The sequence below is a fragment of the Musca domestica genome, unplaced genomic scaffold (assembly GCF_030504385.1).
Source record: "Musca domestica strain aabys unplaced genomic scaffold, Musca_domestica.polishedcontigs.V.1.1 18, whole genome shotgun sequence".
Taxonomy (NCBI): domain Eukaryota; kingdom Metazoa; phylum Arthropoda; class Insecta; order Diptera; family Muscidae; genus Musca; species Musca domestica.
Window position 1 is genome coordinate 841,711 of NW_026712238.1, and position 144,179 is coordinate 985,889.

General features: G+C 34.1%; 11 protein-coding genes, 1 long non-coding RNA gene and 2 other non-coding genes across 17 annotated transcripts; 5 read left to right on the top strand and 9 right to left on the bottom strand.

Moving 5' to 3' along the window:
• Window positions 1–40,637: 40,637 nt before the first annotated feature.
• TRNAR-CCU (transfer RNA arginine (anticodon CCU)) lies at window positions 40,638–40,710 on the bottom strand. Its single transcript has one exon. It is a non-coding gene; the product is annotated as a tRNA-Arg (tRNA).
• Window positions 40,711–42,249: 1,539 nt separating this feature from the next.
• On the bottom strand, window positions 42,250–42,322 carry TRNAR-CCU (transfer RNA arginine (anticodon CCU)). The gene has a single exon. It is a non-coding gene; the product is annotated as a tRNA-Arg (tRNA).
• A 15,299-nt stretch (window positions 42,323–57,621) lies between these two features.
• Window positions 57,622–60,058, bottom strand: LOC131800528 (ubiquitin-like protein 5). Its single transcript, XM_059120840.1, has 3 exons — window positions 59,900–60,058; window positions 59,701–59,839; window positions 57,622–57,765 (listed from the first exon to the last, which is right to left on the bottom strand). The coding sequence occupies exons 1-3, from the start codon at window positions 59,936–59,938 to the stop codon at window positions 57,722–57,724; spliced, it is 222 nt and encodes a 73-aa protein (XP_058976823.1). The 5' UTR covers window positions 59,939–60,058; the 3' UTR covers window positions 57,622–57,721.
• A 1,072-nt stretch (window positions 60,059–61,130) lies between these two features.
• On the top strand, window positions 61,131–62,777 carry LOC101889544 (anaphase-promoting complex subunit 15B). The gene is made up of 3 exons (XM_005187317.4): window positions 61,131–61,361; window positions 62,344–62,431; window positions 62,490–62,777. Exons 1-3 carry the CDS (start codon window positions 61,242–61,244, stop codon window positions 62,657–62,659), a joined length of 378 nt encoding a protein of 125 aa, XP_005187374.1. The 5' UTR covers window positions 61,131–61,241; the 3' UTR covers window positions 62,660–62,777.
• A 715-nt stretch (window positions 62,778–63,492) lies between these two features.
• On the bottom strand, window positions 63,493–69,443 carry LOC101887692 (RNA-binding protein 1). 2 transcript variants are annotated; one of them, XM_020038133.2, is made up of 5 exons: window positions 69,290–69,443; window positions 68,803–69,033; window positions 68,584–68,742; window positions 64,639–67,587; window positions 63,493–64,268 (listed from the first exon to the last, which is right to left on the bottom strand). In XM_020038133.2, the coding sequence occupies exons 2-4, from the start codon at window positions 69,009–69,011 to the stop codon at window positions 66,555–66,557; spliced, it is 1,401 nt and encodes a 466-aa protein (XP_019893692.2). In that variant the 5' UTR covers window positions 69,012–69,033; window positions 69,290–69,443; the 3' UTR covers window positions 63,493–64,268; window positions 64,639–66,554. The 2 variants fall into 2 exon arrangements, with proteins under 2 accessions (XP_019893692.2, XP_005187363.1); XM_005187306.4 differs by lacking the exon at window positions 64,639–67,587 and having other exon boundaries at window positions 69,290–69,441.
• Window positions 69,444–71,902: 2,459 nt separating this feature from the next.
• On the top strand, window positions 71,903–80,497 carry LOC131801846 (surfeit locus protein 4 homolog). 2 transcript variants are annotated; one of them, XM_059120841.1, is made up of 5 exons: window positions 71,903–72,258; window positions 78,768–79,031; window positions 79,100–79,330; window positions 79,866–80,045; window positions 80,118–80,497. In XM_059120841.1, the coding sequence occupies exons 1-5, from the start codon at window positions 72,208–72,210 to the stop codon at window positions 80,202–80,204; spliced, it is 813 nt and encodes a 270-aa protein (XP_058976824.1). In that variant the 5' UTR covers window positions 71,903–72,207; the 3' UTR covers window positions 80,205–80,497. The 2 variants fall into 2 exon arrangements, with proteins under 2 accessions (XP_058976824.1, XP_058976825.1); XM_059120842.1 differs by lacking the exon at window positions 71,903–72,258 and adding an exon at window positions 76,687–76,710.
• A 1,757-nt stretch (window positions 80,498–82,254) lies between these two features.
• Window positions 82,255–83,898, bottom strand: LOC131801847 (ATP synthase subunit gamma, mitochondrial). 2 transcript variants are annotated; one of them, XM_059120845.1, is made up of 2 exons: window positions 83,773–83,898; window positions 82,255–83,433 (listed from the first exon to the last, which is right to left on the bottom strand). In XM_059120845.1, the coding sequence occupies exon 2, from the start codon at window positions 83,398–83,400 to the stop codon at window positions 82,504–82,506; it is 897 nt and encodes a 298-aa protein (XP_058976828.1). In that variant the 5' UTR covers window positions 83,401–83,433; window positions 83,773–83,898; the 3' UTR covers window positions 82,255–82,503. The 2 variants fall into 2 exon arrangements, with proteins under 2 accessions (XP_058976828.1, XP_058976827.1); XM_059120844.1 differs by lacking the exon at window positions 83,773–83,898 and adding an exon at window positions 83,535–83,692.
• Window positions 83,899–93,825: 9,927 nt separating this feature from the next.
• LOC131801875 (protein Dr1) lies at window positions 93,826–94,685 on the top strand. Its single transcript, XM_059120984.1, has one exon. The coding sequence runs from the start codon at window positions 93,982–93,984 to the stop codon at window positions 94,501–94,503; it is 522 nt and encodes a 173-aa protein (XP_058976967.1). The 5' UTR covers window positions 93,826–93,981; the 3' UTR covers window positions 94,504–94,685.
• Window positions 94,686–95,005: 320 nt separating this feature from the next.
• LOC101889710 (probable tRNA(His) guanylyltransferase) lies at window positions 95,006–96,094 on the bottom strand. The gene is made up of 2 exons (XM_005187318.4): window positions 95,788–96,094; window positions 95,006–95,733 (listed from the first exon to the last, which is right to left on the bottom strand). The coding sequence occupies exons 1-2, from the start codon at window positions 96,011–96,013 to the stop codon at window positions 95,021–95,023; spliced, it is 939 nt and encodes a 312-aa protein (XP_005187375.2). The 5' UTR covers window positions 96,014–96,094; the 3' UTR covers window positions 95,006–95,020.
• A 3,120-nt stretch (window positions 96,095–99,214) lies between these two features.
• LOC131801848 (ribosomal RNA processing protein 1 homolog) lies at window positions 99,215–101,872 on the top strand. Its single transcript, XM_059120846.1, has one exon. It carries the CDS (start codon window positions 99,259–99,261, stop codon window positions 101,719–101,721), a length of 2,463 nt encoding a protein of 820 aa, XP_058976829.1. The 5' UTR covers window positions 99,215–99,258; the 3' UTR covers window positions 101,722–101,872.
• A 2-nt stretch (window positions 101,873–101,874) lies between these two features.
• Window positions 101,875–103,541, bottom strand: LOC131801849 (mRNA cap guanine-N7 methyltransferase-like). Its single transcript, XM_059120847.1, has 3 exons — window positions 102,440–103,541; window positions 102,230–102,382; window positions 101,875–102,055 (listed from the first exon to the last, which is right to left on the bottom strand). Exons 1-3 carry the CDS (start codon window positions 103,458–103,460, stop codon window positions 101,976–101,978), a joined length of 1,254 nt encoding a protein of 417 aa, XP_058976830.1. The 5' UTR covers window positions 103,461–103,541; the 3' UTR covers window positions 101,875–101,975.
• A 3,285-nt stretch (window positions 103,542–106,826) lies between these two features.
• On the top strand, window positions 106,827–115,504 carry LOC101889083 (uncharacterized). The gene is made up of 12 exons (XM_005187314.4): window positions 106,827–107,068; window positions 107,123–107,410; window positions 107,473–107,577; window positions 107,640–107,704; window positions 107,762–107,976; window positions 108,047–108,183; window positions 110,866–111,117; window positions 113,501–113,791; window positions 113,852–113,956; window positions 114,029–114,093; window positions 114,347–114,561; window positions 115,244–115,504. The coding sequence occupies exons 1-12, from the start codon at window positions 106,924–106,926 to the stop codon at window positions 115,452–115,454; spliced, it is 2,094 nt and encodes a 697-aa protein (XP_005187371.2). The 5' UTR covers window positions 106,827–106,923; the 3' UTR covers window positions 115,455–115,504.
• A 249-nt stretch (window positions 115,505–115,753) lies between these two features.
• Window positions 115,754–116,643, bottom strand: LOC131801850 (uncharacterized). Its single transcript, XR_009341930.1, has 2 exons — window positions 116,575–116,643; window positions 115,754–115,934 (listed from the first exon to the last, which is right to left on the bottom strand). It is a non-coding gene; the product is annotated as an uncharacterized LOC131801850 (long non-coding RNA).
• Window positions 116,644–137,997: 21,354 nt separating this feature from the next.
• On the bottom strand, window positions 137,998–138,597 carry LOC101890048 (protein sisterless A-like). The gene has a single exon (XM_005187320.4). The coding sequence runs from the start codon at window positions 138,595–138,597 to the stop codon at window positions 137,998–138,000; it is 600 nt and encodes a 199-aa protein (XP_005187377.2).
• Window positions 138,598–144,179: the final 5,582 nt, after the last annotated feature.

The window sequence follows — 144,179 nt, forward strand, 5'->3', positions numbered from 1 at the left end:
AAATAAGCATTCAACTATCTTCTCTATAAAGATGTTGTAAAGATGATATTTTTTAGTGTCAACCTTCCTTTCAAAAATACTCCAGACAGAATAGTTCAACGAATTGGTATCCAAAGATTTTGGTGGCCATTGTGCGCTGGAAATGAAGCGACGAATCTCATTTTGTAACTTCCTTCGGTGACGCGTGCTGAGTGCGATGGTACTGAGTCCTGTTAGAATGTCAAAGGTCTGCGTGCCCAAGGCTTAAATACACCCTCCAGAAAATCTTTTTCGCAATAGTATACGGTATTTATTCTGATGCCACGGTCGATTAATACGAGCGGACAGCGACCATCTCTGTTATGGCAGCCCACACCATCACCATGGCCGGCGCTTGAGTTCTGGTGGCCAACCGAAGGCTTACATCTTTGGCAACTAAAAACACGATCATTTTGTTTGTTTACAAACTGCTGAACAACGAATGTTTTCTCAACGGAGAAAACCAAATTCGGCAGTTCACCACTTTCGGCCAAGTGAAGCAATTCTTTATCTCTTTTGAGTCTATTTTCTTTCCGTTGCGGTGTAAGATCTTGCACTTTTTGGAATTTCAATGGCTTTACCCCGAGCTCATTTTTCAATATTTGCCGAATGGAATATTGCGATATGTTTAGCTCACGAGTCATTTTTCGGCCACTGCGACGCGGGTTTCGATCTAGTCGGTTCTTTACTTTTCGAACTATTTCTGCTGATTTTGCTGTTTTCTTCCGTCCTCTTCCTTGACGTCGGGCTACGCTACCAGTATCACGGTAACGAGCGATTGTACGAGACACAAAAGATTTATTCACATTTAAATGCTGGAGTGCTCTAAAGATAGCCACTTGTGGTTTTCCAGCCAAATATAAAGAAATCACACGTGCATGCTTGAATTCCATCACGAATAACTTTTTTTCTGGAAAATTCTCACCAAAATGCTTTTGGACGCTTGTAAACAATATAATGAACTATCACTGGAATAATTTTAACAGCTGCCGGACGAGTGGCTTAGAAATGACACCAGTCTAAAATTGGTTGCAGTTTATTCGTCTCACCCTGTACACATTAGCCTTCTATCTCAATTCGTTCGAAAGACAGACGGACATCACTAAATAGACTTAGAATTTTACGCTGATCCAGAAAATATGTACTTTGTTGGGTCTGACATAAGCATTTCGAGAGGTTACAAACAGAATGATAAAGTTAATATACCCTCCATAGAATGGTGGAGGATATAAAAAGAACTGACATGAACTGTTGGAACGAACTCAACATTTTAAGGTGGACTTTTCGTGGCCACTTGCTGGTTGTGTATATAGCTTTAAAATGTCGCCCAATAGTTAATAATTATTTTTCTTGGAATATAAGTATGGAAAATCGGTTTTTTGTGACATTTCTAAGCTTAATTTTGAATGACATTGGGTACATTTTGACATTTCGGGTTGTCATTGTGTAGAAAATCTCGAACAAACTTTTTATATAATACCAGAATTTGATATCGCCCCACATATCCTGATTATAGTCATTTTGAAGGTTCAGTATTTTTCTTGCTTCGTCTGCAAATATCTTATTTATTATCTTTTATTTTATTTTTTATTATTCAATAGTTCTTCTAGAAAGCATGCTTCTCTGATAACAAGTTTTTAAATTAAAACTAAAAAAATCGCAGTGTCTCCACAGATTTTGATACCCTACACTACATAGTGGTAAGGGTATTATGTCTTTGTACATTTGTTTGTAACATGGAGAAGGAAGCGAGATAGACCCATAGTTACTTTTGAGGATCTCCATAGAATCACTTTCTGAGTTGATTTATGCATGTCAGTCCGTCTGTCCATGTATTCTAGTGAACAAAATGCAGGTCGCATTTATTATCCGATTGAGATGAAATTTTCCAAACAACATTTGTTTGGCCCAAGGACGAACACTATTGAAATTGAAGATAATCGGTAAAAATTTAGATATAGCTCCCATATATATCTTCGTCCGATTTGCCTTTTATTGTGCACCAAATGTGTAATATCAGTCCGAATAGTATGGCCAAATATGTATGCCAAATTTGATTGAATTCGGTTCAGATATAGCTATAGCTCCCATATATATTGTTCATCCGATTTGTTATTTTATTATTTGTCCTCCGCAACCGTAATATGCACTCCGTAACAACGATATTCAGGGAAATATATCAAATACAGCTAAGAAATATCTTTGCCAAATTTTATCGAGATCGGTTCAGATTTGGATATAGCTCCCATATATATCTTTATCTGATTTCAAATTAATTTTGCACCAAATTGACAATACAAGTCCGAATTTAAATGATACAAATGCTTCGGCATATTTACTCCTTTGAAGTTTAAATAAGTTTAAATAATTATAATCATAGCGTGTATGAGTAAATTCTCCCAAAAAATCTTTTAATTGTTATGTGGAGCTCTGCTAAATTAGCAAAGTGGTGTAGGGTATCACAAAGTCGGCCCCGCCCGACTTTAGGACTTTCTTTACTGTTTTTTTTTTTTTAATTTTTACAGATTTTATATAAAATTGAAGAACGTTCACAAATATACCTTCCAACTTCGTACATAGACGAATGGGCTTTCCTTAAGAACATCCAAAGAGAAAATGGTATATATCGTTGTATATTGGTAATGGTGTAGCAGCACATTAATCGGAAAAAACTTTATCATAAACTCTTAATAATCTCACATAATGAAACTTATCATGATTGATCGGGATTATGCCGAACAAACTGGCAAATGAGAAGCTATGAATAATAAAATAGACTTTAATTTTTACACTTCCATAAGATTTCCATACTAAATGACATCTTAATTCATTATTTCGAGAAGTTTCAAACACAATTACAAACATATCCTACCTCCCATTCCAAGGAGTGCTTGTGTGTTTGTGGGAAATACAAATGTGGGCGTTTCATTTACTTTATTCTTGTCTTTAATTTTCTTTTCCTTGGCAAAAAAAGAGAGAAGAAAAAACATCTCAAACTTGTTGGTGTCTATTTTTCTACGCCAAATATTTAAGTAAATATTGACTTGAGCGTTTAATTTATTCTTCCTTTTTTTTGACAAAAGCTATGACAGAGTGTGTTTGTGACAGTTCGTTGTTGTTTTTTTTTTTTTTTCTATGCTTTCACAACCATTTGTCATTTTATTTTTTTTTATTTTCCATTCCACAAGTGGTTGCGTTGATGATGACATTTTCGTCATATTCTTCCATTCACACGATAAGGTCAAAAGTCTACTGAAATTGTTTTTTTCTGGTTGTTTATGTTGACTTGTTGAATCATAATTAAGTTGATTTGCTAATATTCCGAGCATTCTGGCCAGCATGTTGTGGGCGTCAAATTAAAAGTCAAATATATTTTATTCGATGCGTCAAACATTTGGTGTTGTCAGGTTTGATTCAACTGGCATTAAGTTGGGTGGTAGATCAAATGGTTGTTATCATTAAGCACATAATTGCATTATGTTACATTACATTAAGCATTCAGTAATAATAATAATAATAATAATAATAATAATAATAATAATAATAATAATAATAATAATAATAATAATAATAATAATAATAATAATAATAATAATAATAACAAGTAAGCAAAGGCTACAGTCGAGCGGGGCCGACCGTTGAATACCCTACAACACTATAATAAACGATACAGTTTATATAGGCGAGATACTCGAAGGAATTACACAAGATATTGTGACAAATTATAAAAGAAAACCATCAGGTTTCGTTCTCTAATTTTCGAATAATAGCAACTTAAACTAATTTGCTCATTTCCAATTTATTGGCAGATGTTGCACGTAAATGGTCTTCCTAGATCTGAAACCAATATTTCCCAATGACCTATAATCTCTCAGAAGTGGCAAAAGATTAACATTTATTATTGGTTTTTGACTGAAACGCATCTATATGAGATACAGACATTTGACTATATCCTTCAACGAAATCAGCGTTAACGAAAGTCAGAAGTGGGTCTTTCCTGTATTTGTGAATTCTCCAAAAAGTCACTGGAATGGACATTTTCGTATTTTGTCTACAAAAGTTGGCAAACTATTTCGCACATTGAATATTTTTGGATGGCCATCCAAAACTGCTTGGCTCTTGCAATGTCCGGTAACCCCCATTCAAATGTGCGTGAGGGTCGGGCGATAATTACGACCTGCTGACAATTTTGCAGTTTTTTGGTCCATTTCAACCCCTAAATATATGGCGATCATCTCCAAAAAGAGTAGGCTTCTATTCTGACCCTCATCTGATCCCCATGCAAAATTTCGTTAGGATCGGGTCATAAATGCGATCTGTATATGATATTCTGATATCCTAACTATTTAGTTTTGTTAGCTGTAGAAATATTACCAAATGTTTAATTCAAAATGAAAATATGCCAAAAATATGACAAAATTGAAAAAATATGAGAAAATTTTACAAAATCAATATTTTCATCTTTAGAGAGATATTTTTATGCGATTTTTTAGACGTTTTTACTTTCCTGCCAAGAGGCCATTCTGAATTATTGAGAACTATCGAAATCAGTTCAGCCGTTCTCGACATATAAGAGATTTTCAAGCATATCTTCTTTGATAGACAAATATATCGCACATATTTTGCTATATAACCGATTTGTTGGATCTTAACATCAATGTAAAGATCAGAAGTAACCTTGTTATGGCTTTGTGATTTTGCCGGGATTTAAAATATTCGCGGTTTAATGAAATTTTTTGAATTTTTTCAACACAAAAGATATGGTCTATTTTACCCGCTAAATATTATCCGATGACCACCAAAATTGGTAGGCTTCTTCCCTGCCCTAAACTCTAGCTACATGCGAAATTCCGCGTCGATTGGTCTGTAATTGCGACCTGTATAGCTACTGCAAAAACCGACATTTTTTCAGTATTTGGTCCATTTCAACCCCTAAACATTTGGCGATCATCTTGAAAAGAAATAGGGTTCTATTCTGACCCCAGACCCACCTCCATTCTAAATTTCGTGAAGATCGGGCCATAATTGCGACCTGTAGAGTGATTACAAATTAACATGGACAGACGGACAGACGGACGGACGGACATACATAGCTAGATCGACTCAGCTCGGCGAGCTAGGAAGATCCATATATACTTTCCTATGTGGGAAACCAATATTTCGAGGTGTTACATAATTTTTGGCCCAATCAAACTTATAATACCCCCAACACATAGTGTTGTAGGGTATAATAATAATAATAGTAATAATAATAATAATAATAACAATTAGAATAATAATAATAATAATAACAATTACAAGCACAATAGTATATGTCGGTTTTGCCATCAGATGTATACCCCCTGCCTTGAGTTATGATTATTCAAATTGTTGACCCTATATAGGGAAGGCTCCGAAGTAGTTGGCCAATCTTGACCAATTCGTATCTGACCTAAGACTGATTTAAATATTATAACTTGCCAGATCGACTTCTTCTTATACTTTATATGAGATATGTGCAAATATTTGCAAATTGTGGAAACATGTGTAAAGTATTCCATTTTCAAGCTTCATCTAATACAGATCAAAATATTGGTATGAACAAAATTTGAAGGAAATCGAACATTTATATCCAATTTTATACAAAATCATATGTTTCATCTCAGATTTTAGGTTAAGATAAATATTTAGATAAAACAACTGGTACAGAATCGCCGACTTGTTTCACAAGTTATAACGGTTATTACAGAATGAGATAAAAAAAGTAAGCAAAGGCTATAACCGTGCGGGGCCGACCCTACAACACTACAATATATTAGAAGCCCCCTTATGTCCAAATCCATTTTGGAAGATTTCGCTTTTGAAATTTTGTCACGGAGCACTGCCCAGATATTGCCCTTACCATTTTGACCAGGAATATTTACCCAATAGTTATGCACTTCATCGTGCTGTTAGTTTCATTCATTTGAACCCCTAAATATTTTGGGATCATCTCCAAAAGTAAAAGTCCCCTCTGTATCTCCAAATTTACACTCATCTATAGGATTTGCTTGTCTACGATATTTGGCTATATTCGTCAACGAAATCAGCTTAAAAAAGACAGAAGTTCGCCTTTTGTGTACTTCGGATATCACCTGTAAAATAGTGTTCCATTCTACCCGCTGTCTCAAAATCTAACTTCATGCGAGATTTCGTGTATATTAGTTTATATTTGTGACCTTTATAACGGCTGTAAAATCAGGAACATTTTTAGTTGTTGATCCATTTCAACCCCTAAATATATTGTGGGCATCTTTGAAAACAGCAGACCTAGCCCTTCTGAGCCTTACCCTTGTGGAAATTCTCGTGAAGATCGGACGATAATTGCAATCTGTATATAATAACCCCAACCTGTGTTGCAATGTGAAAAAATTTTACAAAATGTATATTTAAATGATTTCGCCAGGGTTAAAAATATTCGCGGTTTAATGGAAAATTTGATTTTCATTTAACACAAATGTTATGGTTTATTTCATCCACTAAATATTACCCGATGGCCAAATCTAGCCCCATGCTAACTTATGCGTCGATTGATCTGTCATTGCGACCTATAGAACAACTGCAAAATCAAGAAAATTTTTGTTAGTTTTTGGTCCATTTCGACCCCTAAATATTATACGATCATCTCCAAAAAAAAAAAAAAAAAAAAAAATAGGGCTCTATTCTGACCTTAAACCCATCTCCATTTTAAATTTCGTGATGATCGGGCCATAATCACAACCTGTAGAGTGGTTACAAATTAATATGGACAGATGGACGGATGGACATACATAGCTAGATCGTCTCAGCTCGGCGAGATAGGAAGATCCATATATACTTTCCTATGTGGGAAACTAATATTTCGAGGCGTTACATAATTGTTGGCCCACTCAAACTTATAATAGCCCCAACACATAGCGTTGTAGGGTATAAAAACTGCAACAAAGTCAAACGCCATAATTTTGACTTTTTTTAATTTTATTGAATGAAATTAAAAAATGTCGGAAAAAGCATCAAATTTTAAAATAACCTTAGATTTGTTGCAATTGGTCAACTTTGGCACGATTTATGGCCCTCAAACGGTCAATGAAACCGTCACACGCTGGCTGAATGTTGCTCTGCTGTATTTTGGCCCATATCCGGCGAAGTACTTGCTTGACGTGATCGACACTTTGGTATTTTTAGTGCCAACCTCGCTTTCCAAAATACTCCAGGCACTTCTTGGAATTTCAATGGCTTTACCTCATTTTTCAATATTTGCCGAATGGAATATTGCGATATGTTGCTGATGTTGCTGTTTTCTTCCATTCTGTCTACTTCCTTGACGTTGGACTACGCTACCAGTATCACGGTAACGGGCGATGGTACGGGACAGGATTTTTATGAATTATTTAAAAAAAATGGGCAAAAAACCTTAATTTTTAAAAAATATATGAAGTACTTCCATGTTTATACCCTACACCACAAGGTCAGGGTATTTTGACTTTGTGCATTCGTACAACCAAATCAGGCCTGAAAATAACTATGCCAAATTTGATCGAAATCGGTTAAGATATAGCTATTGTTCATCCAATTTGTTATTTTAGTCCTCCGCAGCCGTAATATGCAATCTGTAACAACAATATTTGGGGAAATAAAATAAATACAGCTCAGAAATACATTTGCTAAATTTTATCGAGATCGGTTCAGATTTGGATATAGCTCCCATACATAACATCGTCCGATTTACCTCTTATTGTGCACCAAACGTCTAATAATTGTCCAAATGGGATAAACTTTGGCACTTACTACTAATTGAGTCTAGAAGGTAGTATGTCAAATTTGGTGAAGATCGGTTCAGATATAGCTATAGCTCTCACAGCAGTAATATGCACTCCGTAGTAATATTCAGGGAAATATATGAAATACAGCTAAGAAAGTCGTGGACATTTTATGAATTTGTTTTCAGGGACCTCATGCCGCTGCCAAAAGCAGTGGAATTTTCAAGAATATTTCCAACGAACCTCCAGAGTTGGCAAACAGATTTTTAATCTTATGAAAACGTGTGTCCTGACTTGACAAAAAATTTGTATTTTTTTTTTTTTGTAAAAATTGTGTTTTATTATTATTATTTAAGAAATATTTTTGTAAGAAACAATTTCAAATGCCTACCGACCGGAGAATAAAAGGTGGACTTGTGAAGAAAAATGTACGTGGAGTGGAAACTCCTAAATCTGATATTTTTAGGAAAAAAAATTTTCAAAGTCAAAGGACGTCCCCAACAGACAAAAACTCACAACAAATGAACTTAAGATTGTTTTTAATAACATTTTAAAGTGGAATTCCCTGACAAAACTGGTAGAGTAAAAAAATACAATAAAAATTTTTTGATTTTTTTTTAATAACATTTCCAGCATCTCCTTCTGACTTAACAAAAACATGGATTTTTAGGAAACAAATTACGATTTTTGAAGAAAACTCTATTAGGACCTCCCTAACTGACACAGCATTGTGAATGTTCAAAAATATTTTTAAAAGGCCTGCAAAGGTAGACAACTTCTTAAATACCTTTTGACCTGGAGAAAATTGCCAAATTTTTTAAGTTTTTTTTTCTAAAAATTATGTTCTACATTTTTTTTTTGCAGTAACTTTTCGCGCATCTCCTTCTGATCTAAAAAAAGACATTGATTTTTAGGAAACAAATTACGATTATTGAAGAAAACTCTTTAAGGACCTCCCTAACCGACACAGCATTGTGAATGTTCAAAAATATTTTTTCTAAGGCCTACATTTGCAATAATCGATTTTTTTAAAGAACTTCTTCACCTAGAGAAAATTACGAAATTTGTTAAGAAATTTTTTTCTAAAAATTATGTTCGAATTTTTTTTGCGCAGTAACTTTTCACGCATCTCCTTCTGACCTAAAAAAAGACATGGATTTTTAGGAAACAAATTACGATTTTTTAAGGAAACTCTATAAGGACCTCCCTAACTGGCACATCATTATGAATGTTCAGAAATATTTTTATAAGGCCTACCTATTCCATTTTTTAGAGAACTTCTTGACCTGTAGACAAAAAAATTTAAGAAAATTGTTTCTAGTAGATTTCATAGGAAATTTCTTTAAGAAAAAATTTTGAGGCTCTGCCAAAAAGTGGTGGATTTGTAAACATTTGTAAGACCTCACGACTCTGCTAGAAATCTTTCACTCCTTAGATTTTTTCAAGGATTTTGGGACCTCATTTTCATTTTATGTAAGATTTTCCATCAAAAATCTTGTCCCAGATGTTATTTAACAACTTTCTCGTTACTCAAGAACTTTCTTAACCAAAAATATGAATTTTTTCAGGATTTCCAGGCTAAAAGTCATGGATTTCATAGGAATATTTACACTTTTTTGTAAATACCTATCTACCCTAAGATAACGGCGCATATATTTCCTGCAAATATCTAAATACAATGTCACAGGCTGTTAGTATATTTCTGCCAGCAACGTGACTGATACTTTCTAACTTGTCACCAAATTAAAACGATTTATTGAATTTTATTTTTACACATTGTCAGCATTGTTTATTATTGAACCGTAATAAATATTTAAACAAAAAACAAAAATTGACCCTCATTTCAAACATCTGTCAATATGTCATCGAATTTTTTTTCGCAATAATAAATAATTTCCATGGCCTTCAGCAATCACATTCTTAATTAAAGTTCAAAAATTTAATTCTCATTTTTTCCACCACTCGTCGTCTGTCTGCCGTCCCCGTTCATTTCGTTGACTTGATGTTGTTAATTTATTTGGAAATTGGTTTCAAATGCGTTTCGCCTTTCCCCATTCTCCTGCTACTCCTCGGCTTGCCAAAATTTTTGCTGCCACTAGAACTTTGATTATTTGCAAATTGGGATAGGATGTAGCTCGAATTGCTTTCGCAACTGAGTGCTGCTCGGTTCGGGTTGAGGGCTTTAATTAAAAAGGGTAAAACAGTCAGAATGGTGACAGAATGAGCGAGCAAGAGAGAGAGAGAGGGAGTGCAAACAAAAACTTTGTATACAATTTGTCTTTTATTAGTTTTTCTTAGAAAAACAAAAAACAAAAACACTATGGGACAAAAAAACCAACAAGAAATGTTTAAGCCTTTGCATTAATTTGTTGACAATATTACAATTGTTGTAGTGTTAAATTGTTTGCAGTAAATTAGAGTCAGTCTACGTGTAGACGCAGTTAATTTGGCAGAAAAATACCAAAAAAAAAAACATTTATTCAATTAAAGCCATCTCAACATATTTTTAGTATGTGGAATAAGTAATAAGGATTAGGGGAAAGGCTTTGCTATAATATTAAATATTCCATTTCGGGGATGAGAGCCAAACAACCAAAAATTTAGATTTTTCAAGCAAAATATTCTGAAAAACATCTCGACCATTTCTTTGCCCACATGTGATTTACCTGACAATAATTTATCCAGTCTTAGGTCAGGTGAGATAACTGAAGACTTCATCCAAAGGTTTTGCCGTCTGAATAAGTCCTGTTTTTTATACTCTACACCACACTCTGGTCAGGGTATTATGTCTTTGACCATTTGTTTGTAACATGGAGAAGGAAGCGAGATAGTCCCATAGTTCCTTTGGATGATCTGCATAGCATAACATTCTGAGTCCGTCCGTCTGTCCATTTTTGTAAAGAAAGTACAGGTCACATTTATTGTTCGAAATCGGTTTTGTTTGGTGGAAATCGGTTCAGGTATAGCTATAGCTCCCATAATATAATATGTCCTCCTTAACAACGATATAGCTCAGAAATACATTTGCCAAATTTGATCGAGATCGGTCCAGATTTTAATATATATTTACTTTATTTCAAGTTTTTTTGGCACAGACGAACGAATTCAGCCTGGATGAAAGTGTATCAAATTTGGTAAAAATCGGTTAAGATGCAGTTGTAGGTCTCATATATATGTTTCATCCGATTTTTTTGTACTTTAAAATTCTCTCCACGACAACGATATTTGATCCTAGCTATCAGATACAGCACAGAAATACCTCTGCTAATTTTTTATGGAAGTCGGTTTAGATTTGGATATAGCCCCCATAGCTAAATGGGTACAATCTAAGTGTAGCATAAACATTTTTACAATACTCTCTAATTCAGAAAAGGATAAAATCTAAGGAATTCGCAAAACAATAATACCAATAAATATGTTTTGTAATATATTTATACCCTAAACCATATATACATATGCATCATTTGATACCTCCAAAACGTGCCCTGTCGAGATAACGGTTTTAGTCCCCAGGTCTCTTCCGTGTCAGGACATTTGGAGTCGATCTAGCGATGTCCCTTCGTCCGTCTGTCTGTCTAGCTGGTGTTCACGATAACTCTCGAAGGGAGTAACTGATTTTCTCCAAACATGGTACCTCGTAATATTATTTTCATACTCTCCTTTTGCTACCTTCCCCACAAAAGGTCAAAATTTAGAATTTCCATGAAACTCATAAACCCGAAATTAACATCCGATTCCATTCAGACTTGGCACATCCCAGGATTTCTATCAACACAAAACTGTTATAATGATGGTAGAGATCGAACCATATCTTCTGGTACCTCCATCGTAAAGGATCAAAGTTTTGAATAACCAAAATGATTATAAAATCCGAAATAAGCATCCGGTTCTCTTCGTATTTCACACATTCCATTATTTCCACTAAAGCAGGATATCCTGTGAAAATGGACCACTCCTTCTGGTACCTCCCCCACAAAGATCAAAATTTTGAATATCCATAAAGCTTATAAAAAGCGAAATTTTTCAAAGAACAAATTATTTTTTCGTGCTTAACACAATTTTGTTATTTTTATACCCTACAACACTATGTGTTGGGGGTATTATAAGTTTGATTGGGCCAAAAATTATGTAACACCTCGAAATATTGGTTTCCCATATAAGAAAAGTATATATGGATCTTCCTATCTCGCCGAGCTGAGTCGTCCGTCCGTCTGTCCATGTTAATTTGTAATCACTCTACAGGTCGCAATTATGGCGCGATATTCACGAAATTTAAAATGGAGGTGGGGATAGGGCCTGAATAGAACCCTATTGCTTTTGGAGATGATCGCATAATATTTAGGGGTTGAAATGGTATAAAACCATAAAAGTATAAAATCTAAAAAATCGCATAAAAAGGTGCCAATAATGAATGTAATATAGATTTTGTAGTATTTTGTGAAAATTTTTTATTATTTCATATTTTTTATCGCATGCGATTTTTTCAATTTGACTTATAATATTGAAGTGTATATTCTGGACATTTTTTCGCCTCACAACACAGGTTGGTTTTATTATATACAGATTTCAATTATCGTCCGATCTTAACGAAAATTTTCATAAGGGTAGGGTCTGGGTCAGAAGGGCTGGGTCTATTGTTTTCAAAGATGTCCGCAATATATTTGGGGTTGAAATGGACCAACAACTGAAAATGTTCCTGATTTTGCAGCCGTTATAAAGGTCACAAATAAAAACCAAAGGACACGAAATCTCGCATGAAGTTAGAGTTTAGGACAGCGGGTAGAATGGGCCACTAATTTTGTGTAAACAAATACCACCGTTACTTACAGGCGATATCCAAAATACACAAAAGGCTTTTCAAGCAAATCATATAGATGAGTCTAAATTTAAAGATACAGAGAGGCCTTTTGCATTTGGAGATGATCACAAAATATTTAGGGGGTTCAATGAACCAAAAACAGAAAAATTTTCCTGATCACACAATTGAAACCAATCGAAGAAGTTTAGCATTTCGGATGACCATTGGATTATATTAACCTTTAAAATAGATCACAACAACTAACAGCATGATGGAGTGCGTAAATATTGAGCAAATGTTACTGTTCAAAAAGGTAAAGGCAGTAACTGGCCCATGCTCTATGAGATAATTTCAAAAGCGAAATCTTCTAAAATTGATTTGGACGTAAGGTTGCTTCTAACATATTGTAGTGTATCACATGGTCGGCTCTGCACGACTATAGCCTTTGCTTACTTGTTCACAATATTTTTACAAAAACAAATTGTTTAAGAATAGGGAGATTTTGGTCAAAAAACGTCTGAGGATAAAAGAATTTTAAATTTCTAGTTTTATTTATTTAAATCTTTCTAAAAAATTCCCCCCATCATAATATGTTATGGAACGATTTCGCATTAATTTCGATAGAGCGCACTTTTTATACAGATTTCCGAGTCTCGGGAGGAGAGCTCTGCCATTATATTGTAGAAGACACCATATACCTAAAATACAATAGATACCTGTTTGTTTTCCTCCTTTTTAAAATGGCTCATATTTTAAGCTCTATGTTCATAATCTCCTCTTGTTTACTTGTAATTATTTTTTGTGTCGTACAGTGTAATGTTTCTTTCATAAATCTGGATTTCGTGTATTTCTATGCCTCCACCCTCCTACCTTTGATTGGCTGCGTACAACGAATTATTGAAACTCCACACCAAATACTTTAACACTTCCGTTTTGCTCTTAAAGTTATAGCCACTATATATTACCTTAACCCCCCCCCCCCCCTATCACATCCCCCAACAACCCGAAAAGTTTGTTACGTGACCGTTGTTTTTTTCTTGTCCAAAACAAAAAGCTTTAACCTTTATTGTCGACATGAATTTCAATATTTGCCATATTCATAGCTTTTAATTTGTTCGAGATGGAGCATTGTCTGCTAAACCCTTTTCGCGTGCCATATTTTCAATAAGAGATTTATTTACAGTTAAAATCAAATTAGAAAAACAAACAGACAAACAAATACACGTACATAAACCACTTCAAATTGAATTGGTTTTGTTGGGGGAAAATAAACAAACTTTGTAAAGGAATGTTGGTAGCACACCAAACAAAAAAAAAAGAAAGAAAACCTACCCATTGCTACGAGAATCCTTCAGGTTAAATTCAATTTTTATTGGATTTCTCATTTCTTGGAAAATGTCTGCAGGGGTTTAAAGGGATTCGTTACAAATTTTTGGAATTATGTACACTTTATTGAAAGAGCATCCAAATTCCATAAAAACACACACACACTGTTAATGTGTTAACGGATATTGTTGAGTCTTTGAGTCGTGTTTGGGCTTCTAACCCAAAAAACAAATCGCAATCTACATGGATTGTTAAATTTTTCTGGGAAAATATTTTTATTTATGAAAAAAAAACGCAAATCTGAATGATCTCTAAACTCTTTACAAATCTAAATGAGCATAGCTACGTTCTATGAAGTATTGAAATCAATCCGCAAGAATAAATGAAGTTTTTCGAGTTTAAGTAAGGTAAAAACCCCGTATTTTAGAAAATCCGAAGTTTTTTTGCTAGGGGGTCCTGAAAAAATATTAAAAAAACAAGTAAGCAAAGGCTATAGTCGTGCGGGACTGACCATGTGATACCGTACAACACTACAATTTTGAAAGATTTCGCTTTTGAAATTATGTCACGGAGCACCGCCCAGATATTACCCTTAGCAGTTTGAACAGGGACATTTACCCAATATTTACGCACTCCGTCGTGCTGTTAGTCATAGAGATCCATTTTACAGCTAAATATAATCAAATGGCCATTGAAAATGCTAGAATTATTCCCTGTCCTTAACTCCCCTCTCAGGCGTGTCGATTTGCTTAAAGTGTGTAATCAGGATTTTTTATCTGTTTTTGGTCCATTTCAACCCCTAAATATATTGAAAATGTTCATGAGGATCGGACGATAATTGCAATCTGTAAATAATAACAACAACCTGTGTTGTAGGTTAAAAAGTATTACAAAATATACACTTCAATATTAAGTCAAAATTGGAAAAAATCGCATGCGATTAAAAATATGAAAAAATAAAAAAATGCACAAAATACTACAAAATCTATATTAACATCACTATTGACATCTTTTTATGCGATTTTTTTTTGGGTTTTATTCTTTTATGTCAAGAGGGCATTCTGAAATTTGTCAAAATCGGTCCAGTCATTTTTGAGACATAGGCATTTTAGCTAACATCCCTTTCCTTTGCATATACACAATGTAAATATTTCGCTATATATATCCGATAACGGTCAGAATTGACCTGTTCGTCTATTTGTGATTTCGCCGGGATTAAAAACATTCGCGATTTAATGGAAAATTTGACTTTTATTTAACACAAATGGTATGGTATATTTCACCCACTAAATATTACCCGATGACCATCAAAATTGGAAGACTTCTGCCCAGCCCTAAGCTCTAGCCCCATGCCAACTTTCGCGTCAATTGGTCTATAATAGCGACCTGTAGAGCACCTGGTTTTATTATGCTTTAAAAAATTTGCATTAAAGACTATAATTACGGGACGGCAACGCGGAATTCCTTTAAAAATATCGTTAAAATCCTGTATTCTGTAAAAATCTCAATATTTTTGGTCAGAATTTTCTTGGAAAAAACATTTGTAAAAAATCTAATCCTTGAAAGAAATGTGTTATCCTTATTTCCATGTTCTTATTAATATTCGACCTTGTCTCCCTTGCTTTATTTATGAATATGCTTTCTCCATAAATATTACACATTTATTACAAAAGTTAAGAAAATAAAAAGTGAAAATTACAAGACAAATTAAGAGAAAGAAGCATGAAATAGAAATTTACTAACTAGGCCATAACATTATTTGTTCTCTCGCACAAAAGGCTACCTTGGCAAATAACTTTGACAATAAACAACAACAAAAAAGATCAGAAAATGTTGCCGACTCCGTTCCACCGAGATACAGCATTGTTCTGGTCTCGAGGGTAATTGCTTTGCCATGAGTATAAATTATGAACTTATCACCTTTTGTGTATTTCATAAAAAAAAGTTTTATATTTTAAGCTACTCAACGTTGTAGCAACAGCAAATGAAGAAATATAATGTTGGAGTAATTTTTACATTTTCCATGGTTTTTAGATATATTTTAAGGTAATTTGATGTTGTTATGATTTTATGAGAATAATATAAGGAAACTTATATATAAAATTATGTTATGATTCATAGAATCTTTGAAATAGTACAGTCCAATAATGCCACTAGGCCATTAACTTTGACTTTTTCTGAAAACATTGGTAGTTTCATAACGAAATATTTAAAAAAAAATTAATAAGGGTTCCCCAAAAATATTTACATCAAAAAATCCAAATGGCGAAACATTGTATGTACAGGTTCACGTATTCGTATAGCCTCCATATGACGGTACCTCCCGATTTTTCATAATTTTTGCGACATTATTCACCGGAATTGTAAACAATTTTGTATTTAAAGTTCGTAATGGTACTACATCCTAGAAAAAATCGTAAGCAGGTCCACGCCTCCGTATAGTCCCTATATAACAGTTTTCATTTAAGTGCCAGTTTTCGGGATTTTTTTTTAAAATTTTCAAGTTCAAATGGTAGAGGGTATTAAAAGTTCTGCCCGGCCGAACTTAGCTTCATTCTTACTAGTTAAAAATATATTTTTTTTGGCAAAAATAGTTATAGTACTAGGGTATAATCCTACCGACAAACCAACTGTTGATTTTTAAATTTTTAGTAGTGAATGTAGTGTTATATCATATTTCCATAATTTTGAAGGCTTTAGTCTCAACTTACAGGGAAATTAGCTGTAATTAGCGTTTAGTTTCCAAGAGGAATTGTAGGCTACTTTTTCCAAGAGGTAAATGCAGCATTATGTAATTCTAACAAACAATCAATCTCAATTTTGGAACTTAAAAATCAAATGTTATTTCTAATCCTAAAGTAAAGAAATCGATGCGTTATTATTCTAGTCTTTATATACAGGGTGATGTGAAAAAATAGCAACCACCTTCAGGCTGCTATCATTTCTAAGCCACTAGTCCGACATCTGTTAAAATTATTCCAGTGACAGCTTATTATATTGTTTACAAGCGTACAAAAGCATGTTGGTGAGAATTTTCCAGAAAAAAAAGTTATTAGTGATGGAATTCAAGCGTGATAGTGTGATTTCTTTATATTTGGCTGGAAATCCAAAAGAGGCTATCGTTAGAGCACTCCAACATTTAAATGTGAATAAAACTTTTGTGTCTCGTACCATCGCTCGTTACCGTGATACTGGTACGACGTCAAGGAAGTGGGCGAAAGAAAACAGCAACATCAGCAGAAATGGTTCGAAAAGTAAAGAAGCGACTTGGTCGAAACCCGCGTCGCAGTGGCCGAAAAATGACTCGTGAGCTGAACATATCGCAATATTCCATTCGGAAAATATTCAAAAATTAGGTGGGGATAAAGCCATTGAAATTGCAAAAAGTGCAAGAACTTACACCGCAACAGAAAGAAAATAGACTCAAAAGCGCTAAAGAGTTGCTTCGCTTGGCCGAAAGTGGTGAACTATTGATCGACCATGGCATCAGAAAAAATGCCGAATATTATGGCGAAAATATTCAGGAGGATGTATTAAAGTCTTGCCTTACAAAATTAGGTTCCTCGCTTCATTTCCAGCGCACAAAGTCCACCAAAATCTCCGAATAAAATAATACCAAAGTGTCGATCACCTCAAGCGCTTCGCCGGGAATGGGCCAAAATACCGCAGAGCAACATTCGGGCAGCGTGTGACGGTTTCATTGGCCGTTTGAAGGCCATAATTCCTGCCAAAGGTGACCATTTCGAACAAATCTAAACTTATTCTAAAATTTGATGCTATTTCCGACATATTTGCTTTCATTCAATAAAAATGTAAAAATTATGGCGTTTGACTTTGTTGCAGTTTTTTATCTCACCCTGTATAATTTCCTATGTCGGAGACCAATATTTCGAGGTGTTAGATAATTTTTTGGCCCAATCTGACTTATAATGCCCCAATACATAGTGTTGTAGGGTATAAAAATCCAAATTTGTTTCTCAACAAATGTTCCCAAAATCTCCAAAATAATCTTAAAAGTGCTTCTGACTTCTTATTAATTTTTTTTTGTTTTTTTTTTTTTGTTTTTTGCAAGAATCTGACCATTCTTGCAAAAAACAAAAAAAAAAAAACAAAAAAAAATTAATAAAAGTCAGAAGTGCTTTATGGGTATGAGCCTTTCGACAAACCAACTGATGTTTTTAAGTTTTTAATACGAATAAAATCTTAATTCACGGGTCCATAATTTTTAAGGTCTCAGTCTCGACTTTAATAGTAATCGGCTGTAATTAATGTTTAGACTACGAAGGAAATTGTAGGAAACTTTTTTGTCCAAGAGGGCATCTTTCCACAGTCCGTGGCTAGATCTCGTAGCATATTGGAATTGTAATACTAAACTGTATCGAAATCAAGGTTTTTATAGACTTCGGAACTTAAGAATCAAATTTTATTTCCAACCCTAAAGTAAACAAATCAATGCGTTATTATACTATTCTATGTAATGACTACCCCTGAAACCCAATGTACTTAAAACTACTTAGAGTTGCTAATTCTCATTCACTTTTATGCATTCCTTTGACTACCCATAAAATTAAAACAAATCAAAGTAAAAATCTGGACCACACAACTTTCAAATTTTATTAAATCAAAAGTGATTTGCATATTCAAATATGACCTTTTCTACGTAGTAAAGCAAATATAGATGTTCAATTTTTTTCTCTTTATTTTCCACAAACTTTTACTTAGTTTTATTTAAATCTTCATTTGCCAGAAAAAAAAGAAAACCATTAGTCTTGATGAAATATGAGGATTTCTATTTTTCCAAAAAGTTATTCAAACATAAGAACTCAAACAAAAACCAACAGAAAACTAACAAAAAATATTGCAATATTTTAACGCAAACAAAGAAAATTGCAATTGGTCATTTCACCATTTCAAAAGGCTATTCAAATTCGCACAAAAGCCATAGATAAAAAATCCCATCTCTCACACAGCCGTTGCTTGTGGAGAGTAAAAGTGTCAAGCCAAATAGTTTTGATAAAATTAAAAAAAAGTTTGAAAAATAAAACAACAAATCTAACATATCCTGTAAAAATGTCCTGCCAGTTGAATGGCTTCTTCTTCTTTTTCCTCAAACAAACACTTTTGTGGGGAAATGATAAAACTGTGAATGGGCTTCCTTGCCTAAGCCTTGCGCCCACCCCTTTCCGGACAGATATTTTTTTTGCCGAGCAGACATACAAAAGCTTTTAAGAGTGTCACAATTTATTGAAAATACAAATGCAGCCACCATTATTCGCAAACCGAAACAAAAAAAGACCAAAGTTTGCAAACTACACAAAATAAATGCAGAACGAAAACAACAAGAAGTAGAAAAAATACATTGTTTATGTTTGGAACAAAACGATGCGAAGCGAGGCAAAAAAAAAACACCGGAGCAAACCCTACGAAAATGTTCTGGCTTAAGCAACAGGCAGTTTTTACTTTCAGCCTTTCTCAATTTATCACCACAACCCGCCCTCTCCAAACTCTGGCAACACAGTGCGTATATGTTTCGACAAAAAAGGACTATTATGGGTTTGTAGGTGATAAACAAATGAGTTGCTAGCCTACGCCTCCCTAAATGTGAGTTAGGAGGTAAAGAGCGGCAGTCATTTTCAATTTTTTCTGTACCCTTGCATTTAAAACTCATTTGAATTGTGTGGGTAATCTACACACAAACGTACACACGAGAGACGCTTTTATATCAATTTGCAAAAGAGGAGGAGGAGGTGGAAGAAGAAAGAAGTAACTTTTTATAATTCTGATAAAATGAAAGGGGGTTTTTTTGCCAGCCAATTTAAAACATATTAACGGTTAGCGCTCGTTTCCCCTACTACCATATGGAACATTTTGCAATGTGTGTGAGTGTGTGAAATACTCAGAAGAGAGCCATGTTAATTTTGTGAGGCAAAATGTTATCAGTGGCTCTCCAAAGGGGAATCAGAAATTCCGTCTCCAGACCTTGTACTGCTAGAAATATTGGGATGGACGAAATCAGTTAGACAGACGGACGGACATCTCTAGATCGACTCCAAATGTCCAGAAACGGATTTGGTCCAGAGAGACCTAGGGTCTCCTGACAATATTGTCAATCTTAGATCGAGTTCGGAGATGGGCAAAATCGGTCCCCTTCTTCTAGTACCTCCCTCAAAAAAGGTCAGAATTTTCAAAAATAATCCCATTTTGCTCCAACTTTGTAAATCCTAATATTTTTATCAGTTCTAGGTCAGGTGTAACAATTGGCAATATCGGCCCACTCCAACATGTATCTCCCACACAGAATATACAAATTTTTAATAATTATACCCTCAGCCATATAGCTAGAGAGGGTATATACCATTGGATTTGTCTCATCGAAATAACGGTTTTAGGAGCTAGGACTCTGTATACCAAATACGTTTCAGGACATTTGGAGTCGATTTAACGATGTCCGTCCCTCCATCCGTCCAGCTGGTGCGCACGATAACTCTCGAATTGAATATCCGATTTGGTCCAAACTTGGTACATCCTAATATTATTGTCAAACTTAGGTACATACCCCACAAAAGGTCAAAATTTTCACAAAAAAATGTTTGACTACACAGAAAGAGAAAGGATAATCCAATTTTGCTCCAACTTTTCAAATCCTAATATTTGTATCAGTGCTAGGTCAGGTGAGAAAATGGACAATATCGGTCTCATCCATTAAGTACCTTTCCCAGAAAGGGCTAACATTTTGAATAATTAAAACTTTTATAAAATTTGAAGTAAGAGTCCGATTGTCTTCAAATTACACACATCTCAACAATTTTATTTATTAGTTAAGATGGAGTATATCCACTCCTTCTGGCACCTCCCCCACAAAAGTAAAAAAAATATATTTTTTTCTGCACAGAAAGGGAAGCAATAATCCAATTTCCGATATTATCCATTTTTGCACCTGACCTCATCCATTTAGTACCTCCCCACAAAGGGCTAACATTTTGAATAATTATAACTTTTATAAATATGAGTCCGATTGTCTTCAAATTTCACAAATCCCAATATTTTTATGAACCCTAGATCTGGTATTAAGGCGGAATATATCGGTCCACTCCTTCTGGTACCTCCCCTACAAAAGGTCGAATTTTTGAATATCAATTAAGCTCTTAAAACGCGAAATTCCATTTGGACTTGGCACCTCTTAATATTTCTATCAACACATGATCTGTTATAAAGACGGTAGAGATCGGACCATTCCTTCTGGTACCTCCCCCACAAAGGGTCAAAGTTTTGAATGACCAAAACGTTTATAAAATCCAAAATAAGCATCAGGTTCTTTTTATATTTCACACATACAAACATTTTTGGTAACACAAGATCTGTTGTGAAGATGGGATATATCGGTTCACTCCTTCTGATAACCCCACCCCCCACAATAGGTACAGTTTTGAATATTTATGAAGCTCTTAAAACTCGAAATTAATATCCAATTCCAATTCTTCTGGTATCTCCTCCACAAAGAGCAAAAATTTTGAACAACCAAACCGATTATTAAATCCGAAATAAGCATCCAGTTCTTTTCATATTTCACACACACATATTATTTTTACTAAAAATCTACTCCTTCTGGTACATTCCACAAAGGATACACTTTTTGAAGCTCATAAAATACGAAATTAACATCAGATTCCATTCAGACTTGGTACATCTCAATATTTCCATCAACACAAGATTTGTTATAAAAATGGTAGAGATCGGACCATTTCTTCCGGTACCTCTTCCACATGGGGTTCAATATATGAAAAACAAAACGCTCAAAGAAAGCGAAATAAACATCCAACTCTCTTCAATTTCACACACACACACACACACATTTTTGCTATCACAAGACCTGGTGTGAAGATGATATATATCTGCGAACCCCTTTCAGGGGTTCAATTTTCAATACTTTTATTTGTCATAGCTTGCGAAACAAGTCAGCGATTCTTTACAATTAATGTGGCAAAAATACCGAATCTCGATATATGGGTGCTATACCAAAATATGAGCCTATAAATACAATGTTTCGCCACACAAGCTGGAACCCATTATACCCTAATAATACCAATTTTTAGACAAATCCATGAAAAAATGTGGCAAAAAAAACATAAAAATACCGAATATTGGGAGGTACTGTTATATAGGGGCTGCATCAAACATGGACCTATACATACAATATTCGCCACACAAACCGAATATCAAAATACCGAATATCGGAAGGTACTATTATATGGGGGCTATACCAAAATGTGGACCGATATATCTCATTTTCAATACCAACCATCCTAGACACAATACAATTTTTTCTGCTAAATTTTGCTCTACATCAAAAAATGTGAGCTGTATCGTAATTTTAACAGACAGACGGACAGACGGACATCGTTAAATCGACTTAGAATTTCATCTAATTATGAATATATATACTTTATGGGGTGTACGATGTTACAAATATTAAGGGATGACAAAGTTAATATACCCTCCTGTCCAAGATGGAGGACATCTGTTATGAATGTTATGAAAGTAATATCTGGACAGGGCTCTATGACATCATTTTAAAAGCGAACTTTTCAAATTCGATTTTGATATAAGGAGACTTTCAACATATTGTAGTGTTGTAGGGTATCTCATTGTCGACCCCACATGACTATAGCCTTTGCTTACATTTGTTTTTAAATGTAAGTAATGATTTCGTCCTCGGATAGTATTTCCTTCCAAGAAATATACCCTGCATTTGTGAGCAAATTCGTTATTCTCATATCTCAATGTTAAAAAGGAATCGATTTTCTTCATTCTTCATCCTCCTATTTTTTCAATTTGTTTCACATTATATATTTTTCACCTGCACTTCATGTCAATGCAACAAATAAATTCCTAGGAAGCAAATCTCAAGCACCTAACATTAGAACATACTCCTGCAACAACAACAACATCAACAACAAATGTGAATGAATGCAAGTCAATATTTCAAATATTTATTTTTTGCATTTCTTGGAACCCCGTTTGGCACGTTTTTTATGAAAACAAAAGACAAAAAAAGCGAATAAAAAATCTAAAGGGAAAACAAAAATAACTTTCTCACCTGCAAGGCAAAAATAGTTCAATAGACATTGAAGGAACAAAGAAGAAAATTTAAAGCAAAATACGTTTATATACCCTCCACCATACTATGGAGGGTATATTAACTTTGTCATTCCGTTTGTAACTCCTCGAAAAACTCATGTCAGACCCAACAAATTCTTGATTACAGTAAAATTCTAAGTCGATTTAACGATGTCCGTCTGTCTGTCTTTCAGTTTGTCTGTATGTTGCAATCACGCTATCTTTCGAACGAATTGAGATTGAAGGCTAAAATTTTGCACATATGTTTATTTTGCCAGTAGGCAGGTTAAGTTCGTAAATGGGACATGTAGGTCCACGTTTTCATATAGCCCCCATATAACGGTACCTCCCGTTATTCGGTATTCTTATGATTTTAGCGACATTATTCACCGGCATTGTTTTAAATTTGATATTTGAAGTTCGTAATGAATACTACAGCATAAGGCAGAAATTTGCAGGTGCAGGTCCACGTCTTAGTATAGCCCCCAAATAACGGTAGCTCCCGATATCCGGTATTTTGATGATTTTAGAGACATTATTCACCGGAATTGTTTCAAATTTGGTATTTGAGATTCGTAATGGATACTACAGCCTATGACAGAAAATTGTCTGTGCAGGTCCACGTCTTCGTGTAGCCCCCATATAACGGCAGCTCCCAATATTCGGTATTTTGATGATTTTAGCTTCATTATTCATCGGAATTGTTTCAAATTACGTATTTAGAGTTCGTAATAAGAACTAGAGAAAATTGTCTATGCAGGTCCAGGTCTTCGTATAGGCCCCATATATCAGTACCTCCCTATATTCGGTATTTTGATGAGTTTAGGTACAATACCCATTGAAATTGTTTGAGATGTCGTATTTGAAGTTCGTAATGGATGCTACAGCCTATCACAGAAAATTGTCTATACTATTAATAAAAAATTTATTGTGAAAATGTGTTGCCAATTAAAAGAGATTATGAAAATGGAAAATTCCATGAACTTCATTTTCCAATAAAAATCGTTTAATTTTTCCCACAACACACACACACTCGCTTTCACAATTTTTTATGTATATATTATTTTATTACAGCATTCCATCTCGCAGCTCGCTGCAATTGAATTACTTGAATATTTGCAAATACGATTTAACATTCCACTCGGAATATAGAATAGTTTCACAGACAACAGTCGTCGTTACTGGCGGAATGCCTTCGACAGAGTCGAAACCTTGAAATTCATTGAAGGATATTCAACAGCGTTCTCCCTACTCCTTTGAGACAAGGTCGATTACAAGTTATGTTTCCTCTCGTAATATGTACATAGGATATTCCTGTTTTCTAATATATATGTATGTTGATGTTTATGGCGATGGGTAGCCTTTATCGTCTATGGCTGGCTATGACCTTCTACACATTTCACCAAGTGGTCAGTAAATTTTGAAATTGTTCCTCCATACAAAATAGAGGGAGATGAAAACTCTTCGCTGGTGTGTGAGTGTGTTATTGCTAAATAAAATTTCACTTTTTTATTGTTTAAAAGCGAATCATCTGCAGACAGAGACACAAAATTAATGGCAAAGTTTTGATTCACTTTGGTTTCAATTCAACTTGCCGTTTATTTGGTTATCTTTCCTTTTTGTAGTTGTTGGCATGACAATTTTTAATAAAACATTTTAAACTGTTGTTGTCTTTTCGTTGTTATTTTACAATTTTTAATGTTCAGTTGTTAATATGTGCCAAAATCTAATATATTAATAAACAAGTAAAAAAGTAGTAAGTTCGGCCGGGCCGAACTTTGAAACTAATTAGAAAATTTTCAAAAAAATAAAATCCATTAAATATTCAATTAAAATCTTTAAAATACCTATTATCGGAAGGCGCCGATATATGAGGGATATACGATATTGTGGACCTATATAGAAAAATCTATTTCTGGGTGTAAAGTACGCACAAATAACTCCTTGTGTAAAATTTCAGACAATTCCGTTGAAAAATGTGGCTAAAATCATCAAAATACCGAATATCGGGGGGTACCGTTATATGGGGGATATACGATATCGTTAACCTATAAAGAGAATTCTCTGTCAGAGGGTAAAGTGCTCACAAAGAACTCCTTGTGTAGAATTTCAGACAATTCCGTTGAAAAATGTGCCTAAAATCATCAAAATACCGAATATCGGGGGGTACCGTTATATGGGGGCTATACGATATCGTGGACCTATACACTATTCTCTTTCAGGGGGTAAAGTGTTCAAAAGGAACTCCTTGTGTGGATTTACAGACAATTCCGTTAAGAAATGTGGCTAAAATCATCAAAATACCGAATAAAGGGGGGTTTCATTATATGGGGGATGTACGATATCTTGGACCTATATAGACAATTCTCTTTCAGGGCGCAAAATACTCACAAGGAACTCCTTGTGTGAATTTTCAGACAATTCCGTTGAAAAATGTGGCTAAAATCATCAAAATACCGAATATCGTGGGGTACCGTTATATGGGGGACGATATCGTGGACCTATATGGACTATTCCCTTTCAGAGAGTAAAGTGCTCGAAAAGAACTCCTTGTGTGGATTTTCAGACAATTCCTCCATACTATGTATGGTGGAGGGTATAAAAAACTTCCAAGACAGAATCTACAGGTATTCTCCTGGGAATATTAACAGGTCTTCTTTGAGAAAATTTTTGGTCCTTTACGAAAAGATTTTCTAAAAAAAATATCTAAAGACCTTCTACGATAACTACCGATGTTTGAAAAGAAATCTTCAACGAGAAGAGAGAAAACCTTTCAAGAGAAAACGATCTGATCTCCTACGAGAAGATCTTCAAAAATAAGATCTACAGATCATCTATGGAATGATCTACAAGATAATACATGATCTATGATCTACATGATCTATGAGATAATATTCAGACCTTCCATAAAAATATCTTCTGATATTCAATTTTCTTTTCTTAGAGAAGATCTTCAGCTACAGCATATCATCTGATCGTGAAAGAGAATATTCTCAAAGATGAGATCTACTGACCTTTTACGATGAGATCTCTGATCTTCTAAAGAAGATCTACAGATTATCTAGGAAATGATATACTGCTCTTTTATGACATTCAAAAAGAAGATTTTCTTAGAGAAGATCTTCAGATTTTCAGCTACAGCTCTTCTGAGAGAATAGCCATAGATCTTCTGCGAGACGACATATTGATCTTCTACGATAAAACCTTATGATTTCCAATGGGAAATTTTTTACAAGAATATCTTTGATCTTTTTTTGAGAAGTTCTTCTGATCGTCAATAAGAAAATCTACAGCTCTTCTGAGGGAATAGCTACAAATCTTCTAAGAGAAGATCAATATATCTTCTATTTTGTAGCATTTTTGAGTCGATCCACCAACAAGGAATCTATATATATATGTAGGGTGAGATAAAAACCTGCAACGAAGTCAAACGCCATAAATCTCACATTTTATTTTTTAAATTATTAAATTAAATCAAAAAATGTCGGAAATAGCATCAAATTTTAGAATAAGTTTAGATTTGTTCGAATTGATCACCTTTGGCACGAATTATAGCCTTCAAACGGCCAATGAAATCGTCACACCCTGCTCGAATGTTGCTTTAAGGTATTTTGACACATTCCCGGCGAAGCGCTTGCTTAAAGTGACCGACACTTTGGTATTTTTAGTGCCAACCTTACTTTTCAAATACTCCAGACACAATAGTCCAACCAATTGGTATCCGGAGATTTTGGTGGCCATTCTGCGCTGGAAATGAAGCGAGGAACCTCATTTTGTAACCATTCCAACATGACTCAGCACCATCGCACTCAGCATGATGGTGCTGAGTCTTGTTGGAAGGTCTGCGCTCAAAATGTTTGCGTGCCCAGGGCTTTAATACACCCTCCAGAATATTTTCGCGATAATATTCGACATTTATTCTGATGCCACGGTCGATTAATACGAGCGGGAAAGCGACCATCGGCTGTTATGGCGGCCCACACCATCACCATGGCCGGCGCTTGAGTTCTAGTGGGCAAGCGAAGGTGCACATCTTCAGCTGACCTCTTTGGCAAATAAACACGATCATTTCGTTTGTTTACAAACTGCTAGACAACGAATGTTTTCTCATCGGAGAAAATAAAAATTCGGCACTTCACTACTTTCGGCCAAGCGAAACAACTCGTTAGCTCATCGGAGAAAACCAAACTCGCCAATTCACCACTTTCGTCCAAGCGAAGCAACTCTTTAGCTCTTTTGAATCTATTTTCTTACTGTTGCGGTGTAAGTTCGTGCACATTTTTGGAATTTCATTGGCTTTACCCTGAGCTCATTTTTCAATATTTGCCGAATGGAATATTGCAATATGTTCAGCTCACGAAATTTATTCACATTTCACGAAAAGATTTATTCACATTTAAATGCTGGAGAGCTCTAACGATAGCCACTTGTGGTTTTCCACCCAAATATAAAGAAATCACACTATCACGCTTGAATTCCATCACGAATAACTTTTTTTTGGAAAATTCTCAACAAAATGCTTTTGTACGCTTGTAAACAATATAATGAGCTGTCGCTGGAATAATTTTAACAGCTGTAGGACGAATGGCTTAGAAATGACAGCAGTCTAAATTTGGTTGCAGTTTTTTCATCTCACCCTTTGTATTTTATGGAATCTACAACGAATATTTAGGGATGTTACAAGGCTCGCGAACGAAGCTAATTTTTCAGCAGCAAGCATTGCTAAAGCTACTCATGCATCCAGAAAGGTCACAATTTGGGGCGGTTTATGAGCTGCTGCCAATCTTAACGCTACCGTGAGATAATATCCAACATCTTTGCCCAATAAGACATCGGCACACACCCAAAGAGTAGGCCGAAATTCTACTTGGCGGATTAATTTGAAGCGAAATCGTGTCAACATTTCCATGAAATAATCTCCAAGCCTTAAATTATACAAATCGTACTATCAATGCCAATAAAGATTTGATGATTTTTTTAGCTGTTTTATATAATTTTTAACTTTCTTGTAACTCTTAAAAATCACCCTTTATTACCCAGTTTTGAAAAAAAATTCCTACATGTGTTAGGATAATAGTCTTTTCACATTAATACATTTTGTTTTGCCTAAAGTCTGCGGACAATTGATGCAATTTATTTTGGATGTAGTTAATTAGTGTTTATTGTTATATCAAAAAAACAATTTAATCAAAAATGTTTACCAACATTTTTGCACACACGCACACTCGCATTCATTTAAATAATTAATGATGTGTTAAGTAAGTTGGACTTAATTTGAAACACCATATGATGGTTGATAAGTTGATTTGATATTAGCAAACATTCCAAAAAAATCAAATTTAATTTTATCACGCACACAATTGATTTAAAATTTGTTTATTTTTTCGCGCGATATGTAGTGGTGTGGCATTGTTTATCAGAGCATTAATTGTTTATCAAGGCATGAATAGTTTATAGCCACCATTATAAATTAAATTGTCATTTCGTTATACCAAATTGCATATATTGACATGGCATTATGTGAAATGTTGAATTAAAAACTAGATTCCTCCTTTATTTAGATAGGTATGTCAATATGGCATTTATCGCTGTGAAATATATATTTGACGTCATATACCATTAACTTCATTGTTTAGTTATTTTTATCAATGTTAGCCCCATGGTGGTATTTGTCATCGCATAACAATTAACAATCAATTTACACATAGATGCGTACTTAAAAATAGTATTATATTTAATTATAGTATTATCTGCAGCAGAAATAAATAAACGTTTAAAAAAAATTCTTAATTATTCTGTGTATTTGAACAAGTACTGTAAATGCCAGAACAGTAGTCCTCAAATTGAATTTCTATATTTTACACATGAAATGATAAGTAGGACTATAGTTTGATGTTTTCTTTTATATATTCGAATATTCAAAAAAAATGAATAAATAAAAGCTAGGTTTTAGTTTTTAGATGGGTTTCCGTATGGAATTCCTCATTTATACAGGGTGAGATAAAAATAACTGCAACAAAGTCAAACACCATAATTTTTACATTTTTTACCTTTATCGAATGAAAGCAAAAAATGTCGGAAATAGCATCTAATTTGTATTATGTCTGCAGGACTTTTGGTATTGAAAATGGGCTAGGTAGGTCCACGTCTTCGTATAGCCCCCATATAACGGTACCCCCGATATTCGGTACTTTAATGATTTTAGATTCATTATTTACCGCAATTTTTTCAATTTTGGTATTTGAAGTTCGTAATGGATACTACATCCTAAAACAGAAAATGAGTCATGTAGGCCCACGTCTTCGTATAGCCCCCATATAGCGGTACCTCCCGATATTGGGTATTTTGATGATTTTAGAGACATTATTTACCGGAACTATTTTAAATTTAGTATTTGAAGTTTGTAATGTATACTACAGCCTATGACAGAAAATTGTCTGTGCAGGTCCACGTCTTCGTATAGCCCCCATATAACGGAACCTCCGATATTCGGTATTCTGATGATTTTAGCGACATTTTTTACCGGAATTATTTCAAATTTTGTATTTGGAGTTCGTAATGGATACTAAAGCCTATGACAGAAAATTGTCTGTGCAGGTCCACGTCTTCGTAGAGCCCCCACATAACGGTACCTCCCGATATTCGGTATTTTAATGATTTTATGGACATTTTTCACCAGAATTGTTTCAAATTTGATATTTGAACTTCGTAATGGATTCTACAGTCTACGACAGAAAATTGTCTGTGCAGGTTCGCGTCTTCGTATAGCCCCCACATAACGATACCTCCCGATATTCGGTATTTTTATTTTATCGACATTATAACCGATTTTTTTTTAAGTTTCGCATTTGAATATTGTAATGGCTCATGACAAATGTTACCTACGCACGTTCATGTCGTCGTATAGACCCTAATATAATAGCTAAATTCGGTATTTTTAAGATTTTAACAGAAGTATTAACGGATTTTATTGTTTTTGAGAATTGCTAAATTCGTTCCAAATGGTGGAGGGTATTCAAAGTTCGGCCCGGCCGAACTTACAGCTTTTTTACTTGTTGTTTTAATAATTTGACCTCAATTTTTGTCAATGAAATTTGTTGAAGTTATGCAAGCTTCTTCCAAATTATGAAGGGTATTGGAATTTCGGCAAACCGAGCTTTGTTGATTTTTATTTGTTTCTATTCTTTATTTATTTATTATATATTTATTTATTTTGAATTTATATATTTATTTATTTTGAAAATGTTGAATATTTTTAAGTGTGATACCAGAAGGAGTGGTATGATATTGCCCATATCGGATTTTGTCCGGATAAGGTTCTGTTTGTATCAAATCGTATACTCTCTTTGTTATGGTGTCCCAACAGGCCATCCGACGGCCGGACATGGCAAGATGGAGTGCATGAAGTCTAAAAATGTTATTTTGATGAGACACATTTTGGTAACATTAAAAGGTCCATCCCCTCTCTTGAAATAATATAAAAGGTTTAACATCATTTAAACCGTATGATTATTTTTGAAAAATGGAACACATTACACTATAAAACTTCAATTTGAACTTTTTTCACAGAATAGTTGTTCATGCCTACCCAGCTTTGCGGTGGAATTTTTAGACATTTGCAAAAAAAATATAAAAAATGATAACCCTAGTATCGACAAAGCATTCAGATTTCTTCGAACTTGTATTGTTTATAAAAGTTTATTAAAACTTATTTTAGTATTACAAAATTTAGTTAAATAAATTTATTCAACATTAAGGTTTCTTATTCGGAAGTACCTCAAAGGCATACAGAGCTTATGATGTTCTCAATAATATATTTTTAAATGTATGTGACTGATACACCTTGCCGTTAATCAAATTGTGAAAGATAAGTCACCGTGAAAATTGAATTATCCTCTTTGCAACAAATAAAGAAGATTAATGTAATGCGTTAAATTGAAATTTCAAGGAAATTGTGTATCTATTACGTATTTCGGTTTTTTTCTGTGACCAGTAACATTATGCATTGCAAACACATTTGATTGGTGATAAATTTTAGAGTTTAGTAAGTACACATCGTTTTTTATAATATATGAAAATTTTACTATAATGGATACTATCTTCTTTAAAATTTTTATATTTCTTTACTTTATAAAAGTTTTCATTTCACATTTCCATACAACGAGAATTGGAACCAAGGTTCGACCAAATTTAGACCCGATGAATATGATGAACAGAAAAGTTTGTTATGCTTTCTATGCGTATTTGAGTCTTATGCGTGAGAATAGTCAAAACATGAACAGTTTGGTCGATCCGCTGTCCCCTGGACTGTGAGTAGATTTTGCTCTGACTGCTCGTCTGTTTATCTGATGATCATCTACATCCACTCTCAGTATTGGAAAAAGTTAAAACGGCGTTAGGCTCGGAGTTAACTTCTGATATCCTCAACTATTAGGGAATGAAAAATATTTCAAATATCTGTCGAAATGCCCCGCTCCGCACTATTTTTACAATGCTGTCCTTACTTCTCAAAAACTTATACGCATACGTTTCAATAATGTCTTCACAACCTTTAAAATACCGAATATGGAGCTATAAGAAATCCTGGACCTATGTAAACAGTTTTTCGCCAGAGGAGCTGGTGTTAGTTACCTTAAATACAATACAATATACAATTTTCTGTCATAGGTTGAAGAATCTATTACAAACTTTAAAACCGAAATTTGAAACAATTCCGGTGAATAATATAGCTAAAATCATAAAAATATCGAATGACGGGAGGTACCGTTATATGGGGGCTATACGAAAACGTGCACCAACAAAGCCTGCCTACTGGCAAAATACACACATTTGCAAAATTTGAGCCTTGTCAATTCTATCGAAAGATTGGATGATTACAACAGACAGACGGACATCGATAACTCGACTTAGAATTTTACGCTGATCAAGAATATATATTTAGGGTGAGATGAAAAAACTGCAACCAACTTCAGACTGCTCTCATTTTTAAGCCACTCGTCCGACAGCTGTTAAAATTATTCCAGTGATAATATTCCAGTTCATAATATTGTTTACAGGCGCACAAAAGCATTTTGGTGAGAATTTTCCAGAAAAAAATTATTCGTGATGGAATTCAAGCGTGATAGTGTGATTTCTTTATATTTGGGTGGAAAACCACAAGTGGCTATCGTTAGAGCACTCCAGCATTTAAATGCGAATAAATCTTTTGTGTCTCGTACCATCGCTCGTTACCGCGATACTTGTAGCGTAGCCCGACGTCAAGGAAGTGGACGGAAGAAAACAGCAACATCAGCTGAAATGGTTCGAAAAGTAAAAAAGCGACTTGATTGAAACCCGCGTCGCAGTGGCCGAAATATGGCTCGTGAGCTGAACATATCGCAATATTTCATTCGGCAAATATAGAAAAATGAGCTCGGGGTAAAGCCATTGAAATTCCAAAAAAGTTAAAAAAAAAAAACTTACACCGTAACAGAAAGGAAATAGACTCAAAAGAGCTAAAGAGTTTTTTCGCTTGGCCGAAAGTGGTGAACTGCCGAATTTGGTTTTCTCCCATGAGAAAACATTCGTTGTTGAGCAGTTTGTAAACAAACAAAATTATCGTGTTTACTTGCCAAAGAGGCACCTTCGGTTGGCCACCACAACTCAAGTACAAGCCATGGTAATGCTGTTGGACGCCATAACAGCTGATGGTCGCTCTCCGCTCGTATTAATCGACCGTGGCATCAAAATAAATGCAGAATATTATCGCGAAAATATTCTGGAGGATGTATTAAAGCCTTAAAGCATTCGCATCAGCTCGCACCACCCAAGAATGGTTACAAAATGAGGTTCATCGCTTCATTTCCAGCGCACAATGGCCACCAAAATCTCGGGATACCAATCCGTTGCATTATTGTGTCTGGAGTATTTTGGAAAGCAAGGTTGGATCACCTCAAGCAAGCGCTACGCCTGGAATGGGCCAAAATACCGCAGAGCAACATTCGGGCAGCGTGTGACGGTTTCATTGGCCGTTTGAAGGCCACAATTCGTGCCAAAGGTGACCAATTCGAACAAATCTAAACTTATTCTAAAATTTGATGCTATTTCCGAAATTTTCAGCTCTCATTCAATAACATTAAAAAAAATTGTAAAAATTATGGCTTTTGACTTTGTTGCAGTTTTTTTTTTTATCTCACCCTGTATATCATGCATTTACTCTGGCACTATGAAGATGGCATTTTCCAACATTTCCAAGCAGTTGCAATATAGAATCTTTTCTAAAAATCAATTAGTAGTTCTTACCAATTAAAAATATTGTCTAAAACTAAATCAAGGATTCTAAATGAGTCCACAAAAGCCTAATATTTCAGGCATTTTTCCAAAAAAAAGTCTTCAGAAGTATCACTCCCATGTAAAAATATTTGAGAGTTTTAAAAGTTTCGACACGATTTTCAACCGAAATGGATACAATTCGGCCTTTCGAGTTCTCAGGGAGAAAAAACTGTTTTATTTAAATTATAAAGAAAACCCATACTTTTAATATTTTACATTAATTTATATAATTTATGATGGAGGTAATAAAAATTCTAGGTCTTAGTTTGTAACAAATTTGTTATATATTTTCTAATTTTTTTTTATAAAAAAATAAATAATTTTTATGTTAGTTCAGTGTTAGGGTTAATAAAAATTCAACCCGAATTGGCTTAACTAAAAATATAATTTCAAATACCAATACCAATTTTAATAACTTACAATTTTTTTGTAGTTTTTCAAATCCGTTTTCACAGTAGCTCAAAAAAGTTTTTTTGTTGTACTTTCGCTTGCAATATTTGTAATTTTTCGTAACAATAACAACACATATTATAACAGTCCTTGCACTTTTTCAACGATATATAAATATTTCTTATATATATTTTAAAAATTTGTAAAGTCCATTTATTTAAGTTTTTTTGAGCAATAAAACGTTTTTATATTACTTTTCAGGTTTTCCCTTTTTTTTAAATACTAGTCAACGGTCGTTTTTGCTTCAAATTTCCTTTTGGATTTTATTTCACATTTTCTTCCATTTATTTTAATCCCATTAAATGTTCTTCAATTATCATTAACTTTTCCACTGGCACTTAATTTTATTTTTTATTAGGAATTTTCTGTGTTTCTGTTTTCAATTTTAATTTTCTCAAATCCAACTGTTGATTGTCACTCTGCTGTTGCTGCTGTCATCTTCATCATCGCGCCGCCATCAACATCAGTTGAACACTTGTTTGCTTGTTTGTCCTTTGCAAATATTCCACCAGCAGCAGCTTGTTGCTGCTCTGCTCAGCTCTGTTCACTTAGCTTTTTATGTTTTTTACACACTTATTGGTATCCTTCTTCGGCGTGGCTTGTGTTTTGTCCCGAAAATATGCGTTGTTCAATCTTCAAAGGATCTCTGTAGACTAAATGTATTTTCCAGATGTATCCTGTTAATATAGGAAACAAAATAATTGCGTATACATGTGCGAATAAAGGTGAGTGTGTATGTGTGCGTCGTTACCAGTTTCGTTTGTGTGAGTGCCGATACGAGCATGACACTGTTGATTCCATTTTTGTTGTTTCGAATCTTTCACAAGGATACAGCAACAATTTTAACTTGAACGAATGTCTGTCTATGTATTGGTAATCGTCACACACTCACACTAACCCACATTTTTGCAAGACAAACAATATTCATCAGTGGCATAGATACAGACAGAGAAGCAACAGTGTTAAAAATTTATCCCAAAATAAAGAGGGACCACCAAAATATCCCAAAATATGTTGAAAAGAACATTTGGGCGCCAGATGTAGCCGGGAGTGAGAAATAAAAATATTTACTAGATGGTGTTGCAAAAAACGAAGAGCTTTAGTACAATTTCTTTATACATAGCTTTCAAGTTTTATTTGAAATTTAAAAGCTTCATCTTTTTCCCCATTTGTCAACTTGAAAGTTAAATTCTTTCTCTTTGCAAGTTTTAATGAAACTTGAAAGCATTCTGCTTTCTCTTTTGAACAATGATTTTGCGTCCTAACAGTTTGTCTCAGATTTACTCCTGTTACGCTTTTAAACAGGAGATTTTGTGGCTATCACATCCGCAAAAAGTTTTCAATTTCCCCCGCAAAGACTAGTAAAAATGCAATACAATAATAGTATAACGTCTGCATTTTTATGCCCTCAGCCTACAGACGGTATATATAATTTGAAACAAGAAAGGATCATCTAATTTTGTGCAAACTTTGCAAGTATCAATGCAGGGTGAGATGAAAAAACTGCAACCACTCGTCCGACATCTGTTACAATTATTCCAGTGACAACTTATTATATTGTTTACAAGCGTTTGGTGAGAATTGTCCAGAAAAAAAGTTATTCGTGATGGAATTCAAGCGTGATAGTGTGAATTCTTTATATTTGGCTGGAAAATCATAAGGGGCTATCGATAGAGCACTCCAGCATTTAAATGTGAATTAATCTTTTGTGTCTCGTACCATCGCTCTTTACCGTCATACTGGTAGCGAAGCCCGACGTCAAGGAAGTGGACGGTAGAAAACAGCAAGATTAACAGAAATGGTTCGAAAAGTAATGAAGCGACTTGATCGAAACCCGCGTCGCAGTGGTCGAAAAATGGCTCGTGAGCTGAACATAGCTCAATATCCCATTCGGCAAATATTGAAAAATGAGCTCGGGGTAAAGCCATTAAAATTCCAAAAAGTGCAAGAACTTATACCACAACAGAAAAAAAATTGACTCAAAAGAGCTAAAGAGTTACTTTGCTTGGCCGAAAGTGGTGAACTGCCGAATTTTGCTTTTCTCCGACGAGAAAACACTCGTTTTCCAGCAGTTTGTAAACAAACAAAATAATCGTGTTTACTTGCCAAAGAGGTCAGCTGAAAATGTGCACCTTCGGTTGGCCACCAGAACTCAAGCTCCGGCGTGGGCCGCAATAACAGCCCATGTTCGCTCTCCGCTCCTATTAATCGACCGTGGCATCAAAATAAACAACGAATATTATCGCGAAAATATTCTGAAGGGTGTATTAAAGCCTTGGGCATGCAAACATTTTGCCCGCAGACCTTGGACATTCCAACAGGACTCAACGCCATCGCACTCAGCTCGCCCCACCCAAGAATGGTTACGAAATGAGGTTCTTCGCTTCATTGTGTCTTGAGTTTTTTGGAAAGCAAGGTTGGCACTAAAAAATACCAAAGTGTCGGTCACCTCAAGCAAGCGCTTCGCCGGAATGGGCCAAAATACTGCAGAACAACATTCGGACAGCGTGTGACGGTTTCATTGGCCGGTTGAAGGCCATAATTCGTTCCAAAGGTGACCAATTCGAACAAATCTAAACTTAAGCCAGACATACAGACTGATGGACATCGCTAGATCGACTCTGAATGTCCTGAAACGGATTTGGTCCAAAGAGACCTAGGGTCTGAAACCATTAATTGTTTTGGGCGTATCAAATGAAAAAAATAACAAGATTTCAAGACATGGATGAATAATCAAAGTAGGCTTGGCGGTAGGGAAACTGAATTGCACAGAAACAGTCATAGATGCACTATTGAAAGCTCTCGATGAATACTTATGTGCCTTATATTTCCAAATGGTTTTAAATAGTCGAAGTCCTTTCAAAATAATTTTTGGGAAAAAATAAATACTTATTAAAATGAGCAAAAATTTGAACAAATCGGAGACATAGTTTAAGTTATGCTTGGTTTTTTCCAAAAATTTTACCAATTATTGGAGACTTGATCCCAAAAAAATACGATCCCATGGTCAACAACCAGTACGATTCTCACAATCAGAGTTTAAACCTATAATTTTTAGAGAATACATATTTGCCTTAATTCAATATTTCTGTATTGCAAAACTTTTGCCAGTCTCTTCTCTCATATTACACCCCTTCAAGCAAATAAATCGTCGAATTTCCCCAACTACAAAACGACTGTCTCCTATAAAAGCTCTCTCCGCCCCTCTCGCGGCGACAACTTAAAAATTGTAGTTCTTAATCCTTCTGTCTCTGTTTAACATATTGTAATTGGATTTTTACTTTGGCGCCTTTGCTCACACCCTGTCAGCGCTGCAAAGTTAACATTACAACCACCTAACCGTACTTTATCCTTGGCCTTCACAGACGATTTCAATGTTTTATTGCGTTCGGCAACAGAACGCATAGCAATACACACCACGCAGGAATAGGTGGACAACAATAACAACATAATAAATTTTGTTTTTTTATTTGCCATTGTGTGGCACTCACTCACTGTTCGGAAGAGCTTTTTCTGTTATGATTTTTTCGTTTTTTGTAGGAACGACAAAAAGTTTGTCATTATAACGTCATCAAGTCCTTGCTTCTGCTTACTGTTGACTAAAACTGTCATTGCCATTTTTAGTTAAGGCTGTTTCTTATTGTTTTGTTCCGTTCTGCTGGTCGGCTGTTATTGTTGTTGCCTTTGCTGACAATTTATAAACACTTACGTTGTATGACAAACATGATATTTGGTGGTGTACATATAGACAGGCATGTATGTATGTATGTGAATGGATATACTCGCACATCTAATGATTTATGTTGAGATATGATGAATTCACTCGAGGAAAAATGCAAGAATATAGGATGAGATGAAAAAACTGCAACTAACTTCAGACTGATGTCATTTCTAAAGCACTCGTCCGACAGCTGTTAAAATTATTCCAGTGACAGCTTATTATATTGCTTACAAGCGTACAAAAGCATTTTGGGGAGAATTTTCCAGAAAAAAAGTTATTTGTGATGGAATTCAAGCGTGATAGCGTGGTTTCTTTATATTTGGCTGGAAAACCACAAGTGGCTATCTTTAGAGCACTCCATCATTTAAATGTAAATAAATCTTTTGTGTCTCGTACCATCGATCAAGGAAGTTGTCGAAAGAAAACAGCAACATCAGCAGAAATGGTTCGAAAAGTAAAGAAGCGACTTGATCAAAACCCGCGTCGCAGTGGCCGAAAAATGTCTCGGGGCAAAGTGCAAGAACTTACACCGCAACAGAAAGAGAATAGACTCAAAAGAGCTAAAGAGTTGCTTCGCTTGGCCGAAAGTCGTGAACAGCCGAATTTGGTTTTCTCTGATGAGAAAACATTCGTTGTCCAGCAGTTTGTAAACAAACAAAATCATCGTGAACAAAATGAAAGAGGTCAGCTGAAAATGTGCACCTTCGGCTGGCCACCAGAACTCAAGCGCAGGCCAAGGAATTGGGTATGGAGATTTTGGTTGCCCTTGCGTGCTGGAAATGCAGCGAGATTCTTGGTTGGCTCTAGCTGACTGCGATGGTGCTTAGTCCTGTTGGAATGTCCAAGGTCTGCGGCCAAAATGTTTGCGTGTCCAAGGCTTTAATACACCCTCCGGAATGCTTTCGCGATAATATTCGTCATTTATTCTGATACCACCGGCCGGCATTTGAGTTCTGGTGGCCAACCGAAGGTGCACAATTTCAGCTGACCTCTTTTACAAGTAAACACAATCATTTTGTTTGTTTACAAACTGCTGGCAGTTCACCATTTTCGGTCAACCACCTCTTTAGCACCACCTGTTGCGGTGTAAATTCTTGCACTTTTTGGAATTTCAAGAGCTTTGCCCCGAGCTCATTTTTTAAAATTTGCCGAATGGAATTTTGTGATATGTTCAATTCACGAGTCTGAAATTGGTTGGACGACTATTTTTACCCTCCTTTTCAAGGTGGAGGGTACAAAAATGAAAGAAAAGTATCAGAGAAGGAATTATATCAAAGCCTTCGCAAAGCCAGTAATACTGATATCTGGTATGAGAGAATATAAAGATATATTATTTTTTTCGGAAAAATCATAACATTTGTGTGAAGATACTGGAAAGTGTGGTCCATTATTGTTCATCTTCGAACACCAATTACTTGGTTATCACGATGTGTCAAATTTAAACCAAATCAGAAATTCTCTACAAGAGTTGTGGTGTGACAAAAAGACCAACGAACTTACTATATCGACTCTAAACATCCTCAAATGGATTACGTTCAAAGACATATGGGGTATTATACGGTAATTTAGGTTGTAAATATATCCATAATTCGCAGAGTATACAAATATTTATTTACATTTGTTTTACTTTTATCTATCTCTGTTTCTTTTTGATTTTCTTCGACCATATGATATTACAATACGTCCACTGCCGTTCAAAAAGTTTTTTTCCTTTATCTGTTGCAACTGATGTTTGTCCGTGTGTGTGCATGTTTCGTAAAAGTTTTCCAAGAAGTGATTGTGTGTGTGTGTGGAAAATAGTTTGTTTTCCATTGACACATTTAGAGAAGTTCTTATTGCTGAGATTTGTTTGTCACACTATCAGACAGACTTAAATAGAGCCCTGCTGCAATCAATGTCGGTACCTGATAATATAAGTATTTTCTTGAAGATGGAGGGAAAACTTGTAGATAAAACAGTTGTTTTAAAAAATGTTGAAAATAAATGACAGGTGGTAGGAATAAGTATTGGGAAAGTTAACTTAAATCAAAATAAATTTATTAAAAGAGTTGATTACATATGTACATTGAATTCAGTTAAACTAAAAAGAAAAAGAAGTAAAATGGTATTAAATTCGAACGGGCCGAATTTTTAATACCCTCCACGATTTGAAAAGTTTTTTTTTTAAAAATTAAAAAAAAATATCTGTTGAAAAATACTGCTAAAATCATAAAAATACCGAATAGAGAGATATGAGAGTTATCATCAAAATACCGAATATTAGGAGGTACGGTTATATGGGAGCTATGCGAAGACGTCAACCATTAGCATTAGCAATTTCCTGTCATAGACTAAAGTACCCATCAATAACTTCGAATTCTAAGTTTTAAACAATTCCAGTGGATAATGTCGCTAAAATCATGAAAATACCGAATGTAGGGAGGTACCATTTTATGGAAGCTATGCGAAGACATCCGCATGAGCAATTTTCTGTCATAGGCTGTAGTACGCATTAGGAACTTCAAATACCCTGGAAAATGTGACAGTAATATGGGAACTATGCCAAAACTCATACCTATATTGACACTTCTATGTAAGGACTTTTCGTAAATAATCATATACTGCAAATTTACAGTAAATAGGTTTAAAATTGTGATTAAAACACTCAAAAAACATAAATCTGTCGGTACAGTTATATGGGGGTTATACCAAAACGTGGACCCATATAAATACAAAACACAGCTGGGTAAAATTATATGAATCTACGTCATTTCGTAACAAATGAATTATTTATTTGTTCATTCTAGTCATGAGAGCTTTACCACAAATTATAGTTGAGTAGGATTTTACATGGTCGGCCACCCCCACAACACCCTTTACATTCTGGTTAAAATACATTCAGACTTGTAATTGTTTACAACACGTATACGCAACGATATTCCCAAATACAACCTTCTTCAAAAATTTATAGTTGACATCTGAAAGAACACTTTTGTATATTTTTCACAGAGCGTTTTTTTTTTCTTTTTCAAAATACGTCTACACTTAAATGTTTCAAATGGATTATAATTATCCACACCACACACAAGCATAACTGTGTATGTGTTATAATTTTGATTAAAACAACTCAAAAAACATCAGAAAAAATCGTTTTCATCTTTACCCCAGATGGGACTCGAACCCACAATCCCCGGCTTAGGAGGCCGATGCCGTATCCATTGGGCCACTGGGGCAGTTGTTATGATAGAAGCAACAACTGCATGCTATATTAACAGGCACCACATACACACAAATGTATATAAATAAATAAAAAACATTTGTTTGGCTCTAAACACAATTGTGAAAACTTCATGGAAAATTGTGAAAAACTGTAACGTTTTGGAACAATATCGATTTTTGTGAATGTAAATTATTTAGATATCCATGCCACCGTGTGGATGAATACACTACAAACAAGGATATTAGTTATAAAGGTAAAGATTTTGAAGGAATACATTAAAGGAAGTTTTAACATCATTTTCGATTTCGTTTTAAGAGCCCAAATTAATAGCCTGAGGTAAAAATAACCCATTATAAGGAAACGTAAACAAACTACCATCTGTAGTACCAGCTGACTATATGACTATATGATACCCTACAACACTACGTATATTTAGTATTGGGATTTTATGTGTAATTTATGGCTTTAGAGCAGTTAAAACTTATATGTGCGAGGTATATCCAACTCTAAATGGATTTTACTCGGCCCAAATAACATTGCTATAGAGTGCATGATATGACATCGAAAAGGACCATATTAAAAAATATATCGGAGCAATTTGGGTGAATGTTCAAAAATCCATCCAAAATATAGCTTCCATATATGGAACCTATATCCCAAAATTTGGCAGAGGTATTTCTGAGCTGTATCTGGTAGCAAATATCGTTGCTCGGATGAAACATATGTATGGGAGCTATATCTGAACCAAATAAAATTTAATCGGACGAAGATATGTATGGGAACTACATCTAAATTTGGACCGATTGTCTAAAATAAATTGCTTATCCACATATTTTTCGATTTTTAATTGCCAATTGATTGTGTTAACTATTATCTTTTTTTGACAACATAGGTTTGTTTCACTGTCAAACATCTTATAGTCTGGTCTATAAGTTAACCCTGCACCATCATACAGACGAACAAATTATTAAATTTTATTATAAATATGCATGCTCTTTAAAGAAAGTTCATCGCGCGTTTCTTCTGTTCAGGGACGAAGCTCAGTTTTTGCTATATGGATACGTAAATAAACAGAATTATCGATTTTGGAGTAAAAATTAGCCAGAAGCTTTGTAAAATCTACCAATGCTTCCAGAAAAAGTCACAGTTTAGTGCATTTTTTGGGGTGGTGGCATCATTGGACCGTATTGGTTTAAAAGATGCTTCGAATCGTAAAGTAACTATGAATGGTGAGCGATATGGTATTCAACTTTTTTGTGCTTTTTTATACCCTCCACCATAGTATGGAGGGTATATTAAGTTTGCCATTCCGTTTGTAACACCTCGAAAAATATATTTTAGACCCCACAAAGTATATATATTCTTGATCAGCATAAAATCCTAACACAGAAAATTGTCTGTGCAGGTATATATATTCTTGATCAGCATAAAATCCTAACACAGAAAATTGTCTGTGCAGGTTCACGTCTTCGTATAGCCCCCCTACAACGGTACCTCACAATAATCGGTAATTTGATGATTTTAGTGTCATTATTAAAATAGTTTTCATCTTTACCCCAGATGGGACTCGAACCCACAATCCCCGGCTTAGGAGGCCGATGCCGTATCCATTGGGCCACTGGGGCAGTTGTTATGATAGAAGCAACCACGGCATGACATAATAATGTGTAGCACACATACACATATATTTACAAATAAAAATATTTGTTTGGCTCTAAACACAATTGTGAAAACTTCATGAAAAATTTTCAAAACTGTGACGTTTTGGTATGATATCGATTTTTCTGAATGTAAATTATTTAGATATCCATGCCACCGTGTTGATGAATACACTACAAACAAGCATATTATTATATATTATTTGAAGTTCGTAATGGATACTACAGCCTAAGACAGAAAATTGTCTATGCAGGTCCACGTCTTCGTATCAGTACCTCCCTATATTCGGTATTTTGATGATTCTAGGTACAATACCCACTGACATTTTTTGAAATGTGTATTTGAAGTTCGTAATAGCTGCTACAGCCTGTGACAGAAAATTTATGATTTTAGCTACATTATTCACCGTTTATTTCAAGTTTCGAATTTGAATATGGTAATGGCTTATGACAAACAAAGCCTATGTAGATTCACGTCGTAGAGACCTCAATATAACGGCTATATTCGGTATTTTTAAGATTTTAACAGAATTTTTAACGGATTCTATTTTTTGAAAATTTCCAAATTCGTTCCAAATGGTTTAGGGCATTCAAAGTTCAGCCCGGCCGAACTTACTGCTTTTTAACTTGTTGATATATGATAAATATATATTTTATGAGAAATTTTCTGAAATTATCTGTCTACAAGTGAAACTTGATTATAATACGTTACTCGACTTGTTTTATAGGAAATACATTTATGATTAGTTTCGAAATTGTTTAACCTTTGATGAGTGTGATGTAGAAGAAAGAGTGATCCAATAAATTCTATCAGACTTGCTCTAAATTTTAAGGAAATTTGACATTGATCCTCCATCTTAAGAATTTGATTATTATTGAAACTTATGACATATTTTCAGGGAGGATCAGAAAGAGTGCTCCATTATTTTCCATTCTCTCACGTCACTATTGTCAAATAAAAACATTATATATGTATATATTCACATCAGATCTCAGGTTACGAAGTTTTCAAAGAATCGCTGACTTGTTTCGCAAACTACGGGAGACATAAATATTGAACATTTTGATCCTTTGTGGAGAAAATACCCTTTTGGTGGGATGTGTGAAATTTCAATCGGAATCGGATGCCTACTACGCTTTTATGAGCGTTTTGTTATTCAACATTTTTCCATTTGTGGGAGAGGTACAAGAAGGAGTGGACCGACATATACCATAATCACGCCAGATCTTGTGTTAGCAGAAATATTGGGATGTACTAAGTTTGAAAATTATCGAATGCTTCTTAGTTATTCATACCAAGTTTGGACCAAATCAGACATTCTCTAGCCATATGGCTGAGGGTATAATTGCATTAGCACATGATTTTCTGAAATTTAAGTGCTATGTTGAAATTAATTTTTCACTCTTTGTTGTAGCTTCAAACTTAAAATGTCATTATTTTAATAATTTCATTTATAATTGGGAAATATAAGGGCGTTTCTTTTGCCTGACCTGGGGCTGGATTCTTGTTGTATGAAAATATGAATGAAAAATATTTCCTTTAAAAAATTTTTCATTTGAAATTTATTTCCTTTATAAAAGTTTTCATTTCACATTTTCATAGAACAAGACTGTGGCCCTATCCTACAAAATAACAACAATATGAAAAATCATAAAACATATAGATAGGTTTTTTGATGATTTTTTTTTCAAGGATTTTTGGGTGAAAATTGATTTTTCAAGGATTTCCTAACGATATATAAATCGTAGATTTTTTAAGAATATTTTTTACAATGTTGTACCAAATACACAAAATACACTCCAATGTTATCTTAAATTCAAACACAATAAAATAATTAAAAACATTGGTAAAATGTCCAATTCAATTTTAACAGCATCATATTTCTTATTGTGCCATTCCTGCTTGTTTTGGACTCGTGCTCCACCGTACTGCATTTAATGGAAGTTGAAATTTTAAAAAGGTTGCTTTCAAACATGTCAGTAACATTGCTTTTAGTTATTTAGTTAGTTATTTCAATTGAAGCAAACAGTAAAAATACTAGAATACATTTTTTTCACTGTTTGACAATTGTGTTACGGAAAAGAGTTTACACCGATAAAAGTAATTACGTATAGCCTATATTTACATACATATCTTTAAATTCAAACACTTGATAATTTTACAAACAACAAAAATATACTACGATCATCATCTCACACACGGTTAAACACACACAGAAAAACAAAAGAAACTAATAAGATTCAAGTAAACAAGCCATCTTATTTGACACTTGTCTCACGAAATCGACATAGCACCACTACACGAACCGAATTTTTACCAACAACACCGCACGAGAGATCACTCTTTTGCAAACAGGAAATAACAACTTATAATGAGAACATACGAACGAACGATGGTGGCGCTCTCACATAAGACACGAACGAATAGCACGGAATAGCAAAAAGGCGGCAACAAGAGTGGGCTTGGAATTTGTTGTGGAAAAAATTAGATTTTTCACATATTTCAACACGAAAACACTTATATATTGGAATAACGCTGTTATTTATGCATAAAGCAACAAGGTATAACACTTCGTTTATCATTTTTAAATACATATTTTACTTTATTTCTATATTTTAGTTTAACGATTATGATTCGCGACCGGCCGGTGTTAAAATTACGAGCAATTGAAGGAAGGAGCAAAATGGAGAGAACAGTGTTGCCAATTTAGTAAGAAGTAATCAACGTAAAAAGCTTATACCATGTTTACATTTAAACCCTTAATGACCTAATGATCACATTTTATACCATGTAAGGTTTCCTTACTAGTTTTAAATAAAAATGTAAGGATTAACTTATCGAGTTGTTGTTGTTGTTGTTGGGGTGTCGAAGTTATTTTGTTGTTGCAAAATAGTCAGGCTTAATCACATTATTGTTGTGTTTAAAAAAAAAGGTTTATTTGTTAATGGAGAAAAATATCAATTATTGCCAGAGAGTAAGGTTCCCTTGGATTTAATCTTAAAAACTGTTTAATAATTTATAATGTAAATATGTAATTTAAGACTTAGTTATTATATTTGACGATTTTTCTTTATTAAAACTTTTTTAAGTTCAAAAAATAAAATATTCTGGCAATCAAATTATTGCTCCATATTTACGCCTGCTTGTCTAAATATATGGGTCAACTCCTCGGCGTATCTCTCAAAAATATGTTAACAATTTGAATGATAACTTTCATAAAAAGTTAAATAAGTCACTGATTTTCCCAAACTTCGCACATACCTATGTGTTTACTTAATCAACTCAAACACAGTTGCACACACACAGAAAAACAAAAGCGAACCACAGCCGAATCTAATAAGATCCAAGTAAACAAACAAGTCATCTTATTTGACACTTGTCTCACGAAATTTATATAGCGCCACTACATGAACCGAAGTTTTACCAACTACACCGAACGAGAGATCACTCTTTTGCACACAGGAAATAACAACAAATAATAAGAACATATGAACGAACGATGGTGGCCCCGCTTACATTAGACACGAACGAAAAGCATGGAATAGCAAAAAGGCGGCAACAAGAGTGGACTTAGAATTTATTGTGGAAAAAATTAGATTTTTTACAAATTTCAACACGAAAACACTTAAATATTGCAGTGTCTATATTATTTATCACTAAAGCAGCAACATTTTACGCTCTTTTTATTATATTAAAATGTATATTTCCCTTTATTTTTGTTAAACGATTATGATTCGCGACCGTCCGGTGTTAAAATTAAATGCAACTGAAGGAAGGAGTAAAATGAAGAGAACAGTGTTGCCAATTTAATAAGAAGTAATCAACGTAAAAAGCTTATATTATGTTTATATTTAAACCCATATACCATGTCTGCGAAAAGACTCACCTCGTCAGTTCCCTTGTCTTTTATCATAAAAACTGTTTCATAATTAATAATGTAATTGTGTAATTTAAAACTAATTTGATTTGTTTGATGTTTTTCAAAGTAATCATGACCATAACAAGACTTTTTTATTACTCCAAAATTACGCCTGCTTGTCTTCAAATAGGGTCTTTCGTGTATCTCTAAAAAATGTGTTAACACTTTGAATTATAACTTTCATAAAAAGTTAAATAAGTCACTGATTTTCACAAACTTCGCACATAGGGTAAGTGTACCAGTAGTCGGCACTTTTAGGATTTTCGCGTTATCAATCGCTCACCATTCTGAGTGGAACTTTTCAATTATTACAAAGTTAATTTATTCAGATTCGAAATTTTGTATAGTTTTTGCAATAATAAATAAAGTTTTAATAACTTTTTATTAAATTTCATAAATTTGTAGTTTTATTAAAACAATGCTTTTTTGCCAGTAGTCAGCACCACTTTGCTAATTGTCGGTATTGCATGTTCCAACAATTGGCATACCAATTTTTTTGTAAGAATCTTATAAGATTCAAGTAAATAACCCTTCTTATTTGACACTTGTCTCACGAAGAGTTCATAACTCCACAAATTCCCTCAAATTCCGATGGATTCCTTTTATTCCCAAAAGCCAAAGATTGTTAATTTTCGATTTAACATTAAATGATATTGTTTCACATAACATTATTATCGTGTGCGTGTGGAAAAAAATATATAATTAAAATTGCAAAAAAAAAACATTTAATATGCCGTTGATATTCATTTAAAATGCATAACAACTCTTCAGCATCATGTTGAATTTGTGGAATTAAGAGCAGGTTTTTTTTTTTTTTTTGTGGAATATGTATGAACATATTTTTAGCATAGCGTTTGTACATACAGATATACACATTAGGGTGGTTCAATGTTACTAATTATTTATATATTATTAGTTATTGTTCATATAAAAAGTTTTTTTTGTCACAAAATTCCTAAAAAAGTTGGCTATGTTATGTCCAGGAAGATTTCTCGAAAGTTGTTAAAAAATTCTCTTGTCCTTAAAAGTCCTTTAAAATCCTGGTTTTGTTCAAAGAAGTTCTTAAATATATATTTATACCCTACAACACTATGTGTTGGGGGTATTATAAGTTTGATTGGGCCAAAAATTATGTAACACCTCGAAATATTGGTTTCCCACATAGGAAAGTATATATGGATCTTCCTAGCTCGCCGAGCTGAGTCGATCTAGCTATGTATGTCCGTCCGTCCGTCTGTCCATGTTAATTTGTAATCACTCTACAGGTCGCAATTATGGCCCGATCTTCACGAAATTATGAATGGAGGTGGGGATAGTGCCAGAATAGAACCCTATTTCTTTTGGAGATGATCGCATAATATCTAGGGGTTGAAATGGACCAAATACTGAAAAAATGTCGGATTTTGCAGTAGCAATACAGGTCGCAATTATAGACCAATCAACGCGGAATTTCGCATGTAGCTAGCGGGGAAGAAGCCTACCAATTTTGATGGTCATCGGATAATATTTAGCGGGTAAAAAAGACCATATCTTTTTTGTTGAAAAAATTCAAAATTTTTCATTAAACCGCGAATATTTTAAATCCCGGCGAAATCACAAAGACATGACAAGGTTACTTCTGATCTTTACTTTGATGTTAACATCCAACAAATCGGATATATAGCAAAATATGTGCGATATACATGCCTATCAAAGAAGATATGCTTGAAAGATCTCTTTTATGTCGAGAACGGCTGAACTGATTTCGACAGTTCTCATTAATTCAGAATGGCCTCTGGGCAGGAAAGAAAAAAAGTCTAAAAAATCGCATAAAAATATCTCTCTAAAGACTAAAATATTGATTTTGTAACATTTTTCATATTTTTTCAATTTTGTCATATTTTTGGCATATTTTCATTTTGAATGAAACATTTGGTAATATTTCTACAGCTAACAAAACTAAGAAGTTAGGATATCAGGATATCATATACAGATCGCATTCATGGCCCGATCCTTACGAAATTTTGCATGGGGATAAGATGAGGGTCAGAATAGAAGCCTACTCTTTTTGGAGATAATCGCCATATATTTAGGGGTTGAAATGGACCAAAAAACTGCAAAATTGTCGGCAGGTCGTAATTATCGCCCGATCCTCACGCACATTTGAATGGGGGTTACCGGACATTGCAAAAGCCAAGCAGTTTTGGATGGCCATCCAAAAATATTCAATGTGTGAAATACTTTGCCAACTTTTGTAGACAAAATACGAAAATGTCCATTCCAGTGACTTTTTGGAGAATTCACAAATACAGGAAAGACGCAGTTTAAGTTGCTATTATTCGAAAATTAGAGAACGAAACCTGATGGTTTTCTTTTATTATTTGTCACAATATCTTGTGGAATTCTTTCGAGTATCTCGCCTATATAAACTGTATCATTTATTATAGTGTTGTAGGGTATTCAACGGTCGGCCCCGCTCGACTGTAGCCTTTGCTTACTTGTTTTTAAATTAAACTCATTCAAAACAAAAGACACCAGAGAAATCAAAATTTATATATTCCGAGATTCTTAACCCGTAATGGAATTCTTTAACTAATTTTTGAGTTACCGACAAAAATCGGTAACCCAACATTTTGATATAAAAAAGAAGTTATTGTTGAAAACATTGGTAAATATCGATACCGACAAATTTCATAATTTTCGTCATAATTTTTACATTTTTTTTTTAATTTTTATTGAAAAAAATGTCGGAAATAGCATCAAATTTTAGAATAAGTTTAGATTTGTTCGACTTTGTCACCTTTTGCACGAATTATGGCCTTCACGGCCAATGAGACCGTCACACGCTGCCCGATTGTTGCTCTGCGGTATTTTGGCCCATCCCCGGCAAAGCGCTTGCTTAAGATGATCGACACTTTGGTATTTTTTAGTGCCAACCTTGTTTTCCAAAATACTCCAGACACAATAGTCCAACGGATTGGTATCCGGAGATTTGGTGGCCATTATGCGCTGGAAATGAAGCGAAGAACCTCATTCTTTCTTTGAAACGTGCTGAGTCCTGTTGGAATGTCCAAGGCTTGCGTGCCATTCATTTCATTCCTTGCACTTTTTGGATGGCTCGGGGTAAGCTCATTTTTCAATATTAGCCGAATGGAATATTGCGATATGTTCAGCTCACGAGCCATTCTCGGCCACTGCGACGCGGGTTTCGATCACGTCGCTTCTTTACTTTTTGAACCTTTTCGGCTGATGTTGCTGTTTTCTTCCGTCCACTGACGTCGGGCTACGCTACCAATATCACGGTAATGAGCGATGGTGCAAAACACAAAAGATTTATTCACATTTAAATTCTGGAGTGCTCTAATGATAGCCACAGGTGGTTTTCCAGCCATATATATAGAAATCACACTATCACGCTTGAATTCCATCACGAATAACTTTTTTTCTGGAAAATCTCACCAAAATGCTTTCGTACGCTTGTAAACAATATAATGAGCTGTCACTGGAATTATTTTAACAGCTGTCGGACGGGTGGCTTAGACATGACAGCAGTCTGAAGTGGGTTGCAGTTTTTTCATCTCACCCTGTATGCGAGTTATATCCACATCTGAAACGATCTCGATACAATTTGGCAGAGATATGTATGGGCTGTATACCAAACATCATTCTTGTGGGATGCATATTACGAATGTGAGGGACTTTAACACCAAATCGGATTTGGGAGCTATAGCTATATCTTAACCGAATTTCACTAAATTTGATGTACTTGCTTCTAGACTGAATTCGGTTGTGCCAAAATTCAGGTTTGAGTAATCCGTCCATATGTGAGTTTCATGGATAAATGACCCCTTTTTTTTACAGACAAGCGTTTCCACTGGCAATCCGCATCGTATTATTTAAATTGTGTCCAAGTTTCCATTCCTAAAATAATATTCGCACCATCCTAACATCCATACACGTTGCAATACAATTTACCTACCGTAATAATTAAATATTATATTTACTGTAACACCGAAAACACCAAACGCTGCAGTGTAGCTATTAACTAGCATTTAATGAATTAAAAGCTTTAATGGTCGATCAAAGCCAGTAGTTTTATTTCATATAACCGATAATAACATTTTTTTTTTGCCAATAAAGAAATTTATTAAAAGTTGTTTCGTTTATGCATAGTTGAACACACACACATACATATGAGTATTTCAATTTATTGACATATTGAGTTATTTTCAGAATGAGTGGGTGGTTTATAAAAACAACATACTTTTATACTGTTTTCTTTTTTTAATGGGAAAAAGGAAATTTTTGAAATGAATGGAATATTTTTACTGCCAAATCGTATGTATGTTTGGTTCTAAAAAAACCTAGGAGGAAATTGATTAGATCAAACTAACAAATGGGTTTACAAATTGAATATAAAGTAAAGATGTTTAGGAAATCGCATGCCAAACAAATTTGATATAGAAGACATAAAATTTTATTATCAATAGGGAAACAAGGTTAAAGTTTATTGTTTTCACGAGATATGTGTGGAAATGTTCAATGCGCATTTTTAAAAATTTACACTTTCACAACATACAAATTTTCAAATTCTAGTTTGACTTATATCGTATTTATATTATTAAAGAGTTTAGATTTGCGAAAAAAATAAAATTATAAATTTATCCGAAGATGTTTGACAGAGAAAAAAATAAAAAAACATTAAGTTCGGCAGGGCCCAACTCTTAACACCCTCTCACCTTTGGGTAAAGAAATCATTTTTATATAAAATATCTGAAATCAAACGTGTTCCAATTTAAACTACAAATACTAATAAGACTGTTTGGATAATACTTTGAAACTTTTCAAAAAACCATAAAGTCGGTGAGGCTCTTATATGGGGGTCATGCCAAAACGGGAACGTCTATAGACAATGTTATTACCCATTATTACCTACAAATACCATTTTATAGACAAATCGATGGAAAATGTGACTAAAATCATCATAATACCGAATATCGGGAGGTACCGTTATGTGGCTGCTATATCAAAACGTGGACCGATATATCTCATATTCAATACCAACCATCTTTAACGATCTTTAAATATTTTGAAACAATTGTGAATAATTTCGGGAAGACTATCAAAATACCAAGTATTGTGCGGTATGGTTATATGAGGGCTATACGAAGACGTTAACCGGTACGCAATTTTTTTGTCATAAGCTGTAATACGCATTACGAACTTTAAATACGAATTTTGAAGCAATTCCGGTGAATAATGTCATTAATATCATGAAAATACCGAATAAAGGGAGCAACCGTTGTATGGGGGCTATACTAAGACGTAGACGTGCATAGACAATTTTTCGTCATAGATTATAGTACCCATTACGAACTTCAAATACAAAATTTGATGCGATTCCGGTAAATAACACAGCGAAAATCCTGGAAATACCTAATATCTCGGGGTAGCGTTATATGGGTGCTATACTAAAACGTAGACCTATATAGACCATTCTCTTCCAGGGGGAATTCCTTGTGTGGTTTTTCAGACTATTCCATTGAAACATATGGCAAAAATCATTAAAAAAACGAATATCGGGGGCACTATTGTATGGGGGCTATACGATATCGTGGACCTATATAGACAACTAGCTGAACCCGGTGCGCTTCGCTACCCCTTTTGATTTTATATGCATTCAAAATTTTATTTATGAATATATGTTGGTTAAAAAAAAAAAAAACAAATTTAAAAATTATAAAAAAAAATTATTGCACTACTTTAATGCGTAAATAACCAAAACCATTAGAAAAGCAGTAACATGACATACATACACGAAGGGTTTGTCCTTCGGATTTATTTATTTCATAGCAAATACCAAGCGTGCAGTAAGTTTTGAAGTTGAGTGGCATTTCTATTGCAATTAGTGAATTCGAGATAGCAACATACTTCGCCGATTTAAATATAATTTAAAAAAAAATACTTTTACACCAAACTCCGCCACACCTTTCATATTTCATTGAAATTGGTGCGTCAAATATGTGAAATCGGCCGATAATATATATATGGGAGCTATATCCAGATCTTTACTAATTTCCAATTAATTTGTCACATTTATTATTGTAACCAAATTCCGCCACACATTTTGAATTTCATTGGTATCGGTCATATATATCATGTTTGGTGCATAACATACATGAAATCGGTCGAAAATTTATATGAGGGCTATATCCAAATCTGAACCGATTTTAATATAATTTGACAAATGTATATTTGTTTTAATTTCCGCTACACATTCCCAATTTCATTGAAATTAGAGATACATAGCGTGTTTGGTGCATCAAATATATGAAATCGGCCGAAATATATATGTTAGCTATATCCAAACCTCAACTGATTTTAATATAATTTGGCAATTTTTTCTGGTGCCAGATTTTGTCTCTCTCGCTTTGGGTGCATCAAATATGTGAAATCGGCTGAGTATATATATGGGAGCTATAATCACATCTGAGCGTATTTGAATATAATTTGTCAAATTTATTTTTGTACCAAATTTAGCTACTCATGCCGAATTTCATTGGAATCGGAAATACGTATCGTGTTTTGTGCATCAAATATGTGAAATCGGCGGAAAATATATGGGAGCTATATCCAAATCTGAACCGATTTTAATATAATTTGACTAATTTTTTTCTAATCAAAATCCCGTTACATATTCCAAATTTCTTTGGAATCGAACATACATATCGTTTATGTTGCATAAAATACATGAAATCGGTCGAAAATATATATGAGAGCTATATCCAAATCTGAACCGATTTTAATATAATTTGACAAATGTATATTTGTTTTAATTTCCGCTACACATTCCCAATTTCATTGAAATTAGAGATACATAGCGTGTTTGGTGCATCAAATGAACGAAATCGGTCGATAATATATATGGGAGCTATATCCAAATCTGAACCGATTACAATATAATTTGGCGAACTTATTTTTGTTCCAAATTCCGTTACGAATTCCAAATTTGGAGACTGTATCTTCAACCAATCAATATATAAGTGCATATACAATCTAAATTTTTGGGAGGTACCTCCGATTCTGATGCTATATCTCCAGTTCCAAGTGGAAATTCAAAAATGTATATAGCCTATGTTACTTTCAGGCGATGTTGCAGTATATATGGAAATTTTCAGGAAAATCTATTCAGCGGTTTTCAAGTCCATAAATTACAAACAAACAAACAAACAAACGAACAAACATTTTCCTCTTTTATAGATATAGATTCTCTTTCAGGGGGTTAAGTACTCAGAAGAAACTTCTTGTGTGTATTTTCAGGCCATTCCATTGAAAAATGTGGTTAAAATCATCAAAATACCGAATATCGGGGGCACCATTGTATGGGGGCTATACGATATCGTATTTTTTCAGGGGGTAAAGTACTCACAAAAAACTCCTTATGGAGAATTTCAGACAAAATGTGGCTAAAATCATGAAAATACCGAGTGTCGGGGGGTAGCGTTATATACGATATTATGGACTGATATAGCCCATCTTCGAACTTGACCTGCCTGCAGACAAAAGACTGAACTGTGCAAAATTTTAGCTTCCTATCTTAATTTGTTTCGACACTAGCGTGATAATAACGGACGAACGGGCAATGCTTAGAATTTTACACTGATCAAGAATATTTTCTCTGGTTATAAATATTTTCTCTGGTTTTTCGACCTTTTGGATAGTTAATAAAAACAATTATTTGAGCTTGAGGTCAAACTTTTTGGTTTTTTTTTATTTATTTTTCAATATTTCGAAGCTCTTTGAGTTTCAAGAATATATACTTTGTTAGGTCTAAAGTTACAAACGGAATGACGAACTTAATATACCCTCCATACCAGGAATGGTGGAGGGTATAATTAAAATCGAACGAACGACATTTGAATATTATATATACAGATGTAATGTTTTCTTTCACAAGACGATTACTTCTTGCTTTACATACGATTAAAGCAGCAAAAAATTAATCAAACATTTGTTAAAATGTTTGCATTCATTTCTATATACGAGCATGTATGTATGTCTTTATTACTCTAGAATGCTTTTCAGGATTAAGGATTGCATGTTTATACAACAAGCCTGCAATATTATGCATGTTGCTACGTGTATTGGAAAAACTGAATGATGTTTATTCGTGGGAACTTCTTCAGAACGTAGATAGAAAAAAACGCCATCGGTATACATATACATATCTACTTGTGAAATCCCAATTTACAAATGCGAGGCATCAGTGAATATTGGATTTATTTTTTAAGAATTTTACAAATAATACCTACAGATAGACTTTTGTTAATATATTCTGAAGACATATGATAAAATCAAAGAATATGCAATCGATTTAAAAATAAAAAATCGATTTAAAAATAAAACTATCACTTTTCCAAAATCCTCCAGACGTCGTCGTCGCATTTATTCTCTTTCGCTCACTTATGTATTCTCAGGTATTCTCTTTTAGCTCTTTTTGCTGGACGTATCAAGGTAGTTATTTTGTATACACTTCACCATACTATGGATGGTATTTTAACTTCGTAACTCCGTTTGTAACTCACATTAGTAGGGTCTATCGTCACCAAAGTCCTAACCTACAAAAAATCAACAAGTAAAAAAGCACCTATTAACAAGTGAAAGCAAAAGTTAGGTCGGGCCGAACTTTTAATGCCCTGAACCATTTTGAACGAACTTGAAAAATGTCATAAAAAATACCGGCTAGATGAAAACTGTTATATGGGGTCTATACGAAGACGAGGAACTTTATAGGTAATTTTTTTTTCATTGGCTGTAATACCGATTCCGAACTTCAAATACGAAATTTGAAACAATTCTGGTGAATAATGTCGCTTATATCATCAAAATACCGAATAAAGGGAGGTACTTTTATGTGGGGATTATACAAAGACCTGGACTTGCACAGACAATTTTCTGTCATGGGTTGCATTATCCATTACGAACTTCAAATACGAATTTTGAAACAATTCCCGAAAATAATTTCGCTAAAATCGTCTAAAAAACGATACCATCAAAATAAACGATACCGGAGCTATCGTTCTATGTGGGCTATACGAAGACGTGAACCTGCATACGCAATTCATAGGTTGCAGTACCAATTACGAACGTTGAATACGAAGTTTGAAATAATTGCGGTAGTAAAAATCATCAAAATACCGAATATTAAGAGGTACCGTTAGATGAGGGCTATACGAAAACGTGGATCGACATAACCCATTTAAGAACATAACGTGCCTACTTTCAAAACACACACATGTGTGCAAAATGTTAGACTTCTATCTTTATTCGTTCGAAAGATAGCGTGATTACAACAGACAGGCAGATGGGCTTCGCTAAATCGACTTAGAAATTTATGCTTCGTTACGAAATTTGCACATTTTCAACTGACCTCTTTGGCAAGTAAACACGATAATTTTGTTTGTTTACAAACGGCTGGACAACGAATGTTTTCTCATCGGAGAAAACCAAATTCGGCAGTTCACCACTTTCGGCCAAGTGAAGCAACTCTTTAACTCTTTTGAGTCTATTTTATTCCTGTTGCGGTGTAAGTTCCTGTACTTTTGGATTTTCAATGGCTTTACCCCGAGCTCATTTTTCAATATTTGCCGAATGGAATATTGCGATATGTTTAGCTCACGAGCCATTTTTAGGTCACTGCGACAGGGGTTTCGATCAAGTCGCTTCTTTTGTTTTCGAACCATTTCTGCTGATGTTCCTATTTTCTTCCGTCCACTTCCTTGACGTTGGGATATGCTACCAGTAACGAGCGATGGTACGAGACACAAAAGATTTTTTCATATTTAAATGCAGGAGTGCTCTAATAGTACGTTTATATATATGAGGGTTAACCCACTGGATTTGGATTTAAATTGTCATACCCATTACTTTTAATTCAAATAAATCCTCTCAAAGTAGGTTAACCCCACAAAAAGTTCTAACGTAAACAGGGCATAAGGGTGCAAGTACATAAAAGGCTTGAAGTCAAGGCTAGGCATATTAATGTCAAGTTATAATGGATAATGACGGCAGGATTTTAGTGCGGCTCTGTACTCCCTTTATGAAATGTTACAAAATATGCCTAGCCATGACTTCAAGCTTTTTATGTACTTGCAGCTTAACGATAGCCACTTGTGCTTTTCCAGCCAAATATAAAGAAAAATGCTTTTGTACGCTTGTAAACAATATTATGAGCTGTCACTGGAATAATTTTAATAGCTATCGGACGAGTGGCTTAGAAGTGGCAGCAGTCTGAAGTTGGTTGCAGTTTTTTATCTCACCCTGTATATTAACGTTTTCGTATAACCCCTCTATTTCTGAACACCTCATTTTATGTATTTTCCAACAGATACTAGAATTTGTAGTTTAAAATAAAATTCATTTGAATATTAAATGCAGCTACTTTTATTTTTAAAGGTTTTCCGTACCTCATGGTAGAGGGTATTAAGAGTTCGGTCCGGCCAAACTTAACGCTTTCTTACTTGTTCATGGTAAATTGATTCCGATTGTACTGCATGTTCAATTGGTGGGTGAATGAATACTTGAGTGATTTTTGTTGTGGTAAATTGGGCAATTGAAATCTAAACGGTGCACATACATATTTATAGGTGTACGAAGAAGTGAAGATATGCCATAGTATCAATTGTGTTCACATGAATCTTTGATAAACAAAATTTAAGGAATACATTCGTTTATTGCCACTACGGTTCATCGTTTAGAACAGCGAGACAATGATTATATTAGATTATATTAAAAGGAAGCTCCTGTTGGAACACCGAGATGAAACTCGTCTTACAATAGCGAAATTATACTCTTGTTGGAATAGAGATACAAAGTTCTTCGGTCAGTATTTCCGGACCCACAACTTAGAACCAAATCCATCTTTTTGTTAGATCTCAAATTTGTACACATAATATATTTGTATTAGTATTGGTATGTATAACGTACCATAAAGCTTCGCCTCGGTGCTTTATAAAGCTTTACGGATATTGTGAATTGTAATGAAGCTACTATTCCCATTATACTTAATGTCGATAGAAAATCAACATAATGTACCGTACAAGCAAAGTTTTAAGAAATGTAAAGCGTATATGTTCATTTACGCATATTATGGCAACTTGCGAGTTAATAAGTCGATAACAGGGTAATCGATTGATTAAACTATTTCTAATACTATAATCTTTTAATAATAGTAAGAATAAAAAATTACAGTTGAAGTCACATTTTCCTCGAAAAAACTACAAGATTTTTCTCTTGTGTACTCATTTCTTGAAACCATTACCATAACCCATTCATCGTTTTCCAAAAAAAAAAACACACACAAATATATCAAATGTTTTTTGTTAATTGTTTTTTATTCATATTTAAAATAAATTAGCAAATGTATAAAATTTTAGCTGTTGGCAAAAATTAAACTAAGTTGTATTATCTACTGATAGTAAAGTTCCAAGTTCATTCCGTCATGAATTTCATCTGAAAATACAAAAATATGTGATTAAATTTAATAAGCATAAACTTCAACAAAAGAGGTAATAGAAAGCATAAAACGATTTTCTAATAAATAATAATTATTAACAATTGGGAAGGTAGCAAAAGAAGTGGGTCAATGAATTCACATTAGATCTCTGGTTGGTTCGCATGTTATGAGAGTTATAATCATTCAAAATGTTTACTCTTTGTATGAAACTATCAGAAGGAGTAATGCCATTTATTACATCTCCACATTTGATCATGTGCAGGTCAACATATTATCGGGTGTTCATTTCACATTTTATGAGCGTTATGGTTATTCAAAAATTTGTAAAATTTCTATTTGTTCTTCATCCTAGATGTTGAGATGTGCAAAATTTTAACACTTTGATTTCTACAATTTATAAGAGTGATGATTATTCCAAATTGTGTGGACCGATATTGAACATTTTCACACTTAACCTAGTACAGCTACAAATATTAGGTTTTACAAAGTTGTAGCAAATTAGTATGATGCATTCTCTTTCATTATTTTCATTATTATTTTCGGCTTAAATTGAGTTTAGCAACAAATTGAGTTTAGCTCCATCTGTCCGAAATTTTTACCGAAGGTAGGTCTTGTTATCGCAATCACGGTGATATACATTGTTTGGGGGAAATTAACACTTCCCACTTCCACATTAGATCATGTGCAGGTCAACATATTATCGGGTGTTCATTTCACATTTTATGAGCGTTATGGTTATTCAAAATTTGTAAAATTTCTATTTGTTCTTCATCTTAGATGTTGAGATGTGCAAAATTTTAACACTTTGATTTCTACAATTTATAAGAGTGATGATTATTCCAAATTGTGTGGACCGATATTGAACATTTTCACACCTAACCTAGTACAGCTACAAATATTAGGTTTTACAAAGTTGTAGCAAATTAGTATGATGCATTCTCTTTCATTATTTTCATTATTATTTTCGGCTTAAATTGAGTTTAGCAACAAATTGAGTTTAGCTCCATCTGTCCGAAATTTTTACCGAAGGTAGGTCTTGTTATCGCAATCACGGTGATATACATTGTTTGGGGGAAATTAACACTTCCCGAGATATAGGGTTCCAAAATTCCAATAATACACATTTTTACTTTGCTATTTCAAAGTCAACAGTCAAAAAGAGAACTGCAAAATGTCACTCATGTCGCCGTGATTAGGATAACAAGACCCATATTCGGTAAAAATTTCAGAATTTTCCGTCAGCTCGAACTAAACTCAATTTAGTCCTTATTTTCTTTGAGAATGTTACCTTCTGCGTGGAAGGTACCAGAAGGAGTGGAAATATTACAATGTATTTTCGAGAGTTATTGTGCGCACCTGCCAGTCAGACGAATTTGGTCTAAAGAGATCTAGGGTCTAAAACCGTTATTTCCATGATATGACGTTCGAACAACGAAGCAAGTTGAGTTTAGGGACAATGCTCAAATAGCTTAAATATAGTTACCACAAGTAGGATTTTTTCCTCGATTGTAGAATATAATTTTTCTTGAAGAAATAAGTGGTTATTTAACTGAAGAGATCGGATACAAAATACAGGCAATATCCGTTTCGACTAAACCGGTAACTGGACGTCATATGAATCAATATGAGCTGAGCAAATTTTGTTATACTTTTGGAGTTTGCCCTTAGGTCAAATCCTACAAATCCCGGCTAAAGACTGACCACTAACAAATACTTTCGTTGCGAAGCGAAAATCGGAAATGTGACTTTCACTTGAAAATAACTTGTTCCATTGTATCGGGACCACAGGGGCTTAAAAATGACACACATATGGATTTGGTAGGATGACCTGTTCCATTTGAACTATGTATCGAGAGGGTAATTCTAACACACATAAAACATACTCTTATTATAATGCATACGAATTATTGCAAATATACTACCGCACTTACAATCTGATAGCTTTATGCTGTCCTTGTAAATTGTGTACCATTTCTTCAAAACAATTTTATCATATTTTGTGCCGGTTTGGGCAGCTATCAACTTCTTGAGGTCACCAATTGTGTCGTCTGGATTACATTTCACACGAACCTATAAATGTAACACATTGCAGTTTTTAAAATGAACAAAATATTTGAGGAATATACCAACCTTCTTGCCCAAACGATCATTGCAAGTAATTTCAATCATTTTAGAATTATAATCTCAGCTTCCTCGGTAGTTTGCAATTGCAAATAATTTTCTAGAAATTCCTGCTCCTGAAGAAATGTTCCACAAGCACAATGTTGTGTTTATTATGAATTATAGTATCGATTTTTGTTTATCGATTATGCGATGACCAAATACTCGATATGTAGAAGTGACCAATTGTTGCAAAATGTTATAGCATGTTTCCATTGGAAACCGAACAACGTTGTTCGCTCTCAGAATTATGTACACGAATTAACCCGTTCATACGGCACGATTCGTAATTCATAGTAAAATAATTCCTTTTTTCAAAAATTTTGTTTGTTGATTTTAATGGGAATTTATACGAAAATACATAAAATTCTCACTAATATGAATAGAAGAAATGATTGTTTTTCTCCCAAAGATTTATTATATCATTAATTTTATAGTTTTCATTCACGTTTTCAACTTTTTGTGTAAATGTTGACATTTTGAACATATTTTTGTATTTTTTTATTTTTAAATTTTGCTGGAGAGACACTTGTCAAACATTTTTTCTGCCGATACAAAGTTTTTGAAAATATTGCCTCTTTTGTTTGCAGTTTTCTGTGGAAATTTCAGCTCGTGGATAAAATGCGTACCTCGAATGAGAGAGAAAACAAAATGTACTTTCGTTTGAATGTACATACGCCATTCAACATTGTAGTTTTCATTCATAATTTTCAGTCTTCCCAAAAATTTTTAAAATTTCATTAAATTTTTCTATTTTTAATTTTTAAATGTCATAATTTATTTTTTCGATAAATGTTGTCATTTGTTAGGGATGGGACATATTTTTTCGTTGTTCTGAGAGTGATTTGATTTGAACAACGTACAAATATGAGTGTTCGCTCAGGAAATTTTGTGTGAAGAATAATGTAGTTTTTTCATAGTTAAGGGTCAAACAACGAATAGAGAGCGAATCAAGTGCAGTGGAAACGCCACATTACGCTCAAATCAGAATGAAAAAGTTACAGTATGCCACGCATCCATTTATCCATATTATCCATATATTTAAATATGTATAAAACACTAAAACTTTGCTCCAAGATCCTATTAAACAGCATATCTTTTTAAATTATTGAAGTTAAAAAACTTAATTATGAAATAATTTATATATCCCTAATTTATTAGATTTCCGATAAATATTCAGTGTTGGTAAACGTAGAAGCAACTTCTCTCTAACCAACACTGTTAGCCAAAAATTGTTTACATGCCAATCATTGTCTCGGGGAAATAATTTTGTTTTTAAAGTTAAATTATATTTAATAATACATTTAACATCATGTCAATGCTACCATTTTTCCCTTCTCTTCGACCACCAATTGCCAATCGAATATGGTTCGACAGTGCCGCAAATGAAGAGGCAGAAGTTTTGAAATATGAAAGGGAACATCATAGCTGGGTAAGATTTTCCTGCAATTTAAATGATGGTTCAACCAATGAATGGTTTAATGAAAGTAAATTGGTCCATGTCTAGTCAAACTCGGTGTAGGAAAATATATATTTCGAAAAATATGAACCCATCTAAAGCAAATGTGGCAAAATACAAAAATGGGAAAAAACATTTCTCTAGGGATATCTAGAGGAAAATATGTATAGCATAGGTATACTATTTATTGTAAAATGATTTCTTCACCACTCATTCTGGTATCAGTTTACAACTTTGGAAAATTTTCATTCCATGTTAATATAGAAATGAAACATGGCGATTGGCTTGGTTGAAGGGTACCAAGCCGAAACGGCAGCCACTTCACTTGGGGACCATAGATATATTGCGGTATTCCTGGGAACCCAGGAAAGCCTTTAAGATAGAAAAGTGGGAGATATGCAAAACAAAGAAAGGGGTTAAATAATGTCAGACAGAAAATGTATTCTCATCCAGTTTCATCCTTACAAAGGTTATTATCATGACTTCTGTTATCCTAACTGTTGATTGAATGATTGAAGGTTACACATCTAATTTAGCAATGGGCTGTAATATTGTTAACTAATCTGCAGTTCTGGACTTGAGATGGTCTTTTGTGGTTTGCTTCAAATTGGCTCGCGGCCTTACTCGGAAGAGCTCTAATAATCAGGCTGAAATAAATATAGGATGTAAAAATTGTCATTCCACGTAGAAAATACTAACCATCATAAACACAGTCAGCCCTAAGAACAGTATAAACCAAGAGGAACTTAAAGTTAAGCTGGGAAAGGTATTTTAAGCTCATGTCGATCGCTATTTGGGTCTAACTAGCTCTATGAGGGTTTTTCATTCGTGTTGTAATTTAAAAGAAAGTTTTTTTAGAGTTTCTGGGTTAGCGAGCTTCGCAAAACCCCAATCAAAAACACAAACCAATTTAGAATGCTTAATGTTTATAATATTCTTATCAATTTCATTTCAGTTAGATGCTATAAAAAATGCTGCAGTTAACGTACATCCTTTGGGGAAAGTGCTAACGATGCCAGGTCTTGAAACTGATGACGAAGACGGTACAAAACCTGAAGTAAAAAATTCCTCCAGTTTTTATAAAATTTGTTTTGTTTGCAGCAAATGATGATAGCGACGATTCTGAGGATACTAACGAGGATGACGACACCAATGATCGTGCTATTGGTATGCCGGAACGATCAGCGCTTGGTGGTTTATATTCACCTGGCGAAGAGATGAACATAAACAATGATGAAGTACCAATTATTCCCGGTGGAGGATCTCAGTAAACAAGTTGTTTTTTAAGTGCGGAATTAAAATTAGTTTTTAATCTACCTATAATTTAATTATCTCTATATTTTGTTTCATTAATAAAGTAAACAATGTCGATTTTTTCTTTGCTTTAAATGCAATTTTTGTAACTACTTGCTTTCAATCTTATTGCCAATTACCCATAATAAAAGAAGAAGCAATTGGAAAACTAGTAAAAAGCAGTAAGTTCGGTGGGACCGAACTTTGGAAACCCTCCACCATTTGCAACGAATAAGGAAATTTTCGAAAAAAATATTTCCATTAAAAATTCTGTTAAAATCTTTAAAATACCGAATATCGGGAGGTACCGTTATATGGGGGCTATATGATATCGTGAACCTATACAAAAAATCTCTTTTAGGGGGTAAAATACCCACAAGGAACTCCTTGTGTGGAATTTCAGACAATTCCATTGAAATATGTGGCTTAAATCATCTAAATACCGAAAATCGGCGGTACCGTTATATGGATATATGCGATATCGTGAACCGATATAGCCCATCTTCGAACTTGACCTGCCTGCAGGCAAAAGACAGATCGGTGGCGAATTTTACCTTCCCATCTTAATTCGTTTTGACGGGCGGATAGGGCTAAATCGTCTTAGATTTTTACGGTCATCAAGAATATATATACTTTGTTGGAAATTATTTATTATTTGAAATTATTATTTCGATGAGTTGCAAACGGAATGACGAACTTAAGAAACCCTCCATACTATGTATGGTGGAGGGTACAAAAATATCTTTAAGCACAAATAGAGATTTCATTCATTCACAATCAAAAACGGCAGAAATAAACAACACAAAAGTAATTACTATTTTTAATTTTAACTTTTATTTATTTGTTTCTTAAAATTGTAATTAATAAATCATATTTATACGCTAAGATTAAGAAAAAAATATATTTTCAACTGCCTGTTTATCTTTGCATATACTAAATATTATTTGCAAAAAAAATATAGAAATGAAATTCAAAAAAAAAAATACCTCAGATATACATTTTGTGATATATGTAGTTGTAGTTGGTCGTAAGGTTGGAATAACAGATACGCAATGATGTTTGGTTGAGTTATCTTCAATACATCTACGCAGCAAGATGCACTATAGCCGCCTTAGGAATAGACACAATTATTCCAAATTGAAAAATAATAAGGGGGGTTGGAAACAGATAGTCTTGGGATGATAAAAAAATAAAAAGTATCCGTGTGCACTTGTACATAATTCAAGTACAAAATCATATTGACACCTTCTCTTATACAATTAAAAGGTTATTTTCCAAGGTGAAAATAAGCATTTCAATATATGTATGGATATGTTCATAAACATAAAGAATATATTGGGAGGAAGCGCCAAACAAATTGTTTTGCTCAGTTTTTTGGTGGGAGAGATAGATAATGGGGATGAGGGATTGATTTTCCTTAAAATTGTTGTTTTGTTTTTTACATAAAACAAAATGTGTGATTTCTCTGTTCAAAAAACACAATATACAATTGCTAAACTTTAATGGCGGTCACGAGAATCCGATCTGCTGCGTCTGTCACGTGAAAAACTGCGGGAACGGCTGCGTGTCCTTCTGGGCGAACGAGATCTAGAAAGTAAATTACAACGACAAAAAGAGACAGGAAGAAATTTGGATAAATAAATGCTATAACAGAATGGTTCTACTTGGTAAAACTGAAAAGTAATTACATTTCTACACCTTTGCCATAAATTACACATTGCAACAGTTTTCCATTAAGCCATAGGCTTTCATTATTTTTCAAGAAGTTGAAATTGCATTTCTCGAAGGTTGCTCTATTTGCTGAGCAAAACTAGTTGCAATGTGTAATTTGTTATGAAGCAAAAATAAATAACTTTTTAAATAATAAATACAAAAACACAAACATAAATTTTCTAACAAAAAATATAAACGTCCACTTTTCATCAGATGTTTACTATTAAAAAAATTAAAAACAAACCACAATATGTTGCACTTATTGTTGGGCGGATTATTTTTGTTGCTGATTACGATTTTTGTATGGCTGAGGAGGTTGATTTGTTGGTTGGTTGGTTGTTTACTTGTAAGAATGGTTGGTTGTTGAAATTTGGAAAAGTTGTGGCAGTGAGAAGTTGTCTTTTTAATTTTTTTTTGGTCTAAAAATGATGCCGATTATTGCAAGAGTTTTGGACTTGTTGCTGATTGAGAAACGATTGTTGACTGATAGGTGGTGTTGGTTGGTTGATCTGATTGATTAAATGATGATTGTTGTTGGTATCGGTAGGTACTCTAAGAGTTATGGAGACTAATTCAATGATGGCACGCTTCTGAGGTACGACGATGTATCATCACGAGGAAAATTCATTAAATTTTTGCTGAACAGAGTTGGTTTGGTGGATGGAATAGTAGCAGATGTTTAGTGGTGCAAATTTCTACATAACAAAATGATGGCCTTTGAAGATGCTGCTTTAGTAGTTGCTGATTACAATACAAAGAACAAAGGCTGTTGCTTTCTAAAATAAAAACAAGGACAAACTTCAAAAATTCATATTTTTGAAATTTTGAAATAATCTTGATGAAGGCAGCATTGTTGATAGGCGACAAGGAGATGAGGGAGGCTGTCTGTTGATGGTGGCCACGGTCACTGGTCTTTTCCAATTCACATAAAACATGGTTTAGTTGCATTGAGTTAATCACCGCCGCCCATTATGCGTACCACGCGACGACTGACCCCAAACTGTTGATTGACCGATCGACCAACTTTTTCCCGACAGATTTACAACAATGTAGCAGTATTACCACTGAAGATGTTGTTTTGTTGTTGATGTTGTCTGTTGTCTTAACGAAAGTTGCATATAGGTTGAACTCATTAAAAAAAATAAAAAAAAAAATTGAGAGTAGATTAAACAAGTATTAGAACAATTGAAAAATCGTCACTACTACTATTTTGCTTCTAAAAAAGAGTAGGTATTTTACCGCTTTCAAGACGACATTGGTTTGTTAACAATATTAGAGAAATATCATAAGTATAAATAACATCATACTATACCCATATTTCAGTTGTAGGTGAATTTCGATGAAACGTCAATGATGTTTTGTTGTTATTGATGGCCAACCAAACTGTCTGTGACTTGTTTTAAAGATGTTCCGCATATTTATCGTCCCAAATTTAATTTGTTTTAATGACGTTACAAACAAAGAATTTCCTACTCAATTAATATAATTTCTTAAAAGTTCTTCTTAGTATTCATTTATGCCGCGAAAAAAACCGACCATTTATAAGTACATATCGTATGTAAAAATTCGCAATTTCTCTACAATTATTCCCGTTTGTTACAGAATCAATGACCCAATTTGAAACCCTTCTTAAAGACAGATTCATTTATCTGTTAAGAATTTGGAAAACGCTTGACTATTAATTTTTATTTCATAGTTTTATCGCGGTTTCTCGGAGCCTACCCGCCCCCTGGAGGTTTCGAAATGCGCATTTGTCTAATTCAGAAAGTGATAGGGACGGACATTCTTTTCGATTTGTCAAGAAATTTAAATGATGCCATAATTCGTAATTGTTATCAGCAATAGCGACATTTTTGAGATGATGATTGTGGGTGGGTGGTGGTTAGTTGTTGTGATTGCTGATTTGAAGAATTTAACGTTGCTGCTACCTCTATTCAAACCTGTTGGTAAAATATTGCTCAAAGAGACAAGAAAATAGAATTTAGCCAAAAACAAATAATGCAGCTACATAAACTGATGATTACCAGTATTTTTACAACAATAACCAAATGCACTGCGTTGCGTTGCAGTAGGTTTTTTGAAGATATTCAAATCGAACAAGCTGCAGGAGAACTAGTTCATCAAGCTGATTCAATAAAGTGGTCGTGGTGGTGGTGGTGGTTAAGTTGGTGGTGGTGGTGATAGTGGTAAGTTTGGAGGTAGTGTTGTTAATATATCATTTTCTACTGTCAAAGAAGGGGACGAATATAAAGTTGATGTTGGCTGGGATAAGCACTGAGGAGGAGATCGTTGGCTGAATTGGGCAATACAATAACTGTCGTTTTCTTGGTGACTGTTGTGATGTTTTAGTAGAAGTAGTAGTAGTAGTAGCTGTGGTGTTGATGGTGCTAATAATGACGACGACGCCTCTGTAGCAGAAGTAGTAGAAACATTGTTGCAATTTCTTGTCGTCGTTGTTGCTGTTGATGATGTAGAAGGAGTAGTAGTAGTAGTAGTGGAAGATCGGAATTTTCTCATCAACGTTGAAGGCATTGACGCTGTTGAGGACGCCAGTATACAACAAAATCGTTGTGGAAGATGACTACTACAACAACTGCAGAGATGTTTATGGTAGTGGTGGTGTTGCTGTTGTTGATTGTGGTGGTTGAGGTGGTTGTGGTTGTGATTTGATTGGTGGTGATGGTTGAGATTTTGATGAATTTGTTTACAAAGGACGACGACGACAACAACAGCTACTGTCAATAAACAACTCAGCGATTTGGTTGTTCTTGTAATAGTTGGTCGTACTGTATTTTTTCCATGTATTCTGTGGGTCGTGTCAAGTTCCTGAATTAGTCCAAATAAAAATTTGTGTACTTTAAATGTCAAACTATAAGTCCGAACTTTGTTGGGGTTTGTGAATGTGTTGGCTATCAAACGATTTGTAATGATGAAGTGTAATGTTGTTGTTGACTGTGTTGGAAGTTCTGTTGTTGTTATTGATGTTGTTGTGTTGATTATAATGTCGTTTCTTGTTGTCTTGCTGAGATCGCTGTAGTCGTCGTTGTTGTTGTTGTTGAAGTTGTTGGTTGATTTTTTGTAGTAGAAATTGGAAGAGGAGTAGTTGGTAGTAGTAACAGATGTACTTGAGGTACAACAAATAGTGGAGGTAGTAGTAGTAGTAGTAGCTGAAGCAGAAGACGACTTTATATTCCTGTAAAAATGAGGAGCGTATACCACGTTTAAAAAATTTTTAACAAAAAAGAACTAAGAATATTAAAAAAAAAACAATTTTTTCTATGTGAACAAAAGTACAAACAAGGGATATGTGTGTAATAAAAAAACAAATATTTTTGTCAAGTTGTAATATTCGAGAAGGGAGACGCATTCATAGTACACGTGTAAAAACATTGACATACACAAATATAACACAAACAACGAGCCATTGTGGTTAAAAAAAATGAACGGAAATTGTATTCTGTGTAAAAATATTTACACCATTGCCAAAAACAATACAAGGTATCTTTAGACATACTGTTTATACAGTCGTAGATACCGTCAAGTCATTAATGACGCAGTGTCAGTGGAAGATAAACATGCAAATGACATGAAAAATAAATTATACAAAATAATAAGCTTCTTAGGAATCGATATATATTAAAATGAAAATCCCCAGTCTAATAATTAACTTAAATGCGATCTCTGAAGATACTTATTTTCACTTATATTGTTTTGTCCGATCAATGACTATGGTTCGATGTAAATACATGAATGTAAAATAAAATTTTTGTTGAAAATTGTAAGTCACATATTGCCTTTGAATAGGAAATACATTGATTCTTAGTATATACGTTCCGTGTATACAAATATTTTTTTGAACAATAAACTACTGCGCATGTTCAGGACAATCAGATGAAGCAACTTTTCTACTATTTGAAATGATTGACCTTAAAAGCTTATTATTTTGCATATAAAGGGAAATGTTTAAATTCGTTAAAATGGGAGATATTGAGGTGCACATATAGATATGGACGCCAGCTTAAGGTATGGGGTCTTATTTTCGTTGTTTTTTCCACTTCAGATTTAGCCAACATAATTATAACAAAGAAATTGCTAAGACGGCGACCCATATCTTCAACAATTATACATGGATACAAATAAAATACTTTCATATAGTACACCGAATTGTTGGAAAAGTTTTGAAACTTACCTATAACGAGCACTGCCACCACCTGCTCCGCGGGCACTGGCAGATTCGCTAGCACCTCCACGGCCTCCGCCTCCTCCACTGTTTCCGCCACGACGTCTACTATCACGTCGTGAACGTCCGGAGGACATTTCGACACGAATGCGGGTTCCACAGCAGCGTCTGTGAGAACATTTTCGTTAATTATATGCAATCAAATACCATATAATACTCAATACTTACGTTCCATCCAAAGCACGGGTTGCATCTTCAGCATCTCGTCTGTCTTCAAATTCAACAAACGCAAATCCGGGTGGGTTACGTGCCACCCAAACATTACGTAGTGGGCCATATTTGCTAAATGCATTTTCTATTTCATATTTTGATGCAGATGAGCCCAAGTTTCCCACATATACTTTGCAAGCCAAATCCCATTCACGATAGCGTGGCATATTTAATTACTAGTATTTATAACTGTCAAAGGGAAAGAAATATAAATTGTGGTTATTAACGATAATAATTGCCTAACTTTTCATATTTACGTATTAAGTTTTTAAAAGAAATTACGCACACACACAAACTTGTGTTTTCTTGCCAGCAGAAAAATTTTGTCAAGATGGCGACCATTTTGTCAAATTGGTAGGTATACAGAATTTCCTCCCAACTGATTTGCATAATTTCACTGTTTTTGCTAAAATTAAGAAATTTCTATAAAACAAAAAGTACTTACCTTAATTTAACTTCAAACTTGATATAATTTATTTAAATATATAAATATTTTATTTTATATATTACACCTTCGGCTAGAAACGACACACTTTCGAGAACACACCTCTTCAGCACGAACAATTTTTTATAAATGAAATGAAACAGGGCTCGATAATCGATTTTGGCCTGACGGAAAGTTGGCAAGACTTATTATTTTAGTTGGCAACACGTTCCGATGGAAGACCATGACATTCTAATAGCATGTTCACATACCAAATTTCAGGCGTTGTTAACACTTATAATTAATCAATCGCCACTTTGATTAATTTGATTGCCACACAAAAAAGCGTTTTATGTATTCATCTTTAAGCTGAAGATACATAAATGGTCTGTTCCAGTTTCTACCCTTAGGCTGGAAATACATAAAGAGCATATTTGGCTGGCTTAAGTCATCGGCTGGCTTCTTCGTAGATGAACAAAGGAGTTTTAGGTTGACTTAGTTCGATTTTGGCCCTGGGCTCCTTTGTTCATTTCCGAAGAAGCCAGCCGAAAACTTAAGCCAGCCAGATAAGCGCTTTATGTATTTCCAGCTTACAGTACGTTTATATATAAATGGGTTAACCGACTGGATTTGGATTAAAATTGTCATATCCATTATTTATACTTCAAATAAATCCTCTCAAAGTAGGTTAACCTTACAAAAAGTTCTAACGTAATCATAGCAGTAAAGCTCCATGGTTGTGCTTTTTAAGATTAAATTATTCTGCCCTATCTTGTAATTAGTGTACCATAGTTTTACTATTATCCATGGTATAAGAATACAGGTAGTCGCGTCGACACAGCTGCTGGGACAATGAACTGTCAAACCAATTTTGACATTGAAAATATTAAATGAAAAATTAGTGAAATTTGTAAAAATTTTTGAAAAATGCATATCAGAACAACCTCAGATATGCGTCGTGTAAGAAAACTTATAAAAATCTACTTATTTTTGTCAAAACATTTTAAAATTTTTGACATATCAATGTTCCCAAGCGTTGATGCATCTACCTGTATTCTTCTGCCATGCTATTATCTGAACACGTACGTCACAGAAACAATTTTAGATGTTTCGACAATTAATACAATATGTGCTTTGTTCCAGAACAAGCATGAATCTACTATTTTTGCAATTTTTTCGATATCATAAAGGGAAAATCGGTTAACGTTGTTTTACATTCTAGCAGTTCTGGAACAGACCCATGGTTCTTATCCTGCCTTTCATAAAAGCAAAGTTACTCGAAAAACAAGTAAAAAGCGGTCCAGACCGAACTTTGAATACCCATTTGGAAAAAATTGGAAGTTTTCAAAAAAAGATCTATTAATATCTTAAAAAATATAGCCGTTATATTAGGGTATATACGACGACGTGGTATTTGAAGCCTATGCAAGTAACTTTTGTCATAAGCCATTACAATATTTAAATACTAAAATTCCGGTAATTAATACAGCTAAAATCATCATAGGGAGGCACCGAATATAGGGAGGTACCATTATATGGTGGCTATACCAAAACATGGACCTGCACAGACAATTTGTGTCATATGCTGCCGTAATCATTATGAACTTCAAATATCAAATTTAAAACAATTCCGATGAATAATGTGGCTAAAAATATCAAAATACCATATATCGGGAGGTACCGTTACATGAGGGCTATACGAAGACGTTGACCTGCATAAGCAACTTTTCTGTCTGGGCTGTAATATCCATTACGAACTTCAAATACCAAATTTGAAACAATTCTGGTGAATAATGTCGTTTAAATCATCAAAATAAAGTAGCACGATTATATGGCGGCTATACCAAAACGTGGACCTACATGGAGAAAGCTCGTGTGCCATGATTGCAGCATGAGAAATAGGATGGCAAAAGAATACTGGTATTTGCATTGACACAGGTGCTGGGACAATGAACTTTCAAATAAATTTTGGAACCGAAATTTTTGAATGAAATACGTTGTGTAGGAATACACATACAAAACTACATATTTTCAAGAAATATCTAAAAAAGTTTAACATATCAATGTGCTCAAGCGTTGATGCATCTACCTGTACCAATGGTACAATAAGGAGGTAGAAAAGCTTTGTAAAACTACAGAAATATAGCCCTGAAGCTATGCCTGCTTTCTGTCAGACTAATTCAAAATTTTATGAAACAAGTTGTTTTTATTTTTTTCATACTTTTCCTCGAATTTTAAGTCAAATAGCGTAAACAATGAATGAAATGACCGGATTCTTTTCTCAAAAACATGATCCAAACCGTTCAATCTTTAATTTCATGGCTAAACTGGTTAATAGATTTAATGCGCGGGTCGCATTGTACATGTCTTCCAATAATTGGTTTTGAAAATATTTTTTTTTCATTTTCAAAACAATAAATACATACACAAAATTGGCAGAAGTCAGGTACACTTAGAAAAAAATTGTAAACAGCTAATGGCTCTACCTTACCTTTTTTTGTACCATGCCTGTAGTAATAAAATAGAAGACGACAAAAGTTCAAAAATGTGTACGCTACTTTGAACAGGCATCTGTCATGATCGGAACAATCGATTGTTTTCTCATAATCGAGTTGCATTTTGGGAGCTGCTGTCAAAAGTCAACTTACATATCCCTAATTTTTGTCTTGTCTTTCCGTGGTGTTTTACGTGGATATTTCTGTCGTTTTCTTTTTTAAGTTTTATTAGAAAAGTAATAGTTTTGACTTTTTCCCGAAATTTTATGAAATATAAAGTGACAAGGGTTAAAGTACAAACATTAATAATTCCATTCAACCAAATACACGGAATACACACTCCATATTGACATACAAGCGAAAGTTCCGCAATTGGATAGACTGACCAGTTAAAAATCCAGGATTGTTGATCGGTATTAATAGCTAGAGGAAGATAACACAACTATGAACATCCCAAACGAATATATTGCAAAAACAGAGGATGTGGCGGATCAGGTAAGGAATAAATATTATGCCTTTGGATGTTAGTAGAAGACAATAACATACGTTGACAAAAATTGCCAAAAAAAAAAAAAAACATAGTGGTCATTTGTTTGACAATATTCACTCTCTTAATGGCGTAAAAAGACGGTTAAGAGAACAACATAAGGGAGACCTGACAAATAGGCGAGCTGTAGTAAATACGAATGAAAAAACTGTCAACGTCATCCAGTCGTGTGCCTTCCGACTGAGACATGGTTTACTGTTTAATTTTATGTTAATATTAAGATTATTAAAAAAAAAATCATGATGTACTTAAGTTCAAGTGCTAGAAGAAATGTAAAATGTTTAGTATTTCGTAATTATTTATTTGAATTCTGTAGCCCTTTCTGTGGGACAAAGATAATTTAAATGTGTTTTCTTGTAATGGCATAGTTTATTTCCCCATAATATTCCAAAAACAATTACTGCTAATCATTCCGAAGAATAATGTTTATATCGCAACGGTAATCTCTTTCTATTTTGGAACCAACATCCCAATTGTGTGTATTCAAATGCACTTTGTATAATCAAATACAAATAACAAAAGTACACACTTTCCTCTGGCTTTCATGTTTGTTGTTGTTGTCTTCATGTTGTTGCGTATTGGAAATCTCTTACCCCTCCATTCGACCATTTGTTGCTTCAAGTTAATGTAAAGTTTTTTGGTGACCATGTTTTTCTATGTCGTTATTACCTAACTGTAACAAAGTGAAATTAAAAGCGTTCATCATTTACCTTTTCTTTACTTTCGATTAGTTTCTAAAGCGTTACGGAACCAGTTCGAAGACATTGTGTTGAATTATAATTCATTCAATGCTGTTGAGACGTGCTTTTCGTGGCAGGTCTATTTCAAGTTGTGCTTCGAAGTGAATTGAAAACTGATGCATTTTCAAGGTCAATTGAAAAATGATTTTTCACCCTTTGAAATTGGAGATTACCCATTTATTTCTAAAATCATATGCAAAGCCATGGATTTATTCTAAAAAATCATTATCTTAATTAATTTTACAATCCTAAATTTTGAATACTTTAATTTTCAATTTAATCCAAGTCATTTAGCTAATGGGAGCGAATTTAAATTCTTATAAATGATAAATTATATAAATTCGGCAGTTCACCACTTTCGGCCAAGCGAAGCAACTCTTTAGCTCTTTTGAGTCTATTTTCTATCTGTTGCACTTTTTGGAATTTCAATGGCTTTACATCGAGCTCATTTTTTAATGTTTGCCGAATGGAGTATTGCGATATGTTCAGCTTACGAGTCATTTTTCGGCCAATGCGACGCGGCTTTCGATCAAGTCGCTTCTTTACATTTCGAATCATATCTGCTGATGTTGGTGTTTTCTTCCGTTCACTTCCTTGACGTCGGGCTACGCTGCTTATACCACGGTAACGAGCGATGGTACGAGACACAAAAGATTTATTCACATTTAAATGCTGGAGTGTTCTAACGATAAACACTTGTGGGTTTCCAGCCAAATATAAAGAAATCACACTATCACGCTTGAATTCCATCACGAATAACTTTTTTTTCTGGAAAATTCTCACCAAAATGCTTTTGTACGCTTGTAAACAATATAATTTGCTTTCACTGAATAATTTTAACAGCTGTCGGACTAGTGGCTTAGAAATGACAGCAGTTTGAAGTTGGTTGCGGTTTTTTCATCTCATCCTGTAGAGTTGAACTCCTGAAATTTGGAAAAACGATTTCTATTGGACTGTATGATATAGGTAGATATGGAAAATTGTAATTATGTACTAAATGGTGCTAAATTTGGTACAAATTGGAATTGTGGTTAACCAATACCGCTTGAACTATGAAAGAGGAAATGAGATTTCTATGTGTCTGTACTAAATATGGTTCAATTGGGTTAATGGTGAACGGATAGAGCTGGAATCCCAAAATTTAATATTAAGGTCACTGTTGCGGTCCTTGGTTAGGATATGGCGGTGGTTTTGTCAATGCGTCCTAATTTGTACGAAAAGTGCTAAATTGTACTAAATGTGGTGTTGGGTCAAGGGATAGGACTGGAATCATCAAATTTGATATTGAGGACACTGTCTTTTGCTGTATGTGGATATGAAGTGGTTTTAGAAATAGTACACATTGTACGAAGAGTACAAACAATTACTATTTTGGTATTTGGTGAAGGGATAGAGCAGAAGACCTGAATTTTGATATCGATGTCACTATTGGTTTCTGTGGTTGGGAGAAGAAGGGCCGTTGTGTGTTGAGGTGGAATTACGAAATTTGGCATCGAGGTCACTGTTGTTGCCTAGAGTGGAGGGAAGGAGGTGCTTTTGGACATATGTAGTATAACTGTATGAAAAGTAGGGTAATGCATTTGGGATTGGGTCTTAAGATAGAATTGGAATTCTGATATTTGATATGGAATCCACTGTTGGTATAATGTTTTGAGAGAAGCAGTTGAATTTGGGAATGCCTATTATCCTTTTTGGCATCGAACTGGTGCAGCTGAAAAGTTAGTACGATGTGTAATGTTTTCTTTGGCAATTTTGTCCAAAAAATAATGAACAAATTTTAAAAATCAACAGAAAATCGACATCTAGAGTCTTAGTTGAGAACAAATCTTTCTGATTTTTAAATAGAGATCTAACACAAGTATGATATTTTGAGTTATCTGTAAAGAGTTCACGGACGTTCAATTACAATACATTTCGTAGCCATTTCGAGGGGGACCTAGTCAAAAAAAAAAAAAGAAAACTTTTCGATATAAAATTTATATGCTAAGTAATATGTTTGTATGGTCTTGTAGGCCTAGTATTACTAAAATGAATATGAATAAATAAATAAAATGTACAAACAATGCAGAGTAATAACCATCTCAAAGGGGACCCGGGTCCTAGGGCCACACCCTACGTACATTTATGTAATATTATAAGTTTTCTATACAAGTTGTTTTGTCTACTCTTCAACTACTTTTTATGCCAAACCACTGTTCATTTCATGTTTGTGTCTAAAAAAATGCAACAAATGTCAATAGTGCATGTTTCGGATGTAAACCTGTTTTCAATTTCCTCATGTTTAGGTTACCATACATGCGAACGTGTTTCTCCTCGAATGTTAAGAAATTAACCAAATGTTAGATATAGCGGTTTTACAACAAATTCTAATATGTTTACGTGTTCAATATTTCAATAAGCCATCTTTATCAGTTCTCCAACATAACCTGGTATTTTTTGAATAGTATCTTTAAAAAATCGAAAAAACAACATTTTCATACACAACTCAATCGAATCAGTCAGCAGCAACAGCATAACTTTTAAGTTTCACTTTCAAACTCCAAACATGAGCACAAAGTGAGTGAGAGAGAGAGAAAGAAACAAAATTCGAGACACGTCATGATTCTTGAACACGTTGTCTTTTATTTCCATAAATAAATAAGAGAAGTAGAGTATGTTAAACAACAATTACGGTACATATTGTGTTATTGTTAAGACCGGCATTTATTTGATGTCTTGCGAATGAATTAAACAACAGGTAAAACGAACGAATGAAGAAAATAAAAATACATTTGTATATGTGGGTTAATTGTTATTAAATTTATTTTGTTAATGTCTTTCAAGTTAAGCCATCTTCCATCTGTCTCTTAAGGGTGATTTGAAGAGAAATGCTCTCAGCTTCTATGGTTTCATAACCAAATCAAAGTTTACTCTTAGTGAATTACGTCTTATCACCATTTGATAGTAATATTGTATTGGCAGAATATTGCCACGGTTGTTTAAATTACTTAAATGAGAACTAGATGCTGACATTATCAATAAAACAAATGCTACTTGTGTATGGAAAAGATAAGATTTAGGGCATACCTTCCAATAAATTTTTAGGTATTTCCCTTAAAACAGAAATTAAATTTAAAGCTTTTGTTTTAATGTTGCTTTACACAATTATATTTAAATTCATACAAAACCTACCCTTTTTCAATTACAAACAATAACCTTATCAATGACATTCTCAAAATATTGTAACCTATGAAAGTCATGGCAATTGACATAGATCATGTTTATGTACCCACTTCTTGTAAAAATTCACCTTGAATTTGGTTAACCGATAACAAATGATAGTACGAACCGTTCCTCATGCATGTAACTGACTACACGGTAAAGGTCGAAAAGCTTGTATTGATGTTTGTTTGCGTGTGTTCGGTACGACGAATCGCTTGTGGAAATACCATTGAACTCAGATAACCGTTGTTTTGTGTCTACTTATGATTGTTTAAAATTGAAAATTGTCTATGAATCTTAGATAACCAATGTTATTCAATGACTTGGCTGGTTCCCATTAAAAATTTAAAGATTTCGATATGTATGGTTTCAATTTGTTTCGCATCATTTATTGTTTGGAGACGTGTGTTGGAAAAGAGTTCATGATAGTTGCCTCATTTTTTGTGAACCATGGACAAGGTAAACAATCGACAATTTTTGTTTAAGAAAACAATTTTTCGGGTCTACTGTGATAACTATTTAAGAGAGTGTAATTCGTTATTCCCGCGAAAATAATATAAAGAATATTAAATACTACATTAAGTAATGGATGGAGAGTGTTACTTAGTCATTTACAAGAACTAACTGTGGAGTTGTTATTATATTGAGATGTGCAAAATGCTGTTGATCTTTATTGGTCATTTTATCGTTCAAACCGTAATGCGCTGAATTATAGCCTACAATGTGCAAAGCCACGGCTTAAATACCCTAAATCAAGACCGTTATGTGGCAGTTATATTAAAATATGGATCCACTTTGCATGCAATCTCTAGAAGGCATCCTATCGACTTCAAACCAGGAATAGAAGATCATCAAAACTTGTGTGAAACTTATTTTTCGATGATGTATTTGAGTTGTTACAAAGGTTGAAGATAGACGTGTTGATGTAAGACTCGTGCCTTTTGAGAATGATGCATGTGCAAACAAAGCAATTGATGAGTTTATGCCCAATTTTACGTTGTGCTTTTCTATGGGCTATAACTTAGGTCAAGATGAGAACAGGTCACACTGTAAACCCATCTGACTACCAGTTTTGCTGTAAAAGACGTTATTACATTTAAAGTGATAAATTTTTGTTAGGCACCAAAAAATATTCATTGTGAAAAAACTTTATTAGTTTTTTAATTGGGTCCGCGAATGTAATCGAAGATACGAAACCTATTGAAATTGGTGATAATTGGATCAGATTTAGATGTAGCTCCCATATATATCTTTAACCGATTTCGGATTAATTGTGCACCAAATGGCCAATATAAGTCCAAATGACCTGAATTTTGGCACATCCAACCTAATTCAGGCTAGAAGCAAGTACATCAAATTTGGTGAAAATCGGTTCAGATATAGCTACAGCTCCCATATATATGTTTCATCCGATTTGGTGTTTAAGTCCCTCTCATTCGTAATATGCATTCGACAACAATGATATTTGGTACCAGATATCTTATAGAGCTCGAAAATACCTTTACTAAATTTCATCGAGATCGGCTAAGATTTAGATATAGCTTCCATATAATATCAGCCCAAATGGGGTGAATTTCGGGATGTACGTTTCCATTTTGTGGAACTTGCCTCCGATATATATTTATTCAATATAAACCTTCTCGAAGTGATATCCTGCACTCTATAACAATCTTATTAGGTATAAAAGATTAAAATGTCTCCGTCAAATTTAGTGAAAGTCGATTCAGAATTGGATATGCCTCCCATACATTAGTTTCCTCCGAAACAAAATGTAACTGCTCTAAATCCAAATGTTGATAGGTGGTATGATCTACTTCAAATAATTTATTTTGTTACGGGAACTCTACTAAATATGCATATTGGTTTAGGGTATCATATAGTTGATTTTTGATGAATGGGCTCTCGGAAAGTTGGCCCCATATCCCTTTTTTTCATCGAAGTGATGATCTGGTAGAAGCATTGTAAAAGCTACCAATGCATCCAGAAAAGTCAGAGACTGGTTCGGTTTATGGGCTAGTGGCATCATTGGACCCTACTTCTTTAAGGACACTGCGAGTCATTACTTAACTGGTAATAGTGATTGCTACAGTGAGATGATATCAAGCTTTTTGCCAAAACAACAGGAGTATGACATGAAGTCAAAATAAGGCGGTGCTACATGCCGCACAGCACGCTTAACAATGGCGAGTTCGGTTATCATATTAATTCTCATTCAGGACCAGTCAATTGTCCGCCTAGAGCGTGTGTTTTATCGCCTTTAGACTATTTTGTTGTGGGGCTATATTAAGCTTAATGTCTACACAAAGGAGCGCGCTTCAACGGAAATGTAGGAAAAAGTATGTCAAAATTGGTCAACATTTGCCTGAAACAATCTTCAAACATTAAATTATATGAACCGTACTAGCAATTCAAATTTTTATAAAGTTTATGTGTTTGTTTTATTTGGCTTTAAAAAACTTCCTCATAGCTCTTAAAAATCACCCATACATACCTAATATCAAATTTTCTTATTTCAGGTCATTCGACGCGGTAAAAACATCCTGCCCACAGTAGCCCGTCTATGTTTGATAGCTACATTTTTCGAAGATGGTCTTCGTATGTACTTCCAATGGAATGAACAACGCGAATACATGGACATGAGTTGGGGTTGTGGCAAATTTTTGGCTACTGTATTTGTATTAGTTAACTTAATTGGACAACTGGGAGGCTGTGTTATGGTCATTGCTAGATTTAAGGTTGACATTGCTGTTGGTATTCTGTTCTTCATCGTAGTTCTGCAGGTAAGTCAATGTTAAAAATTGAATATTTGAACAATTAAAAGTTTAATGTAAATGCCTATTCTTTTTAGACAATTGCCTACTCCATTCTTTGGGATATTCAATTCTTGCTGCGCAATTTAGCTTTAATTGGTGCACTTCTCTTGGTTTTGGCAGAGTCGCGCGTCGAAGGACGAAGCCTTTTCGCCGGTGTGCCCACATTGGGTGACAATAAACCTAAAAATGTTATGCAACTCGCTGGACGTATCTTGCTTGCATTTATGTTTATTACACTGATTCGTTTTGAGCTAAGCTTTTTGCAAGTAAGTATGGTCACAGTTATTAATATACTTTCAGTGTCTTTTTATACCATCAGTAATGTGATGTAAGAGTCCGATTGTCTTCAAATTTCACACATCCCAATAATTTTATTAACCCAAGGTTGGGCGTTAAGATGGAATATATCGGACCACTCCTTCTGGAACCTCCACACACAAAAGTTCGACATTTTGAATATTCATGAAGCCCATAAAACGCGAAATAAACATCCGATTTCATTTAGACTTGGCACATATGAATATATCTATCAACACAGGATATGTAATAAAGGCGGTAGAAATCGGACCATTACTTCTGGTACCTCCACCACAAAGGGTTAAAGTTTTGAATAAATTGGATATAAATGTTCGATCTGTATTAGATGATGTATGAAAACGGAATACTTCGGTGTTACACCAAAAAAATATTTTAATTAATCGTACATTGGCTGAGGGTATTCATCTGTCGGCTAAACCGACAAATACTTTTTAACTTGTTTTTGTGCATTATAATATATATTTTATATTTGTATTTTTTCAGATTCTTCAAGACATTGTGGGCTCAATCTTGATGGTTTTGGTAACAATTGGTTACAAAACAAAATTGTCCGCCCTGATTTTGGTTGCCCTCTTGACTATCTTAAATTTGTACCATAACGCGTGGTGGACCATTCCTTCATACAAGCCTCTCAGAGATTTTCTTAAATATGACTTCTTCCAGGTAAGAAAATTAAAGACATAAAACTGCTACCGTAACAAACTTTTAAATATTACAAAAACAATTTTTTTGCAGACCCTATCGGTTATTGGTGGTTTATTGATGATTGTATCATTGGGCCCCGGTGGTGTATCTATGGACGAACACAAAAAGAAATGGTAGACGACAAAGTGAAAGATGTTCAATGAAAGCCTCAACCACCATGTGCATCATCCATAAAATTCTTCTTTATTTTGTACCATTTATTAATATACTTTTAATTGGTTTGTGAACTTTATATTTATAAAGAAGATACGAAGAGGAAGACAAAACTTATAAACACGACGAAAAAATTCACTCAGTTTTTATATTTTTTAAATAATTTAATTGTATTCTGTTGTGTTTGTATTTGTTTTAAAATTTGACCTAAAACTGTTAAGCGAAAAAATAAAATCTACAAATTATTTAATTTTTTTTACAAAACAAACCATAAAATGGGAATAAAATTCAATAAAAAAGGATATGAAATTGTTAAAATACAAAAACAACAAATTTATACAAATTATTTGTGTGGCACAAAAACCAACAATATTTTCTAAACAAACTCCCCTTCTACCCTATGACAAACAAATATTTAAGCGATTGTAAATTGCTCATTTTCAACCTAAAACACATCCTTATCATTTTTTAAAGTGCTTTTATTACAACACTAGGTATATTACGTTTTCATTTCCTTTGAAACATCTGTCCACTTCTATCATTTGTACTTTTTCTGTGTGTTATAGTTTGTTCCATACTATGTATATTCCTAGTAGTAATTTTAAGAAATAATAAAAAGAAAACACAAATCCAACTTTTTATAATGCCAACTGAATGATTTATATGAAGTTTTATTTTAATATATGTGCTAAAGTACAGATAGACTGTTTAATAAGCTGGTGTTTTATTGTGTATGTTGGTGGAAGTGGGATCATATATACATTTCTGTTTAAAATTAAGATGATTTTATGTTATATGTATCTATACAGGGTGAGATAAAAAAACTGCAACAAAGTCAAACGCCATAATTTTTACATTTTTTTAATTTTATTGAATGAAAGCGCGTTCTCAGTGCGATGGTGCTGAGTCCTGTTGGAATGTTCAAGGTCTACGGCCAAAATGTTTGCCTGCCCAAGGCTTTAATACACCCTCCAGAATATTTTGGCGACAACATTCGGCATTTATTCTGTTGCCACGAGAATCGGACGGACAAAAAAAAAAACTGGAACCAACTTCAGACTACTGTCATAACAGCCGATGGTCGCTCTCCGCTCGTATTAATCAACCGTTGCTTCAGAATAAATGCCGAATATTATCGCGAAAATATTCTGGAGGGTGTATTAAGGTCTTGGGCACGCAAACATTTTGGCCACAGACCTTGGACATTTCAACAGGACTCAGCACGTGCCACCCAAGAAGCTTCCTCGCTTCATTTCCAGGCCACCAAAATCTCCGTATACCAATCCGTTGTACTATTGTGTCTGGAGTATTTTGGAAAACCAGGTTGGCACCAAAAAATACCAAAGCATCGATCACTTCAAGCAAGCGCTTCCCCGGGAATGGGCCAAAATACCGCAGAGCAACATTCGGGCAGCGTGAGACGGCTTCATTGGCCGTCATTCGTGCCAAAGGTGACAAATTCGAACAAATCTAAACTCATTCTAAAATTTGATGCTATTTCCGACTTTTTTTGCTTTCATTCAATAAATTTTAAAAAACGTAAAAATTATGGCTTTTGACTTTTTGTTGCAGTTTTTTTTTCTCGCCCGGTATTTCCACTGTTTACTGCAGCTCCCATGCAACGACTCCTTCGGATACCTCCAATTCAATAGGTCAATTCTCTGAACATGAACGTAAACGTTTTTCTAGGTATTTCGATTCCTACTTGCATGCTAAAGGGGTTATTCTTAACCTTAACCACAGAGTGGTGTGGGATAGTTATTAGCAAACATTTAGTAAAGTGGAAAACATTTGCAAAAATCTAGCAAAGATATGTTATGAATTAATTTCTGCAATTCTTATATAACAAATGATATGCTCACTATTGTCCCAACTAATTTCCATATAAAATATTAAAGCAGCTAAGCAGTTTTTCACAAAAAATGCATATGGTATAGTAATACCGATACTACCCATCCAAAACATCATATTGTATTTACATTTCACTATAACCACAGCATTGGAAATAATTCAATTTCTTTGTTTTAGGTGTATTACACATTTCATGTTATATTTATTTAAACTTTACGTGGTGATAACTCAGTGTATTTTGTTTCTCATGTGAATAAATCATTTATTATTAACCAAAACATGATGGCAATTTGCAGTCAATGTTTGGCATAGAATTTTTTCGAATTTGGAATTCGTTTAAAATTATATTTATGGATTTTTGTTTCGAATTACATTATGCCTAAGGCTGGCTAGTAGCAGCAAAATTGGATGTTTAATCCAAGGCAGCAGCACCGGAGATAATTTCAATCAATTCACGGGTAATGACAGCCTGTCTAGTGCGGTTGAATGTCAATGTCAACTTCTCAATCATTTCACCGGCGTTCTTGGAAGCGTTGTCCATAGCAGTCATACGAGAAGATTGCTCGGAGCAGGCACTCTCCTTCATGGTGTAGAAAATGAGAGATGCAAGGGAATATTCCAAGTAGCTCTGGATAACATCGGCATCCAAGGAATCGTAGACAGCCAACTTGTCGGATTTTTCAACTGTGTTCGAGCTGAAGATGGGCAGTGTGGTGCATTGGTACGACACAACAGACTTGAAGCGATTGTAGACGATGCTGCCCTCGGTGAAGTCGTAACCGGATTTCATAACTTCATGAGCAATGCGAGAAGCATCAATGAATGTGGGTGGCAAACGGCCAACTTCATTGGCGACAAACAAGATATCCTTGCCATAAAGACGAGACAAAATGGAACGTGACTTGTCACCAACGCAGATAATTTTGGTGTTGGAGGAATCCTTGTTCATTTCATTACGAATGAAACGGGCAACGCCGGTATGGACAGCACCGCACAAACCACGATCAGAAGTCATGGCAATGAACAACTTCTTCTGTTCAGCCTTGTCATCCGATTGGATTTCGGTCTTTTCGAAGAATTGTTGGGCACCAAGACCATAGGGGCGAGCAGCCTTCAAGTCACGTTCAGCACGCGAGTACTTGGCAGCTGATACCATCTTCATGGATTGCGTAATCTTCTGAATGTTCTTAACGGACTTCAAGCGAATGGAAATGGCTTTCAAGGTAGCCATACCACGCTGTTGTTGAGCCTGCAAAGTAGCCTCAACGGCCAAAGGGACCAATAAAGTTGCAGCACGTTGGGAAAACATTTTGTTTATCGCTCGAAGGTTCCGTGTGGTTGGCTAAAATGCAATAAAACAGTAAAATTCGTTTAATTAGGTAATTTTTCTTCCAAACAAAAAAAAAAATTGATTATGCAAAACACAGATTGAAATTTTTTTACCAGAATTTTTCACGACACGACTGACACACTGACAGAGGCTACTCTTATGTAAGTCAGATAGGTGGAATTGGCAGCGATGATATTTTGGGCATGAAATATTTGCAAAGTATCTGCTGTCAAATGTCAAGCCGGCTAACGGTGAATGTTCATTGATCTGAATTTCTTCCCCCAAAATAACAGTAAATATAATACAATATTTTTTAAATAAACGTGGAAAAAACAAACGTTATTTACTTACTAATAAATATAACTTTTATCAGTATGTTATGTTCACCAAAACTATTAATATTTACTGTCAATACTCAATACCTAATACTGCAACTGGGTATTGTACTACACCGTGAACGAATGCATAACAATGTACTTTACTATCAAAATAAAAGCAGAACGCAAAGCCGAAAATAATTGTATGAAAGACATCAGGGGATACAATTTCGAACCACGAAATATTAAACTAGGTAGTTCAAGTAGTACTTTAAAAAGCCACTTAAGAAACTGAACAAAGGAGATGAGATATTGCAAAATTGTTTACATATATACTTTATAATTCATTCTGAAGCCAGTATTGCTATTGTCTATCTAAATGTCAGAATGTTGTCAAATTGCTGTTATATTTTATATGAACATTTTGCGGTCATTGTCGATATTGGAAATCGCCATTTGCTCCATTTGAAAACCTACAAGAATCTAATATTTTTACAATTTTTTCGATATCATAAAGTCATTTTAGTTGTTTACATTCTTGCAGATCGAGAACATACCATATATCAGTATTAGAACCGATGGTACAATAATTTCCAAGGTAGGGCACAGAGGCCTGCAACGAGCATGCAAAAATTCAAGCACACTCGGTTTCTTACATGATTTTTGTTGATGCTGTCGTTTAGTTTGATCTGAATGAAATGACCGTTTTCGCTTCGGATCGAATCGAACGCTCAGTTTGAATCACTTCACTCACAATCAAACATGAGTGTTCCAGACGGTTTGATGTGTTCAGCATCATGAGTTGATCGAACACATGAATGTAAATGAGCAATCACAACCGTAATTGTCTTCTTTGAATCGAGTTCGCCCAGCGTCATTGTTTATTCAACCATTCAATCAAGTTGGGGCAGTTTATTTTGACTTTTTTAATATTTGAAATGGAAGAATATTGTGGTAGTGTGACCGAAATTGATGCAAGTAGAAACTACAAACATGTAGGTAAACAAAAAGGTCGAAGTTTGTGAAAAATCTTGACCAATATTGTAAAAAAAAATATTTAAACATTTTTAGTTTACTAAATACCAAAGATGTGTTTCTTTATTAAAAATATTAATTTTGTTTTTTTTTTTAATAAGTTACTGAAGTCTAACATACCAAAAACCCAAATAAAATAAAAAAATTGTATGATTATTAAATATAAATTGCACCAATTTCTTTAATGGGAACAGCTTTTAGTTATGAAATCCTTAGTAAAATTACAATCATGATTTCGCTCAGATTCGAACATTTGTGTTTTAATCAAATCAAATCACTCACTTAACTAGGATAAATAAAACCGATCAGACTCATCATACATGATCGACCCATTATGAAAGTTAAAGGATTTTACACGATCGCGAATAAAAAAATTAATTCCAAGGCGCTTCCAACTGCGCCTGATTAAATAAAACACGGATATTTAATTCTTTAACAATTATAACGATTCACAATTTAATGATACTCAAAATAATTAATTCACACTTTAATGATACTCAAAATAATTAATTACATAGAAGATATTAATATTTAATGAACTGTACTGGAAATAGCCAAAGCCAAGACTGCCGGTTGCCTTCCAACTTTGTTGCCTCGATGGTTCTATTGATTCCGTTCGACCAACACGCGCCAGTATGCAGGTGCTGATACTGCAGAAAGAATTTCTCATCGCTTGCAATATCGAAATTGGATCGGAAGCGCGTGTTGCAATCAAAATTAAATGAGCTTAAGTTGCAGAAGCGACAGTGTCGCCAATGTCGTTAACTCCTCCCTCCTTAAATATCTGCGTCCCGCAGATCTGCGAATCTATAGAGGGTAGCTGGACACGTAGCTTTGGGAGATTTAGTTTCCTCGTTGATGGTTCCTTGTTCTATAAAGGTATAATCTTTACCACTCGTGATATTATTTATCTTGGTAATTAATTCTATGATCTTCTTGATAACCTGGTTCGTCTTCCGCCCAAGCTCTTCATTAATTCTGTATTGTTCATTATTATTTATGATGATATTTTCTTGGCTCCGTAGTATATTGTTCTGTTGAATCAGGACTTCCAGCAAGCCATTTCCACGCTGATCCGATCCAATCGATTGACCTAAGCGTTCTTCTTTGTACATTCATCAACTCATTAAGGCGTTCCTGCATCTGCAATATGTGGTATAAGATGAATTCGTTCAATAAGAGACGAGATATTTGCTGCCGCATCTATGTATTGTTTCAAGTTGATGACATGTATTATCTTGAAGTTACCATCGACTATCCATCCATTACCAATTTTTAATGCAACCAGCGATGTTTTGTACTGGTAGATTTGTAAACCGTTTATAAAACCAATCAGGTTGAATGCAATGAGGAAAAATGACCCGAGATGCATGGTTATAAAGAAATATAATTTCTGAAAATAGTATAATGTAGTTATGTCAATAGGGATGAGGCGGTGATATGACAATGAAATGTGTTAATGATAATTAGTTAAATTTAGATTTTTGTATATGAAATACTTTTTTTTTTTTTTTTTTTTTTTTTTTTAGATGCGATTATATTTTTTGTTGCAATTATGCAGTAATATGTGAGATTTCTTTATGAACCAGAATATGGATACTTCCTTGGTTTACTTTGAACGCTAAATGATGATCTAATACCATGCCGCCGTCGCATCTGTAGCCCGTGATGCAACTCGCCAGACCATGGTTTAGTGCATCATCCGGAAGCTAACCGATCTGAGCTAATTTACTTATATTTTTTTGTATTGTATATACAATTTTTATATTCATATTTATTCATTCTTTCTTTTCTTTGTGTTATTTCTTTCATATTTTCTTTTTTTTTAATGTACTTATTTCTTTCTCAATCTTCAATAGCAGAGTTATTATCAACTTTCTAGTAGATGAGCAATCAATGGTCTCTTAAGCCATGGACCATGTTTGCATTCTACGATCAGTATCAATCACTACCGCCGAGATTTCTGTAGTAGTAGCATTTAGTATATTTATTCATTCTTTCTTTTCTTTGTGTTATTTCTTTCATATTTTCTCTTTTTTTTAATGTGCTTATTTCTTTCTCAATCTTCAATAGCAGAGTTATTATCAACTTTCTAGTAGATGAGCAATCAATGGTCTCTTAAGCCATGGACCATGTTTGCATTCTACGATCAGTATCAATCACTTCCGCCGAGATTTCTGTAGAAGTAGCCTTTAGTTTTGGAAACTGACCTTTTTCTCGAACGTACCATGGGGACTTCGTATTGGTCCGGTTTAGTCGGGAGCAAGCATGCCTCCCCCCAACCTATTAGGGTACGATTTATCCATCCCACTTACAGGAAAGCTCTTGTTAATGGTAGTTATCCTCAATTATTCATTATTGTCTTATATTCATAATTCTCAATGGACTCATACATTTTGTCCCATTTTATTTTTTCCTCAATGGATTCGTACAATTTTTTTTAATTCTCAATTTGACTCGTACAATTTGTTCCATTTTACTTTGTTCCATTTTATTTTATTCATTTTTAGTACGTAATCTTTTGTGTATTTATATGCAAGATGTATACTTTACGTGAACGAAACAAAAAGGATCAAAAATAATTATAAAGTTAGATTTTTCTTTGGACTTTTACTATTCAAATTTTTTATATGTTCTTTGTGAATCCTTCGTCCACTCCTTGTCAACACCGTTACTCTATTGTCTTTTTCAACTATTTCTTTCCTATATAGCGCTTTGTTTTTTCCTTTGATGGTTTTAATAGCTACATATATTCTATCTCCCTTTCTATATTTTTTTGGGCACTGCCTTCTTTTATTCATTTTTGCATTGCCATGTGTTTTTTAAGTAACTGCATGAGGTCCGTATTAACTTTCTTTTAAATGATGTGAAGCGGTCTTTAACCTTGAAAGAGCATCAGCCACATAGTTTGATTTACCAGGTTTATAAATCAACTCGTGGTTATATTCCTCTATACGTGCCTTCCACCTTTTTAATTTGGCATTAAAATTCCTATTCCCTAGTGCAATCGTCAAAGGCTGATGATCAGTATAGATCCTGATTTTCTTTGCCCCGTATAAGTAATTTCTGAGATTATCAAGGGCCCATACAATGGCCAGCATCTCTTTCTCGTTCGTGGCATAGTTTTCCTCAGTTTTATTGAGAGACCGAGATATGTATGCTATGGGTTTATCCTTTCCCACTTCGCCTTGTGACAGAACGGCACCTAACGCGGTATTAGAGGCATCCGTTGTTAAGTTAAAAGGCTTCTCAAAGTCAGGGAAAGATAGTAGCTCTGCTGTAGTTAACATAGATTTCAGTCTATCGAAAGACTTCAAGGACTCGTTATTTAGTGTAATTGGCACCTTTTTGGATTGACTGGCTTTTACTTGGGCATATTCGCCTCTTGTAAGATTTGTAAGGGGTTTTGCGACTTTAGCATAATCTCGAATAAATCTCCTATAGTAGGAAGTCATTCCTAAAAAGCTTTTCAACTCTTTCAAGTTCGTGGGGGGTAACAAATTTTCAATGGACTTTACTTTGGCTGGATCCGGTTTGATTCCTTCAGAGCCAACGATATAGCCAAGAAATTCCACCTCCGATTTCATGAAATGTGTTTTATCAAGATTCACCTTAAGATTAGCCTCGCGAAGTCTCCCAAAAATAATTTCTATATTCCTCAAGTGATTTTCTATATTTTCTCCAATTACTATTATATCGTCAATGTATACAAAACAGAGTTTTCCTATATACTCACGGAGGACATCATCTATCATCCTCTGAAATATTGCAGGCGCATTCTTAAGGCCAAAAGGCAATCTTAAGAATTCATATTTACCGTTTGCCGTTGAAAAAGCAGTCTTTGGTATGTCCCTTGATTTCATGGATATTTGATGAAAGCCTGATGTAAGGTCTATCGTTGTAAAATATTTTGATTTACCTAGACTAGCTAAAGTCGACGTAATGTCCGGAATTGGGTAGGTATCTGAAATTGTCACAGAATTTAGGCGTTTAAAGTCCACTACCATTCGGTATTGTTTTTCACCATTAGGTTTAGGTTTTTTGGGCACTACCCAAATAGGTGAATTGTAAGGACTCTTTGAAGGTCTTATAACTCCTTCCGAAAGTAATTCCTGTATCTGTCGTTCTACCTCTTCCCTCATACAGACTGGGTAAGGATAACTTTTAGTATATATTGGTTCCTCCGTAGTTGTCCTTATTTCTGCTTGAACGTTTGTCGAGGCAAGTTCGCTACCATCAAGTGGTCCAAAAAGTGGTTTGTATTTATCAATGAGGCTTTCTATTCTTTTCCTGACCTCTGGTGCATACTCTTCGCCTAATACATAATTTGATTCATTTGTTACTTTTTCTTTTAATGGAATTTTAAAACAATTTTTCAAAACTAAAACATTCTCCTTTCTATCAACTAAAGCACCTAACTCTTTAAGGGTGTCGTCTCCTATTATACCATCAAAGGTTTTAAGCGTTGGCAAAACATAAAACTCAACGGGCTCACTTATCCCTAAAAATTTAAAAAATGGTCCAATTACTTTCCTATCTATGTTAATATCTCCTCCCACTGATCGAACTTTTATTGGTTTTTCTAATAGTATGCTACCATGTGATAAGTGTGGGTTGCAAAAGTTCTTGTTAGAACCCGTGTCGATCAAAAAACACAAAGTACCGCCATTAACAGAAGGGTATTCTATATAGGGTAAGCTTGATGGCCTTCCCCCATAAAATTTACTTCGCCTACAGTTTCTTCCTGACAAGAGTCTCTCTCCAGCCCATTTTCAGCCATGAGGTCCTCGTCAGAAAAAGTTTCTATGTGATAAAGTTTTGCCTGTTTATGCCCTGTTCTTTCTTCATAAGCGCCTCTTTTTTCAGCTGTCCTAGGATGGTTAATGTAATTTACGCGACGAGATTGTATTGTCCTATCAATATCGATTGGTTCGTGTTTTATGGCCGGATACCGTGGAGGTAACGCTGGCTTATTATAATTCGCATGTTCATTTACCCGAAATTTAGAATTATTATTATTATGCTCCCAATTTCTAGGCTGAGAATTTTTATTCAGCCATCCCGATCGCTTAGGGAATGATTTTGGAGGTCTTGAAGGCCCAGGACGATAAGTCGTTTCTGTGGAGATTGAATCATAAGCCTTCGTCTTCGAATAAATTATGTTATTTCTCATGGTCAGATTTTGTAACTCCAAACAAGCGGAATACGCTTCAGGCAACGTTCCTGGCCGCTGTATTATAATCATACGGGAAAGCTCTGGTTTTAATCCGCGTATGAATATGTCTAACGCTCTATTCCTGTATGTTCCTACTAAGGCTTTGATCGTTTCCTCACTGTGGGACTCTGTTTTTAATTTATTAATGATGAGTGAAAGTTGATGGTTGACTGTCGAATAAAACTCATTTACGCTTGAAGATCCCTGGGACAGCTGGTTGAGCTGATGTTCCAGAGTTTGAATATCCCGTTTATCAGCGTAGTGCAGGGAAAGTATTCTTTTTATTTCCGTCCAATCACTGTCAAATACATTGTAGGATACCAGGGCTGTGTCGGCAGCGCCCGTAACTTTTTGACGGACACTTTGTATAATTGCTCGATAAATAGGTTTGTCCCTAACTATTTCAAAGTCCTTCAGTATAGTTTCCACTGAATGAACCCAGGAAATATACTGAGTGGGATTGCCTTCAAAGGTTCTTAACTCTTTCACACTGTCGGGGAGGCGACTTATATCTTTTAACTCTGTTTCAGTCCGCGGTCGTTGAAGAGATCCTTCGTCGGTGACCAGTGGTGGTATCGCGGCCACCTGGCTATTTTCTAGACGCTCTATTCTATCCAAGACATTTCCTAAAGCATTGTTGCTCAAACTAGCTTCTATCGTCCCTATCCTGTTTTCTATCGACTTCATCTGTTCCATAAACCGATTTATGGCTCCAGTCATGGTCGTTACCGTGGCCCTAAGTTCTTCCATTACTAATTGTTGACAAGGGGGAAAAATAAAAATATTCACGTACCTGTTATGTCCTTTATGAAGAAGGTCCTTCTTGTTTTAACTTCACTTTACTTTTTTATATAAAAAAAAATCTTCTTTATATTTATTCTTTTGTATTCTTCTTCTCTTCTTTTTATAAAAAAAATTTCTTTATATATCAATTTTATTATTTTTTAATTTTTAATTCTTTTTACGAAGAAGATCCTTTTTGTTTTCACTTCACTTTACTTTTTTTATAAAAAATTCTTCTTTATATTTATTCTTTCTTAATTTTCCATTTATTTTTGTATTCAACTCTTTCTCTTTTTTTATATACTTTTATTTCTATATACTTTTTTATTTCTCAATTTTATTATTTTTTTGAATTTTCAATTTTTTTTTTTTTTGGATTTTATCCTTTTTTAATTTTCAATTCTTTTTTGAATTTTTATATTTTGGTGAGCCTTGGCTAGGCAGCGCGACGCGACCGTTTAAAACCCTTTTACTCCTCACGGAAGGACCGTATTTCTCCGGTTTGGAGATCCACTTTTATGATCGTGGATACCTACTGAGGTACGGTTTACTTCACTTTCGCCTCGGTAACCTACGGTTATATGTTTCGGTTGGATAACTATCAGGAATACCGGATTAGCGAAGGAGGAGTTAGATTTTGTGAATTAATTTATAACTCACAGGACCACTAAGCACTTAAGTCAGGGTCCCTGCTCGGGCGCCAGTTAAAGGATTTTACACGATCGCGAATAAAAAAATTAATTCCAAGGCGCTTCCAACTGCGCCTGATTAAATAAAACACGGATATTTAATTCTTTAACAATTATAACGATTCACAATTTAATGATACTCAAAATAATTAATTCACACTTTAATGATACTCAAAATAATTAATTACATAGAAGATATTAATATTTAATGAACTGTACTCGAAATAGCCAAAGCCAAGACTGCCGGTTGCCTTCCAACTTTGTTGCCTCGATGGTTCTATTGATTCCGTTCGACCAACACGCGCCAGTATGCAGGTGCTGATACTGCAGAAAGAATTTCTCATCGCTTGCAATATCGAAATTGGATCGGAAGCGCGAGTTGCAATCAAAATTAAATGAGCTTAAGTTGCAGAAGCGACAGTGTCGCCAATGTCGTTAACTTGAACAATTCAACATAAGTTCGTAAACAAATAACTCATGTGAGCTGTTTGATTGTGAACACAAAACTTCGATCAATACATGTTTGATCACAACTTTATCGTATGACTTGAGCAACTCGAATGAACATGTTACATCTGACCGACTGATTGAGTTTGATTGTATTTCCACTGTGTGTGATCAAGCCTACTCAATCATACTCATTGCAGCCCTCTGGTAGGGCATATCAATCACCTGAATTCAATTATTTTATTGTTTGCATGTATGCATGGCTCAATAAGAAAGCACCTCTGTGCTAGAGTCTTATAGTGTCAAATAGACTTTAAAATATGCAACAGTTGGCTTTGTTTATTTCAATATTTTTTTACAACATTTTTATATTGGGAAAAACCCGCGAAACAAGAATGGAATTTCGGGGTTATTCCATAAGATGGAATCTAAAATAGTAGGAAATACAGTTTTATCACAAAATTATACAATTTGTCGTCCATTAATGTCGAAAATTTGCATTTATTTTGCAACCAAGTTTGAAATATTCAAAACAATACACACACATACACAAAATGTGTATATGTTTTGACAGAATAAGGGCACCAAAAGAAAAAAATGTATTTGGGGAAAGCTCTGTTCTACCTTCTGTCATTGTACAATAAGAAGGTAGAACAGGTTCGTAAAACTACAGCTATGCCCGCTTCCTGAGGCTATGCCCGCTTCCAGTCAGAATTATTCAAAATTATATCCAACAAGTTGTTTTCATTTATTTGATATATTTTGTTAAGTTCAAAAAATAAGTCCAATAGCGCGAAAGATGAATTAAATGACTGGATTTTTTGGTTTGTAATATTAACATTGCAATTTAAGTTTCTTTCAATCATTTTTATTTTTCAAAACAACAAATGCATACACAAAATTGGCAGAAATTGGCGGGCACACTTAGAAAAAAATTGTAATCAGCTGGGAGCTCTACCTTACCTTTTTTTATTGTACCATGCCTTCTGTAATTGTGCCATGCATGTATATGTATTGTTTTGAATTATAAACTAAATAATTTTGAAAATAGTTACAAGTTACTAGCTATCGAAATCTTCCTTTCATATAACACATTGAAAAGGGGAAAATCTACAACTTTAATGTGAAGTTTCATATTTGCCCATGCAACTAGGAACTAACATCTTATTATTATTATTATTATTAGAATCCACAAAATTGTTGTGTACATTAGTTTCTGGTTCGCATCGAACGATGTTGGAATGAATTGGCATATGTGCTAAGGTGACAATACATAAAACGCTTTTTTTCTTTACCCAAAGGTGGAGGGTATTAAAAATTCGTTCTGGCCGAACTAATTATTTTTTATTTGTTTTGTATGAAGAAGGCAGCGGATGACTTAAGCCAGTCAAAAAAAGTTTTTTTTTATGGCTAAAGTAAATCCAAGCTTAAATCGGGGCTTCGGCGTAAAAATACAACAACATTTCATATATAATTTTCGTTACACAATGTATTTTTTCATTTCATGAGAATGCAGAATTATGTGAAATAAATTTCCAACTTTTTACTTGTCCATAGAAACAAAAAATTTGTGTCTTTTCCATTGGCATAGTAATTGCCTTAAGCTGGAAATACATAAAGCGCTTATCTGGCTGGTTTAAGTCATCGGCTGGCTTCTTCGGAAATGAACAAAGGAGCCCAGGGCCAAAATCGAACTAAGTCAACCTAAAACTCCTTTGTTCATCTACGAAGAAGCCAGCCGATGACTTAAGTCAGCCAAATATGCTCTTTATGTATTTCCAGCCTTATATTATTTATTGCGCCATACGACAAAGCCAACCTGTTTCACAGGGTGTATCTTTGAGTTATCGTTGTAGTCGTTTTTGCCGTACCTAGTCCCGATAGTTCTGATCTCTTTAGTGAAGATGTTCAATTCTCTCATGTCTCATTCGTAAACAACAGAGTACCCGGAGTCTTTGCTTTCTGTTTATTTTTTATCAAGCATTGCTTTTTGGCCTTTATATTCGCTTCGTTGAAACGAAATAGAAAATTTCGAAGATTCTATAACAAAATTCTCAACGTTTAAATTTTAAATATGAGCAATCCCCAGGATGAATTGTGTCCACCACCATCGGAAGATGACGAACTGACATTACCACGTGCTAGCATTAACAAAATAATCAAGGAATTAGTTCCATGTGTGCGTGTTGCAAACGAAAGTCGCGAACTTCTCTTGAATTGCTGCTCTGAATTTATACACCTCATTAGTTCCGAAGCTAATGAAGTATGCAATGTTAGAAATAAGAAAACTATTAATGCCGAACATGTTTTGGAAGCGCTCGATCGTCTGGGATTTAAAGATTATAAACAGGAAGCAGAGGCGGTGCTCAACGATTGTAAAGAAGTTGCAGCAAAACGGCGTCGACAAAGCACGCGTCTTGAAAATTTGGGCATACCAGAGGAGGAATTACTCAGACAACAGCAGGAACTTTTTGCCAAGGCTAGAGAGGAACAAGCCCAAGAGGAGCAACAACAGTGGATGAGTATGCAAGCTTCATCGGTACAACAAAGTCGACAGATGCAAGAGGATGATGACGAAGACGACGATGATTATTAGAAGCGTGCCTATGATTAAGAACGAATAGTACTAAGAATTAAGTAGATTTACAGTTTCTATAGATAAATTTGCGTAAAATCGATTTTGGTATACGTAAAAAATGATGTAGAAGTCACATTTTTCTATGATTGAAAGAAAGAATTTAATAAACTTGCATTCATTTGTAAATATATATTTAAAAATGTATTTAACTTTCATCCATGCCTAGTCCTATTTCTTAAATTATCATTTGCACCTCATTTAAGGCACAGACATATTTTTTTTTTTAATTTTTTTTACAGAAGAGGCCGAGGGTTTTAATAATAAAATAATTTTTCTTATTTGGGTTTATATAAGTATTCAATAAAACTGGCATTCATTCGTAAACAAATATTAAACAATTTATTTGAGTTCTATACTTAGTACCATATCTTAAATAGCGTATTTCTTATACTTTATTATATAAAATAAGAAGCCAAAAGATATTTGGTTTTAATAATAAAGCTATTTTTATTTGGTTTTACATATGTTTTAGATACTAGCTTTCTTTATCATCCAATTTTATATTTGCTATTTGTCGTGAGATTAGTTCAGGCAATTTGTCGCCATTGGGTCTTTCGTCATCGTCATATTCACCTGGTTTATATTTTCCCAACAGCTCACTGTGAGTTTTCCAAAACTTTTCACGTATTAAATCTTCGTGAATAGGTACAATTAATTGCCTTTTAGCATTGTCTTTGTTCACTACTACCTTTTTCCTTAATAATATTGTACCCTTTCGGAACATGGCAGGTAGGTCGTTATAGTTTATGCCAAATCGTGAAAACAGCAATTCGTTTTTATCTGCTGAAAATGTTCCCCTTAATTCCGCTTCTGCTTGTTGATTTGTTAAACCGGCTTTTAACACTAGATTCCAAAATGCTGTATTGTATAGATTGTTTATATGAACATCGGCTTGACGCCAACTCAAATAATCGCGAAGATTTTGATCTGAAGGATATAAGACAACTCGTCCATCGAAACATGGTGGATATTGTAATTTCTTATCACCCATCCAATTGGGCCAGTTCATGACATATGAGGAGGTAAACAGGCTCGTCACATATGACAGCAATTTAGAGGATCGCCTATTGAAGACATTAGTTTCTTTGCGAAACACAAATGAATACTCATCGCTTTGTCCGTAAGATAATATTATATCGCGAAATTCTTCCATCACAGTCTGAGCGGCATTGTTCATAAGATTCAAGGCTAGAATTATAAGTCAATTAATTAAACAGATGTCTTTGTAACAATGTTCGTTACCTTTTTCATCATTGGGCTTTTCAAAATCATGTACTTTTGAGAATTTATGGAACCCCTTTCCATCAACACGAATCACAATCCAGACATTTGGTAGTATACTATCATCCCGTTCGTAATCCTTGACATATTCATATCGACTACAGGCCATTGAAATTCCAATGTTTAAAAAACGTTTAGTTTTTAGTTGAAGATTTAGTGAATTAAATAATTTAATTGATAAATTCATTAATTATTTAAATAGAGTAAAAATAAACAAACGTGGCTAGAAATTGTACACATAACAGCTGATTCTTGTTATTGAAAACAAAAACAAATAAAGAAAGTATGGTAACATTTACTTTTACGAACAGTGTTCCCAAGAACTCAAAAAGTGTACAAGAATGTAAGAAATTTCACTACGATAATCGATTTTTCTTTATCATGTATGAAATTATCAAAGATCCCTGAAGGTAATTTTGTAACAGAAGGTAATTTTGTAACATATTTGTAACATAATATTCCAAGAATCCACTTATTTTGGAAAATGGGTTATCGTAGTGATATTTGTTTACATTATTATTAATTTAAACTAATTTTTTTTCATAAATTACAGCATTTAATTTTGGGCCACACGCGAAAAATCTTGAAATGACTATTCAGAAATTAAAAAAAAAAAATAAATAAATAAAATACATTTTAGTATTTAAATTAAAGATAATATTTTACGTGTTCCTACAAGTTGAGTAAAAAAAAAAGTAAGAAACGGCTAAAGTCGTGCGGAGCCGACCATGTGATACCCTTCAAAACTCCAATATGTTAGAAGCCCCTTTATGTCCATATCCATTTTGGAAGATAACGCTTTTTAAATTATGTCTCGGAGCACAGGCCTAGCCCTTCAGAGCCTAACCCTACCATTGTGAAATTTTTCGTGAGAATCGGTCGATAATTGCAATCTATATATAATAACCCCAACCTGTGTTGTAAGGTGAAAAAATATTACAAAATGTATACTTCAATATTACAAGTCTAACTAAAAACAAGTAAGCAAAGGCTACAGTCGAGCGGGGCCGACCGTTGAATACCCTACAACACTATAATAAACGATACAGTTTATATAGGCGAGATACTCGAAAGAATTCTACAAGATATTGTGACAAATAATAAAAGAAAACCATCAGATTTCGTTCTCTAATTTTCGAATAATAGCAACTTAAACTAATTTGCTCATTTCCAATTTATTTGTAGATGTTGCACGTAAATGGTCTTCCTAGATCTGGAACCAATATTTCCCAAAGACCTATAATCTCTCAGAAGTGGCAAAAGATTAACATTTATTGTTGGTTTTTGACTGAAACGCATCTCTATGAGATACAGACATTTGATTTGAGACATCTACAAAAGTTTGCAAACTATTTTACACATTGAATATTTTTGGATGGCCATCCAAAACTATTTGGCTTTTGCAATTTCCGGTAATCTCCATTCAAATGCGCGTAAGGATCGGGCGATAATTACGACTTGCTGACAATTTTGCAGTTTTTTTGTCCATTTCAACCCCCAAATATATGGCGATTATCTCCAAAGAGAGTAGGCTTCTATTCTGACCCTCATCTTATCCCCATGCAAAATTTCATAATGATCGGGCCATAAATGCGATCTGTATATGATATCCTGATATCCTAACTACTTAGTTTTGTTAGCTATAAAAATATTACCAAATGTTTAATTCAAAATGAAAATATGCCAAAAATATGACAAAATTGAAAAAATATGAGAAAATATTACAAAATCAATATTTTCATCTTTAGAGAGATATTTTTATGCAATTTTTTAGACGTTTTTTCTTCCCTGCCAAGAGGCCATTTTAAATTAATGAGAACTGTCGAAATCAGTTCAGCCGTTCTCGACATATAAGAGATCTTTCAAGCATATCTTCTTTGATAGACATATATATCGCACATATTTTGCTATATATCATATTTGTTGGATGTTAACATCAATGTATAGATCAGAAGTAACCTTGTCATGGCTTTGTGATTTCGCCGGGATTTAAAATATTCGCGGTTTAATGAAAAATTTTGAATTTTTTCAACACAAAAGATATGGTCTATTTTACCCGCTAAATATTATCCAATGACCACCCAAATTGGTAGGCTTCTTCCCCGACCTAAACTCTAGCTACATGCGAAATTCCGCGTCGATTGGTCTATAATTGCGACCTGTAGAGCAACTGCAAAATCAAGAATTTTTTTAGTTTTTGGTCCATTTCAACCCCTAAATATTATGCGATCATCTCCAAAAGAAATAGGGTTCTATTCTGACCCTATCCCCACCTCCATTCTAAATTTCGTGAAGATCGGGCCATAATTGCGACCTGTAGCGTGATTACAAATTAACATGGACAGACGGACAGACGGACATACATAGCTAGATCGACTCAGCTCGGCGAGCTAGGAAGATCCATATATACTTTCCTATATGGGAAATCAATATTTCGAGGTGTTACATAAATTCTGGCCCAATCAAACTTATAATACCCTCAACACATAGTGTTGTAGGGTATAAATATGAAAAAATAAAAAAATGTTACAATATACTACAAAATCTATATTAACATCATTATTGGCATCTTTTTATGCGATTTTTTTAGTTTTTATAGATTTAGATTTTTACTAAGAGGACAACCATTCTGAGATATAATCCTTTTAGCTAACATCCCCTTCCTTTGTATATACACATTGTATATATTTCGCTATATATATCCGAAATTTGACTTTTATTTGACACAAATATTATGGTCTATTTAACCTACTAAATATTACCCGATGACCATCAAAATTGGAAGCCTTTGCCCAGCCCTAAGCTTTAGCCCCATGCTAACTTCCGCGTGAATTGGTTTTTCAGTTTTTGGTCTATTTTAACCACTAAATATTATGCAATCATCTCCAAAAGCAATGGGCTTCTATTCTATCCCTAGTCCCATTCTAAATTTCGTGAAGATCGAGCCATAATTAGGACCTGTAGAGTGATTACAAATTAACATGGATAGACGAACGGACATACACTTCTAGATCAACTCAGCTCGGCGAGATAGAAAGATCTTATTTGGGAAACCAATATTTCGAGGTGTTACATAATTTTTGGCCCAATCAAACTAATAATAATATAATAATAACTTGGTGTATTTATACCGGTTTTTTCTTTATGATATCGAAAATAGCAGAACTTGAAAATTCTTCCATGTTCCTCAAACGAGCATATAGAAACATTTCTTGAGTTGGACAATGTTGCCAATAAAACAGCGTTGCATTACGATTCTTATAATCATAATCAGCATTTGGCCTCTGTGGCAACTCTTGAACGCACCAATTTTAGGCGATTTTATTGTATTGATTGTTAGAGAACACGTGTTGGTGTACCGTGTCCAAATAAAACCTTGTTCTTTAATAAATAAAAATAATAATAAAACTAACTGGCCAAGTCAAACAAATAATGGTAGTAATGAGCCAGGTTAAAAAACCTAAACGTGAGTTGTTCAACGCCGAGGATATTGCTGCACAATTGGAATCGGACAATGAAGGCGGTGCCGACGACAGTGCCGAACAGGAGGATGAAGTGCAAAAAGAAATCAAAATTATTGCTCAAGAAGTGAAAATTGTAAAATCACTGGCCTGCAATGATCTTAACAAAAGGAATAAACAAATGAAAAAGTTACGCAGATGGCTGCAACTACGCTCCCAGTCATCTTTTCCCTTTCAACAAGAGGATTTTATGAGAATATGGAAGGGTCTCTACTATAATATGTGGTATTCCGACAAACCGCTCGTGCAAGAAGACTTGGCCGAACAGTATGGCAAACTGCTGGATTGCTTTGAAGGAAATTTGGAAATGAGTGTGAATTTCTTTGGCGCATTCCTTAACACCATGTGTATTCATTGGTTCGGCATCGATCAGTGGCGTATTGATAAATTTATGATGCTAACTAGACGTATGCTACGTTATATGTTCGAAATATTAAAAGCGAGTAATTGGGGTAAAGATGCGGTCGAAATCTTCAACAAGCATGCTACCGAAACTGTTCTCTTCGAGAATGTGGTTGCGAAAGGTTTGACTATGCACTATTTGGATATTTTCTTTGAAGAATTGGCCAAAGTTTCTGAAGGGAATATTTCGGCAGAGCAAGTGGCTCTGTTTGTGAAACCATTTGTTGCGTTCACAACTACACAAAAAGATTATCAACTGATTTCCCATTGTCGCACCAGAGTGTTCTATCATCTATTGTATCAAAGCGATTTGGGCCGGGAATATTCCGAAAAGTACAATGCATGGAAAGAAATGGGATTCCCCACCAAACATATTGATGATTTAGAAAAGTGCGAAGGATCTGAAGACGACGAAGAAGATGCCGGGGAGGAGTTGGAGAACGACAATGAAAATCAGGCTGAAAACGAAGAAAATGACAATCAAAATAAACATTTAGATCCACGTGCTGGTAACGTGGATGTGTTTATGCCGGTATTGCCCTTAGATGCTGAACCAATCATTAAAGATTTGGAAAATTTCCTATACAAAGAAGAATGTGCTACTAAACGTCGCAAGGTGCTAAAGAAACTCGTGGAGACATTTAGGACATATCAAAATGGTGAATTCCCTCTGGGTATTAAGACAATGCCAAGGTTTGACCAGAAATCTGATGTGCCCCTAATTAAGGATAAAATCAAACAACTAGAAAATTTGGAGAATGAGTTGTATGGAGTTGATAGGAAATTGAAACAGCTTACAAAGCGTAAACGTAGAAAGCTTTTAAAATCACTCAATTACGATGAAATTGACGAAAGCAACTATGAACAGAAATTGGAAAAGGCTTTGCCAAAGGATTACCTGGCAGAACGAAGGAAGAAGTCTCAAAAAGCATTTATGGCTGGATGGATAGAAGAGGAGCTGGATGAGAGAGATATAAAACCAAAAAAGGCAAAGAAACATGAAAATATAACAGAGAAGGAAAATGATGACACGAACCAGAAGATGGTAAAGAAGCCTAAGAAACAAAAGTTGTTGACAGAAAACGGTACAGAGGGTGAACCACAGAAGAAACAAAAACGATTAGATAAATCGTTAGAAGGCATTACAAATGGCGAAAAGAAAGTAGATAAACAATCCAAAAAAGATGTGGAAAGCACACAAGAGGGAAAGGAAAATGGAAAAGAAAACACATTTTCCGAAAACAAAAAATTGAAAAAAGCTAAACAAAATAATGCAAACGAAAATGTTGCAATAAATGGCAATGCTAAATTGAATAAAAAACCAAAAAAGGAAAAGGTATTCACACAAGAAAAGGGAGAATCCGAAAGTTTAGCAGAAGGTTCTAATGGATCGCCAAAAAATGTAAAACAGACACATGTCTTGAAAATTTCGGAAAATGAAGATCATCCAGAAACTCCTAAAGAAAAACCTAAAGAACCAAAAGTTTTGAAAATATCTGATCCGGATGAGCAGGTTACGCCTAAAAGCAAGAAGTCGCAAAAATCACTAACTTCAACCCCATTGAACGAATGGGATGAACCATTGGCCGAAGGTGAAATCGAATATTTTCTACCATCGCGCAAGTTACAATTAAAGAAAGCCAACGCTGTTTTGGTAGTAAATCCTCTTGCAAAGAGTCGTCTCAATGCTAGTCAACAATCCACGCCCCTGAACTCGAAAAAACATTCGTTATCAACGGCAAACACTCCCAGTACGCCTGGTGGCACAAAACGTGTTAAAATCGCGCTTAAACACAACACCTCACAGAATCCTGCCGAGTATATACAGCAAATTAAAAGCTCGCCCAACATACCTTACGATGCTAAAAAGAAACCCGGCAAAGGGCTTTTGAAGCCGAATGCTATGCCCAGTCCCATTAATCCCTTTTACAAAAAGAAGATAGGATTAAAATTACTTAACGACACTATTTGATATTGTTGCAGTAAATTTTCATTTTTTAAAAAATAAGTAATATTTTGTTAATTTAAATAAAAGAATGATAATAGATTTTTTAGAAATAAAACCAACTTTTAATTAGGTAGATCTGACTTGCATTCATTAATAAAAAAATATTAAAAACATACATTTACATTTTTGTCTTTGTTTTTTTTTATTTGTAACAAAAATGTTTTGGTTGCTCTAGTGTTCGATGTAAGGCATAGTTATTTAATTTAAGCACAGACAGATCAATCAAACTCGAACACCGGCTTTCCTTGGGAGTCCCAAGTATTTTTACACTTACGAAAAGCGCATACTAGATAAAGAGCTGAAATAGATGTAAGAAATAATTATATTAATATGTAATTGAAAGACCTTTCATTTTGTGCAAGCGTAGCATTAGTAAGTTCCGAAATCGGCTTTTGTAACAAAAACATTGTCAAAATTGGACTAGCTAATGCAACAAATAACACAGACATTTCAAGTAGTTTCTATTACTTACTAGCTGCCTCCCATTCACTTTTCGAAAGTGAACCATATGGCCTTCCAGTGTTGCCTTTACAATAACGTTTGATATGTTCATACTGTTCATCATTTCCAACACGATTTGGATATACAGTTTCTAAACCACTCATACGCTGCAAAAGATTACGGCCTACAAGCAAGGTGAGATTAGTTAATTAGTTAGGTCAGTGATTAATTGGAATCATACCATTATCCATGTTTTCTTTAAAGTAATCGGCAAAGGTAGTTTTTCTTTCCAACTTCAAGCCATATTTGCGACACAACTTTTCTAACGTTGGGAAGTGTACCAAAAATTCTGGACAATCCACCACACCCTCCAAATGAAATTGATATTTTGCACCAAAAAATGGAGGTGGATTTGTATCCGAACAAAATTCTATGTTGTAAACTTCATTTCCAAAACTGCGACCATTAGGAGAAGCTCGTAAACGTTTCATTATTTCAAATGCATCCGGTATTGTTGCTATGAAGAAACCTCCAGGTTGTAAACATTCTGCGGCATTTCGAACCATGCAATCAGCTTGTGTCAATGATTCAAAAGAGTAGTGAAACGCAAACTGACACGAAACCAAATTCAGTTTGAGCGATGGATCCTTGAAACGCTCCCGCAACCGTACGAGTGTAGAGTCACATGCAAAGAATTCTGCGGTAAATTTGTGGGCAAATTTCGAGTGTTCTGCTCTTCGAATGATGTCTTCATATCGCCTTTTGCACTGTTCCACGGACACCTCGGCAATATCGGTGCATATCAAATGTGTTATCATGGCCTTTTCCCATTTGAGCAAATCCCCGCCTTTGCCGCAGCACATGTCCAATACTCGCATTGGATCACCCATACGTTGATTAGTTTTAATTCGTTTTATGTATTCTGAGATTAACTGGGACTTGATCCAATTATTAAAATTACGCATATGAAAAATGCGGGATTTCACTCGTTCTGTTCTCCCAGACTCCTTTAGTTCGTTGTAGTGAGATGCAACGACACGCATGTTTCCATCAACGGGTGGATTTTCGAATTCATTTTCTCTCCACTCATCTTCATCGTATTCATTAGAAGTAGCGGCACCAGTATTTGTATTTGTGCTTGGAGGACATTCATCCTGCTCTTGATGTTTCACAGATTCATGCATATCTGTGTCATCTTCGCCGCTGCTGCTGTCTTCTAAACGTGTAGCATGAAAGTCTTGGGCAGATTCTGGCTCACTCATAATGACTATTAAACTAATTCTATTGTCTTTTATCTATAACTTTAGTATAAAATAAATTGACCCCCTACATAAACAAAAAAAAATTAATAATAAGCCGCTGTGAGAATAGGGATAGGTAAGTCGACTTCCGATTAATCGGCCTTTAGTACACATCAGAACAAGGTAGATGTACTAGGTAATCGCATCAGCCCAGCTGACGGCACCATTAAATATCAAAACAAATTGTTGTAATGAAGAATTCGCCCTAAATAAATGCAACAACAAATTTGTTTATGTTGTCTTCCCTAAAAGTACCTTTTTATAATATTTCAAATAATTTAAGAGCAAGTTAATGCTAGGAACACAATTGGAGCGAACGACGAATTTCGCCCTACGCGGCGACAAAATGAGCCGCGAAAATTCGTCGTATGGAACACAATACCGACGAAATTATAAAACAGCTGATGAAGTTGTTTACTTTTTGCTCATTTGTTGACTACAATGAAAATTATACAAGAACTCATAATTCTTTATAATTTCAGTTATGTCCATCTTTTCTATTATAAATTCACTGATATCCATCTTCACTCAGGCGCAAGTGCACAAATAAATAAACAAATTATTTATGTTTTTTTTATACGAATAACAGATAGTAGAGTGACCATAACAAATTTTTAAGTAAAAAGTAACTTTATTTACTAAAACACATAAAATTCGTACAAGTATGGCCACCTTGTACTGTTTTGTCGCCGTTCGCCGGCGTATGAAATAGAAATAAAGCTAATTGAGTTCGCGGCGACCGACGAAATTTTCGCCGGCGCCGTGATTGTGTGCACTTCCATATACACATATGGTTTTTATTTTTGACGACGAACATACGCCGCGAAAAAATTCGTCGTTCGCTCCAATTGTGTTCCTAGCATAAGAATGAAACCAGTAAAAAAAATTAAAAGAAAATGAAGGAAGGAGGTTAGAATGGAGTGCAGCTTTAAGAATTAAGTTAGCCTCAACATCTAAGATTCCCAAAGTACATCACGGGAAGTAGTGCAAGAATTCGACACTTGTCATTTGCAGTTCCGGAAAACTTTCGGTTTAAACCAGTAAAATATAGTCATTATAAGTTTCTTGGTTTAAAAAATATCGCAATACTACAATTAATACTTATTTTACTCTTATTTCTTTAACAATAAAAACGACGTCCTTTACGACGAGAGGCACACAAAATAAAATGTAAACAAACACCTCGTTTTTGATTGGTTGAAACGAATTTGCCGCAACCTTTAAATGTCATGGCGAATCTATGTTTTTCGCCTTAGATGCCAATTTTGACATTTGAGGGGACCACAAAAGTTGCTTTGTTGTAGCAATTCGCCGATGCGGTTACCTGTTAGATCTACCTTATGCTAGGAACACAATTGGAGCGAACGACGAATTTCGCCCTACGCGGCGACAAAATGAGCCGCGAAAATTCGTCGTATGGAACACAATACCGACGAAATTATAAAACAGCTGATGAAGTTGTTTACTTTTTGCTCATTTGTTGACTACAATGAAAATTATACAAGAACTCATAATTCTTTATAATTTCAGTTATGTCCATCTTCTCTATTATAAATTCACTGATATCCATCTTCACTCAGGCGCAAGTGCACAAATAAATAATCAAATTATTTATGTTTTTTTTTTTATACGAATAACATTGTAGAGTGACCATAACAAATTTTAAAGTAAAAAGTAAATTTATGCACTAAAACACATAAAATTCGTACAAGTATGGCCACCTTGTATTGTTTTGTCGCCGTTCGCCGGCGTATGAAATAGAAATAAAGCTAATTGAGTTCGCGGCGACCGACGAAATTTTCGCCGGCGCCGTTATTGTGTGCACTTCCATATACACATATGTTTTTTATTTTTGACGACGAACATACGCCGCGAAAAAATTCGTCGTTCGCTCCAATTGTGTTTCTAGCATTAGTCTGTTCCAGAACTGCAAGAATGTAAAAGTTTTTACTATGATAACCGATTTTCCCCTGTATGATATCGAAAAAAATGCAAAAAGAGAAGATTCTTGCAGGTTCTGAAATAGAACTTTAAAATTGAATTAAAAGATATATTTTGGAAGTTTATAATAATTTTGCTAATTTGATTCGGATGATGCTTTCCTTATCCTTTTATATGTTACTTTGGTTAAATTTGATACATATCTTTTTTTGGTTTTAGCGACATTATTTACCGGAATTATTTCAAATTTGGTATTTAAAGCTACAGCTACTACAGCCTAAGACAGAAAATTGTGTATATTGTATAGATATAATTGTAACGGTAACTCCCGATATCCGGTATTTTGATGATTTTGAAATTATTCACCGGAATTGCGGAAAATTGCCTGTGGTATTTTGGTATAGACCCCAAATAAAAGTACCGCCCTATATTGATGATTTTAGCAACATTACTTACCGATTTTTTCAAGTTTCTCATTTGAATATTTTAATGGAATATGACAAAAATTGCCTATGCAGATCCACGTCGTCATTTAGATCCAAATAAAAGAACCGTCATATATTGATGATTTTAGCAACATTATTTACCGATTTTTTCAAGTTTCTCATTTGAATATTTTAATGGATTATGACAAAAATTGCCTATGCAGGTCCACGTCGTCGTTTAGACCCTAATATGACGGCTACATTTGATATTTTTGGGATTTTAACAGAATTTTTAACGGATTTTATTTTTTGAAAATTGCCAAATTCGTTCCAAATGTTGGAGGGTATTCAAAGTTCGGCCCGAACATGCAGCTTTTTTACTTGTTCTTTTTAAAAAAAAGTAAATTTTTGTTGTTATTGTTTATTGTTGTTCCATGAAGACGACTTTGGAAAATAAAAATAAAACATTGATTTTACAATTGACCTCAAGCGAAAATAAAGTTATTAAAAATAGAGAAAAACAATAAAAATCGAAAAACCACGACGTGCTTGGAGTCAAAATGTTGAAATTACAACTAGTTTCGTTGGATATTGTGGCTTAAAATCTTAAAAATACCGAAAATGAAGAGGTAACCTTAATATATTTTTAGTTGTTTAGATTCATAAGTATCATCCAAATACACTAATTTAAAAAATTAATTTTCTCAAACCAATTTTTAATTCAAAATCAAAATAAATGCTGTTATATCTTTATTCATTTCATGAACAAAATATCTTTTCTCCTTGTGTGTCTCAAATATATTTTTCCTCATCATTAAAAAGACCTAAAAATTTTAAAGTGTCCCACATTTAAACACCAATGACACATGGTAACTTGGGCTATATGTTGCATTTTGTTTCTCAGGGGAAGAACATTCACTTCGACACACACATATATATATGTATAATCATACACGTTTAATATGATTCAGCCAACAAAGGAAATCAGTTTATCATAGAAGAAAATACGGATTAGAGCTGAATTTGTTTCTGAATTAAAATCGCCAAGTTTATTTAAAATGCAGTCTTACAGTTCCCAAGAGACATTACCCATAAGTTTAGAAAATACAAGAAAATGGCTTGAAAATAGTCATGTACAAAGCGATATTGATACAGAGTCGTTTGTAGATTCTATAGAAGAGACCAGCGTTTGCGAATCAACAAGTAAGAGCTGCCAAAATCTAATATAAATATAAAGTTAATGCATTATATTTTTAGCCACCGTAGATGAGGATGAAAATTACAACAATATTTCAGAATTACTTGAAAGTGATAATATAACAAGTCTGAATAACCTCTTAAGTCAATTGCCGTCTCCAGTTTTTGGTGATATTAGCATAAATAATTCTTCCAATGTGGTTGTTGGTAATATAGTTAAGATTAAAGGTGATCTCATATTAAAAGTTCACAACAAAAATGAAATATGTGGAGAATCTAAATCCAAGGAAATAGCAAATAAAATAGGGGAAACGAAGGATAAGAATATTATTCTAAAAACTCCGAAAAGTGAGAATATTTTTCATTTTCCTTATTTTTTCATATACTTAATTATTTATATTTATCTGAAGACCCTGAAACGCCACAACTAATAACATCCCGAGACCGCTGGTCAGCTATTGAGCCCTTAGAAGAATACCTAAGCTTAGAAGAACCAACCGAATTTGTAATAATTTGTATGTATACGTATATTTATTTCATAACATTGTTAATTTAAAAGATTTCTTGTCTTTTTTAGCTCACACTGCTTCAAATAGTTCTAATGATAAGTTAACAAATATTAATATCATTCAAGGCATACAGGTTAGTTTAAAATGTAAATTGTTTATGTGTAATGTACTAAAAAAATAACAATTTCAGGCTTATCATATTGGGAGCCAAGATTTTGGCGATATAGGATATAATTTTCTAATTGGATGCGATGGAAATATCTATGAAGGACGGGGTTGGGGTGTCGTCGGTGCACATACATATGGATATAACAGAAAATCGATTGGCATAGCATTCATTGGGAATTTTATGCTTAAATTGCCCAGCGAAAAGGCTTTGCAGGCATGCAAGAAATTATTAGAAATGTAAGTGATTTATTGACAAGATGAAGTAATTCTTGTATGATTAAGTTTTTTTGTACTTTTTCATGTTTAGAGGCGTTGACGAGGGACATTTGTCGAAGGACTTCAAATTAATGGGTCACAAACAATGCATCTGTTCGGAAAGCCCTGGAAGGCAATTATTTGCGGAGATAAAAAACTGGGAACATTTTTATGATGAAAATAAACAAAGCTGATTTGAGAAGCGATTTCTAGTATGACTGTTTTTTTTTTTTAATTGATACGAAATGACAGTCCATGTTTATAAAATAATTGGTTTTGTATAGGCTATACAGTTCTGTATGGGGAATGTCATTCATTTTATCATTCTGTTGGTAACACCTCAAAGTTTGTAATGATATGCATTTTTGATATATTTTTCATTTGAATAATTTTTCATTTCAATTCCAAAATTGCTTTGAAATTAAATGCAACAAGTTGTTTTCATTTACTTCATACTTTTCCTGATTTAAAATTATTAAGCCGTGCCGAACTTTTAATACCCTCCAAAATTTGGAAGGAACTTTAAAAATTTCAAAAAAATCCGAAAACTACAACTTAAATGAAACCCGTTATATGGGGACTATATGAACTTTTTTTATCATATGCTGTAGTACTCATTACGATCTTCAAATATAAAATTTGAAATAATTCCGGTAAATAATGTCGCTAATATCATGAAAATACCGATAACGTTATATGGGGGCTATACGAAGACGTGGACCTGCATACGAAATTTTTTTGTCATAGACTGTAGTACCCATTACGAACTTTAAATATGAAATAGTTCCGGTAAATAATCTCGATAAGACCATGAAATATACGAAAACGTGGACCGACATGGCCCATTTATGAACTTATAGTACGTTTATATATATGAGGGTTAACCCACTGGATTTGGATTTAAATTGTCATATCCATTACTTTTACTTCAAATAAATCCTCTCAAAGTAGGTTAATCCTACAAAAAGTTCTAACGTAAACATGGCATTAACCTGGCTACTGGTAACTTATGCATGTAAGCAAATTTTAGCCTTCTATCTCAATTCGTTCGAAAGATAGCGTGATTACATCAGACGGACAGACGGACATCGCTAGATCGTCTTAGAATTTTACGCTGATCAGAATGTATATACTTTGAGGGTCTATTATGAATATTTCGAGGAGTTAAAGTACTTTTATATATATGAGGGTTAACCCACTGGATTTAGATTTAAATTGTCATATCCATTACTTTTACTTCAAATAAATCCTCTCAAAGTAGGTTAACCATACAAAAAGTTCTAACGTAAACATGGCATTACATAAGGAATGACAAATCTAATATACCTTCCATAGAATTGTGGTGGGAATAAAAATGTAAAACTTGCTAAATATTGTACTATTTTGCAGGTTCTGAAACCATACTATGATTGGCATATGCTGATTGACTAATAGCGTTATCTAACATTCAACGTACTCGGTCGACGTTTTTCACCACACAAGTAAGACACATTCATATGAAACTTCGAAGTTTAGCAGTTTCAAACCTTGACAATTGAACAATTTCTTTTTCTTTTGTTAAAATGAGAGGCGAATAAAACAAAAGTTTCAATAGAAAATTATAAAAATCGGGTAAATTTTGATAATAGTCAAATTTTACAACATTCACTTTTGGTATGTTTAAGACATGGACCTGATTTTTAAGGATTTCCCTCTAATTTTACCCGGTTAAACATTTTGTTCAATATTGTACTATATTGCAGGTTCTGGAACACAACTATAAACCTTTTGTATGGAAAACACAAGAAGAAAATGTATTGTGGTGCTGCTACTATGATCGGACGACAATCCATGGGCCGCAATATACTTGGCATTATTAGGTGTGTCTGGTTACCCTAAAATTGGTAACAATTGTTACAAATTGTTACTGGAAGTCGTCTGTTAACCCAAAAGTTCTGCAAAAGAGAGCGGTCGGAAAGAGAAATTTTGACAGTTCTTTCAGTGAGAGTTTGCAAATTCTTGCTGGAAAAATTTCTTCTTGCAATCACTTGCAACTCTTCTTCTTCTTCACATTCATCGACATTCAATTAGATGTTTTCTATTGTTTGTTTATTTCTTTTTGTGCTTTCAATTTGAAAATATTTTTTTGGAATGGGCAAGACTAATTGTTTTTTTTTTGAGATAAACTTTACAAAATGTGAAAAACGTAAATATTAATATGTAATAAGAAAATAAAAGGCTATTTCCAAGGTTTTTAGACAAACGCCATTAGCAACAAATTGAAAGGACTCCGGGGAACACATAAAATCTGTCTTTCTTTTATTGCTGATATTTTTGTTTAATTGCTAATTTCCTTTTTATTTAAAAAACTTGTAAAATTTGTGGTCCTTCCTTTCATTTTATTTTTATAATAGGGGACATATTGGTTTGTTTTTACAAATCAGCTGATTAGTTGCAAGCTTTTGCAGGAATACCGTCTGTTTACTTTTCGAATTTTCCTTGCAAAAGAGAATAAAACTACCTTACTCTCTCAGAAAGATTTTGCTGGACAATTCCTGCAGGAAAAGTAACCAGACACACCTATTATTATCATCGAAATCGATAAATGGCAAGAATTACAATAAAATTTGTTATTCCGTGCCACCCTGTGAAAAATAATTAGTTTTATAAACAAGAGATTTTTAATTGCGAGTTACCTAAAAATCTCCGATATAATATACAAAACCTCACCATTAATGTAGATTTTAAACGCAACATAAGCTCTCTATACTGCACAATCAATGCAAATCAAAATCATAACTCAAAATCCGCAAGTTTTTCTTAGCTGAGAACATCTTTGTCCGCCACACTTGACTTGAGATCGCAATAAGAGTTATGATAAGATAAAATAAGAAGAAAAACAAAGTGTGGAAGAAATTTCACTATTCATAAGAAAATCGCACAATACTGTAACCATGAATGCCAATGATCGTCTGCGAATTAATGAGGAGAAAACCAGGAATTGGCTGAATTCTCTAAACCTGGAAGATTTAGACTCAGTTGATGATTCGACCGTTGAATCTAGTGTTATTGATTCCAGCGACTCGGATTCAGAATCAGGCGAAGAGCATGCCCTCGGCACACGGATCCCAGGCCAAATAATAGGTAAATGTATAAATAGACAGTACAAGCTAATTGAGTCTTTTCTTTTCATCACGTAAATCGAGAATTTAACAATTATTTTAATTATTTTCGTGTTGAAGCATTGTTTAATGGCCCCATTAACTGACAGCTCTTCGATGTTATGCGATGCGCTAATCACTAGATATTGTATTATTGTATGATTAGACATACAAATATACGACGATTCACATTCAAATATAAGATCTCAATCATAATAAAATCGGTAATAAATGGATATGGATATGTTAGCCCATATCCTCATATATGACAGTCTTGTTTCCAAGAATACTATCTTCAAAAATGTATGGAAATTCTATATCATATCCATTCCTTCTTGCATAATCAACATTGGAAGATATCGAGGTAGTTGGTAATTATATATTTTGCTTTGCCAAGCCCGACTCTGATGTAATGCTGTTATGTCTGCTTCTAGAGCAATTGATGAACACAATTTTGAACATATTAAAGACATTATATGAGACGTAGCCAAAAATGCTCTTCGAAACCATTTTTAAGGGCTCAAAAGACAAAAAATGTGATTTTTCGACAAAAAATATTAAAAAAAAGATATAAAAATTTATCAAATTTAAGTTGCATACCCTAGGCCACTATGTAAAGGGGTCTGTTTCAGACTTTGTATCACCTCGAAAAATTGGCCTCGGTCCACAAGCATTTAGTACACCGATCATTTGTCATATATTGAATTATTTGGTAAATAGTCGGATATAACTAAACATTTGAGGTCGAATACATTTGCCAATGTTGTTCCAAATCCCAGTTAGCATCAAACTAAAAATATAGTAGTCTGGCAAAATATGGTTTCATGTTGTAATATCAGCTAGTTTTTGTGTTTAATCAAATTATTTATTTCTTAAGTCAGATTATTTATTTTTATATAAGTTTTCAATTTTTTGGTTTAATTCAACATATACAGGGTGAGATAAAAAACTACAACAAAGTCAAACGCCATAATTTTTACTTTATTTTTTTTTTAAATTTTATTGAATGAAAGCAAAAGTTGTCGGAAATAGCATCAACTTTTAGAATAAGTTTAGATTTGTTCGAATTGGTCACCTTTTATGGCTTTCAAACGGCCAATGAAACCGTCACACGTTGCCCGAATGTTGCTCTGCGGTATTTTGGCCCATTCCCGGTGAATCGCTTGCTTGAGGTGATCGATACTTTGGTAGTTTTTATTGCCAACCTTGCTTTCCAAAATACTCCAGACAAAATAGTTCAACGGATTGGTATCCGGAGATTTTGGTGGCCATTGTGCGCTGGAAATGAAGCCAGGAACCTCATTTTGTAACCATACTTGGGTGGCGCGTTCTGTTTGGGATGGTGCTGAGTCCTGTTGGAATGTCCAAAGTCTGCGGCCAAAATGTTTGCGTGCCCAAGAATATTTTCGCGATAATTTTCGGCATTTATTCTGATGCCACAGTCGATTAATACGAGCAGAGAGCGACCATCGGCTGTTATGGCGGCCCACACCATCACAATGGCCGGCGTTTGAGTTCTGGTGGCCAATCGAAGGTGCACATTTTCAGCTGACCTTGTTTGCAAGTAAACACGATCATTTTGTTTGTTTACAAACTGCTGGGCAACGAATGTTTTCTGATCGGAGAAACCCAAATTCGTCAGTTCACCACTTTCGGCCAAGCGAAGCAACTCTTTAGCTCTTTCGAGTCTATTTTCTTTCTGTTGCGGTGCAAGTTCTTACACTTTTTGGAATTTCTATGGTTTTACTCCGAGCTCATTTTTCAATATTTCCCGAATGTAATATAACGATAAGTTCACCTCATGAGCCATTTTAAGGCCACTGCGACGCGGGTTTCGATCAAGTCACTTCTTTACTTTTCGAACCATTTCTGCTGACGTGGCTGTTTTCTTCCGTCCACTTCCTTGACGTCGGGCTACGCTACCAGTATCACGATAACGAGCGATGGTACGAGACGAAAAAGATTAATTCACATTTAAATGCTGGAGTACTCTAACGACAGCCACTTGTGGTTTTCCAGCCAAATATAAGTAAATAACACTATCACGCTTGAATTCCATCACGAATAACTTTTTTTGTGGAAAATTCTCACCAAAATGCTTTTGTACGCTTGTAAACAATATAATGGGCTGTCACTGGAATAATTTTAACAGTGGCTTAGAAATGACGGCAGTCTGACGTTTGTTGCAGTTTTTCATCTCACCCTGTATAGTTATCAAGAACATAGGGTCATTTCAAAAACATCTAAAATTGACAGGTCTATTTTCACACAATAAACACACTTAGATTATTTTCCAAATAAGTAAACTGTTCTAATTCCACAACTGTATACTCAGATATGTAACACACATTTTATTTATTTTCTAGAATCCGATGATAGAGAATATAGAGATATAACCCAGCTAAGCACAACATGTCCAGATCTAAGGCAATTAAGTGAAATTGTAAGCAATATGCCACAACAAAATTTTGGCAATTTCAGTATTTCAAATTCGAGTAATGTTATAATGGGACATGTTATCAAAATCAATGGCAATATTATAATTAATAAAGATGGTAATGAAAGTGAGTGTACACATGACACATCTGAAAATCTGGATGAGGATAAGTCAGATATAAAACAAGAAAGAAAGCACGCAACACCAAAGAAACCACCAGGTTAGTAGTGAAGTTTTAATTATGTCTATTTTTATATTCATATGTTTCACAATACTTTAGTCTATAGACCTGCTTGTCAAATAATTCCAAGAGCACGGTGGCTTGCAATGGATCCTATTAATGAGTACAGTCCTATAGATGTACCAACAGATTTAGTAATTATTTGTAAGTATATTAAGTGCTGTAACACAAAGCTAAATCATAAAATCAATTAACATGTCCATATGTCATTTTTAGCCCACACTGCCACCAGTGACTCTACAGAACAAGCAAAAAATATTGGTATAATTCGTGATATACAGGTAGGTATATGTTTTGTAACCCAATTAATGTCATTTTAGCACGAGTGCATTGTATGTGATAAAACCTAAATTGTTTTGATGTCTTAAACGAGAACGTGAACGTTTTATATTATGTTTCACAATTCGAAATTTATCACGTTCTAAACTTCCAATCGTGATTAAATATCTAAAATGATATAAGCATCCAATCTTATTGTATACATATTTTGCTATATAATACCTAAAATAAATTTAATTATATTACTCTTTTCAGACTTTTCACATTGAAACCCGAGGATGGGACGATATTGGTTATAACTTTTTAATTGGCTGTGATGGTAACGTGTATGAGGGACGGGGATGGGGTGTGGAGGGAGCGCATACTTTTAGCTATAATAGATATTCAATTGGAATATCCTTCGTTGGAACTTTTATGTATAAGCTTCCACCACCACGAGCATTGACTGCGTGCAAGAACTTACTTAAAAGGTAACTAAGAGTATGATTCAACAAAAAAATGACATAAATAGAATTACGTTTTGGAAAAAAACCTTACTTGAGTATTGTAAGGGCTCCTTCCATGCCTTAACAATACATTTGTTTTTTGGGTGTAATTAAATGAAATAATAGAATTATCTCATCTTTGTTACACTTCATTCGATAGGTTTGTATGTTACCTAACAAATGAAGTGTAACAATGATATGGAACATCGTAGTGTAGCTAACATATTTGCATGATGATAGCGGTTTATGTAATGGATTCACATGAAAGCTTATGAAAAATCTATCTTTCTAAGTGATCGTCTTCGTTCAAACGCTTAAGTTTTTCGCCCCTGGAGTAGGTGAAAAACTGTAATATATGTAGGCTTCGAAATGGTATCCCTCCAAAATAACGTTGAAACGTTGTTTGCATTTTAAGAACATTGTTTCAATCTATAGCTTCTTCATAAGCTTTGGTATGCCACCGTAACCTTCACTCAGATAATGGTTATACGAATACTTTTTATAACCTACACCACATAGTGCGAAGGGTATTATGTCTTTGTGCATTTGTTTGTAACATGGAGAAGGAAGCGAGATAGGCCCATAGTTCCTTTTGAATCCCAATACAATTATTTATTATAACGTGCTAAATTTAAAATACAATTTGTTTTTTTTTTTACATTTACAGAGGTGTCGATGAAGGTCATTTAACGCCAAATTTCAAACTCATGGCACATAGACAATTTATGAGCACCGCTAGCCCTGGTGGCAAGTTGTACGAGGAACTAAAGACTTGGGATCATTTTTACGAACCCCCCTCAGGTGAAATTGATGAGAATTTTTCTCAGACCCTTAAACGAAATCAAAGTACCACAGAGGACACAACGAATTTAAAATGACAGTTTTTTTTTGAAAGTAATTTAAGAATAATTAAATTAATGGATATGTATTTATCTAATGTTGCATTTTTTCGATCTTTTCTTATGGGTTTTAATAAAAACATATTTTCCGAGTTTTAAAGTCAATTAAAAATTGACATCAAAGCTTGAGAAATATTTTATTTTTTGTAATGGATATATTTAAAAATATATGAACTATATGACCGCATTTGTATTTGCCGATAATGTTTGCCTGATGTTTTAAAAATATAGTGCCTTATTTTTGTTTTAAGTTAAAAGAGAAAAAGAAAAATATAAGATTGTTGGTTTTTTTAATAATTGTTGTGTTTTATTTCTGTTGTTGCTTTTAGCATTAACATTTCGAAAATTATAATAAATTTATTTGTTGGAAACTGCTGCTAACGATGAATTAAGAATTGATGGAATTTATATTTAACCAATACACAAATGATTAAATTTATTCGCTGGCTTGGGCACGAGCTGAAAAATAAACAAAAGAAAATAGAATTAATAAAATAATAAAATAGATTTCTAGGATATTAGTTGCGACATAATCCAAACAGGAAATTTTTTTGAGGGTTGCTTCGGGAAGTTTAAATTTTGATGGTTTAGTATGTTTTGACGAATAATTTCATTTTTAAGAAAGCCTTAGGTAATCAAGATATTGTTATGTTTATGTTTGCTGGAATTTGCAACACAATGAATATGTAATACACATTTAGGCAAATATTTGAGTTTTATTTCTATAATTTTCAAAATGAAATTAACGTATATTTCTGAATTTAGATGCGAAAGTTAAACCCAATTTCAAATAAGTTTTTCCAATGTTTGATTTTTTTTGTGTAAGCATGTAAATTAAGGTGAGCAGCATTGAATTCCAAAACTGTACTCTATATTATGGCGCGTATGGCCTGAGAACGCAATGTCATAACATTTCACATAATTTACTCTTCGAAAACATGAAACGTTAAGTTGGGAACGGGGCTTCAGCAAGGAAAATTTAAGATCAGGAAGAATTTTGGACAACATATTTAATCTTTACGGACTGAGACATATGGTTAGTTTCTGTTTAACACTTTTTGGGAGGAACATACACACGCAACCTACGTCTACAACTTACAATATATGTCTAAAGAAAAGTTCTTATCAAAGACACTTAATGGTGACTTTTAAAGATCTCACTTTTCATCTGTAATGTTTATTTTTTAAGAAATTTATAAGGTTAATATTTATATAGCAATAAGATAATCAATTTATGCTCCATCTACGTTTAGATGATACTTACGGGCTGGTTTGCCATCAGTCCATGGTGTGAATTTGACATGGCTTTCGTTACGTTTGGCAGCCTCAGCACGCAAATCACCCTTCAAGGCTTGACGCACTACACGGGCGCAGATGTTGGAGTATTGGATGTAGCTGAAAGGTTAAGTAAGAATGTGCAGAGTAAATGCCGAGTTTCCAATAATTTAGGCTATAGTTTATTAACTTGCCGCATAGCGTTTCTACCAAGTACTTTGACATAAATTACGTAATTTCTGTTTGTTTTCCCTCAAAGCATTTGGCAAGCTATGCACTGTTGTTAAATTTCTTGGTTTACTTACGTAAGCCCAGCAGCTCTCCAGGCGTTAGTCATTTTGCTTAATTTTTATTTTAATTTAGTTTTCACAGAATAAAACTTTGCAAAATTTCAGCAGCTCGTGCAGTCTGTCAAGAAAAATTCTCAATTGTGCCAAAGTTGTTGAATTCCGATTACCCGAATATCATGTACTCGATAAATTGTTATGAATATTTGGTAATCCGGCATACACGGATTATCGATTTTTAAGTTGTCGATAGAAAAATTAAAAAGCTGACCGTAAAATATTAAATTTTCACTCAAATTTGTGTATTTTTCTGTATGATTTTTGTTTAAAGTTTCTCCATTCATTAAAGCATGACCTACAGACGAACCACTTCATGTTTTTTAATTAAAAACATAAGTTGCTATTCTCCTAATTTAGTTTATATTATTCAGATTGTTTCTCTGACCTATCTTGTAAATTATGGTACTCTATATAAAAACATGCCATAAAAACAACATGCTGTATAATTACAAGGGTATTGAAAGACCCTTGCCATAAAAAGGAGATTTTCCTATTAGATTGTCGTCTATTATAAATCATTTACAAGGGCTCGATGCTTGTGGTATGAAATTATGAACTTAAAATATTTTCTTTATAGAATGTTCTATTTAAATTGTATCTATATGTATATTGAGGCTTTCTGAAGATTCTAAAAATTTTTTTTGCATTTTTTTAATTTTTTAATCTTCAAAAACAAATAAATAATAACAGCTACTAAACACAGTCCTTGTTATCGAATAACGATAATTCGATCAAGTAACAGCTCTAGTTGAAAAATGCAACGCTGTAGAATTGCGCCGCTTGTATCAGTCTTGTAAGAAAAATGTTCGCGTCGTTGCTGTTAATAGCATGTTTCCATTGGAAACCGAACAACGTTGTTCGCTCTCAGAATTAGGTACACGAATTAACCCGTTCATACGGCACGATTCGTAATTCATAGTAAAATAATTCCTTTTTTCAAAAATTTTGTTTCTTGATTTTAATGGGAATTTATACTAAAATACATTAAATTCTCACTAATATGAATAAAAGAAATGATTGTTTTTCTCCCAAATATGTATTATATCAATAATTTTATAATTTTCATTCACGTTTTCAACTTTTTGTGTAAATCTTGACATTTTGAACATATTTTTGTGTTTTTCCATTTTTAAATTCTACTGGAGAGACACTTGTCAAATATTTTTTCTGCCAATAGAAACATTTTGAAAATATTGCCTCTTTTGTTTGCAGTTTTCTGTGGAAATTTCATCTCGTGGACCAAATGCGTACTTCGAATGAGAGAGAAAACAAAATTTACTTTCGTTTGAATGTACATACGCCATTCAACATTGTAGTTTTCATTCATAATTTTCAGTCTTCCCAAAAATTTTTAAAATTTCATTAAATTTTTCTGTTTTTAATTTTTAAATGTCATAATTTATTTTTTCGATAAATGCTCTCATTTGTTAGGGATGGGACATATTTTTTCGTTATTCTGAGAGTGATTTGAATTGAACAACGTACAAATATGAGTGTTCGCTCAGGAAATTTTGTGTGAAGAATTAGGTAGTTTTTTCATAGTTAAGGGTCAAACAACGAATAGAGAGCGAATCAAGTGCAGTGGAAACGCCACATAAGTCGTGCTCTTAAATTTCTATGCAATTATAATAATTTTTATAGATTGGTAATTATTTAAAAGTAATAAACAGTGAAATAGTTAATAAAATTAATATAATGCGAAATTCCAGTGTAGTGTTGTGGCGTTTCTTTTTGGTAAATTGTTGCATTATAAAAATTAACGGTAAAATATTATTGTGTGAGTGTGTGTTTGTGGTGTTGCAAACAATTGGTGCAGGCATGCCAATTACTGAATAGCGATGAACCGAATATGTACTCATTTGCTCAATAAGTGAAGGTGTTTTGTGTTTTAAATGGGAATTCAACGCGAAAATACACATTTACGTTATGGAATGTTGAAGGAAATAACGTAAGTACCAATTATTAATTAATTATTAAAAAAAAGAAATAGAACAGTGTCCGATCGTTGTAGGCCGGTAATAATATTTCGCAATCCTGTTTTTATGTCGTATCTTGTCGGATTTGCAAATTCTTGACAAGTTTTATGGACTTTTGGTGCATTACATTTAAATTATCATTAAGAACCAAAGAAAAACAAATATCATACGGCAGAGTTTTTTTTTGGATTAGAAATACAAAGCAACTGTCTACTTGTCGTAACAGGTTAAATTTTGTTGTTACTTTTCTTCTAAATGCCAAATTTGTGAATTTGCTATTAAATGGAATATCACCTTAATTTACTAAGCATTTTTTCCTAACGGACGGTTCGGCCGGCACCTTAAAATGAGTATCAAATTGGGAAAATTTCAAGACCACACCGAAATCCGGCTACTTTAAAAAAGTCTTAAATTGGGGAAAACATTTTAACAGTTGATTGATTTATCAGAAGTTTTATTGGCGTAGTGAACAATTTAAAAAAAATTAACGAATTTTTTCAGGAAGAAGACATTTTTCATTATATGGGGGCTACATGAAAACGTGGGCCGACATGGCCTATTGATAAAAATACATTTATGTGCAAAATGTTAGCGTTCTATCTCAATTCGTTAGAAAGATAGCGTGATTTGATAGAGAGACGGAGAGACATGGATAAATCGACATAGAATTTTACGCAGATCGAAAATTTGTGTGTATTTCTGGCTCTATAATGATCATTTCGAGGAATTACATACGAAATGACAAAGTTAATATACCACCATAGTATGGTGGAGGGCATAAAAATGAAGAACGTTGGTGGAATATGCTTTTCTCTTCTGACTATGGGAATCTTCGAATGTACCGATTTATTTTAATTTTCGAAAACTTTGCCGAATAGTAAACTAAATTTCTTTCGGAATCTATGGTCATTTCTTCAGACAGACGGAAATGGCAAAATCTATAAGGAATTCTATACTTTGTCTATATAGATTCACGTTTTCTTATATATTCCTTATAATGGTACCTTTCGATATTCTAATTATTTCAGCCACATTTTCGCGTAATTGTTTAGATCCCGGCTTTTAGAGACTAATTTGAAAGTAATGAAACTCACAATATATATAGTATTTTGAAAACTTCTACTGCAATCTCCCTGCAAAAATGGAACTTGCACCAATATTAAATCTCAATGCATTTATTTTTAAGGTTTACTTTACCTCAAGGTGGATGGTATTAAAAGTTTGGGCCGGTCGGACTTAATGCTTTTTTGCATGTTCGCTTTTAAAATTGTTACATATTTCAATTCTGTTAATAAATGCCGGAATTAGTATTATTTGTTGTAATTCCCTAACTATGACTTTTTGTTGATGGCAAGAATATTTAATAGCAAATATTCCAACCGTGTGCTAGTTGTAGCATGGACAACAACACCAATTGTTTATTTACCTTCATACTTTCCCCATCAGAGTTTGAAATGTGAAGTAACTATATGGACACATTGTTGCTTTGATTCGGTAGTATCTAAATATGTTATGTTAATATTACATAACAGCATTATGTTGTAATCCAACAGATCTGAGGTTTTTTAATAGGGGATTCACATATCGATTCAGTGTACTGGGAAATCCTCTGGATTCTGGATTACTGAGTCCTTATATATCAATTCTGATACCTTTCTCCGCGGGTTTTGAAATATCATATTTCTGTAATGTTTCTAATGCATTTTTGTCGTGTCGTCGGCTAGCTATTTCCAAGTGTGTAAACTGAACGACAATAGTTTGTCGACTGTTGAAGCCAAATTAAAAAAAAAAACAGGCTGTATATTTGTAATACCTCTACATATTTGCCATAGACCCCATTATGTATATATATTCATGATCAGCATAAAATTCTAAGTGTCCATGTCCGTCTGTCTGTTGAAATTACGATAATACTTATATTATTTAACGAAGAGCTTGTGTTTATTGTGTCTAGTATGGTTGGTATTGAAAATAAGATATATCGGTCCACGTTTTGGGATAGCCCCACATAATGGTAGCTCCCGATATTTCATATTTCGATGGTTTAAACCACATTTTTTCTCCAATTTGTCTAAAAATTAGTATTTGTAGTTCGATATGGATATAGCCCCCATATATGTACCCTTATATGTTACCCGTTATTCGTTATTTATAAGATTTTTGTCATATTTTTCCACATATTTTCCATATAATGAAAAATGAAACTCCAATTTATTATCCTATACTTTTAAGTATTTACCAATATAGGTATTTATCCTAGTCGACTATGCGATTCTAATAATTCAAATTTTATTTTTATTTTCAGATCTCACAAATTTCAAATAGAAATAATTAACTAAAACACCGAATTCTCTTCGTTATAAAAAGTTTCCAGTACACAATTTTGCACTAAAAAATAAATTTGATTTATGTGGCAAAGAGAATAGAAAGATAATTTGTTAAAATTTTAATTAAAAAATTGTTGTCAAAACGAAAAGATTTCAGTCGTTGAAGAATTTCGAGAGAATGTTTGCAGAAAATCTCCAATGTGATTCGAATTAATCATTGCAAACAAACTATTAGATCCTTACAGAATGATTATTGGAGAAATACAATACTGAAGTGGTGGCCTTTTTTTAAGTATTCGTAGAGTAAAATAAAGATGTGCAATTTTCGGTCGGTATATCGGGAAAATACAACGTGCGTTTTAAATATATGAACATTGAGTAGTCTGTGTTTAAGCAAAAAGAAGTTACAAATCTTAAATAATTGCCAAATTGTTGCCAAAATGAGAATGTGTAAATATTTCACTCGTTGATGAAATTCGCGAAAATGACTTATCTTTAGCAAACAAACTATTGCATTTTTTCGGTCGGTATATCGGGGAAATACAACGCGCGTTTTTAAAATTGTAAAAATATTCTAAAAGTGTCTTTGAGCAAATGAAAATTAAAAATCTAAAATAAACTCTTTCTTTAAAAATGAAAATATGTGAAGATCTCATTTTAAGATTTCGCAGATATATAGCGAATGTTCAATGTGATTCGGTGCTGAAAACGAAATCCTCCTTTTGAAATTCGAAGGTAAGTTCATGTCTTTAACCAAATATTTTATAATTTAGAGAAGGTAGGTGTCAGAATCAGCGTTACTTAAAATTTGACGTACTCAGTCAACGTTTTTCAACATACAAGTAAAACCCATACATAAGGAATTTCAAAGTTGAACAATTTCAAAATTCACAATTGAACATTTTTTTTTATTTTGGAAATAGAAACAAATAGAACCCTAAGGCGGAGGGTATTGAAAGTTCGACGCGGCCGAACTCCTCGAAATATTTATGATAGACAAAGTATATATATTCTGTTGTAATCACGCTATCTTTCGAACGAATTGAGATATAAAGTTTCAATATTGCACACATTTGTATTCTGCCAGTAGCCAGGTATCTCCCTATATTCGGTGTTTTGATGATTTTAGCGGCATTATTCACCGGAATTGTTTCAAATTTTGTAATGGCTGTAATACGCCTATGACAAAAAAAGTTTGGTATTAGGTTCCACGTCTTCGTATAGCCCCATATTCGGTATGACTTGATGACTTTAGCTGCATTATTCACCGGTATTTAAAGTTTTTAATAGGTATTACAGCCTATTACAAAAAATTGCTTATGTAGGTCCACGTATTTGTATAGCCCCCGATAAAGTTCATTATTTAAACGGTATTTTTGAGAAATTTCAAGTTCGTCAAAGTTCGGTCCGGACGAACTTACATGCTTTTTTACTAGTTTGTTATGTTATTTCACCAAAATAATTCCGTGTGCTTTTAGAAAATGTTTGTTACCTCTTTGCTTTGAGCTTGTCGTGAAAGCTATATTGATTACTGTAAACTGACGTCGATATACATATATATGTTTTCAAGTTGTGTCTGACTAAAATGTTGCCACTTACTGTGGAGTTAGAATTATGTTATTCATTCTCCTGCCCATGTTATATATTATCTATTGTTTGATATTAAGATGCAGTTGATTGTAAACCCTTATGACAACCTTCTCACCCTACTTCAAGAGTTCAAAAGTGCTAAAGTGTCAAAAACAATTGTCTTTTGTTGCTACTTTTGGCTCTCGACATTTTAGCCAATGCCCCTCAAGCCAAGTTCTTGTAAATAGTAATGTTAATTACAAAATTTAGTTGTGTCAAGTGTTGCTGGGGCCCCACTGAAGGGGCAGGATATTACGGCTGCAGTTATACGGTATGGTGTGTAAATTAAGTTTGTCGTTTTATTGGCAACTAATCGAAATAATGATTTATGGCCATATAAAGCGTAGCATTCTAAGGCAATTAAAATTTGTTTTCCGTCCGTGTTAATCACTCTAACTTTGGAAGGGAAAAACCTAGATGAAATTTATTGGTCCACGTTTTATTATATCCCTCATTTAATGACACTGTCCGATTTGATATATTAAGAAGATTTTAACTACATATTCTAACGGCACAAGCTATACTATGGCATTTGGTCCCTTCATTCATTCATTGGTCTTTTACTTGTTCTACTTTACATGTTTGACATTGATTGTAACATGCAAAAATAACCGAGCTAGACCTATAATATTTTTATCTACACATGTATTTTTGTAATCAAATAGCAGGTCCAAGAACAATCCAGATTTACCCTAGAAGCAAGTATGACAAATTTTATGAAAATCTGTTAAGATATGTCTATAGCTTAGATTTATGTTTCATTTGATCCCCCCAATGCCGCAAAAATTCCTAATTTGATGTAAAGGGTGATTTTTTAAGAGCTTTTTTCTTGTTTATTAAAATCGTGAACCCTTTGTAGGGTAGGTACCAGAAGGAGTGGACCGATATATACCACCCTCACAGCAGATTTTGTTTTAGTAGAAATAATGGGATGTGTGAAATATGAAAAACCGAATGCTTATTTCAGATTTGATGATCGTTCTGGTTATTCAAAACTGACACTTTGGGGAGGTACAAGAAGGAATGGTCCGATCATCATCTTCTTTATAAGAGATTTTGTGTTGATGTAAATATTGAGATGTACCAAGTCCAATATCTAAATGCTTCAGTGTTGTGAAAAAATTTTTCCACTTAATAAGGTCATTTTTACGCCTGTTGTGCGGGGTACCGTTATGTTGAAACGTGCAAAGTAAGCTCTGGCTTTTTTGGGAAAAATACAGGGTGAAAAAAATTAATAGTTTTTGTACTATTCTTTGAATTTAAAATCGCAATTATGTCGGATGGGCTTACTTGCTGACCTTATAAAGGCCATTATTTAAACCCGCTTTTTAACTTTGAAACGAAAGACAGAAAATTTAAAATAGAGGTGACATATTGTTGTATTTTTCTGTTTATTGTTCTCAAACAAATAAAACTTTTAAATTAGCTATAATTACATGTAATTCCAGCTCTCAGCTTCAGTGAGACCTTAATTTCATTACCATTTTTGTTTCGGTTTCATTTGTCATTTCCATTATTTTAAAATTCCTATCATAGGCTGCCATTGCAAAACACCAGCTCTTTCAATTTCTCCAGCTGTTGGGCAGTGAAACCTTGACTCATTAGTTGCATTTCCGTTTGGTCAATCAGCTTTTGTATGCACTCCAGCATGCGGAGACTCTGAACGAGTTTAGACGACATGAATTTATGGCGGAATTTCATTTTGGCCTTTTTAATTTTGTTGTTGATGCGAGAGCGACGACATGATTCGGCCCGTTGCTGCTGCTGTTGCAGTAGTAGAGTTGTGGCCGTGTCATTTCTAACTCCGTTGGAACTGATGCTGCTACATCCGTTTCCGTTGGAATGTTGTTGGCCATTATTATTACCATCATCGTCGTCGTCGTCATCATCATTTGTTTTAGGTGTTGCATCCGCTGCCGCTTTTGTTGATTGCTCTGGCATTGACATACTGCTGCGTCTTTCAACAACAATGGGATTTTCCAAAAGCATTTGCTCCACATACAGCTCCTCTTCACGTCTGCAATTGGCCTTTAAACGTTTCATTTCAATTTCCACAATCTGCCCGATGTACGAAGTACCCAAATGTTGAAAGTTACTGATGGATTGCATTCGAAGGTTCTGTGCCAACGACATCCAAGCCTGCTGCAATAAAATACCCTCTGTGTTGGTCAGGTTAGTTGGAGCTGACTCATGGTGATGGGAATTATGTTCCTGCTGATGTTGATGTTTATGTTGATGCATTGGATTCGCCTGGGTGTCAGGTGTTGGATGGCGGATAAGAAAAAATCTGAATTGAAATGTGCCTTCCAATCGATTGGAATGCAATTACTTAGACGAGTGACATGCTGACGTAGTAGTAAGCGGACTTTTATAAGGCTCGCTAATGTATCTTCATTTTGTATTATTCTCGACTTGTTTATCAAGTCATTGTGGCCGAGATATCTGTTGTGTTTGTTGACATAACTGATGATATTTTTGCTGCAGATTCCAACTCCAACTGTGATAAACAGCATGCGAATGTGCTACTTTATCAGTTTACAAATGTTTGTCCCACAAAGGCGGGAAACTGAATGAATCAATATCTTTGAGGGTTCGCAGCAGGTACCGTTCGGATTGTGTTGGAGTAAATAGCTATTATGATTAAAGAGATTTAAATTCCAAGTGAATGGTTATTAATTTAAATCAAATGGGATTTGAACACAAAAGATATCAATAATTTAATAAATATCTAAGAAATAAATATATAAGTAAACAAATAGGAAAAAATAAAAAAAATTAATAAATAGGTAAATAAATTAAATAACGAAATAAATAACAAATTATTAAAAGACAAACAAAAATAAAAAATTAATAAATAATCAATAAATTAATTAGTTTATAATTAGTATTGTAAATTTTTATATTAAATTTGTCATTCCGTTTGTAACACCTATAAATAGTCGTCATAGACCTCACAAAGTATATATACAACATAAAATTCTAAGTCGATTTAACGATTTCCGTCGATGATGTATGCTTTTAAAATTATGCACAGTAGTTCGTATTGTGTCTAGGATGGTTGGTATTGAAAATGAGATAAATCAGTCCTCGTTTTGGAATAGCTCCCATATAAAGGTAGCTTCTGATATTCGGTATTTTGATGAATTTCGCCATATTTTTTTTACGGATTTGTCTAATAATTGGTATTTGAACGCCATAATGGATTCTAGCTCCGGTGGAGAAACATTATATGTATAGTTCCACGTTTTCGTATAATCCTCATATAACGTACCTCCCGATGTTTGGTATTTTGATGGTTTTAGCTTGTCAAAAATTGGTATTTTAGTTCATAACGGGTTCCAGCTCCGGTGGTTGAACTTTATATACACATGTCCACGTTTTCGTATAGCCCCCATGTAAAGTACCTCCCGATATTTGGTATTTTGAGGATTTTTGTCACGGATTTGTCTAACAAATGGTATTTGTAGTTCGTAACGGGTTGTAGATCCAATGACAGAACAAAGTATACAGGGTGAGATAAAAAGCTGCAACCAACTTCAGACTGCTGTCATTTCTAAGCTACTTGTCCGACAGCTGTTAAAATTATTCCAGTGACAGCTCATTATATTGTTTACAAGCATTTTGGTGAGAATTTTCCAAAAAAAAAAAGAAAAAGTTATTCGTGATGGAATTCAAGCGTGATAGTGTGATTTCTTTACATTTGGCTGGAAAACCGCAAGTGGCTATCGTTAGAGCGCTACAGCATTTAAATGTGAATAAATCTTTTGTGTCTCGTACCATTGCTCGTTACGGAAGTGGAAGGAAGAAATCAGCAACATCAGCAGAAATGGTTTGAAAAGTAAAGAAGCGACTTGATCGAAACCCGCGTCGCAGTGTCCGAAAAATGGCTCGTGAGCTGAACATATCGTAATATTACATTCGGCAAATATTGAAAAATGAGCTCGGGGTAAAGTCATTGAAATTCCAAAAAGTGCAAGAACTTACACCGACCGCAACAGAAAAAAATAGACTCAAAAGAGCTAAAGAGTTGCTTCGCTTGGCCGAAAGTGGTGAACTGCCGAATTTGGTTTTCTCCGATGAGAAAACATTTGTTGTCCAGCAGTTTGTAAACAAACAAAATGATCGGGTTTACTTGCCAAAGAGGTCAGCTGAAAATGTGCACCTTCGGTTGGTCACCAGAACTCAAGCGCCGGCCATGGTGATGGTGTGGGCCGTAATAACAGCCGATGGTCGCTTTCCGCTCGTATTAATCGACCATGGCATCAGAATAAATGCCGAATATTATCTCGAAAATATTCTAGAGGGAGTATTAAAGCCTTGGGCAACGTAAACATTTCGGCCGCAGACCTTGGATATTCCAACGGGACTCAGCACCCCCAAGAATGGTTACAAAATGAGGTTCCTCGCTTAAGTTCCAACGCACAATGGCCACCAAAATCTCCGGATACCAATCCGTTGGACTATTGTGTCTGGAGTATTTTGGAAAGCAAGGTTGGAGCTAAAAAATACCAAAGTGTCGATCATCTCAAGCCGAGAATGGGCCAAAATACCGCAGAGCAACATTCGAGCAGCGTGTGACGGTTTCATTGGCCGTTTAAAGGCCATATTCGAACAAATCTAAACTTAGTCTAAAAACTTATTCTAAAAATGATATTTCCGACATTTTTTGCTTTCTATCAATAAAATTTAAAAAAGTGTAAAAAATTATGGCGTTTGACTTCCTTCTGTTTTTTTTTTTATCTCACCCTGTGTATAGGTCTACAAACGAGCCAACACTGTTCTATTAATAGACAAGGCACGGGCGACGAAGGGGTTTTTGTTGTAACAGACAAAACCAACTTAAATGGTTATGCTACTTCGTTCAGGTTGAACGAAAGCATAACAAGTGGAGAAAGATGTAAATGTTTATAAGTGCGGTTGTAAGATTTAGAAGACTTTCCAAAAGAATTTTAGTTTTATTTAATTCTTTGGTTCCTCTTCTATTGAGCTTACATTATCGTCACTTGGGTAAAAAAAAGTTTTTTTTTTGTCATAGAAGTTATTTTTAAAATAACTTCAGGGGAGAATAACCCAGACAAAAAACAAGGAACTGATGAGGATTGGTGGCTCTTTCCGAAACCTAGATATTCCCTGCCTTACCCCCTGGTAAACATTACCATCGTAACAAACGTTGTTTTTATAAAAACAATAATAAAGGGATAAAGCCTAACCATTTTGCAACAATAAAAATGCTTCCTTTACCCAATGGTGGAGGACATTAAAAGTAAATGGTCCATTGTCCGCATCCAAAATGGAAAATGTTCTTTCCTAAACTCTAACCACATACAAAATTACTGAAAATTCAAGAAAATGTTCGGTTTAAGTTCCATTTAATGACCTATTTTCATGCCAAATTTCGTGAGACTTGTTGGCCTATTCAAATTTATATATTTACAAAATAGTGTTGTAGGGTATGTGTAGGGAATAAATTAATGGATTAGTAACTCTTTATCCTATTAAATTAGTTTTTTGCTGGCTTTTAAGAGGTTGTGACTTTCTCCCGATAGTAAAAGTTAAGCAGGCCTTTTTAAGTTCTTAAAATATTTTACCAACATCTTTTCATAATTTTCACCATATGTGCCGTGCTGCTAATCTCTTTGTTTTTCCTTTCATACGACGATGATTGTTTTGCCGCGACTACATTCCCTGCCTGAGCGGTTTGTTTACATTGCAATTTTTGAAAACACCACCAAGCAAGTGTGCACGTGATATTTTATTCTTAACTGTATTGAAATATGGGTTAAGAACTGTTATGTCAAATGGTTAAGCAAATTTACAGTACCTGCTCTATGGAATGCTGCGCTTGTTTTTCACTTACGCGTAGGTACTACCCCGCTAATCCCTTTGTTTACATCATCTCAATGTTGATTTTTTGCCAACATGTATGAGCATGTTTGAAAAAAAGAGTTGTTTTTTTTACGGCGATGTAAACAAAATTTCCCGGATTACATGTTTTTAATCTGGTCGACAGTTAGCGTTTCTTGGAAATATTGTTACAGATTTTTTGTTGTTGCTAAAAACGCCGGTGATGAGAAGAAACTGTCTAATAAGATAGGCAGTTAATATTTAAGTAAAAATAAAAGGGTGGCATTTCTTATACATTCTGCAGGATTTTATTATAAAATCTAAGGGCGTGTTTCTGTACCACGATAGAAATATGTATTCAAAAGAAAAACATGCACTCCATGCGTGATTTTCAAATTAAATTAAAAATCTAACATTTGAAAAATCAACAAGTAAAAAACCATTAAGTTAGGCCAGCCCAAACTTTTAAACCCTCCACCATTGGGCACCATTTATATATAAAAGTGATAATGGATAATGCACTTAAAATTATAAGAAAACCATAAAGTGAGTCGGGCTTTATATGGAGCCATACCGAAACGGGCACCTACTTTATATTGCATGGATTGTTATCTAGGGCTATACAAAAACGTGCACAAATATATCTCATTTTCAATACCAACCATTCTAGATATAATACAAATTGTTGTGCCAAATGTTAAAGCTCTACGTCAAATAATGTGGGCTGTACTGAGATTTCAACAGACAGACGGACATCGTTACATCAACTTAGAATTTTGTGCTGATCATGAATATATACACTTTATGGGGTCTACGACCAATATCTAGGGATGTTACAAACGGAGTGACATAGTTAAGGTGGAGGTTATAAAAAAGGAATGTATATTTTTCACCCGAATTAATTTTCGTTCATCAGAAAAATTCCCTAAATATTTTTAACGCAAAGAAAAAAATTAACAGTTTAATGATAAATGGGCGGATATGATGAAGTGGGTTATCTAAAGCAAATCTCAATCAGATTCTTCCCTCAGATTTCAGTATTCGCAACCTTCAAAAAATGCTGCAAAATGGGGTAACTTGTAAAAAATTGTAAATGTCATACATCTCGAAGAAAGTACCCTACTTTAAATCTGAGTTAAGTACGGCTATGCCGTATTGGTTATCCTCAAACTTCCTTGGAAACAAAAAGTGGACCTACATTATATAACTTTTGCGATGAACAAAACTACGCATTTAAATATCTGATTTGTTTTGGGGAAATACTATCGAAAAGTTGGAAATTCAGAAGCAAAATTATGCAAAACACAAGTAAAAAGGGATAACTCGGCAAGGAGGAACTTCTGACATCCTTCTCTAGTAGCAAATGAAACATTGAATTATTTAAATATATTTTGACTTCTGTTATGATTATTCAAATTGGTGACCTTCTGTGAAGTGGGTTCCGAAGGAATGGCCCAATATTGTCCCTTTCGTATCGGACCTAAATATGTATTATATAAATATTGCAATGTGCCAGATTTGGACTATATTAGTTAATTCCTTCACTCTATATATGAGATATGTGATAATTTTTAGAAAATGTTAAAATGTGCGTGATGTACCAGATATAGTCGACCGAAACATTGGTATGTGTCGAATTTACAAGAAAATAGAACATTTATATCCAATTTTATGCGAAATCATAAATTCCATATTCATCTCAGGTTTCTGGTTAAGAGAAATGTTTAGAACATGCTGACTTGTTTCGCACGTTATGACAGATAAAAGTATTGAAAATTGTGAGCCTTTGTGGGTGAGGTATCAGAAGGGGTTCGCAGATATATATCATCTTCACAACAGATCTTATATTAGCAAAAATTTATGTACGTTTGAAGTTTGAAGAGAGTTGGATGTTTTTTCGCTTTCCTTGAGGGTTTTGTTTTTCAAAACCTTAAACCCTATGTTGGGAAAGTACCAGAACGAATGGTCCGATCTCTACCATCTTTGTAACAGATCTTGTGCTGATAGAAATATTGAGATGTACCAAGTCTGAGTGGAATCGGATGTTATTTCCGCATTTTATGAGCTTCGTGGCTATACAAAATGTTGACCCTTTGTGGTGGAGGAAGGACATATCCCACCTTTACAGCAAATCTTGTGTTAGTAGATTTATGGGATATGTGAAATATGAAGACAACTGGATGCTTATTTCGTATTTTATAATCGTTTTGCGTATTCAAAAATGTAACCCTTTGTGGGTGGGTATCAGAAGGAAGTCCGATCTCTACCATCTTTATAACAGATATGTGTTGATAGAAAGGTTGATCGAGTGGATATGCAAAGTTGGAGCAAAATCGGATCATCCCTTCTCTTTTCATGCCGTATTTTTTTTTTTAATTTCGCCCTTTTTTGGGGGATGTACCAGATGAAGTGGACCGATATTGCCCATCTCCGAACTAGATTTAGGTTTGATAATAATATTACGAGTTTGGACCAAATCTAATACTCCCTTCGAGAGTTATCGTGCGCCAATTCGATTGGAAAATGTGGTCAAAATCTTCAAAATAATATAATGACTGGAGGTTGTATTGTATGGGGATTATACGATGACTTAGACCTTTTGCAAAATGTTGTCAAAATCTTCGAAATATTTAGGTTAGAGTGGTTCCGTCCCCCATAAAGGCTACACTAAAACATACAACGATTCCAATTTGTTTTGAGAAGTGAGAATCCCAATACCAAACAGGATCAGAATCTTAAAAAGTATCTAAAAATGCAAAATTGTATCTAAAACCAAAATATATTATAAATCCTTCAAAATACCTAAAAAAGCACTGAACGAGAACCACAAATACTAAATTATAGCCAGTTCGATCGGAAAATGTCGGGTCATTGTGTGGTTTTACGAAAAGCATATTTGAAGTCGATTTAACATTTAAAGGACATATCGATGTCGATCTAACCATGTTCGTCTGTCTGGCCAGCTGGTGGATGAATCCGATGCTCATTTTGCGTTTTATGAGCGAGATTATTAAACATTTTGACCCGTTGAGGGGGAATTACCAGAAGGAGTTATCCGTTGTGTTGTTAGAAATATTGGAATGTGCGAAATTTAAAGACAATGGAACTTTTATTTCACATGTTATAAGATATATGATTATTCAAATTTTTTTGGGGGAGGTACTAGAAGGAGCGGGCCGATATTGTCTTTTTTACACATTACCTAGCTCTAATACAGATATCAGGATTTGCACAGTTTGAACAATTAGTTGAGGATATTATATACAGAACGCAATTAGTTTTTTTTGGCAAATGAATTTGTGGTATATTTTAAATTGCCTCGATCGCGTTTGAGTGGGTTTTAGCTAAATCTTGAAAAAGGTGACACACTTGGAGGTTAAAATATTTGACCCAAAGACACTATATACCCAAAATGTAAGGATTTTTGAGTGTACGCCGCATGTAAGGATATCATTGATTTGAAGCTTTTTTACATAAACCTTTATGAAAAATCGGGAAGAGTTTTTTGTTAACCCCCATATGAACATGAAATGTCTAAAAATTCTGCGCTGATAAGGAATTTCTAGGCTCTAATCGTTATTTTGATGAGTTACAAACAGAACGACAAAAATTATATACCCTTCTCCCATTGCATGGTGGGTGTTTATAAATGTTGGTATTGATTTCAAATCCGGTTCAGTGACAATGATTCTCATTGTCAAAGTCTGAGTAAACCGATTGATAACAAATCGTAGAATCAATTTGAAATTAAACATGATTATTTTGTAATTTATGACTTTCAACCAACTACTACTTAACGGATATAGCCAATTGAAATTAATAAAATCCCAAAAACACATTCATGGCCATTATTTGGGAAATTCCCATTAAATGCAAAACATGACGCGTCAATAAGAATATACTCCTTAAAAACGCGAGACGCGATGCATAAACAAAGTCATAAATCAGGCATCCGGAAAATTGAAATGCTGGCGGCGACAGTGGCGGCGGTCATTGATACCTGAATTGTAGGCGAAAGAAAAACCGCCCAAAATAGTCAGGTATCAAGAACGAAATGGCCAAGAATATAAAATCCAATGACGCGTTCGGAATTTCATACAGTTCAGCCAACCAAGTCGTGTGTAACACAACTGCTCACCAATCAACGTTGAAACCCACTTTTAGCCAATATGGAAAACTTCAATTGCAATGCTAGCATGGACGCATCCACGAATTATATGCTTCAGCATTTTTACACATCCTTAACACAGGATTTACCGTTGCAAACCATAAACACAGCCACAATGTTGTCAACGTACGTAAATCCACAGAATATCGAACGTATGGTTCAATTGGAAATGGAACGCATTAAGGAGAATTGTGCCCGCAAGGAGGAACAGTACGTCGAACAAATGCTATCGGAGAATCCCATCATTATCGAAAGACGCACCAATGCCACTGCCGTGAATTGTCAGCAATCGGTGACAAGGCAACAACATCAAGGGGGATTGCAGCAGACGCAAATGTACCAACAAATCATGGACCCCACAGGTGCTGCAGTAATGCTATCGCCAAATGACAACACCATCACCGCCACCACTGCCACAGCCACTAGTTTATTGCCATTGAAACAGCAATCGTTCCATCAGCAGCAGCAACATCAACAACAACAACGTGCTGATGCTTGTCGCCGTTCTCGCTACAATAACAAAATCAAAAAAGCCAAAACCAAATACCGTCACAAATACATGTCCCAGAAGTTATTGCAGAGCACTCAAATGTTCGATTGCATTCAGGATCTCATCAGCCAAGCCGAAAGTCATTTACTCGCCCAAGGACTAACCAAAGACAAACTGCAGCAATTGCGTCTCAACTATGGCATGGATAAAGTCAAACCAGGACACCGTCAGCAAATTGGATCATAAACCGCGGCGAACATTAGCTGTTCCGGTCACAAGTAATTTGCATAGTCATGGTGGAGAAGTAGAAGGAGCAGATCTGCAACAAACTCACGTCCAAACGTTTGTGGTTTTATTACTTTTGTTTTATTGGTTCTCACAATGTTATCTAGTTTGTATAAATGTCAAATGTACATAAGTTGCATACATAAATATAAGTTATTTAATAAAACAAATTATAATCTAATTTAAAGTTTTGCGGTTTTTATATGATTTTGCTTTGCGGTTTGATTGAGAGAATGGTGGGTGAAGAGGGACTTTGTTTGAACTTTTGAATTTAAAGGGAAGAAAACATATGTTTTTGTAAAGGATGATTAAAAAAGTTTATAAGTTCGACCAGGCCGGATTTATAACACCTCCACCTTTAGGAAAAGAAAATGTTTGCGAATTAAAAGTGACAAAAGTCATTTTAAGATATTTATATTTAACCATTTTAGAACTTTAAATATCATACTACATGCAATGTGGTGAGAACCATAAGAATCCGGATAAAGAAAGGAACCGTTAAAGACAGGGATTTATCGAAACAAGGACGTATAGTGACCATCATCTTTTAGAGGCTTTGTCTGCTTTATAAACTTGAAAGTCACTGTTTTAGATAATTCTTTTTGAAAATATTTGGAGGCTTTACGAAACGCGCACATATAAAAAATTCTACCAAGGGACTCATATTTATACCCTACAACAATATGTGTTGGCTGTATTATAAGTTTGATTGGGCCAACAATTATGTAACACCTCGAAATATTGGTCCCCAACATAGGAAACTATGTATGGATCTTCCTATCTCGACGAGCTGATTCGATCTAGTTATGTATGTCTGTTCGTCCGTCTGTCCATGTTAATTTGTAATTACGCTACAGGTCGCAATTAAGGCCCGATTCAAAAAATTGAAAATGGAGGTGTGTTTAGGGTCAGAATAGAAGCCTATTGTTTTTGGAAATGATCGCAAAATATTTAGGGTTGAGATGAAAAAAAAAAAAACAGAAAAATTTCCTGATTTTCGTGTTTCCCTACAAGTCACAATTATAAACCAATTAATTTTTTGCATAGAATAAGAGTTTAGGGCTGGATAAGAACCTACAAATTTGGATGGTCATCGGACAATATCTAGTGAGTAAAATAAACTATAATTTTATGTCCAAAATAAGAAAATTTCCACTAAACAACCAATATTTTTAATCCCGTCCAAATCACAAATACGTTAAAAGCTCACTTCTGACCATTACAGTGATGTTAATAACCAAGATATCGGATATACAGCAAAATGGAACAATATATACGTGAAAGAAATTGATCTTATTTATTTTACTTATAAGTCAAGATCCGCTGGGCCGATTTTCACTTTTGCCAGAAAAGGACGAAATCTAAGAAAATCGAGGAAAAATATACCAAGAAAAATGTGTATATTTTTTTCTATCTTCGACATTTTTTTATCGCATGCGTTTTTTTAATTTGACTTATAATTTAAAATCACAAATTTTTGAAATTTTTACACCCCGCAACACTACGTGGGAGGGTATTATACACAGGTCACAAATATCGTCGATTCTTACGAAATTTGGATAGGGGAAGGGTTACGGTCAAAGATGTTTTAGGGATACAAATGCACCAAAAAATTTTAAATTTTCCTGATGTTGCAGTCGCTCTACAGGCCACAAAACAAATCGACACGGAATTTTACATGAGGAGAGAATTAATGGCAAGGAAGAAGTCTAGCATTTTGGATGACCATTTAAGTATATATTTAGCTGTAAAATGGACCACAACTTTCGTGTGAAATTGTTTTGAACACCTAACAACACGAGGAAGTGCGGAAATATTTGTCAAATTTCCTGGATCAAAAACCTGAATGTACCATCTGGGCAGGGCTCTATGATTATATCAAAAACGAAATCGTCCAAAATGCATTTGGGTATAAGGTGCTTCAACATATTGTGTTGTAGGGTATCACATGATCGGTCCCGCACCATTATTGCCTAGTATCTCAATCACAAAATGTCAAAAATTTCGCAGTAAATAATTTGCCGCATAAAACACGAAAATATCATCTAATTTTGTGCAAACTTTGCAAATCCCAATATTTTTATCAGTGTTAGGGCAGGTGCGAAAATGGGAAACATCGACCTAATCCATCAAGTAACTCCCACGTAAAGGGTCAAAATTTTGAATATCCACGTGGCTAAAAAAACGCAAAATCAACAGCAGTTTCCATTCAGACTTGGCACATCTTTATATTTCTTTCAACAAAAAATTTGTTATAAAGATTGTAGAGATCGGACCATTCCTTCTTGCACATCCCCCACAAAAGGTCAAACTTGTACATATCCAAAATAATTTTAAAATTCGAAATGCATCATATTTAACACATCCCAATATTTCTATGAATACATAATCGTTATTCCTGCTGACACAATATCTGCTATGAAGATGGGAAATGTCGGTCCACTCCTTCTGGTATCTACACCTCTCCCCCAACAAAGGGTCAACATTTTGAATATCCATGAAGCTCTAAAACGCGAAATAAACATCCGATTCCATTCAGACTTGGCACATCACTATATTTCCATCGACAGGTCTGTTATAAACATGGTAGAAATCGGATCATTACTTCTGCTATCTCCCACACAAAGGGTCAACAATTTGAATAACTAATCCGAAATAAACATTCGGTTTCCTTCATATTTCACACATTTCTATATTTCTATCAACACATAATCAGGTGTGAAGATGGAGTATGTCGGACCACTCCTTCTGGTACCTCCCCCACAAAGGGGTCAACGTTTGAATAAATATGAAGATCATAAAACGCGAAATGAGCATCTGATTATTTTCAAACTTCCCAATATTTCTACCAACACAAGACCTGGTGTAAAGATCGGACCACTCCCTCTGGTATCTCCCTCACAAAGGGTCAAAAATAACCGATTAGCTTATAAACGCGAAGTAAGCAACCGATTCCCTTCACATTTCACACATCCAAATATTTCTATCAACACAACATCTGGTGGGAAGATGGAATATATCGGACCACTTCTTCTGGTACCTCCCCCATAAATTCGATTTGATTCTCGTCAAATTTAACACATCTCAATTTGATTTACGATTATTGACATAAAATTGCAAATTAATTTTTGATTATCTTTAAATTTTGCACATTCCAATATTTTCCAAAATTTATCACATATAATAGTATACAGGGTGAGATGAAAAAACTGCAACCATCTGGAATCAGAATAAATGCCGAATATTATCGCGAAAATATTCTGGAGGGTGTATTAAAGCCTTTGGCCGTTTGAAGGCCATAATTCGTGCCAAAGGTGACCAATTCGAACAAATCTAAACTTGTTCTAAAATTAGATGCTATTTCTGAAATTTTTTTGCTTTCATTCAATAAAATTAGAAAAAAAAAATATGTAAAAAGTATAGCGTTTGACTTTGTTGCAGATTTGTTATCTCACCCTGTATGCAGTAGTATAGTCTGGCACGTTGTAATATTTATATCTGACATAGGTTGGATACGACATGGAAAATATTGGCCCACTCCTTCGGGAGTCAAAAGTCAAAATTTATTTTCATAAACGGATATGGGCGGAGGATATAAATCTGTTTACAAAAGCGACTAATTATTTCTAACTTGTTAAATGTGTTTTACCTCATAGTGGAGCGTTTCAAAAGTTCGAACTTAACTCTTTTTTTACTTATTTTGCTTTGTAATTTTTTTTTAATAAAAATGTTAACCTTTCTTTTCAGGCGAACAAAATATTAAAACAAAAGGTAGAGTGTGGTGAAATTGAATACAAATTATCACTAGTCTAAAGAGGAACAAATGGGGTTTCATTTTTTTCCAACTAAAATAAGGGGTGAGTTTGCTGTTTTATAAGTAGTTACTTTAAAAATGAGGTCATTGATTTATGACTTCCGCAGGAAGTGAACTGTCTTAAAAAATTACCCTTTAAACGTTCACATTTTAACCCGTTTTCTTTTTTTGCCAAATAACAATTAATCAATTTCCCTGCAATCACTAAATTAAAAAAATAATAATGCATTTAATTTAATTTTGTATTTATTAATTTTATTTTCGCTTAATCCTATTATCACAATCTAACTAAAAATAATTTTATTACCAAATCTAATAACATAATCAATTAACGAATCACAAACACACCCGCACACAAGTTCGAAACTCATGGCTCCGTTGGCAAAACAAAATCTACTGCATTGACGTCAACACGAACAATATTTGCTGGCCTTTCAATGCCATAATTCGAACGCAATTGATGCAGCTTCTCTTTGTGCAATCCTTGGGCGAGTAAATGACTTTCAGCCTCGGCAATTAGATCCTTAATACAATTCAGCATCTGACTGCTTTGCTGGAGTTTCTGGGAAATGTATTTGTGGCGATATTTCGACTTGGCTTTTTTCACTTTGTTGTTGTAGCGAGAACGTCGACATGCATCGGCACGTTGCTGCTGCAACCGTTGTTGTTCGGGTGATAATGAGCTGTCCGAGGTTGCCTTTCTTAGCACAGTGACGTTGTTGCGTCTTTCAAATGTAATTGGATTTTCGACCAACATTTGTTCCACATACTGTGCCTCTTTACGGGCGATGTTCTCCTGAATGCGTTTCATTTCCATTTCGACAATTTGATCGATGTTTTGCGGATTTAGTTGGGTCGATGAAATCGTTGTCGGTCCCAAACTTTCCAATGACAATTCTTGTGTCAGCGATGTGTAGAGGGGGTCCAAGAAGAGATTGGTTGAGCGGCTGGAGTTATATTGTTCCATGATTTTTTTCGTTTCGTGGAAAGAATTTCGAAATGTTTTCACTTTCACTGCTGCGAGTCTAATGCTTGTCACCAATTGTGTGGATTGCTATTTATAGTGGAATGCCATGAAAGGATAGTTCTCAGCTTGTACCTGACCATTTCCTGTTGTTAAAATGAAATTTGCGCAAGCCAACCAGGTATTGCAATTAGTTTATGACGTTGTTTTTTATAATTCGCTATTTATGACAGTGTTTTGGAAAGTGTGTAATTTTTGTTTATTCTTATTGTCGCGACGTCTGCAATTTCCTATTTTACCTGCATTCTGAGGTTATTCATACATAGAAACATTTGGGAATTTCCAATTGCCAATGCATAAAAAGGGATTTTGCATTCGTATGTATGGAGTGCTCAATTTACCAAGGAATGACACCAAGGACATTGAATAGTCGGCGTTTACGATAGATAATATTTGCAAGAAAATACTTAAATATATTCATATAAACAAAACCTTGTTAGGACATCCCATACATTCTGAGAGTAACATTATTTAGACACCCCTTTCTATCTGTCCGTCCAGTTTTTCAAATGACCATAACTCCTAAATATTGAGATTCGGCGTTTTTTAAGCTAGGATTAATGAAAACTTTAAAATGGTCATAACTCCTTAAATATTCACTTTTCGGCGTTTTTAGCTATGTTTTGTGATCAGTTTTTCAGGCATGAATTAATGAAAACTTTAAAATGGCCATAACTCCTTAAATATTCACTTTTTGGCGTTTTTAGCTATGTTTTGTGATCAGTTTTTTAGGCATGAATTAATGAAAACTTTAAAATGGCCATAACTCCATCAATATTCACTTTTTGACGTTTTAGCTATGTTTTGTGATCAATTTTTTAGGCATGAATTAATGAAAACTTTAAAATGGCCATAACTCCTTAAATATTCACTTTTCGGCGTTTTTAGCTATGTTTTGTGATCAGTTTTTTAGGCATGAATTAATGAAAACATTAAAAGGGCCATAACTCCTTAAATATTCACTTTTCGGCATGAATTAATGAAAACCTTAAAATGACCATAACTCCTTAAATATTAATTTTCGGCGTTTTTAGCTATGTTTTGTGATCAGTTTTTAGGCATGTATTAATGAAAACTTTAAAATGGCCATAACTCCTTAAATATTCACTTTTCGGCGTTTTTAGCTATGTTTTGTGATCAGTTTTTTTTAGCTAGAATTAATGAAAACTTTAAAATGGCCAAAATTCCTTAAATATTCACTTTTCGGCGTTTTTAGCTATGTTTTGTGATTAGTTTTTTAGTCATGAATTAATGAAAACTTTAAAATGGCCATAACTCCTTAAATATTCACTTTTCAGCGTTTTTAGCTATGTTTTGTGATCAGTTTTTTAGTCATGAATTAATGAAAACTTTAAAATGGCCATAACTCCTTAAATATTCACTTTTCAGCGTTTTTAGCTATGTTTTGTGATCAGTTTTTTAGGCATGAATTAATGAAAACTTTAAAATGGCCATAACTCCTTAAATATTCACTTTTCGGCGTTTTTAGCTATGTTTTGTGATCAGTTTTTTAGACATGAATTAATGAAAACTTTAAAATGGCCATAACTCCTTAAATATTCACTTTTCGGCGTTTTTAGCTATGTTTTGTGATCAGTTTTTAGGCATGAATTAATAAAAAATTTAAAATGGCCATAACTCCTTAAATATTTACTTTTCGGCGTTTTAGCTATGTTTTGTGATCAGTTTTTTAAGCTAGAATTAATGAAAACTTTAAAATGGCCATAACTCCTTAAATATTCACTTTTCGACGTTTTTAGCTATGTTTTGTGGTCAGTTTTTTAGGCTAGAACTAATGAAAACTTTAAAATGGCCATAACTCCTTAAATATTCACTTTTCGGCGTTTTTAGCTATGTTTTGTGATCAGTTTTTAGGCATGAATTAATAAAAAATTTAAAATGGCCATAACTCCTTAAATATTCACTTTTCGACGTTTTTAGCTATGTTTTGTGATCAGTTTTTTAGGCATGAATTAATGAAAACTTTAAAATGGCCATAACTCCTTAAATATTCACTTTTCGGCGTTTTTAGCTATGTTTTGTGATCTGGCTTTTAGGCTAGAAATTATGAAAACTTTAAAATGAAAACTTTAAAATGGCCATAAGTCCTTAAATATTTACTTTTCGGCGTTTTTAGCTATGCTTTGTGATCAGTTTTTTAGGCATGAATTAATGAAAACTTTAAAATGGCCATAAGTCCTTAAATATTACTTTTCGGCGTTTTAGCTATGCTTTGTGATCAGTTTTTTAGGCATGAATTAATGAAAACTTTAAAATTGCCATAACTCCTTAAATATTCACTTTTCGGCGTTTTTAGCTATGTTTTGTGATCAGTTTTTTAGGCATGAATTAATGAAAACTTTAAATGGCCATAACTCCTTAAATATTCACTTTTCGGCGTTTTTAGCTATGTTTTGTGATCTGGCTTTTAGGCTAGAAATTATGAAACTTTAAAATGAAAACTTTAAAATGGCCATAACTCCTTAAATATTTACTTTTCGGCGTTTTTAGCTATGTTTTGTGATCAGTTTTTAGGCATGAATTAATAAAAATTTAAAATGGCCATAACTCCTTAATATTCACTTTTCGACGTTTTTAGCTATGTTTTGTGATCAGTTTTTTAGGCATGAATTAATGAAAACTTTAAAATGGCCATAACTCCTTAAATATTCACTTTTCGGCGTTTTTAGCTATGTTTTGTGATCTGGCTTTTAGGCTAGAAATTATGAAAACTTTAAAATGAAAACTTTAAAATGGCCATAAGTCCTTAAATATTTACTTTTCGGCGTTTTTAGCTATGCTTTGTGATCAGTTTTTTAGGCATGAATTAATGAAAACTTTAAAATTGCCATAACTCCTTAAATATTCACTTTTCGGCGTTTTTAGCTATGCTTTGTGATCAGTTTTTTAGGCATGAATTAATGAAAACTTTAAAATGGCCATAACTCCTTAAATATTCACTTTTCGGCGTTTTTAGCTATGTTTTGTGATCAGTTTTTAGGCATGAATTAATGAAAACTTTAAAATGGCCATAACTCCTTAAATATTCACTTTTCGGCGTTTTTAGCTATGTTTTGTGATCAATTTTTTTAGGCATGAATTATGAAAACTTTAAAATGGCCAGAACTCCTTAAATATTCACTTTTCGGCGTTTTAGCTATGTTTTGTGATCAGTTTTTTAGGCATGAATTAATGAAAACTTTAAAATGGCCATAACTCCTTAAATATTCACTTTTCGGCGTTTTTAGCTATGTTTTGTGATCAGTTTTTTAGGCATGAATTAATGAAAACTTTAAAATGGCCATAACTCCTTAAATATGCACTTTTCGGCGTTTTTAACTATGTTTTGTGATCAGTTTTTTAGGCATGAATTAATGAAAACTTTAAAATGGCCATAACTCCTTAAATATTCACTTTTCGGCGTTTTTAGCTATGTTTTGTGATCAGTTTTTTAGGCATGAATTAATGAAAATTTAAAATGGCCATAACTCCTTAAATATTCACTTTTCGGCGTTTTTAGCTATGTTTTGTGATCAGTTTTTTAGGCATGAATTAATGAAAACTTTAAAATGGCCATAACTCCTTAAATATTCACTTTTCGGCGTTTTTAGCTATGTTTTGTGATCAATTTTTTTAGGCATGAATTATGAAAACTTTAAAATGGCCAGAACTCCTTAAATATTCACTTTTCGGCGTTTTAGCTATGTTTTGTGATCAGTTTTTTAGGCATGAATTAATGAAAACTTTAAAATGGCCATAACTCCTTAAATATTCACTTTCGGCGTTTTTAGCTATGCTTTGTGATCAGTTTTTTAGGCATGAATTAATGAAAACTTTAAAATGGCCATAACTCCTTAAATATTCACTTTTCGGCGTTTTTAGCTATGTTTTGTGATCAATTTTTTTAGGCATGAATTATGAAAACTTTAAAATGGCCAGAACTTCTTAAATATTCACTTTTCAGCGTTTTTAGCTATTTTTAACTTTAAAATGGCCATAACTCCTTAAATATTCACTTTTCGGCGATTTCAGCTATGTTTTGGGATCAGTTTTTTAGGCATGAATTAATGAAAACTTTAAAATGGCCATAACTCCTTAAATATTCACTTTTTAGCTATGTTTTGTGATCAGTTTTTTAGGCATGAATTAATGAAAACTTTAAAATGGACATAACTCCTTAAATATTCACTTTTCGGCGTTTTTAGCTATGTTTTGTGATCAGTTTTTTAGGCATGAATTAATGAAAACTTTAAAATGGCCATAACCCCTTAAATATTCACTTTCGGCGTTTTTAGCTATGTTTTGTGATCAGTTATTTAGGCATGAATTAATGAACACTTTAAGATGGCCATAACTCCTTAAATATTGGCCATAACTCCTTAATATTCACTTTTCGGCGTTTTTAGCTATGTTTTGTGATCAGTTTTTTAGGCATGAATTAATGAAAACTTTAAAATGGCCATAACTCCTTAAATATTCACTTTTCGGCATTTTTAGCTATGTTTGTGATCAGTTTTTAGGCATGAATTAATGAAAACTTTAAAATGGCCATAACTCCTTAAATATTCACTTTTCGGCGTTTTTAGCTATGTTTTGTGATCAGTTTTTTAGGCATGAATTAATGAAAACTTTAAAATGGCCATAACTCCTTAAATATTCACTTTTCGGCATTTTTAGCTATGTTTTGTGATCAGTTTTTAGGCATGAATTAATGAAAACTTTAAAATGGCCATAACTCCTTAAATATTCACTTTTCGGCGTTTTTAGCTATGTTTTGTGATCAGTTTTTTAGGCATGAATTAATGAACACTTTAAGATGGCCATAACTCCTTAAATATTCCCTTTTCGGCGTTTTTAGCAATGCTTTGTGATCAGTTTTTTAGGCAGGAACTAATGAAAACTTTAAAATGGCCATAACTCCTTAAATATTCACTTTTCGGCGTTTTTAGCTATGTTTTGTGATCAGTTTTTTAGGCATGAATTAATGAAAACTTTAAAATGGCCATAACTCCTTAAATATTCACTTTTCGGCGTTTTTAGCTATGTTTTGTGATCAGTTTTTAGGCATGAATTAATTGAAACTTTAAAATGGCCATAACTCCTTAAATATTCACTTTTCGGCGTGAATATTGTGATCAGTTTTTTAGACATGAATTAATGAAAACTTTAAAATGGCCATAACTCCTTAAATATTCACTTTTCGGCGTTTTTAGCTATGTTTTGTGATCAGTTTTTAGGCATGAATTAATAAAAAATTTAAAATGGCCATAACTCCTTAAATATTTACTTTTCGGCGTTTTTAGCTATGTTTTGTGATCAGTTTTTTAGGCATGAATTAATGAAAACTTTAAAATGGCCATAACTCTATGTTATGTTTTGTGATCAGTTTTTTAAGCTAGAATTAATGAAAACTTTAAAATGGCCATAACTCCTTAAATATTCACTTTTTGACGTTTTTAGCTATGTTTTGTGGTCAGTTTTTTAGGCTAGAACTAATGAAAACTTTAAAATGGCCATAACTCCTT

Excerpts from the sequence above, each read along its gene's own strand:
- LOC101890048 (XM_005187320.4), bottom strand. The coding sequence starts at position 138,597 with ATGGAACAATATAACTCCAGCCGCTCAACCAATCTCTTCTTGGACCCC.
- LOC131801847 (XM_059120845.1), bottom strand. The coding sequence starts at position 83,400 with ATGTTTTCCCAACGTGCTGCAACTTTATTGGTCCCTTTGGCCGTTGAG.
- LOC101887692 (XM_020038133.2), bottom strand. The coding sequence starts at position 69,011 with ATGCCACGCTATCGTGAATGGGATTTGGCTTGCAAAGTATATGTGGGA. Across the intron at positions 68,743-68,802 it reads ACCCGTGCTTTGGATGGAAC|ACGCTGCTGTGGAACCCGCA; the intron begins GTAAGTATTGAG and ends ATGTTCTCACAG. Across the intron at positions 67,588-68,583 it reads GGTGGCAGTGCTCGTTATAG|GAATATAAAGTCGTCTTCTG; the intron begins GTAAGTTTCAAA and ends TCATTTTTACAG.
- LOC101889710 (XM_005187318.4), bottom strand. The coding sequence starts at position 96,013 with ATGAATTTATCAATTAAATTATTTAATTCACTAAATCTTCAACTAAAA. Across the intron at positions 95,734-95,787 it reads AAAGCCCAATGATGAAAAAG|CCTTGAATCTTATGAACAAT; the intron begins GTAACGAACATT and ends TTATAATTCTAG.
- LOC131800528 (XM_059120840.1), bottom strand. The coding sequence starts at position 59,938 with ATGATTGAAATTACTTGCAATGATCGTTTGGGCAAGAAG. Across the intron at positions 59,840-59,899 it reads ATGATCGTTTGGGCAAGAAG|GTTCGTGTGAAATGTAATCC; the intron begins GTTGGTATATTC and ends TTACATTTATAG. Across the intron at positions 57,766-59,700 it reads CAGCATAAAGCTATCAGATT|ATGAAATTCATGACGGAATG; the intron begins GTAAGTGCGGTA and ends TTGTATTTTCAG.
- LOC101889083 (XM_005187314.4), top strand. The coding sequence starts at position 106,924 with ATGCAGTCTTACAGTTCCCAAGAGACATTACCCATAAGTTTAGAAAAT. Across the intron at positions 107,411-107,472 it reads TATTCTAAAAACTCCGAAAA|ACCCTGAAACGCCACAACTA; the intron begins GTGAGAATATTT and ends ATTTATCTGAAG. Across the intron at positions 114,562-115,243 it reads TGCAAGAACTTACTTAAAAG|AGGTGTCGATGAAGGTCATT; the intron begins GTAACTAAGAGT and ends TTACATTTACAG.
- LOC131801848 (XM_059120846.1), top strand. The coding sequence starts at position 99,259 with ATGGTAGTAATGAGCCAGGTTAAAAAACCTAAACGTGAGTTGTTCAAC.
- LOC131801846 (XM_059120841.1), top strand. The coding sequence starts at position 72,208 with ATGAACATCCCAAACGAATATATTGCAAAAACAGAGGATGTGGCGGAT. Across the intron at positions 72,259-78,767 it reads CAGAGGATGTGGCGGATCAG|GTCATTCGACGCGGTAAAAA; the intron begins GTAAGGAATAAA and ends TTCTTATTTCAG. Across the intron at positions 79,032-79,099 it reads TCTTCATCGTAGTTCTGCAG|ACAATTGCCTACTCCATTCT; the intron begins GTAAGTCAATGT and ends TATTCTTTTTAG.
- LOC131801849 (XM_059120847.1), bottom strand. The coding sequence starts at position 103,460 with ATGAGTGAGCCAGAATCTGCCCAAGACTTTCATGCTACACGTTTAGAA. Across the intron at positions 102,383-102,439 it reads TAAAGAAAACATGGATAATG|GCCGTAATCTTTTGCAGCGT; the intron begins GTATGATTCCAA and ends CCTTGCTTGTAG. Across the intron at positions 102,056-102,229 it reads AAGTGAATGGGAGGCAGCTA|CTCTTTATCTAGTATGCGCT; the intron begins GTAAGTAATAGA and ends CATCTATTTCAG.
- LOC131801875 (XM_059120984.1), top strand. The coding sequence starts at position 93,982 with ATGAGCAATCCCCAGGATGAATTGTGTCCACCACCATCGGAAGATGAC.
- LOC101889544 (XM_005187317.4), top strand. The coding sequence starts at position 61,242 with ATGTCAATGCTACCATTTTTCCCTTCTCTTCGACCACCAATTGCCAAT. Across the intron at positions 61,362-62,343 it reads AAAGGGAACATCATAGCTGG|TTAGATGCTATAAAAAATGC; the intron begins GTAAGATTTTCC and ends ATTTCATTTCAG. Across the intron at positions 62,432-62,489 it reads TGAAACTGATGACGAAGACG|CAAATGATGATAGCGACGAT; the intron begins GTACAAAACCTG and ends TTTTGTTTGCAG.